The 144,179-nt window shown below is 47.5% G+C and overlaps 3 protein-coding genes across 4 annotated transcripts; 1 reads left to right on the top strand and 2 right to left on the bottom strand.

Moving 5' to 3' along the window:
* Window positions 1-53,626: 53,626 nt before the first annotated feature.
* LOC126540715 (uncharacterized) lies at window positions 53,627-111,206 on the top strand. 2 transcript variants are annotated; one of them, XM_050187558.3, is made up of 5 exons: window positions 53,627-54,163; window positions 98,575-99,505; window positions 100,983-101,204; window positions 105,038-105,760; window positions 107,734-111,206. In XM_050187558.3, exons 1-5 carry the CDS (start codon window positions 54,117-54,119, stop codon window positions 108,187-108,189), a joined length of 2,379 nt encoding a protein of 792 aa, XP_050043515.1. In that variant the 5' UTR covers window positions 53,627-54,116; the 3' UTR covers window positions 108,190-111,206. The 2 variants fall into 2 exon arrangements, with proteins under 2 accessions (XP_050043515.1, XP_050043514.2); XM_050187557.3 differs by lacking the exon at window positions 53,627-54,163 and adding an exon at window positions 86,883-88,837.
* On the bottom strand, window positions 75,613-76,204 carry LOC140215956 (uncharacterized). The gene has a single exon (XM_072286271.1). It carries the CDS (start codon window positions 76,126-76,128, stop codon window positions 75,658-75,660), a length of 471 nt encoding a protein of 156 aa, XP_072142372.1. The 5' UTR covers window positions 76,129-76,204; the 3' UTR covers window positions 75,613-75,657.
* A 2,275-nt stretch (window positions 111,207-113,481) lies between the features above and the next one.
* Fer2 (basic helix-loop-helix domain-containing Fer2) lies at window positions 113,482-123,550 on the bottom strand. The gene is made up of 3 exons (XM_050187560.3): window positions 121,508-123,550; window positions 115,526-115,921; window positions 113,482-114,953 (listed from the first exon to the last, which is right to left on the bottom strand). Exons 1-3 carry the CDS (start codon window positions 121,908-121,910, stop codon window positions 114,829-114,831), a joined length of 924 nt encoding a protein of 307 aa, XP_050043517.2. The 5' UTR covers window positions 121,911-123,550; the 3' UTR covers window positions 113,482-114,828.
* Between the last annotated feature and the right edge of the window lie 20,629 nt (window positions 123,551-144,179).

Genomic DNA, 144,179 nt, shown 5'->3' with positions numbered 1-144,179 from the left:
GACAAGGGTTCTTAAGAACCCTTGTCCAACACTCTGGGCTATGTAAGCAGCTTTCAGTCCGAAGAAAGCCATTCGACGGCTTGTGCGAGCACTGATGCTACAGTTTATCGAGTATGACTATATAGTGTACTAGAATATGGGTACACTTTAGTATGACGAACGCTGCGTTGCTTGCAACGTGACCAAAAGCTCTGGAAATAGTGACATTCAGCACTATAGCGTAGTTGGCTCAAATATGATGGGCACATATTTCTTTTACGTGCAGTTTCCATGCGCTAAAACATTTGTATTTTTGAAAGTCTTCTTTTTTAATGCGTTAAAAGCTCGTCGGCCTTTGCGCTTTTCGCTTACTAAGATGAATCACCAACTAGCACAACCAGCCACGCTTCTTAAGCGTTTCTTATAACACTGACAACCATATAAATGCCACACAGAAACGCATATTTCAGTGCGAAGCGCCTTAGTAAAGCCGAATATTTCCGGGAGTGCCACTCTGCAATTTATTGGATTACGTCAGGCAGGAAGCCAGCGGGTTTAGAAAAAGAAGTAACAGATAAATTTACATTCATAATGTTTCGACGCACAAATTAGTGTAATATAGATGTTCGGTGACCTGGTGTAAACTGGTGACACAGTTTATGCTCCGGGTCTCGGAATGATATATTTAAAGAAACCAAGCTAAAGCAAACAAGTTATGATGCTAATATTCCGGAAGAGGCATAAAGCTAAGAAAGGAGAAAACAAACATGACTCTGATAAAGCCTGTTTGTTTAACGCGTGATTTCAGTTCGCTTTTGCTCCGCTCATTTCAGGTAGCGTTCCCGTTCCAAGTGGTTCCCCAACCTATGAGTCCCACATTAAGCGCGCACAACGGTGTTTTAAAATTATTCAAAGACGTAAAAGGCAATTCTGCCGACAGGCTTCATGGAATGCAAACTTTCGTGTTAGACGCCCGTCACGATACCATTGGGTAGTTATTATTAGTGTTGTTTGTTACATCGGACTTAGATTGGGATGAGAAGAGGGGGGGGGGGGGGAGGGGCAAGGGGTTTTCCGCTGCGTTCATGGAAACCCGCTAATGTAGACGCGATTCCTAAAGGTGGGCCCAGTGGTTACTGCTCGAACTATGCACCTATTTTGCTGATGAGCGTGTGTTGCTAGGTCCCCGAATAGATTATCTATAACGATGCCATCAAGCATACGTGGAACATATATACATCACAAATTGTCAGCATCGCTTTAGATCTGGTTTATGTTACTCCACGCAGCTCATAAAATTCATTCATCCACGATGAATGAATATATGACCCCATATAAAAACCCGTTTTTCCCATACGTCGTATGATGGTATTCGATATATAGAAGTTGTGGGGCATGCGTTTTTTCTTTAATAGGGATGGCATACTCTCCAGTTTTGACCGAGTTAGAAAAGTGGATGGTGGGTTCCTAGGCTTTAAGAAACCTTTGATGTGTTCCCGCATGCATTATTGCTACACAGCCCGGGAAATGTCTCGCGAATGTGTAGCTTGGTGGATAATCCACGAAGGCTGACAGATAGTTGTCGAAAGGAAGACTCCACGCGCTTTGTAGAGCGCAAGTTGTCAGTGCTTTATATGATGCCAATGTATTGTGGCAAATGCTGTACGTCAGCCAAACTCGGCACTGCCTGAACCATTGCTCAAGAGAGCACAGGGCAGCGGGGCAGGCATTGGCAGCGGGCGGCAATTTGGCTGATTACTCGCGATCATATATGCGAATGCACGCTAACTTTTCAATGCCTACGTGTTTGTTTCGAGAGGGCTCTACGGGCAGTTGGACAGGGAAATATTCGAAACTTTTTGTGTCCGAAAAGCAGAGAACAAGTTTGCAAGCGCCTCTTCACTGGCACTCAGCCGTAAACAGATAGAACATTAAAAAAAGATACCTGAAAGTAAATATGGGTCTGTCGATCGACAGCTGTATGTTCAAAGAATTTGTGACATCTGCAGTGTACTAAGTTTTAGTTTGGTGATCAGTAAGCTCCTGTTGAAGACAGCGCTCTAGTCCGATCTGTTTATTCTCGTCCATTGTCCTTTTTGACACTTAATTTGGTCTGAGCTTTCGCAAATGAACCAACTAAGCAAGTACCTTGAATAATCGGTTAGATTAGCATAAACATGTGTCGGTACGCTAACGCTAAAAGGAACAAACTCATGTTTCGCATCGCCTTGAGCCTCTTTGTCTTGTTTTTTGGTGTTCTTGTTCACTTGGCATAATGGTGAGGAAATGCACGTGCGTTGAGAAATAGAAGACGTAAGGAGAAACGTTCAATGTCTCAAAATATCTAGTGAAAACACGGTCAATAGCAGCCCTAGTTATCGACGTGGGCAGTGATATGACTGGTGAGGGTGACGCCTTGCGAGATGCACACCAACGGCGCCTTCCATGAAGGTCGGTAACCACCGGTTTTCGGGTTTTCGTAGGAGAACCGACGGGGTCGTCTTGTCGTGGATGTTGCCGTATCCAGAACTCACTTCTTCGGGTGCTTACTACAAGAAGCACAGCGCAGTATAGAAAAAAAAAAAGTTAGGGATAAGCCGCGCAGACTTGCAAGAGGACGATGAAGCGGATAAATTCTTCAGCGAGCTCAGTATCACCTTCTGTATTTATCTTTTATATAGTTCTATTTTTCCCGCACCCTATACTCTTATATGCGATAGCTTCCAAACTGATAATAATTCGCTTCGCCCTTGTCGCTTTCATGACGTATTCTCACGAGTTCGTGGTTCTTCGGCGCTCGCTACTTTAGAAGAGCAGACATCGTGCAAGCTCTCGGTAGCAGACGACATGGCGAAGCGCTAGCTGGATTGGGGTGCGCGGACGTAAATATATGTCCCGCTTTGGTTACGACAGTTCCTATAGCTGGCATAAGAACGTGAGGTAAGTTCGATGCTGAAGGGCTATGAGTGCAGGTTAGTTAAGTCACATGATGCGTAAAAATTTGCTTTCGGTCACATGTGTTTCTCTCGGAACGCGTTCTCTGACGAAAAAAAAAAAAACAGCATCCACGCCCACCATTCCGTTCTCACGACGCAGCACAATCACGATAGCGATTATTGTGATAACTAAAGGAAAATGCCCTTCCTTTCGGTTAATGTAAGTTTGCCGAAAATGTTACCGACGGTCCCGCACTCAATAAGTTGGTGCGAGGTGCTGCCGGAATCACAGAAGCATGGCCGCGCAGGAGGCAAACTTTGAACACGGCATACTTTAAAGCGAAACATTTCTCGAACAGCGAGAATAAGCAACACAAATAATAAAAAAAGGCGCTCGTAGAACGTTGTGGCGGCAGCAGGCGATGATACACGACACACGTTCCGCAGCACGTTATGGCGTGTGACGCGCCACTAGAGCAGACGATATGCGACACGATGCGACAGAAGCGCGAAATGCGCCGAGCAGACAAGAAGGATTGAACTTATTCTTATTCGTTTTCGATATAAACGTGCCACGCTAGCTAGTGCTGGCACGGAACTTGAAATTTTTGACCAGCCACACTGCCCGTTCAAAAATTTCGAGTACTCTGCTGCACTCACTCGCTACTGCAACGGATCTATGGGCAGAAAGTGCAGCCATATCGAAGAGCCGTCTTGGACATTACATGTAAAAGGTGTGAGATCTTTGATGAATCGTGCCGTAATACTGCACTGGTTAATTAATTTACGTAGGCTGCAAACGCCGCACGTACTCGTCATGCACTGCGGGCTTGAAAAAAAAAGTAAAAAAAAGAGACTGAGAGAGGTAGTGCCTTCGGTCGCTGGAAGATAAAACGAGGCTCACTTTAAAAAAAAAAAGAAGAAAAGAAAGGAAAGAAAAAGAAAGAGAGGAAAGGGGAGGGGGGGATGATGTCTTTGTTCGTATAACACTTTCTTCCCGCCTTCAGATCCGCCAAATTTAACTACGCTATACGCCGTAGAACTATTTTGCCTGCAACGAAAGAAAAATAATTGTGAGCAGTATGCGTGTATATACCCGTCTCGTTGAGACGACCATTAATCTCATTTTTTCCGCACGCACATCCTATATATAGGCCTTAATTTCCCCTGTAAGCCGTGTCCATTGGTGGACACGAGCAGTGCTACCCTCGCGTTTTCCGTTACAGTGGTAAGAGCTTCTCAGAGCTGCGCGCAAGCAACTTCCGTTGCAGCGTTTTCTTTTATACCCACGTATATAGGGCCGCATTGCGTGCGCGCTTGTTACGGGCTTGATAATGCGATTCAGCCGCGCTAGTTACCCGCGGCCAGCAACCAGCGGTGCGAGACCGCCCGACTCGTGCATGCCGGCCCCATAGCTGCCGTCGCTGCTGCTTTTTGCAGGTCTTTCATGCTAAATGCGGGCCCACGTTCGCGGCTCGCGCGAGCCGGTGTACGCCGGCAAGAAGTCTTATATACCTCGGCTCTGAAGATAAGACCAGAAAAGCGAGCCGGCATCCTTGGAAGACGGAACGAGGAATTAGGAGAGAAGAGTTAAAGGAGAAGAAGTGAAGAAAGGGGAAGAAAGTAAAAACGAAGAAAGCGCGATGGGCCCAGCGGAGCGGCCGGCTTGCCTGCCTGCCCTGGCCTCTCCGCGGCGAGGCTATAGGCCTGCTCGTTACGCGGACAGGTTGTCTGCGACTACAAGACCGCCACGGCCACGCGGCGACGTAACGAGGCGACGCGCTTGCCCTAATTGCTAATCGATACGCCTCGTAACCACGCTGGGTTTTGACAGCGAAGGTGATCGGGGAGGGGGGGACGCAAAAACGGGGGTATGCGTGATGCGTAGGTGTCCCCCCTTTCTCGTTTGACGGTGGTTAAATGCCGCCGATTGGCGCGGGTGGACCGCGGGTAAGCCTTGTTCTCTGCGTCCGCTTGCCGATGCATTGTCATGCGTGGCGCGTTCGGCAGAAACGGGAATGGGATTTGGTGGGCGGTGCCCGCAGATAGGGGCGTGCGCAAAAAAAAAAGAAATAAAGAAGGAAGTAGCCGGCTCTTGCGCAGACACGTAACATGCGCGATTATAGAATGCATTTAAAAATCGGGTGCTTAAAAAAAAGGAAAGAAACACCTCGAAGAATTAGACTGTTGGGAAGGTTTGAAACGATAATTCGAGGTCAAGCTGCGTTTGGAAATTCCGCGTTGACAGGAAGTAATTTCCGCTATACGAAGCACAATCGTGAAGCGCAGGCGTCGTGGAAGACTGCTGTACTTATTCTTGACATTACGTGGAATAAGGTCTGAAAACGAACAGGTCAGTTCGAGTATGTGCAGCGCAGTCGGCTGCGCTACTCTGGCGCCTTATATCGCTAACAAATACGAAAGACTGGACTGCAGATTTTCCTATTACTTATAAAGTGCATTTCGAAGCAAATGATGTGATATGAGAGACGCCGCAGGTGGGGGCTCTACGTTAATTTGAACAACGTGGTGTTCCTTGACGCGAACTCCAAGCTCACGGTGCATGCGAGAGCTCTGGCATTGTGTCCCCACTGCGAGGCGGCCACAGCGGCATGGAATCGAGCCCTTGACCTCGTGCTAGCGTCACAACGTCTTATCTACCGAGCCACAGCGGTCGGTTCTTTGTGAAAGTGCTGTCGGCACTATTTAGTTATGCACGCAATAATTAAGGTTCGTTCTTTTACAGATTAATCCGATAATGCCAGAAAAAATATAAAAATTCACCGTTAAAGAAAGAAAATATGGTTAAGATTAATCGGAAACACTCCGAATTTCGTAGCCCTCAGTTCTGATCACACAACCGCGCCCTGCAAGACTACGTTCGTGAAAAAAAAAAAAAAAGCCAGTGGAGCTAGGCCCATTTGTTGTCACAACTAAGTCCCCGCCCAAATTGGACATCAAGCTGAGGTTCCCAATGAAGAAAAATTCAAACGAACTGCTCTGAATAGTTAGGAAAACATAAGGTGACACTACATTTTTCAATGTTGTGTACCGTCTCCTTGCCGTATATGGCAAATCAGTTCTGCTGCAGCCTGCAAGGTGGAGGAAGATTCAAGAAAGGGAAGATTCAAGAAAGGTGGATTGTCATCCACCTGAATTGCGTAGCACGAAGTTACAAAGGAAACCCGTGCGGGTATCACAGAAAGAAAGCTCCGTACTTGAAGTAGAAGTTGCCCTGGCCTGAGGATCGAACCCGGTATACTAGCACCTTTGCGTGGTGATCGCTTTAAAACCTGAGCTAACCATGCAGGAGACTAGTAGATTCCGGATCAACGCCGAATTGATCGACAATCAGGCACGTACGCAGGATTTTCTTTCGGGTAGGCCCAACCCAAGGTAATATTACTATGCAAATCAGGGGGAGGCTACTTTTACTAATACAAATATGAATAATGCCCATCATTCGCCATAAAGACGCGTAAACCCGCAAAAGAGAATTGAAATAACGTGTATCTCACAGGTACAGGTACATCTGTGAGAAACACCTCTTCTTTACTTGGCAAACAAAGAACCACATCAAATGGACTTGGGCATGAAAGATGCGCAGGAAGAACCTTGTCAAGAACAAGTTAACAAGCGAAAGTGCCAAATAAAGATTTCTAGTAGCGCTTTTTCAATTAGCTCTGGAAGAATTATAGAGAAATGTATATTTGCGGAACAATCACAGTTCTTTTGCATCCCTCGTTTACTACTCTACCAAGTGCCAAAACCGATTCGTGTTGTTATTTGGGAAGTTGCGTAATAATTCGTGGTCACCAGTCCCATACAACCGCGTAGAGCGCAGGACGCAGTTCTATGGGGTTCTAGACGTACTGAGGCCACCGCGGAAGGTTAGAAAAACACCCCCATTAGCACAGCAGGGAAGTGGATACGTCAAGCGGCTCGATTCATAACTGTAGAAGCGTCATTCAACACACGGAATTATTCTCAACTTCCGTTGGCGTTTTCTCTACGTCCTGTTTAAATAAAAAGATATTGATCCATAAATACTTTCACGAACAATTTTCGCTTTTCCTCCCTGTTTGGCTGTTGCCGTGGCTTTCTCCCTAGGTAGATCGCTTAATTTCTCATCTCTTTGCGACTCTTGTTTCCAGTTGCCAATTTTGCACGAGAAGTGCTGTACAATTAGGGAAAAACCAGGCGAGGTAACGGGTCACAGTCATATTGCTTATGAGTTTAACGGTTATTGCAGGGTCTGATGATGGACGCTGTTTCGCAATACCTAATTTTCCACCTTATCTAACCCATATCGCGGATATATGGTTCCGAAGATCTGCCAGCGTCGCGGCGAGCCGTCACTCGAGGAAATAATGAAGCAAAAGGAAAAGTTAAACACAACTGACAGTTTCTCCGGCAACAACTCGTTCCACCAGCATACGGACCAACTGACTATGAACCGATTCCATTTCCTGGCCCCTGGATCAGTCTAAATAAGGAAGGTTTAACGAAGCAACAGCGATGCGCGTGATCGTTGAATAGACGGTCAGATAAAAATTTTGTTGGGCATTATAAATAAAATATTATAATTAAAACAATATACTACGCCCTGCCTGCTGCAACATATGGTGACAACTGAATTCACCTTGAGTTAGTTGCGCGGGCCGATGGGAAAACTGGTCTCCACACCCCAGGAGATGCTGATAATTACCGCAATCCAAAAGGAGCGCAACAATTGACAACCATTCCACTCTGTGAAGATGGAATGGCTGCGAAAGCTGACGACAGTCAAAGCTCTCAAATGAAAAGCAAAATGTTTCACCTCCGCTGCGGGTCGGCCTGAAGATAATGCAATATTGGGCCGACCCGCGGCGGAAGTGAAGCGGGCGTTAAGCACCCCGCATACGTGGACCGATCCCGAAGATAGTGCAACACCGGGCCGACCCGCGGTGGAGGTGAAGCAGGCATTAAGAACTCCCCATACGTAGGCCCATTCCAAAGATATTGCAATACCGGGCCCACCCGCGGCGGAGGCAAAGCAGGCGTTAAGAGCTCCCCATAGGTACGCCCGTCCCGAAGACTACGAAGGGCGCGTTGTAGGTTCCCTAGTCCAAATTTCCGTACACGTATCTACACCTTCTCTCTCCCTTCTCTCTCTTCCCCTTCTCCCATCCCCCAGCGTAGGGTAGCCAAACAGACTATTGACTGGTTAACATCCCTGCCTTCCTGTATTCCTCTCTCTCTCTCCCCCCGAGTCCAAAGGGGTATGTGCCATTGATCTTGGACCCTTTCTTCACTATCACCAGGATCGGTCCACATGATGATTTTTTCTGTTAACGGACGCCCAAAAAAACTACAGAAGTTAGTCATGCATTGCTTTCGCTGTAAAAGGCGGCAAAATGTTGACCGCCAAGTAGATTGATTTGTCGGCGCTTTAGGAATGTGTGTGAGGAGTGGTGGCGTGGGTTGATGGGGGGGAGGGGGCCCGGGCCCCCCCGGGCCCCCCCTTGGGTACGTGCCTGTCGACAATACTTCCTTTTCCTTCTCCCACAGTGATTTTCCTTTGTAACTTCGCGCTACGAGTCGGGTGGATGACAATGTTGCCCTTTTATTCATGTATTATCTATGTTATAATCTATTCAATAGACGGAAAAAAATCTGCTTGTCGTGCTTTTTCGGGTGCCGCTAAGTCAGTGGTATGACGTGTCAAGGTCATTTGCGCTGACTTTGACTGCGTGCTTGTAATTGTTGACACCAGCCGTGGTTGCTCAGTGGCTTTGGCGTTGCGCTGCTAAGTACGGGGTCGAGGGATCACATCCCGGCCACGGCGGCCGCATTTCGTTGGAGGCTGTTAGATCTTGCCGTTGAGTGCAGGAGTTGGCCGACGTTGAGGGGTACTTGGAGAAAGGAAGGTTTATTTGCATTATGTACAGGATTAGGAACCCATAAAATAACAGTAAAAGCTCATCGACGGCCGGCAGGAAATCGTACGCTGCGGTCCGTAGCAAAAAGAACGTCTCTACCTTTTTGGTGGCTCTCTGGCTTATACCCCCGTCAGTAACGTCATTTTCAGCCAATTGTCGAGCCCGTGCAGATGTCGTCATATTCATCCAATCATAGGGTCCGTGCAAGTGGCGTCTGTTCGGCCAATGTCCCATTGGTCGAACAAGGATTGCTTGTACGCAAGGTTAAACTTGGGCGGCTACAGCCCAAACGCAGTGAAGAGAAGGAGATACTTCCTTCGCATCCTGGCACAGACGACGGAATTCTACTGACAACGTATACTGACTGTGCTCCGGAGCCTCCGTGCTCCCAAAAGTCTCGTCACAAGGAACAGCGTGCACAACTATCACAACGCGGATCTTTACAGCGCGAAGTTTTACAGCTCGGGCCAAAATTCGCCGTGTAACCTAACAAATACGGCCCTGGCCTCCTGACTCTTGTCAGAGAAGTCGCGAAACGTACACAGGAAAGTGAAAATGACGGCTGTGTTTCGCGTGGCGTTGATGGCACAACGCAGGTCACGAAACTGTTCTGACAAGGCGAACCTGTGCCCACATACACACACAAAAAAGTAACACTCAGCACAATGGTAAAGGCGAGCACATTCGTGGATTGTCGAAACACTGATTTGCGGGTCAGCTAGACGCATCATCTTGACTGATCAAAGGTTCAAGTTTGATGTAGCGATTCGATTCCAATGCTTTTCGCACTTCGTCAGTGGTCCGAGCGGTTCTTCGCCTGTATAAGTTATCACAGGGATCGGTCGGCCGTTCTGAACGGCGGGTGTGAAAAAAGGAATAGAGTCGAGCGAAAGGAATCCGTACATTATACTGGCCTAGATTTGTGTGACTTGTTCTATGTTCGAAAGGGTGAAACATTCCTTTGGACGCGATTAAATATTTGACGCTCAGAAGATCCATTCTAGCGCGAACTTCTAAGTGCGTTGTTCAGCGTATATATGGGCGTATATCACTAAGTTGGGGTCATTGCTTGCATTAACCGTCAGCTGTTATTTCCGTGCACAAAGAGACTAAGTAATGTGGAAAGTTGGGCTAGTTGGTGATTAATCATTATACCTTGCTGGTTAATCAGCGCACTGACACGGACACAGTGAATACACACAAGAAAAGAGACTCCTCCATTTTTTCTTTGTGTGTGTCTGTGTGTCTAGAACTCTATTATAAGCCACAATTTTGTAGTGATACCTTCCTATCGATATGATGCCACTCTTATCTATCATTCACGGCCGGCCCGTCCCATTGATAACGCTGCCGAAGCGTGGCTCTGGCCACCGACGAAACGCGAGAACGAATTACACCGAAAAAGGTGTCGATAGAAACTCGCGGGCGAAATCTGACATGTTTAATACTACGTGCCACAAAGAATTATACCATGAATAATATGCATCTACTGCCTATTACAGCCATAAGAACGCATACATACTGGGGAACAGAAATGACACTAGCGCCGGAGTTAATATTTCGTAGTGGATATCAAGGATCCGCACCTAATTTTCGTATCTAAGTGGAAACGGCAAATTTTGCTCTAACTTACGCGGAATTTTGTAGCTATGGACTTTGAACTACAACACACTTGCCGTGAAAGTACGTTATCGTGTTTCATTTATTTGTGACTTAACTATGATATTTATCGGTGCACCCAAGTTGACTGATAGTCAGGGGATATTTACGGGACACCTGAGGTGCGTGGAGTCGCTTCGAATGCACCAAACATCGAAAGAAGTGCCAGACAATCAAGTAGACGTTACCCGTGCGGGGTAACTGCTGCTGCGCGCTGCGTCATATTGGAGCGGGTGCGGCAGCGTGCATGCTCGCCCGGTGTGAACGATGCGGCTGAACGTGAGCGGAATCTTAAGTCGCGGTAGACTGCGAAGTCGCTGGTACGGTGATGGATGCCTCTTGGTGCACGAAGTCGTAACAGTCTATTGAAGTAGCGAAATGGCAGCAGTCAATTTTGTTACTCCTTGTGTTTACCGCATGAGTGCGTGCGTGCGTGCGTGCGTGCGTGCGTGCGTGCGTGAGTGAGTGAGTGAGTGAGTGAGTGAGTGAGTGAGTGAGTGAGTGAGTGAGTGAGTGAGTGAGTGAGTGAGTGAGTGAGTGAGTGAGTGAGTGAGTGAGTGTGCCATTGCCAGTGACAAACCAAAATTGCCGAAGAAGTTCTTCCCCCGAAAGTCACGCAGACCCATCGTACTGTTGGCTTCTTATAGGAGACGCGTAGTTTTGTGCGAGTTCACAACGTTTCAAGCCGTGCTTAAGCGTTTGCTCTCTGTAGTGTTGCGACCAGACTTGCACGTAACTAATCATATGCAGTTAATTGTTTGTAATGTCAATAAAATTTTCGATAGTTCTGTAGGTGATCGATTACTTCTATATTTTACTCGGTAACGCTCAGTGCAATTCTATATCCTACTACTTTTCTCAGTAAACAATTGCACATAAGCAGTTATTTTATAATGACGAGGCAAACTGCAATAGACGACCGCAGCTTTATGCACTTGAATTTGTCGGGAACTGCGTTAGAAAGCCCCAGGTCGTGCCTCGCAGCAGCCTCGCGGAGGCGAGCATTCAGACAAGCAACACCAAGGTGCTCACCATTTGTGTCACCAATTCATCCGGCTCTTCGAAGAGGTTTGTCACAAAGAGATGATCATGAATTCTCGATAATGGAATGAAGTCACGACATATCTCTTGAATGAGAAGAACTTGCATAGGCGCTTCTTTTACTTCCGCGATGGCAAATGTGCTGAACGTTGAACGACGCAAACCGAGGCATATACAGAGAGTGCAAGCTATTATGGTGGTTAGTTTTCCTTAATTTGACTGGAATAAGTCCTGCATAAGTGGTAATTAATATGCGAGAGCTAGCCATACAAGAGCTATATAGTATTTACCCAATAACGCAGACATGAGGAACAGCCGCCGCCATAGCAGAATTGGCAGTGCAACGCACGCGTAATGTGGATGCTGTGGCTGCGAGTCCGAACGGTGGCAAGTTCTTTTTCGTCTACTTTCATTTACACGTAGCTTGTAACTTTTACACTTCAATTAAAAACTACAAATAACTTCCCCTCTGCTTTATTTCGCTTCGTCATCTGTTGGATTCGTATTATTGTAACGAACAAATATCGGGCCTCCCAGCTCCCCTTCTAGAGCTAGAATGGGAACTGTTATATATCGCGTTTTTACAAGTGATTCCTCGCTGCGGCCTATTTTGTGGCTGCGTTCAAGGAAAATTCAAAGTGTGATTAACTCGCTCTTCATTGTAAGATATATGGGCGCCACACGTGAATGTCTGGTCTAGGGTAATCCCAGGGAATGCGATACGTCTACACAACTGGCATTACAGACGAGTTGGCTGATGAGCCGAGTTAATTTTAACGCTTCCTTGTAAATGGTAGCACTGCGGACTTTTTGGCTGAAACATCATTCCGTCAGAAGGCGCCGTGTTATGTCGTTGCCTTAACGAAGCGTACTCTGTCATCAACAAAGGATTTGTCTGACGTCGAGCAGCAAAAATCGTCTGCATACGTCGGCGTATGGTCTTACGGAAGAAAGGAGGTTTTGGTAACATGTGCAAGATTTCGTTGCAAAAGAGCGCTTAACGCGTTTCCTTAGGGAACCCAGTTTTTACTTGGGGAATCTAGTGCACGCTGCGCTGACGTGAGAAATCTGAAATCCAACGAAGCAGGCGTCCTTTTGGGCATGGCCTCTACAGGCCGTGCATAGCAGGTGCGGGGCTTAATTGACTCAAATCCTCTCGGGTGTCGAGCGAAGCTGAAATTGTGATCCTTCCTGATGTATTTCCATGCTTCATGCTGATATGGCTAGGCCGAAGACAGTCTATGACACTCAATGTGGACGCAAACCAAACGTGTGCTCACGGACCTTGACTAACTTCTAGCCAACCATTGTCGTCGTAACATTTTCTGTATAACCTCGCTCATGCAGGTGAGCGATAAATGTTTAACAAGTTTGTGAATTATAACTGCCTCGGCGGCCTTCCACTAAGCCGGGACTTACGATATACTGACAAGCAGACTTGTTTGTCTTTCTGTGGTGACCGTTTATCGCCGGCTAACAAATGTTACAAAGTTGTCACTCAGCTCAAGACGCGTATTCCTGTGTCACAACTTTCTCGAATGTCGTGGCCGATCCTATCTGTTGTCTATATTGTCGCCCAACCTTATGTAATCAGAGTGCGTGCATGACGCGAATAGTGTTGTACATTCTGGAAAGCAACCTTCGACGAGTCGTGCGTAAATAGCTGACGCGCTTGACCCGCAGGTTTAGAAAATCGCCGACTGTGGTCGCCGCTATCGTTGTGCTTTGAGTGTCGCTTAATTGTTTCTCTGGGCGCACGTTCGCCCAATAAAGAGTTAATTTCGTGACCCACCAGTTTTCGCCACTGTCTGATTTCTTAACCATCATTACAAGGTGACAATATATAAATCGAGAAGTTGTGTCCAATGTTGCAAAGCGGGACACGTTAGTGTTTAGGCTACCGACGCATGCTTTTGTTCGATTTCGCAGCACAGCCGAGACAGGGACGACGGCATCACATGACAGTCATTACATGGACTCTTATATGACATCCGTCCTGAGTGAACGCGCTGCTCAATGTTAATGTGGTTTTGCGGACCAGTGCATGCTTAAGCAGCTTCTTAGGTGTTTATTCGCTTGGCCATAATGAAGAAAAGATCACTCGTTCTGTTCACGTCGTCACAGAGATCTCTCTACTAATTAAAATCACGTGACTCTTTGTGTCAGTCTTCTGCCTACTCCACGAAGAAAACATTGTTCTCAACTGCCTGATTGCTGCGCGATGACCTGCGATCCGTAAATCTCGATCATGCCTCGGAGAGAGCGCAAGCTTTGCTTTCGTTATACTTAACCTCGTTGCTTGGCCGGCTTAATGAAGGCCCGGTGCTAAGAGGCGGAGAGCACGGATAACACACGACGTGAATGTTAAAGCTACGTTATGAGATGAGCACCTGCAGAGGCGTATACTTCCGAACAGGTTCAATTATCCGCGGCTTAAATTAGCTGTTCCTGGAGGCATAAGCAGGGTGAACAGCACAAGCGCGAAAGGTCGCCCTACTTCTCCTTGGCATCACAGGAAAATAAATGCGGAACAAAGTTGCTCCGTTAGGCTTGGGGTACAGCTCGAGCTGGGGATCGTGGCTTGAATATAAAGCGCGAACAGCGAGCAGGAGGGTATATGTAAGAATGACGACCTTTCGCGGACAATAGGGGAGCATATATCACTACCAACGAAGAATGCGTAACGGAGAAAAATAAATAGCCAGCCAGAGCATAACAAATGTCTTTATGCGGCAAACAGAACTGGGCATTTACATCTGCATACTTGACCAAGCTGCGTGTGCTTGCCACTCATGCCATTTTCACTGTTTGCGAAAGATAAAGGGATACGAGGGTTCACTAGTGCCAGAAACTGTGGTATAGGATAGACAGAAGAACCATTTCCGCCAAGAGCCCTCTGTAAAAAAGAGACAGAGAGGGAGATAAAAGGGAAAGGAAAGACATGCAGGTTAAAGGGAGGACATCTCCTGAATTGGCTATTGTGTACAGGGGAAAGGAAAACCAGGTAAAAAAGATGAGAAATATGATAGAACCTGTAAGGAAGCAACTATCTATAACTATCTGGATGGACGCTGCTACACACGGTCAGCCAAAGTGCCACATAGTCATACACAGTCCCAGTGTCGCGTATACAAAGGAGGTACACAAAGGTATAGCGTTACCCAGAGTAGTGTCACACAGTTAGTCTGGCGTATAATCCGGACTCCTTCATATGTAGCGTGGCAGCGACCTTTAAATTCTCCCTTGCTGATGTTCGTCTGTGACTAATCGAGGGTTTGGTTCGAGAAATCACACGAAAGGCTCATGCCTTGCAGATTGTGGCATTTCGTTTGTGAACATTGACGTGTTTCCGACACCTACGTGTAAGGAGGAACTAGCAAAGCTTCGGAGCAGGAGCACCGATGTGTTAGACAGTTAGAAAAAATCGGCGGTTGCCACACCTATGTGGCAATCGGTGTTAGGCGAAGGTTGCCTGTAATGTTAGCGCAAATGTTAAAATAAAATTTACGCAAACGTAACAATAATCCCCAAAATGTTTGCGCAGAATTGCGCAAGTGAAATGCTAATGACACAAGCGCAATGTTATGCTTAACCAAACGTAACGTGGTCATGCAAGTGTAACGTAATGACGCGAATGTTGCCGACTTCTTGATTTTTCGCCTTTGGTAATTATCAGCAGGGAAAGGCCTTGTGTTAACTCAGCAAGCCGCCAGTAGTCGAAGCCTCCGATAAAGCGGGACATAAAAGAAAAAGTGTTGCCAGAAGCCGATGTATTACATTTGTACTCTCTTATCTCGTGTGTCCATGATCTCAGTGTGTTGATGTGTCGTGTGGTCGGAAAATATATACGTCACGGGGAACGCCAGTTAGGGAATTACTTAAATGCTGTGTACTAGCTTTAGTCGAAACAACGCTCTTCTGGGCTCTAGAGATTTCCATTCTAGTGTTGCCTTCGACTTTGTTGCACTAAACTGTCTATCACGCATCAATATACCGAATATACCAAGTACGTATCTCGCTACTATAGACTATACTTGCTCCACTGTTTCCTTGTCAGTCACACTAGCGGGTCCTATACACAGCACGCGCACTCTTTCACAGACCTAGCAGATGATTTGTAGAATATTTCCTAAGATTTCCGAGGAAAGGCCCGTGCACTTCGACGCAAAAATTCCAAACTCTGACATGCTTTACTTACGGTATAACTTATGTGCCGTTGCCATGTTTAAGATGGACAAAAGTAAACGCCTAAATATTTATATTCCCACACTCTTTTGACCTTAGTATTATTTATTGCGTATTAAAATTTACCAGGACATTTTTTTTTTCTAGGGAGCGTCGTACAAACAGTTTCGCTAAGATTAAGATTCATTCTCCATTTTTTTTCACCATGCGTTTATTGCACTATATCCGGCAATGGTCTGCACCATATACAGGGTGTCCCAAATATCATGCACCACGATGTAAAAATATGCAAATGCCACGTAGCTGGACAGAACCAAGATAATGTTGTTTGCCGTCGCTTGGAGATGCTCAAATGATTTTTTCATTAGTCCTAACTACAAAACTAGTCTTAATTAGTCAATCAACTTTCAAGTATCATATTAGATGAAAAGTGTCAATTAGAAAAATTGTAGCGCAACGTGAAAAAACTTCCGATACAGCTGTCTGTTGCTTTATTAATCTCTAGCTTCTATCTTCTATTATAATAGTGAGTTTCTTACCACGAAATTAACTAAGATAAGGTTCCGAAACGATAATTTATCAGTCTAAACTGATATACTGTTTCTCTTTAGGATATCTTTAAACGCGTACCACACAATTTCGAGCCTTGAGATAGCCTACAGCTACTATCCGAAACTAGCGCACTGACTTGGATGGCTGGCTCGGCTAGCTTCAATCTTTACAATGCTTGTATACTGCACAAATTTTACGCCAGTCTTTCAGCATGGAAACATGCATCTATTATTATGTGCTATTGTCGCGTTGTTGTATAACGGTTAATGACCATAGTGGCCCAATGCAAGTCACGAAACTAACAGTTTATTGGGCGAACCTGTTGAACCCAGCAAAGCAAGTAACGCTCTGCACAATGATAGCGGCGAGCACGCTCGTCGATCGTCAAAAATGTGGTCTGTGGGTCAAGCGCGTCCGCTTTTATACATGACTCGTCGAAAGTTCCTGCGTAATCGACGGTGCCTGCGTGCCTTCCAGAAAGTGCTCATGGTACATGGTACATGGTACATGGACACAATTCGCGTCGCGCGTATGCAATCTGAGTACGCAAGGTTCGGTGACAACGGACAGAACTGTACTGAAACCATTCGAGAAACTTCCGATATACAGGAAGGCGCATTTTGCCCTGAGCGATAACACAGAAACAGAGATCGACTCAAAGAGAAATACCTTTCCCTTTGATTGACTCGTGAAAAGGTTCATCGAAAACATAAACAACTGATACGCGATTTCATTGTTATTATTATTATTTTTTTCACAGAAAGTAGCGTGGCATCTTCGCCAACGCCACGTTTCGCGGAGCCGTTTAACAGCTATAGCGCTGCCTTACGGGTACGTTCGAGGGCCTTTCTGTCTGGATATTTCGTAAAGCAAGAACAATGTTTTCTGGCAAGAAGCGCCTTGCGCTCGCAATTTTATGACGCGTTTGTTTTATGTGAAAAGATGTAAGTACCTGTGTAGCGTTACTCACAGGCGCCGAAATCTCCTAAACATAATTTTGTATGTACTAAAAGAAAATGAGTGCGACTATAGGAGAGAACTTGCCGAATACTCATTAGTTGAGACGGATGTTGACGGAGATCTAAGGAGTCTCATGGCCTATAAGCTGACTCAGTGCTTTCGTTTATACCTGTCTTTTGATAAGAGTTACGTCTTCTTCCAACGTAAAAGAAACATTTAGCTTGTCCGCATAGCCCTAATTTACGCAATTCCAGAACACAGGTAACATGGGCCGCTTCAACGGCGCTGGCAGCGAAATCTTGTCAGACTTCATTAATATAATGTGCATGTTTCAAGGCTCTTGTGTTGCGCGACTTTTCTTGTCGGAGATAACTAAAGGGTAAAGGGCAAAGGGATAACACGGTAATGATTGATTTACTGTCGGCGGTTTGCTCCAGCTGCTAAACGACCTGCGCTGGTTGCTCGTTGTATACATAGCTCTGGGTGCCCTGGTTTAACTCGCCGCCATAAGATGGCGCCACCAGCGCGGCAGCTCGGATCTGTCTTCAATAGTCGGGCTTCCTGTAAATGAAAAGTACGTCACGCGGACGGACCAGTCTAAAACTTTCTAATATTAAAGTGCTATTGTATTCTCTCATCCAGAATACCAACAGGGTGCATTGACGCTATTCCCGGACAAATGAGAGTCGTCTTTCTATGCTCGATCTAGATCTAAATATAAACCATAGCTTGAAATCAGGAAATACGTTATCATAAGATTTTGCTGCAAATGTTAGCGGTGACGCAAAGTCGTCAGTTAGATTAGGTAACAAACACAATTTATTTATTCATTTGTTTAATTTCGTTACATTCGTTATCTTAAGGACACCTAATAAGGAGGAGGAGGAAATAATGAGAGAAGGCAGGGACGTTAATCAGGAATGCGTCTGGTTGGCTACCCTACTTTGGGGGACGGGAAAGAGGGAATAGAAAGATAAGATAGAGAGATGGAGGGGACGGGGGAGGAAAGCCGCGTTGAGCTCGCGCACGCACGCGGCGGGCCTGAGCGAGTCAACGGCGGCCACACAGGCCAGTCGCCCTCAAGAGACAAAAGTGCCTTCACAGCTTTGTGGGCCGACGAGCGATGGGGACGGTCTTCAAGCAACACCTGCACAGACAACGGCCGATCGTCCAGTCGTCGCAGAGCGACAGATAATATCCCTAAAAAATAAATAAATAAATAAATAAATAAATAAATAAATAAATAAATAAATAAATATTGGAGAATCGACCGCTAATGAAAGGGCTATTATACGTAAGGGCTAGGTATATACGCTATACCGGTATACTTAATAAAGTATACGCAATCGACATAAGCATAGTGAAGTCCTAATATGAACATAAGTGGTAATTATGTTATAAGTGTATATGTATACAGCAATAAAACAAAAGTTCGAGCACGCAGGTGATTACCATAGCACCAAAATATCTTCCGGTTCACCTCCGTGGCCTTCGCATCTCATTAATCTCTCTCTCTCTCTTGACAGCTGATATTGGCAATGTTCTAGGAAGGCTATTTCAGTCACACGATACTCTTCAAAATGAAAAGAAAAGAAGGAAAAAGAAAACAAGGAGACGCTGAAGATGTCGTCGTATGAACCCGTGGGCAGACGACTTGAAAGGGAGGACTAATTAGGTTAAATATGTGTGATGGGGCTGATAGCTAAGGTGCGCGATTAAAGGATAGTGGAACTTGTGGAACAGTGCCAGGCTAGTAATGTGGCGGTGATGGAAAAAAAGGGGGAAGGTCAGACTCCGCGTTTAGTGACGCGAAACTTATACGAATGCGAGGAGTGGATGAGTCGTGCGGAGTGATTTGGAACTCACTCAAGCGCATTTATTAAGTATGTTTGGTGTGGATCCCAAATGGCAGATGCGTATTATAGCTTTGTTCTTGCGAGCGATGTGTATGCAAGCAGTTTGACGTGTCGTAGTGCACGCTGTAAATAACGTTTAAATACTGTGGACACAGGTGCGGTCCAAACAGGCGAGGATACATACGGTGCAACAACAAAGCATATTCAAATGCAGATACATTAGAACATTTAATATGAAATTCAGGCTGACAATTCCATTGCCCACTTGCGTTGAAAAGAATCTGAAGCAGTTTCGTTACATATTTTTACGATTCGGGCTAGCTAGAACACTTGAAGAGGTTACCTTTCACCACTTAAGAAATGAACATAGAGACGATTTTGTAAAAGATGAATGTTGCGGAGAAAGGAAACCTGGGCAGGCAAGACGGAGAGGAAAGCGGAAAAAAAGGAAAGAGAGGAGAGAGCGTCTTTCCTGTCGAGGTCTCTTTTTTCCGCAACAGTTCTGCGCTCCCCTTTGCCAAGTCATGTCAAACCAAGTAGCCCAACAGCTTACCATTCTGTAACAAAGAGACTACACGGCCCTAGTCTTTTTCCCCCCGCTTTTCACATATCCAGACACGTGGTAAACTCTATCGATTAAAAGTACTCGACACGATGGCTCAGTGACTGTGGAGTACTGCAGAGCACGAGGTCGCGCGTTCGATTCTCATGCATCGGGGGCTGCAGTTCGGTGGTGGCAAATGAAAAATCATCGATCATGTATCGAGCATATGCTGCGCAATAAAGAAGTTGTAGTGGCCTCTACAGCAGCGTCTACCATAGCCCCTGCCACTCACTCACTCACTTACTCACTCACTCCACTCACTCACTCACTCACTCACTCACTCACTCACTCACTCACTCACTCACTCACTCACTCACTCACTCACTCACTCACTCACTCACTCACTCACTCACTCACTCACTCACTCACTCACTCACTCACTCACTCACTCACACGCTCCACTCACTCTACTCACTCACTCCACTTCCTCACACCACTCACTCACTCCACTCTACTCACTCCACTAACTCACTCCACTCATTCTACTCACTCACTCACTCCACTTCCTCACACCACTCACTCACTCCACTCACTCACTCACTCACTCACTCACTCACTCACTCACTCACTCACTCACTCACTCACTCACTCCGCCCACTTACTCCACTCACTCACTCAATCAATCAATCGGTCAGTCGGCGAACGGTGTCCTCCGTGAAATTATCCGGAGATTTTGCATTCAGACATTATACTCACTAAGCATGCCAATTTTAAGTGTTCGGCGTTTTGCTCACTTCAATTGGTCCTCATTTACAGACGAGTCATCGTCAGCCGGGCCAGCCTGGCGTCCTGGTCCGGCGCTCCACAACTTCGGTGGTGGTGAAGCGCAGCAACTGTGCGAGCCATGCGTTTCGGCAAGGGCCGGCTGTTCGGCCGGAGAACCGCCGCTCCCGGTACCCCGGTCGCAGCGAGGAGGCACGCTAGAGCCGCTGCAAAGGCCAACGCGCCGAACACGAGGCAAGTACAGAACGTTTCCTCCCGAAGCCTGTGGGCGCAATCGCTATTTGGGGCTGCGCGTAATACGTCGCACCTTCACGTGTACGAATTAGGTGTACAGTGTTTGGTGCAGCGCTACACGGGTCAGCGCCAGCAACAACTAATATACGGGTCAGCGCTAGTGCATCTTGAAATCTTTGCGGACGCGCTGGGGCTTCCCTGCTACTTCAGTTGCTCCGATGCTTTAGCTGCTGAGCACAAGTTTCATATTCGTGATCCACAACTTTCCCAGACTTCACATTCAGCCGCGTTTATTTATATAACTAAAGAAAACGTACATGAAAAAAAAATACATTGCAATTAAACCCTCAAGGGCTGGAGTATTTTTCGTCAATGTGCGCGCAACTAGTGCTCTTTCTATACCTGCTGGATCAGCAGCATGTTCTCTGAGGCTGCTTGGCTCTCGCTGAGCACCGGACAAGGGCAGTAGCCACCCTCCCCCTTACGCCTAGGCCTTGCGCCTTCCCACTGGTTCATGGCTCCTGATATTCCAGTCGTTACTAGTATTTTTACAAACAAGACCAAAAAATGATTGACAGTATTTGAACTGACCCCCTCCTTTAACCCTCCCCGAGCCCTTATGGATCGGCTTCCCGGGGGCGAAAACAACAACAGCAACAACACTAATCTCTCTCCTGTGTCTTTTTTTATTCCTGTACCCCCAATTCTCACTGCAAGGTAGCGAACTAGACATGCGTCGGGTTAGCCTTCCTGCTTTTCCTCGCTTCTGTTTCTCTCTTTCTCTCTGTGTCAGCGTTAGTTCCACGTTCCGAGACTGCCGAGTGTATGTGGCGTGTCGGGCTGCAGAAATGCGGCGCCGACGGTCATGAAGTGAAGCACACCGGTCAGGGTTGTTAGGTTACACAAAGTGCAGCACAAGGTGCAGTGTCTCGGACAGACCGCGTCCGGGGGCATAGAAGGAAGCGATTGCATATAGACCAAATAAGAAGGCGTGGGAAAAAAATTACATGCGGACAAGAACGGCGAGAACAATCTCCGTCATTAGTTACTTATGTAGGGTTTAATGGCGCGAAAGCAACTAAGGTTATGATGAACCAACCAAAATGCAATGGCATTGTAGGCGACGTTTACGTAGGAGCAACACCTTTCGTCACAAACAGGCAACATGTCGAAAGTTGGAAGTTAATACGTCACGCTCTACAATGAAAATAAGCATTCTAGGCTACTTCCGATCTTACTTTGTTCAGTGTATTTATTCCTGAAGTCTGGTGGTTACGCCCGGTTACCTCATTTGAGAACGCCAATGAGAACGCCAGCGTCATACGAACCAACCCTGCGCTCACAAAGTAACTCCACGATGCTCAACTTGCTAGGATGACAGACTTTGGGAACCCTGCTTGCTACCACTGGATTGCTCCATTCGTGCTGATCTCCGCTCATCAGCCCTTTTCGTAGCCGTCCCTTTTCCCCAGGGTAGAGTGGCAGGCCAGAGCAAGCTATAGGTATCTGCTTTTCTGTAAATACATTTATCTCACTGTCTCTTCTTTCTCTTTCTATTCTTTTTTAGGGTGGAAACCAGAACCAGTCTTGGTTAACCTCCCTGCCTTTCTATGTATCCTTTCTCTTTCTCTTACACACGGCAGGTAGCCATTGCAGCATACGAGACGGTTTCTGCCATTTTATGCACTTCTAAGTGCATAACAATCTTCACGCAAGCATGCAGGGTGCATTAATTCCACACGACGAGATATTTCTATGTAAGCATCTTTCGTTTGGTATACGCAACTGGAGGATCGAAACGACTGGCGTGCGTGAACCTCGGTGGTGTTTTTTTTTTATTGTTAGCAGTTGCCTTGATGCTACTGGTTCGCCGGTGATGGTAGAAGTTATTCGCCTATGACATAATATGGTTCAGCAAGCACACTAACGTATGGACGCGCACTGATCTCACAGGTGGCGCACTTGTTTTTTTTTTTTTTCTCGACGCACGCATACGCGCGCTAACAACGTCGATGCTGTCGAAACTGACGGGGGCATGTGCAAGAATAATGAAATGAAGAAAGTCGGTCAGCTTTCTTGCTATGCGTTATTTAAAATGTTAAGTGCTATCGTAGGTGGACCTATAGATACGAACCGTCCCCATATCTACCTTCGGGTGTGTGTCCTTGCTTCTTTCATCAAAACTTATTTATTCTACGGCGCAGTTGTCTCGAATTTAGCCCGCTTTATTTTGCCATATAGATGAGGAAGAAAATGACAACAAAACTAAATTAGGTAAATTACTTCCTTCCTAAGTGTGAGCCAGAGAATACTTCCGCGTACACGCACGCACGCACTCACTCCCGAACGCAGCAATTACTGTCCGGGCACAAGTTACCTTTCAGATTTTTCCTGCCCGTAGCCTAAATTGCATCTGCTACTGACAAAGCGTGCGGCGCGCTTTCTAATAGGTCATAGTTCATAAGTTTACTGTTAAGGGTACCCTGAAACGATTTTGACGATTTTGTACAAACGTACTGAGTCGATCCTTTTGAGTAGGTCCTTTTGATCATTAATTGACGCATCTAAGTGCTCTGCCTAGAGCGTGTAACTTATTATAAGGTTTTAAAAATGTACATCGCTGCCGATCGCGGCACATCGCTCGGCTGAATTTTAAGCCGCCTCTACCCATTTGACGTCATTTACCCCAATGACGTTTGTATAGGCGAGCTATCCGATTGGCTGCCCAGGGCGCGTCATCGATAATTTTTCCAACTTTATGGTGAAAAACGTTGTTCGTAATAGTTGGAATGGTAGTTAATTTGCACAAGAACAATTTCTCATTACACTTAAGCACTTCTGGCACACATCAAGCGTCGTCTGCTTGTGTTACAACGTACTCCATTTTGACGAGAGCTCCGCGGTCAGAGTCGGTCTCAGTCTTTTCGTGAGCACCATGATTCGACTTTGTTGCGTTGTGGGCTGCAAGCGTAGCGACTGGCAATATGTTAAACTAAACTGCGACAACATGTCCCTCTGCAAGGGAGCAGACGAGCGGACTGGCTGCAGCGCATCGGACTGCCGCTCTCCGATGGGCGCGAGAATTTGCGCGTTTGTGGCTGTCACTTTACACCGGAGGATTACTACCGCAATAACGTTTCGCGAGTCCGGCATTCGGGTAAACGCAAGCGCAAGGGTACAGGGCCTGGCCGTTTGACCGTGTCGTTTCATGGGATGAGCAGAAGTGCAAATGTGAGTGGTCTGCATGGTGCAGCCACCTGGTGGCACAGAACTCAACCACACACAGTAACAGTCACGAAATGTATTCTTCTTCTTTGCTGCTGCTGTAAACTTTTCGCAGGAGTGTAATCATCAACACGTCGTTTTTGTAAATGTTTAAAATGTTTTATACTTGGTTAGAGCAATGTTAGCGCTTTGTTTCGCACGACTACTGCGGTTTGGAGAGGCTTCGCGCGCTCTCTCCCAGAGAACCGGAAGTTGACGACACGACGTGCCATCATGACGCAGAGCCAGTGAATGCGGAGCTTAGCCCCGATCACTCGGCGAACGAGATGAGGAGAAAATGCGTGAATATGGAGGAGGGTAACTTGTAATCGTCCGTAGCTCTCTTAATATGAGATGCTTCACACTAATTAGGGTGCGAATGATTAACTTTAGCTGTACCCTATACGCGTCTGCAAAATTTGCCCGAACCGTTTCAGGGGCCCTTTAAAGTTGCTTAAAGGCCAACTGCAACGAAGTTTCACTTGGGCTAAATTGACTATAAATGCCAAGCGTATACTCTCAAAGTAACCTTGGCCAAACCGCAGGGCTGGAAATCGCCTAATTTTGTTTTTAGCAGCTATTAAATAGCGCCTATGCAACGACGCGTGCACCAGGCGGCAAAGCGGTAGCGATGCGGACATGGCGCATATTGAAGAGCCGTACGCAGCTGGGCTTCTTCGATTTTCCACTTCTGGCTACCCGCGGGCTGCCACAGCCAGCCAGAGCTCTGTCTTCGTTTTTCTCGGGTCGCTCCGCCCACCGCGCCACGCACTTTCGCCAGGCGTTCGTTTCGCTCGGGCTCGACGGTTCTGGCTACCCGCGGGATACCAGAACCTGCCAGGACGATTTTGGTATTGCTGCTCTCTGGAAGTGCTCTGGCTAGCAGACGACTAAAGGAGGCGATGGGCGTTCGCGGCTTTCTTTGCGGGGACTTAACGGATTGCGACGCGGGCGCTTGATGACGATTGCGATATTAAGGCCTACTGTGTTCGGTCGTCAGTCCTCTGGCAAAAGAAAACCGTATATCTTATATCCGTATCTTACACCGTGATTGTTTAATATTTTGTTTTCTTTAAACAGGTTAGCTAATGTTAACTAAGACACACGGTAAAGGCCCTCTTGGAGTACCATAGTTGAGATTCCGGAGGACAGCACTTAGAGAAGCGGACAGAAAAGAGCGACACATACGCCTGCTATATTCATACGCTGACTAGCAGGCGTATGAGTTTGCATCCGAACATCAGAAGTAGTTCGGAGCCTAAATTTGGAGCCGTTATGTAGCTTAGTTGCTGAGAATCGTTTCCACGTGCCAAATAAAAGCACGCACCCCATAGTTCGTACTTCTAATGAGACTCCTCGATTATCAGTCTCTGACAGTCCCGGGCTGCGCGAGGCGCTGCATACGCGACGCTCGGTGGCTGGAAGCACTGCCTCGGGCAGTCCGGGACTGCCAGGAACGGACAATCGAAGAGGCCCGATGTATCCTTTTCCCTATGTACTCGTCCCTTCATCACCGGCCCGTCTATCCTAGGCCGCGCTTTCACGACTCGGCAATACAGTACCACCCACCGTGGTTGCTTAGTGGCTTCGGCCATGGGCCTGCTAAGTATACCTGATAGCGGGACCAAATCGCGGCCGCGACGGTCGCATTTCGACGGGGGCGAAATATTAAAAAAAAAAAGAACATGCGTACCGTGCATTGGATGCACGTTAAAAAACCTCAGGTGGTAGAAGTTAATCCTGAGGCCCCCTCCCCACTATGGTGTGCCTCATATTCAGATCGTGGTTTCGGCACGTAAAACCCCAGAATTAGTTTTTTAATTGCAGTAACAAATGTATTCCGCAGTGTTCCACAGATTAACAATCTTCCACAAGTTAACCGCGCGACAAGGTGGAAGCGGTGAACACATATCTCAAATACATTCCACGTCGTTTACGTTTCAAATTCGCACACGCTTCATGCTAATAATCTCAAGAAAGAAAAAAAAATGTTGTAAGAAAAGAAAACAGGCGACGCCGTGGTACATTCACACACGCGCTCACGCTTAATGAGACTGGCTGTGTCTCCGGCACGCAAGGCGGTCACCTTTCGCCTTGGAAGTGTGGCACATCGCTCAAAACGCGGCGCGTATATCATATAGAGGTCGGCAGTATGACGGCTACACGAAAATCAAACATTGCACGCCTGGTTCGACCTTTCCAGTCCCACTATTTATTTTATTTTCTTTTTTTTCTCTATCTTTGTTGTTTTTGTTTTTCGCAATCGTCGCTGACATTCACCTCGCGGCGGAGATTTTCGGCGGCGTCATACGTGGCGCACACGCGCGAAGTCATTTCCCAACAAACCGACGTGGGCGATGAATTCTGCGCGCGGGCGGCCGAAAGATTCTCGACGAAAAGGGGGGGGTTCCGGTCTATCCGTAAATTGCGAGTCGCTCCGCGCGCGCGCATCTCCCGCTGCGCTATTTCGTTAAGCGCGTTGAAGCGCCGCGCTTGCTTGCATTTCGAGCGGTGCTGTGTCCGGTGCTATATAGATATATCCTCCTCCTCGCGCGCCACTCAAGAGCGAACCGCGCTTTCGTCGACGTCTTTTCAAGCCCGAAAACCCAGAGACCCAGTGACTGAGTCACATGCCGAACAGGGAGGCGGCGAGCGTCAGGCAACCCGTACGGCGCCGCCGCCGCCGCTGGCGACGGATGAGGGCCGCGCGCCGTCTGTCAGAAGCGCGCAGCAGAAGTGCATATGTGCAAGCTCTCTCGCTGCTATAGCTTCGAGAGGCTAGCGGCGTCAGCGGCCGAAACAAGCCCCGTGTGGCAGGAGCCGTCTTGACCGCGAAATAGTGACGCACAGGTAAAACGCGCGCGTATACGCACGTGCTTTCTCTATGGCTTTTCACTCGAACCCCCCCCTCCCAGCGGGGTTGCAGGGGGGGCAGAGGAGAAGAAAGTGAAGGATCGCATGATCTAAACTGGCGCTTCTTATGTCATACACGCGTATTGCACAAGAGGAACAAACACATCTTTGACCCGAAGTCAGTTATATAGGCGTCCTGGGCTTGTTTCTTTCACCAGAATGGGGCGGACGTTATGTTATGCCGCCACGAGGTGACGTAAGGCGGAGAAGCCTCCAAGCAGTGCACAGTTTGAATAAATGTGGCAGTGGAAATGAGATATTGCGCAGTTTTGTTAGATGCAAGCGTAATTATATTCACCGGACGTAAAACAATAAAAAAGTGTTTCGAGTGTATTCTGAACTTACGTATACGTATATACTTGCATCTGAATATAGGCCTTGTAACGCCTCTCGTCGATGACGCGGTTGCTTTCCATTAGTTTGCCAGTGTTAGGGTGCTCGTAGTATAAATTTTATTTCTGTTCGGGTGTTTTGGGCGGTGAGTCGGTCCGTCATCCCAGCGCTCCACTGGTCTCTGCGGTTCGCTGGGCTTGATCGAGGAGAGCTCTCTGGCTAGATCTTCGCTTGCAAGCCAAACCTCCCGCTGCATGTCACTCGGCATTTGTGCCGTAAGGGGGCGAATTGGAATTTGGAGGCCGTAGTTTATGCAAGTCCACATGACGTTGACAAGAGTTGGCCGCTCCCCGCGTTACAGACTGCTAGAAAGAGCATGCAGTAGCAGCTAAAACAAGCTTTAGCGAACAAAACTCCAGCGGTATATTTGAACGATATGACGGACACGTGTGAAGCTCACGGACGCTTCGGAAAGGGCGTCGAACGGCGAGAAACAATATGAGAAATGGTCAATGTTATCGTTTAACAAAAAAAAATCTATAATTAAATTCTGGGGTTTTTAAGTGCCAAAACCACGATCTGTTTATGAGGCACGCCGTATAGGATGGACTGCGGATTAATTTCGACCACCTGCGGTTCCTGAACGTGCATCTAAATCCATGATTACGTGGGCTTTCTTGCACTTCGCCCCGATCGAAATGCGGCCGCCGGGGTCGGGATTGTACCCGCGACCTCCATCAGCGCAGCGCCTTAGCCACTAATTAAGCTACAGCAGCAGTTAATGCTCGCCCTTATACTGTCAAGTGTTGATTAGTTTACTTCTTACTAGGTGATCGCTTGGCGCAAGACAGGCCTACTGTATATATATATATATATATATCATGTGGCCGCTGCTTCTGTAGCGAAATTTCATGTTTAATCACATTTTGCGCGCGATGTCTATAGTATTGTATACATTCTCGAATAGCAGCATCGATTACCCTGAAAGGTGCGGTGATAGACGTATTAATTGTAGACGGACTTGAGCTGTGAGCTCAGGAATTTTTTATTTTAAAATGTACGAATGTCACATAGCTGGGCGGTAACAAGGCAATATTTGCAGTCGCTCGGAGATACTCAGATAATTTTTACATGCCACTTAATTACATAATTATACCGCATTAATTAATCAAATCTTAAATATTACATAGAGATGAAAAGTGTCAATGAGAAAATTGCAACATGAAAAACTACCGACACAACTTTCTGTTGCTCAATACGTGCTACATGAAAGTGTTTTTCGCGAGCGTGCAAAAAGCCTGCGAATAAAGTGCCTCGAGCGGCCACTTGCGCGGCAATTTTGCGTGCATTCGATAGAAAGAGAGAGAAAAAAGAGAAAAACTTTAATCCCGCACAATATTGCACCGGGGCACCTACCGTAGGGACGCCTCAGTCCGAGGCCTACGAATCATTTTATACCGCACAAGCTAAAATGGTAGTCTACTTAATAAGCGCAAGCGATAGCTTTCTTCTTGCTTTGAGCGAATAGCAAATTAGTTGTCAAGTGTGGCACATTACAGAACATGCACAGAGGTTCGGTTGAAGAGGTATAATTCTGTAGGCTTTGCGGTCAAATCTGCGATGTTGGCGAGCCCACACCAGAGCTGATACGGATGAACATTCACAATTGCCCTCACATCGCACTGTCAGCATTGCTAGGAAAGCCAGCTTTACAGGCTGCCTCTATGTAGCACGTAGCGAGGCTCTCGCTGGTACGCGGCCATGACAATCGCTCGGCGCCGCGCAATGACACGAAAGTCCGCAGATGGACAAAAGGAGTCACGGACGAGGCGACAGAAAGTGCCTGGCAGCCGGTTAAAAGTATTAACGGACACGGTCGCGTGCGGCTTCGCTCCTCGGAGACGTCTGACAGTATTTTTGTCTATTTCTTCTCGCTTCGTTTCTCGGATGGGCGCTTAGGAAGCTTCGCCGTTTTCCTTTTTTTTTTGTTCCCCCGCGTTGGCGCATCCACCGCGTGCGTGTATGCGTGTACCGCACGGGTCCAATTCTGGCGTATTGCGTCACACAAAGCGACGCGTAAGCCACGGTTATCAAGCGCGCTATGCGTGCTTGCATGCTGCGGCGTCGAAGCAGGGGCCACGCGGCCTGCCTTCCGAAGCTGGACGACGACCCCTCGAGCGCGATGACCTTCCGCCTTCTCGCTGAGGCTTCGCGAGTTTCTTGGACGCTGGCTCGCTTGCTTGCTTGCGCGCGTCCTCTTCGCGTCGTTGACGCCTCTGCGGACGAGAATAGTGATGACTTACGCGCGGTCGCTGGGCCGGCACTGTAGGCGCGCTCGCGGCTGTAGGTGGGCGCGTTTAGAGCTTTCTCGAAGAGATACAATCTCCGAAGCGGCGTTGAGAGAATGGCCCGAGGAACGGCGTGGCCTACCCGGCGACGGCTGTGGCGCGCATATGCTCGGCCGCATTTTTCAGAGTGGGAGGCCATGCCGGACGCCTCGGCCGCTCAGAGAGAGAGAGAGAAAGCCCGTAGTCCACGTGGGACGTGTATTTAGGAGCGGAGAACCATCGGGCCCGATGTTCGAAGGGGTCGTGACACGGCCGATGTGTTGTTGGAGGAGGAGCGAAACAAACCGAACGAAATGAAAACGGTGACGAGTGAGCCTGTGCACGCGTCGCTTACGCAATCTTCTCTTTTCGTTCTTTCATTTCTTGCCCGTCTTTTCGTTCGCTTTGAAGACGCTTTCGAGGATGAGAAGGACGCTGTTTTGAAGGAAAACGATAGGGTTTGTCATAACGAAGGTAAAAGCGTCGCGAGAATTTCGGAACTGTCGTGAATCAGGAAATGTACCTGGGGGGAGATTGCACGGCGTGTGCATTTGTGTGCACGCGCTTCTTTGCGCGCGCGCGCGCGTGTGTGTGTGTGTGTGTGTGCGGGTGCGTGTTTGTGTTTGTGTGTGGTGTGTGTGTGTTTGTGTGTGTGTGTGTGTGTGTGTGTGTGTGTGTGTGCGTGCGTGCGTGTGTGTGGTGTGTGTGTGTATGTGTGTGTCACCGATACCACGCAATTTCAAGTATCGTCAACTGCCGCGCCTTGTTTGTATCGCGCCAACGATGTGAGGACATTCGGCTCTAAATATGTTTTCGTGAGCTTCGTAGTATCAGATCGGACTGCATGCCGGAAAGATTTTCACCGCAGGCTCACAAATTAGCACAAACGCCAGGTTGTCGTTCGAAAGAAGAAAACGTGAACATTATTCTTTCTTTTATTCTTGGAATTGTCGCAGAACGTTCTAAACTTTCAGCGCACTCGAGCGCGCTGAATAGGCTTTAAGTATGTCGTAACTCCTTCGCAATGCAGTTACTTTGGCAGTATAACTGTCCTACTTCATAAAAGTGTTCGCGCTTTTCGAATTCTTAAGAGAGACGTATTTTATTATGGCAAATATTTATTTTGAGCGAACGTGGCGGGACTAGGGGGGGGGGGGGGGCTATATTTCTTGAACTATGGGACTAAAAACTTAATTAAATTTAGTTCGCAAGCGGTTAGCAATCGTGGAAAATATCACGGCCATTGAGGCAGCACTTTAACCAACTAAACCCACGTTCATCGTAAGTGGGTGGTAGGAAGGGATACAGAAAGAGAATTAAAGGCATGAGGGTGACTAGGTTTCACTTTGTTTGCTACTCTGCAATGGGTGAGGGGGAAGCGGGAAGTAGAGGAAAGGAAAAGGAAGAAGAAAAACTTGTAGAAGTGATGCCATAATACAGCGTTCACTGCGCGATTAAAAGTGGTTGCAGAGTCCTTTCGTCTTTGAATATTGCAGCAGTGCTCTGATCGCTTTCCGTGTGGATGTCGGTCAGTTCCATGGTTCCAGTATGTTTTCCCTTGCGAACGCTCTCTCGCCCAGTCGGCCTAAAGCAGGACTTAAGTTGAGCCCTTTGTCACCAACATAAGGGAAGTACATGAGGATATGTTCTATGGTATCGTCGCAATCGCAAAGATTGCACGAGGCACTGACCATCATGTCGATACGGAAACAGTGGACGTATGCAAAAGAGACGCCCAGTCACAAGGGACACAACGAAGTTGTGTCGCACCGAGAGGGACTAAATGACACTCGAAGGAGCAATGAAAGCTCAAGAGAATACAGTCGCAAGTCGGCACATTCCACAGAATACAAAAAAAAAAACGAAGATTTTTTTTTGCAGGGCGTATTTGGCCGATGCCACGAAAACACGAGGACGCAGTCGTATATAATGTGGTGCAGAACTCGCTGACGACCGAACAAGTATGCGAGGAGACCTCCTCAAATCCCGTTCTTTGATGAACCTGCCGGTGTGATGGTTCCGCTTTCGCGTATATATATATATACGGGCGACACAGCCGGGCGCGGTGACTGAAGCACAATGCTGGAAGATTCAGCCCGCGTGACCGTCCTCCGCACGGGATTCAAAAGTCTGCACAGCGTATTACGTACAAACGCGGACTGTGTACTGCCCTTCGTGCTGTGCAGCGTATTTCCCGCCTCTCCGGACGCATTCGCAAGGAACAATGGCCGCTCTTTCTCGCGCATCTTTGTGTGCATGCATTCCCACACGGGTCGCGGTTTGCGTTCGCCGCCGCGGTCACGAATCGATGCCACGGCCAAAAATGAGAAAAGAAGACCGAGAAGGAGGAAGAACAGAAGGCGCGGCGGGCGGGAGCCTTGCGTTGTGCTCAGTCGGCGTCGGGCGGCGCGCAGGTTGATTGACCTGTTGAACTTGACTCCCACGCTTCGGGAGTGGTTGTGAGCGTCGGAAAAGGAGCGCCGCATTCATACATCTCGGGAGTGCGATGACCTCGTTTGATTATTCGCGCTCAATAGTGCATTGTCTTCGCGACAAATTACTGGCTGTGCATAATTTCTGTACCGCGCATATATATTGTCTCCTCTGTTCCTTGGGACAATGAAACAGCTTATGCGTGTGATGACTCTCGCATGATGGTGGGGGAACGATGCCACAGCGGCGTCGCGCTGTCTCGCGCACCGTCTGGCGCAGACAAGCCGTGAATTTCTTTGAGAAGGAAACAGCCAGAAAACAAAAGGCCACGACTGTAGTCTCGGTGCGACGGCGGGTCACCTTTACTGTAAAGCAGGGTACACGAGGTTGTTTTTACAATAACTGATAGTGAGCAACATGAAGAGAATGAAGCGGGAGGGGAACATTTGACACATCACAGACCAATAATATTGATACGGAACAGCAACGGATGGGGGCCGCCTCAGCGTGGCAGCAGCGAACAGGAGGAGGAAGACAAGTTCGTGCCGCTTGCTCGTCGATCGCCATCTTGTTTGCGCTTGCACAAGCATTGGAAATATACCCTGAAGCTAAGCAGCTTCCCGAGTTGCACGTAACACTCGTGCGTGTAACTTGTGGAGGCTGCCTCAATATGAATGATTTACCAAAGTCGTATCTCGCCCTCTCTCTTATTCGGTATATTTGCAAACATGAATCAAACATGAATGAAAGGGGGCATAAGGCAGCCTGCCCTTTGTGATGCGGGTGCTGCAGCAGTGAGTTAGCGCAATTGTTGTCCGTCATCCAAAATCTTGATTAATAAGCCTTACCACAATTGACCTGAAAAGTTCAAATTAAGGAAACCTAAATGAAAAAAAGAAAAGAAGACACGTCATTTATCACATATGAAGTTACGAAATACACTTATCTGAATGGACGTGCAGCTAAGTGAGAACAAGGCTTAGTTCGCGACCTTCTACGCTAGCCAGGATTTCAGGCAAATGCTTCTGTAGTTGTGCATGCCACTACGCCTTGTCAGCACTTCGCCTCAAAAATTAGGTAATGTGTGACCCCGGTATACCTGCAGTAGGATGCCATCGTAGCGACGTCACCAAGGGCAACGCTACGCCGTAATTACCAGCCTAAGGCCGCATTTTCTCCTCGTTCTCCTAACGGTATTGCACGCGAAAGGCACGGATGGCGGCTGCGCGACGCTTGATTCATCGTTCATACCGCTGTGGTTCACATCGCCTCGTGTTGCGGCGTCAGTGCGCAGCGACGCGTGGGGCATTGGCAACGAAATAAGCCGGCGGCACCCATATGTTGTTGTAATTGGCACCTTCTAATTATAATGATAAACACCCGCGCGCACAAAGGTACCCAGACAAATTTATCTACATATAAAGCGACGTGCTGACAGGCATTCGGGCATGCCTTTTTGTAGTGTTTGCGTGCCAACAATTCTGAAACCCTTGAACCTGCAAGCGCTACGGGGCAGTATGACAAGCGCCTGCGTTTGTAGACATATGTCAGACCAGAACGGCTTAAGTCATCGCCTTTCTTGTTACTTCGGTCTTGATACAAAATCTTCTTCTTCTTTTTCTGTTCGTTTAGATTTGTCTTTCTCTGCACTGCCATGAACCTCAGCTCCATAATGTGGAATAATCTCACAGACTATGAGATTATTCTGTGAGACTGAGTAAGCAAACTGAAGTCAAAACACATAGTCAGACATGGGAAAAAAATGAGGAAGTATGTGAATCGTAGGCTCACAAAATATAAGATAAAGAGAGAGAGAGAGAGAGAGAAACGTGCGCGGCAAGTGTGTGAAGAACTGTTTTTTTGCACGCGTATGCAAAAGGATATTGCATGTGAGTCCTTGATAATGAGTATATTCTTTATTTAGTTTCTTGCTGTAAGGATTGCGTGTCTTATACAAAAATGTTTTTCACAGAAAAAGAGAAATAAATAAATAAAGAAAGAAAAAAGCCACCCGCCATCTTTAGACGAAGCAGTTGTACATACAGGGTATGATTTCCCAGCTGCACCAAATTTAAAAAAAAAATTGCTTGTGCTAGATAGCACTATTATAACCTTTGACCTAAATTACTCGATCAGGCGGCCATTACTTCTACGAGAAATGCTTAATTCAGTAATTAACATAATTATACTAATTGGCTTTTAATGAATAATTGTAAGGCACATATTTTAATCTGCGAATTGCAGCTAGTGAGTTCGCAAGGCCTATTCATTTGGAAAGAATTCTCAGGACTGCACCAGTTTTGATATGTTCATTTTCAAAGTGTTCGACGAATTACATTGGCGTTCCAGTTTCTTTTGTGCTTCAACGCATAAAACATCATTTTATAATAAAGTAACTGGAACGCCAGTGCATTTGGTTGGACACTAAAAATTAATATCTCGAAACTAGTTCAATCCAGATAATTCGTTCCAAGTGGATACGCCTTGCGAAATCAGCGTAGATTGAAATAGATACCGTAAGTCAATTAATTTAAAGAGAAATGCCTAATTCAGTAGATTTAATGATTTCTAATTATTCCAGACACTTCAACAACTCAACTTGTAACTAAACTTATGCTCTGATGTCATATCCATAACAAAACTCATGAGCTTTGTACCGTACTATTTCTCATTCTGTTATTTCTTTTGTGATTTATTTTCGGGAAAAGAGAAACAAGCACACACGTGTCAATACGCGCTGATATTCAAAAATAAAGCTATACACTAAATATCATCGATAAATCATTTTAGACAGATGACGTATTCTTTCTGAGCAATATGCTTGCATTTTTTTAACCAACCGTGTTTCGATTACCAGCGAGCGAAAATTATGCTGGAACTTCCTTTTTACAAAATTTCACATCCACACCGCTAGCCCTGCATGGTTAGCGAGGTCACATGCTTTAGAATAGGTTGGCGCATTTGGGCCGCTTCTGCGTACACAAAGAAAGTGGACGGCAGCGGCAACCTTGGACAGAAGTGGTCACCGCGCCTCGCTAACACCCTCACGGCATTTGTCGAGAAGCGTGACGTCTTTTTCGCCAGGAGGTGGCGCAGTGATAAGTGGTTGGAGTGGACGAATAATTTCGTCGAGTCAGCTGGGATCATTTGAGAATGCGGGGGCGAGTCTGTGATTCCGTTAGAAGGTATTCTTACATTATCGAAGGTCGCGGAACTACAGTCCCGAGCAAAGGACGTCAAAGTCTGTGACGTAACGGGCAACCGGTGCTCTTAGAGGTATTGATACGGCAGATTTGGGTTTAGTTGCGAGGGTGAAGGACGTGAAATAGTCTTCAACCGAATGGGCGTGCACAGGAGAGCGTAGAAGGATTTGAAGGGGAACAGAAAAGTAAACTAAAAGACAATCAAGTCGCGTGTACGCGCTGCTGGCGGCAGCTCCAGATGGGTGCGCAGTTGTCCTCGTCAGGCTGCGAGCTCGGCACGTTACTTCGTTCGCGTTTCAACGCTTTCTGCCGAACCTTTAAGAACACAGGGAGATACTGGCCTCCCTATAACGAAAAATTCGTGGCTCAGAATGCAAGTCAGAGCCAAATCAAGCAGACCATAATGATCCGACAATAACGATACCAGAGTGAACATCTTCTTGAAAGATACGTGCAGGAAACTGCAGGAATAAATGACTGTTGATTGAAATATTAAGACAGCTTTTAATTACGGCATATGAGAAGCCCGTACATCGGCGCAGCCCTGCCCGCGCGACTGCAATGGGGACGCTTCTGTAGAGGCTCTCACGAATCCATAGTCCACGCCAAAACTTCCGAAGTAACGGTAAATGCGCGCGCACGCGTCGAAGCGAGCGATTGCACTTGTATATATCCCTCCTGACGGACGCTTCTAAATACGGCGTCGCGCGCACGCAATCGCGCCGCCACGGCACGCCGGGCCTTCGCTGCTGGCAGATTAACCGCGAGCGCTTCGCGCAGACAGCCCGCATGCAGCAGGAAGCCGCACCAGCGCGAACCTCCCTGCATCGCCGGCCTTAATTACCGCAAGGTCGGTGCGGCCGCGGGCTCTTCGCGGCGGCTATCGTAGTGGAGGCAGCGGCGGCGTGCGTTCTCACAAGGACGCTGCGCGGGCGCGTCTTCGCAGAAGCCCCGAGGATCGGAGCCCCGCCGTCGTTGCCTCGTGCGGGAATCATCGTGTGTATACCTCAGGCAGCACGCGCGGACGCCTCTTTCTCCGCCTATTTCCTATTCCGCGCGCATCTCTTACCCCGAAGCAGACGCAGTGAGCTCGTCAGTATGTGAAAATAATACTTTCCCGCTTGGCTCATCATCGCGCATCCGTCGTCGTCGTTCCGTCTCTGCGTTCCTTTTGTGTTCGCCGGACAGCCTCCAAGAGCCACGCCAGAAGCAGCGGATTCAGCTAAAGGTCAGCCCACCTTCCGCCCATCCTTCATCTCAGCTTTCTCCCTTTGGGAATATTCTGAGCTCTTGACGTGCCGCAAGAGTGTGTGCGAGTCTGTGACGTCACCGACTTTCGAGTCGTGTGACGTCGACCCCTAACAGCCCCCCCCCCCCCCACACACACACGCACAAGCACGCACGCACGCACGCACACACGCACGCACGCACGCACGCACGCACGCACGCACGCACGCACGCATTGAGTGTACACAGGCACATGCACACAGAGACCCTAGTTCCACGATTACTATTTGCTTTGCTTAGTTTTTCTCGATGTAAGAGTGACAGCGAAAGCACAAATAAGCGGTTTGAGAAGCCGGCGTATGCGCGTCAGAGTCTTGGGCTTACACCGAAGGATTACGTTACGCAAAGGTTGTGTGGTCATAGTTCTTGGGTTATTACTAGAAAGCCAACGTTACCTCAGATGCTTTTTTATGTAACTTGTATAATACGGAAGATTGACGGTGACCCTGCTTTTTCGTCCCCACGTCTTTCAAGTCGTTGTTCGCAGATTCTTTTGCGTAAGTTGCTATAAAGAAAGCCGTGTCCTTCAGCCGCGCACAGCATGTTGGGGATCTTAGGCTTATCACTGGAAGTTTTCCTGCTAGCACGAAAGGCCATGGGAGCTCGACTGGGAGATGATCAATCTACTAAGCCGCTCATCACGACAGCGAGGCATCTCAGGGAGCACCATCTCAAACAAACTAAATAAGAAGTGCCCAGTACCTTTGTGCCTGTAAATCCATGATCGTGATGGCTTGGGAACTTTGTATGATGGTAAATTATTCAAATTAGTTCTTGACCTTTGTAGCATTCGTTCGCAGTCAGGTGGACGACAACGTTTTCCTACGGTAAACAACGGTATTCATACAATGGTACACTTCAGGAAGCAGAGCAGCCAACGCTATTGAAACTTTTGCACACAACTTTGCCTTTTTATGACCATATATTATGCAAGTTCGACGACGTGTGACCACTTATACCCCGCCACTTACCACGCTCACACTCGGACGAACGTATCGCCCAAAAGAGGTAAAATAAACCAATCTCTGGTCGTACTTGAATTACGCATCGGGTGTGTTAATTTAGCACGTCACCTGCACCGACGCGCTAAATTAACTAAATTAATTAATGCATGACGTTAACCGAGCTCCTTGTGACAGGTGTGTGCACACTGCAGTGGCTGTGGGTACAGCGCAAACTAGACAGGACGGACAGAAGTAGACGCACATGGCGCTGTCTACTTCTGTCCGTCCTGTCTAGTTTGCGCTGTACCCAGTCATGAATAAGCAGCAAGCCCAACTTTCTTCACTACAGTGATACGTTGGAGCACTTCATTTTTATTTATTTATTTATTTATTTGTTTATTTAGTGGTTGATTGATTGATTCATTCAGTTACGGTGTTTAATGTCCCAAAACAACAATGGGGCTATGAGTGACGCCGTAGCGGAGGTCTGAGGGTCAAAATCTTTAACCAGCTGTGGTTCTCTGATGTGCACTGAAATATATGGGCACAAGCGTCCCTGCATCTCGTCCCATCGAAATGGAGCTGTCGAGGCTGGAATTCGAACCGGCGACCTCGTACTGAGCAGAAGAGCGCCGTATTGGCAACTCCAGAATTCGTTGCTTGTGCTGGCAACACTGTCCACATAAACAAAGACGGCTGCGACATCCACGTTCACGGCGGTTCTCTCGATTGGCGCTGTTTCGTCGAAGCCTACAGGGTCCTTGCTGCCGATTACCTTATTTTAGTCGGTCTCAAGGATTTCTGCGACGAAACCGCGGAAATCGTTGCGCTGTGCGTGCCCAGCGAGCCGCGTCATATTTTTGTTTTGTTTTAACGACATAGAGCCTTCCAAGCGAGGCGGAAGTTAAAAAAGAAAGGGAGCTGTTTGTGCATAGCGGGCCTCCGAAAGGTGCAAGCACTTATTCGCGGCGTTGCTCCACTACTACATGAGCGATGCTGGACTGTTTTCGACCTGCATATGGCAACCACGCACTGCTATTCGAGTTGTAGTATATTACATGTAGCATCTCACAATATACAGGCAGTAACGTCTGTCTTGCTTTCGCAAGCTAACTATGGATATTCTGCACCGAGGCTGAAAACTATAAAGCTACCTGGCCACTGTGTCATGCGATAAACAAATAATAGTTTCGTTTGTGAGTCTGGGTCGCACTTTTATTTGTATAGTTAGCTGACATAGGTGTGATAAGGTCGTCTGCATCCGACGACTGGTACTTGTTCATGGTTGCAGTACGAAGTGTTCGAGGTATGTCTCGGGCATATGTACGCAGCAGACACCCACCGCCCGTAGAAATTCCCAAACCCCAGTGAAACGGGAGTAGTGCATAACAACCAATCGGAGCAAGTTGAGCTTCTTGCTACAGGTTTCCAAACTTTAGCGGAGTTTTGCTTTTGGGTAAAGTCACTTGTATTAGTGTAAATGCATAACTTGGAAACCAACTGAACCAGCTGCAATAGAATTTAGGCGTGCGCACACTCTCGCAAAGCAAACTATAGCGACGCCTGTGCGCAGGTCTAATGCTCCAAAACTGGAACGAGCAATGTTTGCTGTTGCTTCTAAATTTCTTGTGAGCAAATAAACTGGCAACTCAACGCGTTCAATGAGAAAACACCATCTTCTGCTTGCACCGCTAAACTAAAGCATGCTATTAAAACGATATGTCGCCTTGCGGCATAACATGATCAACTTCAGACCTTCCGAGGCAGTTTTCGTTCCTGCTAGCGTGCCTGCAGACAAAAGTACATTAGCGAGAATATTCCTGCTGCTTAAATCATAGAGAGCTATAAACAAACAAAACCAAATGTAGTTTGAACGTGCATCACTATAATTTGTCGAAGCGCCTGCCGAAACAAAGCACACTCCGCGATTTGAAACGCCAGCCAGATATTGAAAGCAATGTTCTGCTCACCGGGAAGAAAGAAGTCATGAGTGAAGTGCTGACCCGCCGTGGTTGTTTAGTGGCTGTGGTGTTGGGCTGCTAAACACGAGGTCGCGTGATCGAATCCTTGCCACGGCGGCCGCATTTAGCTGGGGGGGGGGGGGGGGGGGGCGAAATGCGAAAACACCCATGTACCTTGATTTAGGTGCACGTTAAAGAACCCGAAGTGGTCCAAATTTCCGGAGTCCCCCACTACGGCGCCCCTCATAACTATAAAGTTGTTTGTCACGTAAACCAAATAATGGTACTGCATAGGACAGATAAAGGATTAAACCTTGAGCGCAAATCATATACTTACAACGGATTCTGCTACAGAAGTTCTCGACAAAGGGAGAGAGAGCCTCTTTACTGAAAACTAGAGAGGTTTGCCTACCGGCATGTCTGTAGCATTGCTACTCCGGCTGAATTATTATTATTATTATTATTATTATTATTACTATTGTTATTATTATTTGTTTTGAACACATTAAATTAACAGGAAAGGGAAAGCGAGGAGCAGGCTGGCAACTGCCACCGGAAGGGGCACAGCGCCTGCCTACTCTTCAGAAGGGAGGTGACAGGAACACAGAAATGGCAGGTAGGAAGGAGGGGAGGAAAGAAAAAGGACCGGCTGAATGCGATGGTAAATGCAATGACGCATGCAGGAAACACGTCACTTTAACACACACACACAAACATAAGGCACATGTTATGCAACATAGATAATTAAAGTATCTTGTTGAGACCACGTGTCTCGCAGAAAAGTTGAAAGCTCTCGCGTAGCCTGCGATGCACAGGCGGCCCCACTCCACGGTCCAAGTACGTACACGCTGCAGCGCAAGGGGTCAGAACCCCGAGGTACATATAGTGCGGCCATTAGAACGCGCCTTTGGAGTGCAAGAAAGGGCTGCAATTGGAGATTAATAAGTCTTCTATGTCATCTGGCACATTGCACGCAGGCGCAGCGGCGATCGTATCCGCTTACTTTACACAGAAGTATTTCGTGTAGGCAACGTTCAGGCGAATATGGTGTGGATGTGCACGGTCACGTCTGTGACGTCGCCGTGCACGGCAACGTCACAGACGCCGGAAAAATGCTGCGTTAGCTTTTGCGAAGAGAGACGTCCTGCGCAATGACTGGAAATAGGACGGCACCCAGGAGTAGTCTAAGAAAAGACGTTGGGTTGCCTTGTTTTTGAATCGCCTCCATGCATGCCTCATTCATTCATTCATTCATTCATTCATTCATTCACAGTTATAGGTCATTTTTGTAGTTTTTATTATTTAGCAATGAAAGAGTCATCCTTTTACTAGATTATCAGGGAAACTACAATGACCCTGGGTGGGTGGCGGTATGCGAAAAGTACGTTTGTTTATGGAAGAGGTCGCCACGGGATGACTGCTGTGACAATTCACGTGGTGTTCTTGCTGCGTGGCAAAATTTAACGGCGTTACTGAAAGAAAAAAAGAAGTGAAACAGTCGAAAGTATTTTGTGAGAAACGCTTACTTGGTGACAGCAGTGTAAATTATTTTACGCCCAGTTGATTAGGTTAAAAGAACTTGTTACGCCGGTGTACATTATATCTTACAGCACCAAGTCTGCGAATGCTAGTCGAAAAAGTGATCAGTGTGAGTCACGGTTACGGACATTCTACTAACAACGTCACTTGACCGCCAAACGCTGCCATGAGTACCGGACCGGAGAACGGCTATCAAGTTCTGCACTGGCAGCATGCTAAAAGAAAGAAAGAAAAAAGAAAAGCGAAACGATTGCAGTTATCGACCGTTGATGCGACCTTGCCAGCCGCGTGGGGATTAGAGAGGTAAACAGGGTAATTCTGTGCCGTCTGCTGCATGGTGATCGGGGAAAACGGCCCCGTTGCAACAACAGGCCGGAACACTCGTGCCTGTAGCGCGAAACGCATGGTCGGCCGCTGTTGCCCTCTGAGCACCGGTTGACGCCAGAGTGCGATAAGCTTCCCGCCGGATCGCCTTCTCCGCTACCTCCATTTCAACACGGAAATGGGTGTTAACCCTTACGCTTCGGCTATTTTATCTCTCACGAACACGTTCGCTTACGTAAATATAACCCCGCGTGTTCTTCGGGAGCCTAAAACGTAGAGGTAACGTTATTTCAATCATTTTCGTAGTACCCCGAGAACTTATTTTCTTGGAACGTTCAGATATAGTGTTCCTCAGCTGTCGTTTAGTGCAGAAATCAGCCTACAGGCTTTCCACCGAGTTCGTTCAGTCCTGGTGAAAATAAGGTAAAGCACCGTGTACACAAAATGCGTTAAACGAATAAGCATTAAACGGGGAGAAAAGAAAACGCTCATTCTTAACTAAATGTGCCTTCCATTTCTTTTTCTCCCCACTGCGTGCGTTTAAAGTATTCGCACCCATGTAAAAGTTCTTAGCAGAAACGAAGAGAGGGAAGCGAGGATGTTCCGCAGAGTTAACCGCGAAGGATAATGAATATGTTCCTCCAGAAACAATGCGCTGGTGCCTAATCGAACGAGAACGATCACCTACTCATGAATGACGTCATGACGTTGAGCGCAAAATTATGGATTCAGTTTCTGGTATCAAAATGATGGCAGAATGCGAGAACGCTTGTGTGTACCAAGCTTTCGGCCGACATTAAAGAACCGCAGATGGTGAAAAACATTTTCCCGAGTCATCCACTACCTGCATTTGTGTTGGTATGGGACACGCACAGACAAAACGACAAAGTTGGTCGCACTAGAGTATTCGTTTAACGAATTGTGGACTCTTGGCAATAGTGGGAAGGAACGTGAGAATAAAGTTAAAAAAAGAAAGAAAGAAAGGCAAATAATTCATAAATATTTGCTGAACGAAGCCATTGCCACGGTTTTTGTTTCTCACCATGAATATGATTGGCTTCACATTAAGAGAAAGACGGACAGCAGCATGGCATTGGGACGAAACACGGGTTCTTGGAATACCATTTGAGATTAAATTGAAGAAGTGCAGTTGGGAAGGTCGTGTAATGTCTACACTGCGAAACGTCAGTAGTCTGTTAGAGTAACTTTCAGAATGGGTGGCTAAGGGAAGAAATGCCCAGCCTAGCGTTGCAGTGAATTAGGCAGAGCGGTGAGGTTCGGGAAACTTGCAGGCGGGGGATGAACTTGCTTGACACAGGACAGGGGCCATGACATCTCTTAGTTTGCTGCGTGCTACGCGAAGTACTCTTGTGTTATGGCATAAGCAAGGGTACGTATAGTTGATTCTCTACTTATTCGAGGAATCTACCGACACTTCCCCAGACTGTCAGCTCGACACAAGAATCATCCTCTTCGAAACAAGCTGCTTCTCCGATCCGGATGGCTCTGCTGCGCAGTGCGAGCACATCAGGCTGTTATGGCTTAGCTTCATCATACTGTACGTCTTGAACTCCAACATCCTCCTTGGGGTCTTCCAGAACCTGCTGTAACAGAACCTGCTGAACCTGCTGAGCCTGCTGTAACCTGCTGACCATTCCAGACATTGAGAAGAAATCATCTACTCCTCCCTTGGAAGCGGAATAGTAACACTTCTTCAAATCAGCCGTCAGTGTGGTTTAGCAGCCGATGAAGATCCGATGGCGGTATTTTACGTTCTTACACTTTATGGGAGCAAACGTTACCGATTTTCTCACCAGACGTCACCCACGAGGGCGGAACCCTTCGGTTTACTGCAAGCAGCGAGATTCATACCAGAAAGTGCTTGCATGGGTAGACGGATGATGTACTCTGACTCGAAGATGGCCGTACAAATGGTAAATACGTCGCACTGTTACGATGAAAGTAGTTTATCGCCTTAAGAAATCTCAAAAGTACCACAGATTACATCTTTGTCTGGCCATGAAGTCTGTTTTCAGTGGATTCGGGGCCATGCTGGCATTTCAGGAAATGTGGGGGGCAGGCAGATAGGCGACCGGCAGAGAGAGAGAGAAACAACTTCATTGAGCCGAGCTCGACATCTTCTTAGACGCCGTCGATGGAAGTGGTTCCCTCTTCACGGGACCCATATGCTTCCCTAGCCGCCTGGCCCCTGGAGATCAGGACGAGCTGGTCTTCCAGGGCGGTGCTGGTTAGCAAGGTCTCCCATCGCTCGGTAAGGGTGGATGAGGGGTGGGGTAAGGTAGCGGGGCAGTTAAGAGGTGGGGGGATCGCCTTGATGAAATCGCATACTCCAATGACGTGTTGGAGCGTGCCTAACTGAGTTTTGCAGAAGTTACAATCCTTGTCGTACCTTTCCGGGTACATCTTGTTTTGAAGGTAAGGGTGCGGGAATGATCCTGCCTGTATTTGCCTGTAGATCGCTTGCTGTTCTCTGCTAAGCGATTTGTGAGGATCGGGGTAACGGCGCCTCTCCGTCTTATAACCGGCAGCGCATGATTTTACCACATTGACCTTAATTGAATAGTCAATATCAAATGCCGAACGTTTTCTATCTAGCACGCGACAAAAACTTAGTGAAACCACGTGGTTTGACGGCCAGACAAAATCATTTCTCCTATTCAGGATTGACCCTTTTTTTTTTGCACTTCACAACACGCCAACGCATTGATTGCACCCTTGGTACTCTATTACACTGACCACACCTGGAGGTGGTTTACACAACTTAGTTCGTGCATTGGCTCAAGAACAGGTCGTCGGCTGCTTGCACGCACTGTAAGATGCCGGATGCATTTGTGGAACATGTACTCATCAAGTGTCCACAATACGAGCGCCAGCGAGCTCTGTCAGCGAGCTTTATCAGCGAGTTTTATATTATGAGCTACCTTTAGCTGTGGAGAAGGCTCTTGGTTCTTTGGCTGTGCCCGGACAAACAAAGACAGGCTGTAACGAGCTCTTCATAGCTAGCTTATACATAGTGACTTTATGCAGTCTCTTTGAAAGACGATCCATTGGGAATGTGCTCCGTTTCCGACTTTGTGCACGTTTATGTAAACTTGCACTGTTTTTTGTTTACTTTATTCGTAACTGTGCTTTGTTAATGCTAATCTTTCCTTACCTAGTTTAGGCGCTTTGAGTCTATCTATTTAGCATGTTACGCCATCGTCATGCGGTCGTGGTCGTTTCTTTAACATGATATGCAGGGTGCCCCAGCTAACTTTATTTAGCCAGAGCTTCGAAATATGCAAATTCCATGTAGCTGGACAGAACAAATGTAATGTTGTTTGCCGTCGCTTGGAGATACTCAAACTAGTTTTTTTCATTTCGCCGAATTAGATAATTAGTCTTAATTCATTAATCAACTTCTCAAATATTAAAATTAGATTAAAAGTCTCAATGAGAAAGTTGTAGAGCGACACAAAAAACTCCCGATACAGCTTTCTGTTGCTCAATACGTGCTACATAAAATTGTTTTTCTGAGCGTGAGAGAAGCCCACAAGTGCGCTCAAAATTGCTCCGCGACTGGCCGCTCGAGGCACTTTGCGTGTATTCGCGGACTTCTTTCACGCTCGGAAAAACGCTTTTATCTAGTACGTATTGAGCAATAGAAAGCTGTATCGGAAGCTTTTGATGTCGCGCTAATATTTCTCACTGACACTTTTAATCTAATTATATTATTTGAGAAGCTTATTAAATGATTAAGTCTAATTATCTAATTAGGCGGAATGAAAAAAATATAGTTTGAGAATCTAGAAGCGACGGCAAACAACACTGTCTTTGTTCTGTCCAGCTACGTGGCATTTGCATATTCTTAAGCTGGCTAAAGTTAGGCGGGACATTCACAGGATGTGTATGACACGACATGCACCCACGACATGAATGGCGTGCCATGATATGAATGACATGCCAAGCGTTACACAAATTAAATGACATGCATCTCATGATCTAGCTTCTTGTGACGGTGAGACACTCTAGATGAGGAACGTTCCGCGAATTTTATGTATGTTCTGTAAGAAGCAATGTTCGGTGAAATGATTAAGATGTGCAAAAGCTTTAGGGATTCTAAGTAGCGGGGGGTGATGAGACTAGTTAGATTTTACGCAGAAAGTTTAGAAGACGGGGAAAAGTTGCTATTATAACGATGGTAGACGAACGTGATAACTTTTTTTCTGAATCATTTCCAACTTCTCAATATCAGATTCTTTCTATGGATTTCATACCACACAGGCATAATCCAGAAGTAGCCGGATAACTGAATTAAACGTGACTAATCTTGTATATAGGAGAGCTGTGCGCAAAGTATGCCGTAAGTAACCCAACTTTTTTGAGTGCTTTGTTGCAAATATAATTTATATGATGGGACCATGACATGTTGCTATTAAAATAAAGACCCAGGTATTTATATTCGGACATAGTGCGCAATCGTTAAATGCATAAGAAAACGTGGATAGAAACAAGCGTCTGTAAAATGACATGTATACTGTTTTCCTAAAATTTATGGCCATTTGACAGGTTTTGCACCGTTGACAAAATTTATCAGAAGCATCATTAATCAGAATTTGATTATATGATTATTCGACGAGTTCATAGTTTGATAAAGTACGCAATCCTCCGCACATACATGCATATAGGCATGTATGTTAGAAGGCAAATCATTAATGTGCAGCAAGAGCAGTAATGAACTCAGTACGAATTCCTGCGGCACGCCGGAAGATGCGTCAATAACCGGAGAGTTAGTGTTAAAAAAAAAAAAAAAAAACTCACAGTGTGCAGCTGGTAAGAAAACGTAGCAGTATAATTAACAAGAGAAGGATTATTAAATGTTGAGTCAAGCTTGCGTAATAATTTGGAGAGAGCGACTGCGTCGAACGAATTGGACAAGTTGATAAAGATGGCATTAATTTGGTGACCTAAATCAAGTGCGTAAATGATTTCCTAATTAAATTCTATCCGTTGAGTAGCAGGGCTCTGTAACCTCGACGAAAACCATGTTGAGAAGATAAAATATTATTATCAAGATACTGTGCACTATGACCGTGTATTTTGTACTCCAGCATTTTCTTCGAGTTAGATGTTAGAGAGATTTGCTTATAATTTAATAGCGATTGCTTGTCACCTGACTTATATAAAATAATCACTGTGGTTTTTTTCCATCGTGAAGTAGCTACGCTAGTCGATAGTGTTTTCTTGAGCGTAAGCGCCAAGTGGCGACTGCACCAAATGGAGTAGGGGGAGGGAGGGAAAAAGAAAAGCAGAAGGCAGGGAGGTTAACCAGAATAACGTCCGGTTGGCTAGCCTACACCGGGGGAATGGGAAAAATGGAGTAACGATGCAGAAAAGCATAGGGAATCTCATTGGGACCGCTGAGAGACAAATACATCTTCGATTGGGGAATGCACATTACCGCATTAAAAAAAAAAATTAAATTATGGGGCTTTATGTGCCAAAACCACTTTCTGATTATGAGGCACGCCGTAGTGGAGGACTCGGAAATTTTGACCACCTGGGGTTCTTTAACGTGCACCTAAATCTAAGTACACGGGTGTTTTCGCATTTCGCCCCCATCGAAATGCGGCCGCCGTGGCCGGGATTCAATCCCGCGTACTGCATTAAGAAGGAACTTCGTAGTTATCTAATGGGAAAGTAGATCGAGAATAAGCATTAAATGTTGTTGGTGTGTAGCGTGGGATCATTAATGGGTGCATTGTTAACGATAAAATTATCGCTAAAATTTAAGTTGGGAGAAATTGTGCTTCACCATCTTTCAGGGTTACTGCGCAGTAAGTTATGTAAAGCAACATTGTAATAACAGTATCTGGCTTTCTTTGTCTCGTAAGGGGAAGTTCCTCCTTGACAATATGAAACTGCGTTGTAACATGGACGCCATCAACCCAATCTAGAAATATAGAATCTCAATCTAGCATCTCAATCTAAAATGCGACGAGACAAGTGAATTAATTATCTTGTCACTCAAGGATCCTTTGAGCTTATTTTTAGTTTTCAGAGGGACAAAAACATCGAATTCACTGTAGGACAACATACCGAAAATAATAACGAAAAAGAAAGAAACGAGGCTAATATGTTAACATGCATGACAAGTTAAGCTGTTCAAACGGTTCGAGAGAATTGCATAAGACATCAGTAATTGAGTGGTCATTGACCCAATTGAAATCGTTAATAGTAGAATGAGTAATTCTAGACGCAGAAACGTAAAGGAAATCGGTACTGCATGTAGTACAGCATTGTGACCCGGCAGTCCTTCTACCGCGTCACGTTCATTCTCCTCATCAGAAATGCACGCACAGTCGAACACGGGGTCTCAAACAGCCGCCCCTCTGGTGCTGCACTCAACGATCTGCTTCGTGCCAAGTGAAAGGGAAAAGTCGATTAACTCTTTTCATGATAGGACGTCGTGGCCACATACAGATAAACTTGATCAAGTGTATACCAGGGGCATTAAAATCCACCCATTGATAAACCACTCGCAGAAGAAGCGTTGTGTTGGTTTATGAAGTTGCCTAACGTCAGGGGACCAGCAATGGGTGATCGGGGAGGGTGACACGCAGCCCAAATGAAAGAGTTTTCGTCTGAAGGTTAACTCAAACAATCCCAACGTCATCTGGCCCATCGAGCACCGAAAAGTTCAGGTCCGATCGCAGGAATAGTGCGACGTCTTTCGTCCCTTTGCGAGCACTCCTAACTATTCGGTAAAACCGGGTGTCGTTCTTTCAGAGTCCCAGATTTCGACATAATGACGATAATGACGACGACACTAATGATCAAAATGTTGCAGTCAGGTATCTCAACAAAGCGCACCAAAAATGACGACGAAGGGACCGCGAGGTGACGCCGTGAGAGGCCACGCATACGACGCACATACGCGCCAAGAACTAACAAAATACGCGCATGTAACCGCAAAGGCCACTGGTCTTCTTTTGTTTTGTTTTTCGTCAACACCCATCGAGTCGAATGAATTCCTCCCGCGCTTTGGACACGCGCATTCTCTCTCTCTCTCTCTCTCTCTCTATTTCATGCGCCTGACCCGGCGCCGTTCACCGTTATCGGGCGACGAAAGGACATTCGAGATTACACTCGCGGGCTATATGCACGAACATCCGCCCACCCTGCTAAGCCTTGTGTCATCATCGCCTCGACTGCGCACGAGGGTTGGCGTCTGCATGCATATACGTCTGCATCGAGGTTAGCAGCCAGGCGCGGCGCGTATAAAACGCCGATTCATGGTCACCGCGAACCGTCGTAGCCGCATAGCGTCGCGTCGAGGATGCGCGCGAGAAGCACGCGCGATATGGCCGCTCGCGCGGCATCACACGCTACATAGCTCCCGTGTAATGCGGGGACGCGCAATAGGTTTAGCGCGTATAAAGGACGACGGGCGGGCGTCGAGGCGTCGCCGCCGTCGCCATTTGTAAGCGACGCGGCGACGGACGCGCGGTGTGAGTGATAGTGTGACCTCGTTAGCGGAACGTTTCTGGTTTTTTTTTTCTTGTTGTTGTTACCGCTTCCTGGCGCTGACTATATACCGGCGCGAGAGGCTAAAGGCCTCGCGCAATAACGACGTTGAAAAGGGCCTTTGCTTTAACAACAAAACTCTGCGCGAATGGATTTAGTGAACAGCGCGTAAGTGCGGTGCAAAAAAAAAAGGACGCAGCCCTCCAGGGTCTTCGCGGTTCTTTTTCTTTTTTCTTTTTCGTTTCTGTTATTGCTCTTTCATCGCACTGGCCTATAAAGCGAGAGGCACGGATTTTTTTTTCTTTTTGATTTTTTGTAAATGCTTGTCGGGTTGCAAAGGCAGAAGGACGAGCGTAACTTAGAGGCAAGAAAATCACAGGCGCTACGGAATCCGCTAATGTCCTTCTCAGGGATGACACGGTCGCTTTTGACTCACCCGTGTAGTGCGTGCACTAAAGAGCGCGGAGAACGGGAGAGCGGGGCGCACTTTGATGTTCCACGTATGCACCGCTGCAGAGTGGATTACGGGTGGTCTATAGGAGCAAAATTTTGTCGTAAGTTTTCGCGTTGTGCACTTACAATTACCTACACATGTAACTACATATTCGAGTTAAGAAATAGGAACTTCTTTTTTCGCGCATGCACTATATACAGAGAATCCGTGACGGTAACTGCTGATTTAGCGTAGGTGTAGCGTCAACTTAACACAAAGCTGAAACAATCGCCAGTAGTTCTGCCTGAAAATTGGCATGTATTAATAAGGAAGGCGAAGAGATGATGACCAATTAAGGAAGGAGGAGAATGTTCGCGTTAAGCGAAAAGCCTGCGTAATAATTGTTACAGAAGAAGGGAAGACACGCCAAGACATCCCAGAGAGAGAGAGAGAGAGAGAGAGCAAATGATAAATGAAAGGCAGGGAGGTTAACCAGGACTGAGCCCGGTTGGCTATCCTATACTGGGGAAAGGAAAATGGGGAGCGATAGATTAAAAGAAGAAGAGAAAGTCCACCGGGGATATGGATCGATCACTCAGTCCGGATCACAGACGGTCATGGTCACAAGATCTTGTTCGAGGTGAACGGTTTAGAGCTGTGCAGAGGTCACGTCTTTCATTTTCAAAAGATGGGCAGTAGCACAGTAGATGTTCGATAGCCTCCTCGACACCGCAGGCATTGCACTCGGCGCTATCAGCCATTCCAATCAAACACGTATATGCAATGGTGAATGCCACGCCCAAGCGTAAGCGGCACAGCACTGTTTCCTCATTTGGCGGAAGCCCAGGTAACAGCCGCAGTTGCATAGATGGGTCGAGGTAATGCAATCAATGTTGGGTGAATTCAGGTGTGTGCCACTCCTCCAACGTCATACGATGCGCTAGCTTCCTTAAGTGTTGGGCTGCGTCAGTCCGCGATAAGGGTACAGAAACAAGGGTTGCTCCTTCGTGCGCTTTGCTAGCAGCTTCATCAGCGAGGTCGTTGCCGGAGGTACCGCAATGACCCTGCAACCACTGACACACGACGTCGCGTCTTTTCGCGATCAGATGATGGTGCATTTCTCGTGTCTCCGACACGAGTTGTTCACAGGACCGGCGACGAAGAGCTGACAGAAGACATTGTAAGGCCGCCTTCGAGTCGCACCTAAGCTTCTATCGTGCTTACGACAAGGTGTAACATCCTCGGGCCCTGACGCTATGCAAATAAATAAATAAATAAATAAATAAATAAATAAATAAATAAATAAATAAATAAATAAATACGGCAAGAGAGTTTCACTTAAAGAAATGAAAGCTTGCTACTTCCTTATCTTGTTTCAGATTTACGGCCCCATCATCTGGCCTGCCAAACGCCACTTCTGCTCTCGCTTTCTAGCCCATGCTGCTGTCTTGATAGCTCTTAATGTTATACGCATATGCCACTAACCTTTGGGCCAGAACTTGATGAAGAATGATGAAACTTTAGGGAATACTATAGGGGAACCAAACAAAAACGGAATGCAATATGATAGCAGCATTACGGCCAAGTTGGTAATCCATTACTGAAGTATTATTTCGCATAAAAAGAAAAAAAGACATGTACGTGTGTTCTTCTTCTCTTACGTCCGTGTCAGTTTTGTTGCGCAATAACACTTGAGTAATGGAATGCAATATAACAGCGTCACAACCACGCTGAGCATGGCTGCAAATTATTTGCTTGTCTGAAACCGTCTTTTTACAAGTTGCAATCGACGCCCGCAAAGCACACATTAATCCTCGCTTAACGAGACACGGTTAAGAGACGGCAGCCGTATGGACACCGGTCAGCGCCGTTACAGCCGTCGAGGACGCTGTTTCGTCTAAACGTCCACTCCTCGTCGGCGGCTACTGCATTTTACAGCACACGCGCGCATTTTTTTCGCCGCCCCCTCTTGCAGGACGTCCTCCCACTTTCACAAACGGTTTCCTCGCCACGGCTGTTGTCACGGCCTTTGGCGCCTAACGAGCGGTCATCAGCGTCGATGAGGAAAGCCCGGCCCTAAAGAAAGAAAGAAAGAAAGCTCGCCCTTTCTCCGAGTGTGCATTTTTCAAGCGAACTCCAGTACGAATCTTGCAGGGTAGATAGAGTCTCGGAACATATCACCGCGCACGAATCAACGTTTGCATATTTAGTTGTTGTTTGTTTCGTTCCCATAATTCTTGGCCTCCACATGGCAAGTCTCACAAGGCAAGTCTCACTGCGCGCGCGCAGGCAGGCACACCACCAAAACCCGCAACAGACTGGCGCTTTGCCCGAGGCAGGAAATTGGAAGCGGCAGTCGTCAAGGGTGAAAAACACAGCACTGACTCACCGGCGGCTACTCACTGCATATTGCGAGTTTGTAATAATCTCGCCGCCGCGTTTCCCCAATATTTCGAAACAATTCACTGAGGTGGGAAAGGGAATCGCGCGAGGAAAGAAAGAAATGGAGGGAAAGAAACAAAAGGCGAGAACATTAAAGGAAACGGCGCCTATTGAAGGTCTCGGACAAATCGAGTGCCGGCCTCGAAAGGACTTGAATTGTGTATACACTGACCTCTGGAGCGGGCCTTTATGCGGCGCGAGGAGCGCGCGCGGATATTGCACTCTGCGTCCTTCTGCGAAGCGATAATGACTGCCAATTTATCGCTACGACGCGCGAGACTTTGGACGCACTCGCCGAGTTCAGCCGAATGCTTAGCTAGCTTCGTCTTCACTCGCAGCTTACGTGGGTGTCGCGGCCAGCCTCCTGTTTGATGGGAGGACTGAAATGACCTCTGTCGCGTAGAGGCTGTTGTCTCGAAGGTGTCGGTGTGAAATGGACTCCGGTACGTCGTCTTAGCGATCGACAGCATATTTGCGACATCAGTGTTGACGGAAAACGGTGTATAGACATACTACATTGCAAGGTTCGCTGAGGTGGATAGAAACCTCACACTTCATTAATCCGTAGCGGTCTTCACCTAATTGATTTCACGGATTTGTAATTCCTATTCGTTTTTGTGTACTCAGGTAAGGTCTTGTCGAAGCACGTGATACGATAGAACACTTTTGTTGTTTGGCGAGTCGAGCGCACCGGAGTGGTTCGCAGAAACAAAGGCTCGGTAAAGCGAGCTCGACACGCCCATCATCGCGTCACCCCGAGCGGCTCTCGCCTTCGCGCCGCCTTTATTTGGGTCGCGCGGAGCCCCTCGCTGGAACGGCACTGGACCATGTCGGAAGCCGGAACAGTCGCCGCCGCCTGCAGTCGCGTGTGGGCTGCGCCGTCAAACACGGCGGCGGCTGCGGAGCCAAGCGCGACCGATCACGCACACAACCAGCCAGGCACGCACCACGGCCGGGCGTCTACGCCCGAGCCTATATGCTATGCGTACGCAGCCAGCGAAGAGAGCCTTGACCGAAAGGCGCAGCAGACGACGACACTCTCCTGACGCGGATGACGAAAAGTCCCAAACGCAAACCGCACTCGCTTGTCGTCCCGTCTGCACGCGAGTATCTCTCTATGGCTTTGCGCACGTGATGGGGCACGTTTGGCTCTCCAGTCACTTCAGCGGAAACGCGTCGCGCACGAGAAAAAAAAAAAAAAAAAAAAACCCGGGAACGGTGGTGCTCTCGTCGGCTGAGCCAGTCACAGGCGTAAATACCGCGTTTCTCGAAAGATGCAAATACATACATACATTTGCAGAGAAAACAGCGCGCGCGCGAAACGCGTCGAGAGGTCAGACGAAGTCGAAAGTGAAGTTTCGGGGAAGGGAAAAGATAACAAAGCCCGAAAGTGGCTCCTCTCCTATCGCTTCGCCGCACTAGCAGACGGTCGGCGTGACGCAACGGCGAGCGATAGCATCAGCGGATCAGCCTCCTGGGCGGAGGGGGCTGACGTCTGGAAGGGGCAAGCGCGTCTCCTTCTTCTTCTCCTTCACTTTCGCCGCGGGATATCCATTGCGCCTCGCCTCAGAAGCAGCACCCCGTTCGTTTCAAGGTCTCGCCGAAGCCGCGCCTTCACCTGTGGCGGTTCCCCCTCCATTGCTGATCCCCTCGCCTTCTCCGCCACGAGGGATGAGCGTCTTTCTATTTACGTGCGCGAATGTATGTCTCTACACGCTGGTTTCTTTCTTTCTTTCCTTTTTTTTTTCTCTTGGTTCCACCTCGTTTTCTGGACGCGCCAGACAGACAAAGAAGTTTATGCTGAGAGAAAGAGAGAGAGAGAGAGAGAGCAGGGGGAGAGATCGAAGGGGGTGGTGGTGGTTGACGGAAGAGAAAGAAGAACCGCAAACTGCCGAGACGAAAGAAGCCAAAACAAAACGGCGAGAGATCAACAACGCGCGGAAAGAAGGAGAATGACGCCTGCGCGAGCGACGTTTGAGGGAAAGGCTTCGTTCGAAATACAACGGGGAGGCCACGCTGCGACGGCGGAAAGAAGAAGAAAAGAAACATGCGCGCCATAACCCGAGCCGTCCGTCTCTTCGGGAGCTCACTCATCTCCACGCGCGGCTCGCGCTGTGCAAGCTCTCCCTTCTCTACCGATAGGTGCCGGCGCGCATCGGGTCATCGCATCAGCGCTTGCAGATCGGTTCGCACCTTTTCCACACGCCCTGCAGAAGCGTTGCGGTGCAGCTGGCGACAGGACAGAAGGATTTCAGGACTGGGGTAGCTGGGAACTATAGAAGCACATAACGAAAGGACGGGCAATGCCGGTAGTTCGCATCACCGGCAGGCCGCGAACTCCACTGTGGCGGTGTACGTGAATGGACGTAGTGACCGCGCCGCCGACGCCGCGCCGGTGTCGTGTTCTTGTGGGATACTAGGGAATTGTGGCCACCTGTGCTGCTTGTGGTTCTACGGGCGCACTTTGGAAAGCAAGGCACCGCCATCGTGTTCCCGCTCGAGGCAGCTGAGCAGCGTGCCCCGGCGTGGCGGCGACATGATGAACGGACACAGCTTGCTTCTGGAGACCCGCCAGGTGTTTCGGTGAGTGGGGCAAGAAACAACTTTCACTTAGCTTGCTTCCTCGTCCGTGGCAGTTGCTCGATCTTCGAGCGTTTTAAGTATGCCAGTCGTGCATCGAATTCGCGCGCAAGGACGGCGTGTTTTTTGTCTCGTCGATGTCTCTGGATAGCTATGTGCAAAACACTATGGTTCGTGCTTGCGTTTTTCGTCTATTCGATTGAAACCTCGGGTCTAATAATCCAAACCACATTTGCTGGAACATTAAAAAAGAAAAACAAGAATATTAATATTTATCTAGCGCCGAGAAGGGCTTTGTCCTGACAGTGTTCGCGCAACACATTGTGCACCAGCGAACACAAAGCTCAGAGTCTGACTAAGGGAAGCCCTGCTACGCTAGCTGTTCACGTGAACCCCCGTGAGAATGGATGTTTCAGTATCAGTAGATACGGACTTCACGCCCTTCCAATCCCCACCTCGTAGCACATTACCAAACGCTATTTTCGATGGATGATTGGTCACATCAAATGGTATATCTGAACATCGTATGTGTCTTTAACACGCGTGCCTGCAGTGTTTCGCTATAGCCCCGCACATAGGACAAGCGAACGAGCACGGTTTTCTCCAATTAGACCTAAGACAAGCTTTCCATTTCAATTATGCCAATGATCTTTTTCTTTCTCCATACGTCGTGGTTCTATAGACTTTGGTGCGTGGAAAAATGTTCGTAGTGGACGGTTTGGCGTGACAAGCTATGAGCTGTCAGTAATCTCGATTTCGTGTCTTTGGCTGGTACACATAATTTGTAGCGGAGACGTTTACTCTACACGCTGTCCCGCAGCATCTTCTTTTTCCCTCGATAACACAGACACAATAGAACGAAGTGCTGCTTCAGGTTACCCACTTCGTCACGTGTAATATGAACAGAACATGTAATACTCGTGGAACATAGCGCGATATTATGCAAAGTCACGCTGGCGTGTGAGTTGATACACGTGTAGCTCCATATAGAAAAGCGCCTTTTCGTGTCTTTTCACTAAACAGAGCTCGCTTGCGGTCATCCAAAGCGGCCTTAATAGAAATGAGTTCTGGGGATTACGTGCCGTAACTACGGTCTGATTATAAGGCACGCCGTTGTTGGGGTAGCCCGGATTAATTTTGACCAGCTGGGGGTTCTTTAAGTGCACCCAAAGCGTGGTACGCCAGCGTTTTTGCATCCCGCTCCTATGGGAATGCGGCCGGTATCGAAACCGCTATCTCCTGCTCAACAGAGCATCACCATATATATGCACTGAGCCACCGCGGCTGGTGGGGCCTAAAACGGAGCGAATTGATCGTCACTGCGCTCTGCTGGTTCTTTGGGACGCTTAATTTTCTCGGAGACGGAGTATACAGGGTTATAAGGCGCCTGATTTTCTCATTGCCCTATAGTATAATGCTATAGCTAGCGTACGATACGATATATTATAGGCTTGTATGTATTGTATGGGTAAGCGAGATGGTGTAGCAATCATTGCTGATGATGCCAGACTCTCCTTCACACAAGTTTAATTAAATGACAATTTAAGTGCGGTTTCGTTTTCAGATGTTTTTTCTTGAAAATTGTAAGGAACGCGCACAACATTTGTTGATTGGCAGGCCGATATGGTGCCCCTAGAGGGCGGACCTCAAGTCCACGCGCTACGCGACGACATGTCCTATAGACGACGAGCTTTCAATTTTCGTGTAAATGAGCAGTTGTTACTCCTTGCACAATCGATAGCTAAGCAAAATGGTCCGGTTCATGTAAATAGGACACTTAAAAACAAGACCTTTCCTTAATTTGTAAGCGCGCTTCATTACATCGTCCTCTTAATCGTGGAAAAACTCACTGCTCAAACGAAATGCGAACTTTGCGCTCCATTGCGCGCTTATACATGATTTCTTGGCGAAGGATACGTCGATATCTTTCACCTGGTATAGCTGCACCTGTGCACAAATCTACTCATTTAAATTTTGCCTGTGTCACGTTCAGGTAGGTGAATCGCCTCGAGGTAATGCAAGACTAATTAACAAGTTGGAAAAGTGTCTATTGCAGTGAGCTTAACTAAGCTAAATGCGTTAACAAACTGAAAGCATTAGTTTGCTGCAAAGATGCAGCGCTGAGGCTGAGGTAATACTATATCGTGCTACGTTAATATTTACGTTACAGGTGCGCAATGGGTCGACAACTGGTGCAGAACGAGAACATAGTGATGTAAAATTTCACTGGTCGTTGTTATTTGTGTGTATGTGCGTGCGTGTGTGTGTTATGGAGACACGTGGACATCATGAATTTTAGCAATGAAGAAGGTCCGTTGGGAGTACCACAGGACTAGCACATTTTGTCCTGATAGTAAACGATTCCAGTGAACGATTTTTCACTGGTATGCCTACACAAATACATACAAATATATATAGAAATATATACTGGGCCCGAATACTAAGTTTTCATTTGTAAGTGCATTATTGTCTAGATGAGCAAAGTTTATGAACGAAGGAAATAGTGAGCTGGTTGTACGGTAAACACCATTTTTCTCAGCGCCTAATTGGTCTTTCATAGCGGGAAACTGATTAGCGTTAAATGAACGAAGGCATATTCGCGGGGCGAACTTACACGGCGCATAATATATTGAGTGTATGTTTGTGTGTTTAAAGAGTCTCTTAGAGAATTTGAGTGTTAAGATGTATACGCGCTAGTAATTTACGCTTCTGCACCAGCAAAGCGGCCACTGTTATTATGATAGGAGGATTAATAAGCCAGAAAAAACGCAATAGAGACGCCAAATTGAAGCTACATAATGTTCCCACACCAACTTTCTATGACATATTTTTTGGCAGTGTACTCAGGCTTAGTTGATCACTTATCCGCGAAGACATTGCATTCTAAAGAAAAAAAATGAATCAAACCAGCAACTTGTGTCGCTGTGCCGAAACTGCCCATAAAAGAATGTATGTTGAAATGCGTGATGACACTGGCGTATCGGGGGTGAGGTTGTAATGCAGAATTAAAAAACAAAAGAAGGAAGAAAGGGGGCTGGGGTGAACGCTTGGTCTTCATTTTACCCACTAGTAATCAACTTCTTTTTTTTTTTCAAATGAATAACAAGAGTTTTGATTGGAGCCTAGAATGATTAAATGTTGGTCCCTAATTTACCTTTCATACATAGCTCCGTGCGCATGCTTCGTCCTACTGTGTAAGCGTCTTCGTCCTTTGTTTGCCAAACCGTATCGCAAAGCGCTAGCGACTGAGAAATATATATATATATATATATATATATATATATATATATATATATATTACGAATTATTAATTATCACTACTGTAGTTACTACTGTAATGTAATCATTACTATTTACTATATATTACTGATTACTTACTAATTGAATTAAAGAAATGATTACTTATTGACGATGAAAGCGGACGAAAGAACAACTTGCCGCAGGTGAGGAACGATCCCACGTGTTCGCATTACGCGTGCAATGCGAAAACGCGGGATCGTTCCTCACCTACTTTGGCGGAAGGGGAAAGGAGGGAAAAAATATCAAGAATACCCCCCTGCAGGAGACTTGAACTGTGTGCTTCCCTGCACTGTTTCACAAAAACAAACGTTCAGTCAGTCCGGTTGAAGCGGCTGAGAAAACCGTGGTCGATGACATCACATTTGTTGCTTTGTGAAACCACCCACGTTGACCAAGTGCGTAAACCGAAAGAAACACAGTATGAAGGGGGGGGGGGGGGGGCAATCTTGCCCTTCGGCGCTCAGCTTGGTGCGCCAGCAAGTTCGAAAGCCGACGAATGCCGAAGAGAGATGGAGATAAACACCTATTTGTGTTAGGGTGCGGAACCTCCTTCCTAGGGTGGAGCCCTTAGTTCAGGTCGCCATTAGGTCGCGCCACTCCGCGTTCCCGCTGCATCGGCAGTCGCCATGGAAGTGGCAGAGGGACAACTTCAAGCTGAAACAAAGAATTGCATGGATCACGGCAATGGCGAAGAACTTGGGACAAGGCTTGCGAAGGGGAAAGCGAGAGAGCTTGAAAGAATGACTCGATGGCGTGGCTTCTCAAAAGTGAGGTAGAAAAGAAAAGAAAAGAAAGAAAGGAAGAAAGAAAGGAAGAAAGAGAAAGCACAATCGAGTGTGAGAAAAGAGAAAGTGTGCCAACTGTCAAGGCTGGAAGTAGCGACGCCGTGACAGGCGGCGTTCGATCCTTGACACCACGTTGACGAAGGAACAAAAGCTCCATCCGCATGCGTAATGTGACTGTAATCCGAGCCTCACCACCCCACAGAATTTCGCTGGAAGGTGTCAAAATCGCAGGTCACTTTGATGCAGATTGGATTTCTGGACAATGTAAGATAATGAGAAGGACATCCCCATGCACGGGCGAGAAACCACGATTAATCGGGCGGCTCTGCGTGAATCGATCGAAGCGCAAGGACATCTGCGGAGCGCCGTTAGCTGGCTCGTATGCAGCCTGTCAGACAATTATGCGCTTTCTCGCCTGCACGCCTTGAAACTTGTTTCGTTGCATGCGAACGGTTCTGTTTTCAGGAAGCCGAAGCGAACGCGCTCGTTTAAGATTGACTGCGTCATGTCAAACGTGCAATCAGAATTCTTGATGACGTGTCCAAAACAGATTGCGTGTGGTTACCTGCAATCTATACCTTGACGCGTTGCTGCATTGTATCCATCTGCTAGGAAATGGGCGCGCGTACACCACTTACAGTTTCACTGGTTTTCAGAGAAAGAGAGAGAGGGAGAAGCCAGGAAGGTTAACCAGGGGTAGTTCTGGTTTACTGCCCTGCGCGGGGGTAAGGGGCAAGGAATAGAAAGAGAAAGGAACACGAACGACGTAAGGCCCGGTCTGCGTAATCGAGTGGCAGCATTCAGTGCTCTGCAAATCCGCCATGGATGTTTTGAGAGAAGGAAAAAAAAAAGTGACACCTCTTTTGTTACAGTGGCGACGGTACCGCCATCTATAGCTCGATCTCGTGGCGGCGCATAGGATTCCGCGCTTTCGGAGCTTCTTTTACGCAAGATCAAAGTAGGTTTTATTTAGAGTTTATATATTCTACTAAAATAGGTGTTTATCGGAACTTTCTTTTACAGCGCAACAAAATTAGAACATTTTTGGCCTCTTTTAGCATCATTCGCCATTTAGTTCGTTCATGCCCCAAAAACAGTCTCGATTTCAAAATAAATCAGAAAAAAGAAAGGAAAATTCAAGGCCATTCCACCCTGCGAAGGTGGATGACCAGCGAAGCTGTAAGCATCGTGGTACGAAACCTTAGGTAAATACTTTGTTGCATCACTCATTGTCACTTAGTATCGACGGTCATAACGACTGTGTGGTTGCTATGATATATACTGATGGCATACCCGCAACTCTTACTTTGATAATGTCAAATCGATGTACGTACGCCGCTGGGCGGTCGGGTGGGCCGGAATGGTGTGGCATCGCAAGTGATATGTCTCCAACACGAAACGCGTAAGCCACTCCCTTCTCGGTCCCGACACATCCACATTAAAATCACCGACAACCATCGTAGGGGTAGTGTCATCGGAACTAATCCACGCAAAGTGAGTAGCCATGAGAGAGAGAGAGAGAGAGAGAGAGAGAGAGAGAGAGAGAGAGAGAGACCTTTTATTGTCAAGTTTGAGTGGAGTTTTCATTCCCAGCGGTGTGGGCTAGTACCATGAGCGTTACGGGACTATGAGCCATTTCATTTTTTGCTTTCATACTGGGGTACGAGCCGTTGCTTACGGGGGTATGAGCCGTTGAGGATGACAATTTTCGACATGCTGTTCTGTATGTTGTATGCGTGATTAGAAAGAATGTAAGCACTGTTCGCTTCACTTTAATGAGTGATTGTAGCCTCTGCCTTACGGGTCCGCCATGAGCCATTTCATTTTGTGCCTGCTTAGGGGGTATGAGCCATTGATGATGATAGTTTTCGTGGTAACCTAGCTAAATATAGCTAGGTTACCACGAAACATTTGTGATAACCTAGCTATATATAGCTCCGCTATAATATAGCCACAGGAACATCTTTATTTTTTGCATTATTACTTACAGTTAGCACTTACAGTAGAAGAAGGGTTTATCGCTGTTACAATTTGCTGTGGTGCACCTCTACACTTCTTAGAATCGCTCATTACGGTGCATTCTCTCGGATTTTCAGAACGAAGCATCGAGAATGCTCTTTCAATGTTCTCATTAGATGCAGGGAAAGCCAGTTGATTCAATAGGAAGGTTTATAGGATAAGGGTCTAGAGCTTAGGGTGCGCCAACAAGCAGGCGACCGCTTTGAGTTCGCGGTGTGCCCCGCCGGAAAGGGGCATTATAGAATAGGGTTCTCGGCTTACGTTAGCGTCACGCGATTGCAACGCCCTTCCTGCACGCGGAAGGCGAAAAAGAAACATATGCCAGAATAAAAAAAAGAAATAATCTAATCCGTAATATTTTGCAGGACTAAAGGTATACGTGAGACTTTAATACATTCGAGGAGGGAGCGTTGACGCATTTTTTTTTAGATGTTCGCTGATAATTTAACGTTAGGGGGCGTGCGAAAACCGAAACCGCAAGGCGCCGTCTGGGTTTGGAGCATGCGCTGTGGCGAGACGCTAATCGCTATTCTAAAGCATCCTAACGCCGCAGTATACTTGAAAGGACGGGCCATCGTCGGGCGTCCATCCTCCAGAAAACTATGGGGGGCTCACTCAGCGATTTCTTCAACAATATTCACGCCTGAGATTCTAATATTGCCATCACAGGGGTGTCGTGTCCTAGTGCCAAAACGGCAAAAAAAGCAGCTGCTGATGCGCGTTGAACGCTGCTGGCAGTTCCGCCTTCGTATGGGACTTCGCGATCTGAGGCCGGTGCCGGAATGACCTGCTGGTGTATGCCAATATAGTGCAAGTCGTGAGGAATGTTTCACTGTACGGCTTGGCTCCGCTTATCTTCAGTAACAGCATAGTACGCTCCCAGAAGCTTTTAATCGCCTCACAGCGCCTTTCCTTGTCTTATAATGCATCAAGTATGGGCAGTCAATATCCGCGCAAGTGTCGCTGATGCGTCATTTCGTCGACTTCGCGGCACCTACAGACGCACAGCAAGCAGATGAATGGAAGAGAAATATTTCAGCCACGTGACTTGCAACGTGAAGCTTCAAAGGAAAGTTATTGCTGGAAAAAGGAAACGTTGTTGAACCATTAGGCCTTTCTCTGTCTGCCGTCTAGCCTCCTGGTGAACCAGCTACAATAGTAAAGGGACCGCCTCTGGAAAAGTATTGGTCCCGGATTCGATTCCCGTACTAGCAAGAATTGTTTTTTCAACTACGAAGTTTTTTGCTTCTGAAACCCGTACGGGTTTTCTTTGTAGCTTCGGGCTTTAACAGGGTGGATAATCGTTTTCTTCTATGTCATGGATCTTTCTTGAGGAGAACTGATTTGCCACACACGGCAAGGAGACGATGCACATCATTGAAAAGGGTAGAGTCAGCTTATAGTCCCAAATTAGCGAGAGCAGCTCGTTTGAATTTTTTCTTTTTCTTTAGGGACCTCAGCTTGATGTGAAGGTTGGGAAAACGGCGCCGCAGTAGCTCAACTGATAAGAGCATCGCACGCGTAATGCGAAAACGTGGGTTCGTATCCCACCTACGGCCAGTTGTGTTTTTCGTCCCCTGCCGTTTTCATTTATTTATATTTTCTATATTTCATTTAAAACAAACAAATTCCCCTATGCTTTGGCTGTCCTTGTCTGTTGACTTTGTGTGATTGTGACTTATGCAAAACGGTTCCTTCGGCTCTCTTTCTTCTCGTTCATTATAGGAAAGTTGTTGCGTCATGAAAAAATAGCATTCTTTGTAGTTTTGGTTGAATAGTACTCGTTCTTTCTTTCTTTCTTTCTTTCTTTCTTTTTCGCGATGTTGTAGAAATAACGACAAGTTCGCGCTTAGCTATGCTTCCAGTTCCTAAATATGAACTTGAATTTTTGTTTTCTGGCCGGAGATTGCCGAGGAGATTGCCGTAGCGCTGGCGGCAGCGGAAGGTTATAGAACAGGCCGATCTCTCAACATACTGACGGACTCAAAAGAGGTGTGCAGGAACTATACGAGAGGCAGAATCAGCAAAACTGCCCTCAGAATACTCAGCGGAGCCACCTCCGCCGAGAAGGAAAAGCCCAGGCACAAACTAATCTGGATCCCGGATCACGTAGGCATAGGGGGGAACGAAAGGGCAGACAGCCTAGCTCGAGGCGAAGCGTTCCGAGCTGGGCGGTCGGATGCCCCGAAGACCCACCTACAGGCTTGCGAGGGGGGATACGCAGAGACCCTGAACTTACATAGAGGAACTAGAATTAGATATCCGCCACCACACAAAGACCTCACAAAGGAGGAAGCGACCAGCTGGCGCAGACTACAAACAAACTCCTTCCCCAACTTACACGTGCTCAATAAGATGTTTCCGACACAATACAGGGCCACCTGCCCTTGGTGCGGTGCCAAACCTACACTCTACCACATCACCTGGGAGTGCGAACGCAACAAAGCATTCCACAAACACGAACACCCGAGTGCGGAGCAATGGGAGAGTCGGCTCACCAGCATCGAGCTCACGGCCCAAAGGGCCCTAGTGCAGCACGCGAGCGATGCAGCACGACTCAGTGGAGCCTTGGAATAGGGGCCCACCCTTGCTGAAGAGGAGTCTCAAGTCGCCAGCGCCAAGAAGATGAAGACGACGGAGACCTCGTAACCGCGAAACTCTTGAAAGACTCAAAAGTTTTCACTCACTCACTTTCTGGCTCCTAAGAAAGCGTGGGATATTCTTTTAACTGTATTATCTGCTTCCCCATCTCTTCTCATTTTTTTTCGTAACTTTGCTTTATCGCTCCGCCATTCTTCCTGTCCATCTCCCCTCACCCTTCCCCCATTGCAGGGTAGCAAACCGGAATCTCTTCCGGTTAACTTCCTTGCCTTTCCCACCCCGTTTCTCATCTCTCTCTATCTCTCTCTTATATGCTGTGTTATTGCAGTTCACCGCAATGCGTTTTGATAATTTTCGTGTAGCCACTGTTCCATATATATATATATATATATATATATATATATATATATATTATACGCGCTCTGTGCCACCGACATAAAATAGTTATTGCAAGGTAAAATTTTCATCCACCCGAGTTTTCCCTTTCATGAATCTTTCACCACTTTCCGGGATTCCTCAGAATGATTTACCATAAAATGAAATAAATTTAATACAATTTCAATTTTATAATTTTAAACATTACTTTAAGCGTAACATGAGCCGCGAGAAAAAAAAAGACAAGAAAAAAGAAAAACCGAATCATCCGATATGTAGCGCTGCACATCTCTGCGCAGGCGACTTCGCAAACGATGTAGCCGATATGCAATGTCTGCTGCCTTGAAGAGATGCGGGTTTAGCTAAGCACAAACGCAGCCTAACGTCAGCCGAGCTTTGATTGGCTGATTGGTGGATTGTAGCGTTCCCAAGTAATTATGTGGCTATTAGAAGACGCCGTAGTATATGAAATGCTCCGGAGAAATTTTTATCACGAAGGGTCTCGCACTCTAAATGAGAAGGAACCGGAAGGAAAATGTATAATACATCATCGGGGCACAGACTGCATACCAACAAACTGCCGCAAATGTCGCAACATGAGGCAAAGGCTACAACTGCTCTTTCGCGAGCGCGCATGCTTTAAAAAAACTCCGCTGGGAGCCCTATACACTGCAGGTGAGGCGGAGCTGCGGATGTCGTAAGCCTGGCTCCGGCAGTTGAGGGACAAATGGTTTTCGAAAGGCTACCTCCCGAATTCATCCTACGCCCGTTCTCGCCTCGCCGGGCAGCAAGCCGTGACCACCCATTTCGCGGTAGCCTTACGCGTGTCACTCACACGGTCAGTTACGGTGGCGACGGCGTTGCGTCAGCGGCTTCCCTTTAGCAGAAGGCAAATGAAGTCGACCTCCCGTGTGGTGGGTCTGCCTTCTTCCACGCCGGAGGCGAAAGTGACGATCAAGGGACGCTCACTCCATGAAGGCAAGGGTCTAATGACTGACCAGTTAAGGGCGAAACGTGACACTAGTCATAACTCAGAATCGAAGAGGGCGGATAAAGAAAGGACAAACGGAGCAAATAAAGAAAACCACGGGGGGGGGGGGGGGGGGGAGGTTACCGGACAACATCCGCCGGCCATTTCCTTCCGCTTGACAGCTGCCAATGATTCTCTCTCTCTGCTCCCGACGTCGGTGGCGACAGAAGGTCAAGCAGCGGGCTCGCGGAAGCGCCGCCGGAGGGCAAGTCATCTCGCTTATTGTCACGCTTACACGGGGTAAAGGGGAGGAGGGGGAGGCGCAGGCACACAAATGACGAGGGAGCCTGCCACAAGGTTACCCTCGCGGGGCTGCAGCCGAGGGCGCCGCGGCACCGAGTGGGTACGCACGATCTTCGGCGTTGCCACTTTGCACGCGGTGAGTGGTGGCGCGTGATCCGAGGGCACACCGAGGAGAGAGAGTACGTACGTCTGTCCGGGCTCCTGCTGCTCTACGCTGGTTAACACCGGTTCTTTTTTAATCGTTTTGTTTTGTTTTTGCGGTTCACCGGAAAAGGCGGCGTAGGGTAATGATGATAACGGTTAATTAAGTGTAGCGTTTGCTGCTTCCTGCGACGCTGCTCGTGACCGGACGCTGGACGTTCGGTCTGCCGCTGTGGCTTGGTGGCAATGACAGCCTTCTGACGCTGAGCACGAGGTCGCGGGTTCGTATCCTGGTCGCGGTGGCCGCATTTATATAGCGGAATAATAATAATAATAATGAAAAAAATAAAATTCGATCGTTTGTCTGGATTAGGTTTACACCAAGAACTTCAAGCTATTGAAATTGACCCGGAGCCCCCTATACGGCGTCCGTTATAAGGTCGCTGCATATATGGTTTCGGTATGTTAAACCCTGCGAACGAAGTGAATGAATCTTGACGTTTGCGGCGACATCACCGCGCACCACAATTGGCAAGATCCACACATTAAATAGCTGTGCGAGCGATCGAAGCACTTAAAATTTAAGGCAGTACATTTCCAGGTTGTGACAATTAAGTGCTGTGGCAGGGTTCCTACAGCTAAATTTGTTTAGAACTGGTCTGCTTAACGGAAACATTCTGAATAGTGATCTGTAGGCGTATCGATGAAGGTTTCGACTGAGTGCGCATTTTCCTTGCGGATAAACACCTTGTGTGTTAATGTGACGGCGAGTGAGTGAGTGAAAACTTTATTGAGCTCTAGTAATTGTGTTCTTCTGCGGCTGAGGTGGACCCAGCCGCAGAATGCGCACCCTGCCCCTTTGCACCATTCGTGCAAAGGGGCAGGGTGCGCATTTTATACTCCATTTCATCTCTCTTTTAGTGGTTAAAGACAGCGGGAAAAGCTTACCATACAAGCATACGCTAGTCGTCGATATGTAGCGGTTTTCCTTCGTTGTAGAACATCTTGCTTTGCTATACTGCCTAACGCTCATCTGTGACTCTGTGTACCTACCGCTGTAGGTCTGTATGCCGATCTGTATGCCTGTAGTCTGTAGGTATACATACCCTACCTGATCAGAAGACTTGGCTGCTCTTCGAAAGAACTTCGTTTTCTTTTTAAAATGTGATTAGCATTATTTCATAGGATGCTTCACGTACTTTCCGGTATCTGTGCATGTATACCCGGATTTAACCAACTTTATGTTACCCCGAGTTGGGTCATTGGGTATGTGCCACTGGGCGTGCGCCCCCTCTTCAATGAACCTCTTAGACGGCAAGATGGGTCACTGGGTGTCTGCCACTGGGTACGTGCTGCTCTTCAATGAAGGGAAGCGCGAGAGCGGAACCCGGCTGCAGTATACACACGCGCATCATACGTGACGCGTTTCGGCAGTGACAACAGGCTATGTTGCTGCATAGCATCAATGCTAATCGCATTAACGTCGACAGTCATCTTGAGATGGTTTCTGCCAGATTTTTTTCTCTTGTTTTGCCATTCTCAATGCTGCGACTCCCGGGAGCCCGAGAGGCGTTAAAATGCATCAGCTCTGCGTTTTAAAAAGAAGTGTCGCAAGCAGTGACGAGTGCCAGCTGTCTCCGCGTCGCGAGAACCTTGCGCGCGCCCATCGTGGCCTCGCGTCGCACGCTCGAAACCATGCACGCGGAGCGCTTCCCGCTTCGCCACTCTGCGTCCGCGTCGCACAATTGTTGCTCGATCGCGCACACGTTCATAGCCGCTTGCATGCTTCGGGTACCCTATGCACGCGCGCGAGTGGCGAAAAAAAAAAAAAAGAAAAAGACCTTGAAACGCGCCGAGCGAAGACGACTCTTAGCGTCACGCCGCTTGTCCCCGACTAGCAGGCGTGCACACTCCTCCATCTCGGTGGTGCGACAACGAAATGACACGCACCGGCGGCAACAACGCCTTTTTCCCCGCCTTTCTCGTATTTTATTCATACCCGCTTCAGGCAGACAGGACGCGCGCACGCATTCATTTGTACGTGAGCCTGCGCTCTGGGCGGGCGTTGCGACAAGCCTTCCGAGCGCTGAATAATCCTTCCGCGCCTCTCGTGGAGAGGCGTCGCGCCTATCCGAAAAGGCCCGTGATTAGAAACCAGACGCTTGCTCGCGTACCCGGTGCCTCGTCCGTATGCGCGTGCGGCGCTGTGTACGCGTACACTGCGGCTTGCGCGCAGGCTGTGCCCGGCAAGGGGGGGCCTGGCCGTGCTTGCCTCTCCGTCGCGGTATAGCGGTCAGGGCTATGTCAACGCCGAGTTGCGCGCCGCACGCCGAAGGAGCCCTATTGCGAAAAAAAAAAAAAAAAGAGGGGCCCTTTCGAGTAGCTAGCACGCGCTCGCTCGTCTTCTTCGCTCCTTCTTTTATTTCCCTTTTTCTTTTCTCTCGAGTCTTCACCCCTCGAGGCCTGCCTCGCCTGCAGCAGCACCTTTGGTTGGGCTCTGCTGATGAGCACCGCCGGAGGAACATTGGCACGGAGCGAGAGAATGACAGAGTGACTCTAGCGGAGCCAAATGATGCACGGCCCGCGCAGTCAGGAGTGCGCGAGTACGCGCATCCCAGAGGCCAATGAGTCAGCCTCTTCTCGCTGCTAGCGCTTCGCGCTTTCTTTTTTGTCTCCGAAGCCTTGATTGACGCCACTGTTTGGTTCCTCGTCTTCTCTGCCTTGGCCGAATGGCGCTTCGCCGCTTGCCTCTCGAGTGCGTCGGCGTATGCTATATGAGTGTGGGCGGCCAGGTTCTGAGGGCCGCAGATATTTATTGGATGGCGGGTATTTATCGGATAAGGGCTCGTGTCTGGAGCCATCTAACCGCTTGCATAACGCTTGCTGTCCCGGATAGCCTTTAAGATTTGTCATCTATACGTTTGCGGCGGTCCCGTGATGAGCTCGAAGTCCGCTGTGAAAGGGTCACTCGTATATTGTATGCCGCGCTGTTCCTTGTTCCTGATGTTCTTGTGCGTCGGTGGCTTACCGCCATAGAGAGAGAGACAGAGAGAGAGAAAGGAAAGTCCAGCATTGGTTTCAGAGTACTAGGTCGTTCCATGGGACATAAGTGAACTCCCGGTGCTCGTGAGTTGCCGAAGGCGATGACGAGATTTTGTTTTCGAGGCTTTGCAAAGCGGAGTGCGTGGCATAGATGCCACTTGAGGCCCAGAGGCAGCCTGATAATGACGAAACTGGTCTCAGAATATTTACAGGAGAGTTTACATTTAATCTATAAATAAATAAATAAATAAATAAATAAATAAATAAATAAATAAATAAATGCGTGCGGTGTAAATGGGAGAATACTGCAATAAGCGTTTTGATCCTTGGCCTTTCTTGCTGCTTCAAATTGTTATTTAAAAACTTTGTTAGTATGTGATGGTGATTTAGGCGCTCTTAAAGGACGGCGCGATGTACTTGTGCGGTCGAAGCCTGTGGGATAGCCGATCTTTTATGGTACGCTGCCTCCAAATAGCACGAGTGGATATGCGTACATTTTCATTAAGCGTGCACGTATAATATGCGCGACTCCATCCTTGACGTATATAAGGGCAATCGTAACGAGCTCAGGAATATGTTTATCTGCGTTGTTCGGAAGTTTAGCATTCAAGGGGTCTTGTTTATAACTTGCCAATGTCATAATCTGGTGGCTGTGCTTTAGTACACCGTGGATGGATATACACATCGTGAGCGCGCTTTGAGCAAAGGTGAAATTGCCAGTTTTATTCTTTTATACAGGCCATATCGCGTTTCTTTCTTTCGTCGTGAAAAATTAGAGGATACGTACTCAGGTCAGTAATGGATAGCGTTTTTTTTTTCAAATAGACCCACAAGCACGTTTGGAACATTTATCTCTCTTTGGGACAATAGTTTCAGCATCTACTGTCGCGAGCAGATGAAATACAGGTGCACAAGTCGAAATTTGACAACACAATCAATATTTTTGGTTCAGGAAGTAAAAAAAAAGAATAGTTGAAAGAATAACGATGGCTCGTTGATATCAACTTCGCCGTGCCACGCAACGTTCTCCGTGAGTGAAAACAAATTAATCGTAACTTCATTAGACAAAAACCCATGCCAAGCGCTCTCCCTCTCTTTCCTCCACGTGTTGCATTGGTCCGCAGTGCCTCACCCGCATACAAAACACAAGTGCGTAGCCCCCTGCGGGTATGCGCATCCGCATACAAAAATAAACGCTTCGAAAGACAAGGTCCGTGATTCTCTCGGGCAGCGTTGCAGATATTCCGCCATACTTGCGCAGTTGAGCGAAACTCGCGGTCGCGTTCATTTTTGGACCGCTGCCGCGCTTCTGCTTCCTTTTTTTTTCTCTCTGTCCCGATGGCGCACGCACGTCAGAAGGGCGAGCGTACATCGGCGCGCGGCTTCCTCGTGAGAGCGACGTCGTCGCGCGCGTGCGTGACTCCCCCGCACGCGGTCACGCGAATTCCCGACTTTTTTTCACGCGCTCGCGTGCGCGCGGCAAAGGCCTGACCCTCGGCGGCGGCCACGCGCTCCAGTCGTTGTCACGGAAGCCCGAACGCCCCCCCCCCCCCCCCCCCCCCCGCCCATATTTCGCCCGTTTTCATCGCGTTTGCTCTCGATTTCACCTTGGCTTGACCGCGTGCTTCTTTTTCCGTTTCGAGGCTGGCTCGCCCCGCCCACACGCAAAGAGAAACCTTTATTGCATGCGCACGAGGTCCGAATGAGAGCTATACGCGTGTAAGCTTCTTCGTCGGTGTTTCGCCGATCGCGTTTCTTTTTTCTTTTTCGAACTTGGCCCGCAATTCTTCCTGTTTGAAGATTCCTGAAATGGTCCTATTCTCGGCACCTTATAGACGGACGTGCACCGTTTCGTCTCGGCGAGCAAGCAGAGCGGCTCTCGGCCTGCGCGGTTTCTGAAACTGTACGGAGCAGAACGCGCGCTCTCTCCGGGTACCACACATACACGCGGCGTCACCCAACGTCTGCGATAATTGGTGAGCATTGACGTGGTATACTGGTGTGCTTTTTTCTTCCCCAGCGCTGTGCGTTTTAAGAAACTGTTTGCCGATCCCTCGCATGTGGTGCACAATTACGCTGTTGTATGTAAAGCCAGCTATAGCTCTGACGGAACTTTGTTGCGTGTGATAATCAAGGCAGCTGCTGTGACAGCACGTTTCCGGACATTATTGTGATGTTTCTATTATAAGGTGTGTCGTCTTACGACAGAATTTAAACGGAACGTGCAGCCGCAACGCGTTTACAAATTAGGCGCATATTGTACGTGACGCCTTGTAAAAAGCTAGGCACACATGTTTGACTGCAACATATACCTACACGCCGTCTTCAATCTACATATACGGCGATCTCACATGCCCGCATGAACGTCTCCTCCAAGTTCTGTGGCGTCTTACTGTGGTTTCAGTTTCCGCACAAATGCTGTCCTGCTCTAATTGGGCATTTGTGAATTTGGTACATTATAGGCCTATCAGCGCGAGCGATGGGCGAACCCTTAGCACGATTTCTCTGGCAACTGCAGTGACAGTCTGTCGTCCAGCTTATGACAATCATTGCTGTGTCATGATGCGCCGATTGCGGCAGTCTGCTTTATCGTCGCTTTCTTTGATCGTGCGTATAATTTGCTGTGCTTGATTTATAAGTGCTTCAGTTGATCATGCGTGTGGGCCTTCTGGAGGCAGTCTGTGTGCACGTGCATGCGTATGTTTGCACGCGTGCTGTATATGCAATTGTTAGGAAAACTTTAACCACTTTCTTTTTTTCCCTGCCCCGTCTCCGCTTGTTTCTTTTGGAGATCGTTCTTTATAAATGAAGCCACTGAACCGCAATATGCTTCGCTTATTGTCCCCCTTCATTCCCCCTCCCTTAATTTTGGGGAAAGGATATGACAAATGACAGAAAAACAAAGAGCGTTTGCTGACAGTTGCACAGATACGAAACGCAAATTGCTTGTTTTTCGGCATTAATTTCATTGACGTTACTGCTTCTTCCGTAGTTACAATGCGCTGAACGATTTAAATGTGTTCACTTTGCACTGAAGTTACTACGAGATGTTTGTCCATGCAGTTAAGTGCGTGAAGCGGGCTGCTTTTCTCACGCCATTGAATGATTAGGTCTATGAAATTCCTTGCTTCACTAGGATTGGGGTGAATGAAGCTAATGATTGTAGAAATCACACTTCACTTGCAGAATAGCGAGAAAGGACGGATTCATAGTTACAGATGCAATAGATGAAAGACAGACTATACTGAAATGCGTGAGAGAAAAAGAAAACGGATAAATAAGCACTTTTCAGAGCCCAGTGGCCGGAAGCAATAATAGTCTTGGACGGCTGTGCGAACACACGGGCGACTGTGCCCGAGACATCCTCCAGAAGCCGCCTGCTCCCCAACCCCAAAGCACAGTTTCAGTGGATGGTAAGAATCGAAGCTCCATGAGTAAGGGCACAGGGAATAATAACAGTGAGGTCAATTTTGCGAAATGAAATTTCAAAGCTCCTTTTTCTCAATATATAGGCAAAGTCAGCATTGTGGCTCTTGCAGCGATTTCTCTCTCGTTGTAATTTTTGCTTGTCAGTTAGCCCACGTGGTTGAACAATTTTCCTTCATTCTGGTTCATTTGACGTTTGTGTTTAATGCTGTCTTGTGTTTTACGTACGTGTCAGAAACGCGATTGGATTCTGAGGCACGCTGTATTGGGCCACACCGTATTACTTTAGACTACGTGGGGTTGACCATTCAAAGAACGGTCCAAGAGCGTTTTTTTGTATTCCGTTCCCACCACAATGGGACCGGTGTCGGACCTGCGACCTCGTGTTCACCAGCACGACCCCGCAGCCACTAAGGTACAGCGGTGGGTCAACACATGCCAGATGTCTCAAGCAATGAGCCAAAAGGACAAAGAAGGAGAAAAAAACATACACACACACAAAAAAAAAAAAAGAACGGCGCCGCACGTCTAGTGGTGCGGCCCTTGAGGAGATATGTGGACTTGGTGCAGCCGGATGACGCAGATGAGTTTGAGTCCACTCACATTTATGACTATAAGGCCTCGAATCAAATGCAAATATTCGAAAAAATAAATGACCTTCGGACAGCGTATGCAATACCGAATATTCTCATATTTCTAAACAAAGTAAAATGGAAGAAACTTTAGAAATAGAAAAAAATGAGGGACGGAGGTGGCTCCTGAAGAGTGCAATGGCACAAGAAATAAAGCTCGCAGAGCGCAAAGCATTTAGGTCACGTTATGAACGAATATGCTTAATCCCTTCCCTCGGTTTTGGGTAACAAACCGCACGCGCGTCTTGTTGACGCCCCCTTCCTCTTAAACTTTGCTTTCTTCCTCTTTGTTCTCTTTCTCACTCTTCGACGATCGAGGTTAGAGAGCGCTGACTGACACTTCTTAGTGTCTGTTGATTATAACAGCGAGTGGATTACGAGGTTAGTCTGGCTGCTTGTTCAGTCGACTCACAAGAAAAACAACTGCGCTTCTAGGCGATCTGAACTAGAACCATAGATTCCTCCTCCTGTTTCTGGAGTTGCGGTTACAGAAGCAGCTGCAAACGAGACTTGTCTGAAATGTATCCATGCTCCAGGAAAAAAAAAAGAAAGCTGAAGCTTATCATGGTGTTTTTGTCGTCCTATTCCTTAAAGGTAATTCCACCTTGCTTTCACATGCTCACCGAGTCCCACTGGTCACGGAATTCTCGAAAGAGTCCTGGAAACCCCCTCGGTTTCTTTTCACTAGGTGTCATCTAGGCTTTGAAGTGCGTTACTTTCAGTGGCCTTGCGATTTCCGGGAGCACCCAGGAATAGCACGTACCCATATTTGTCCAGAGAGTATAAAGAGCTGGACAAACCGCCGAATTACTGTGCCGTGCCGAGATCACGTGAGCTGCACGAAAACGGACGCTATCATTGCGCAGTTTTCAGGTCATCGGATTCCTCTATCAATATCCTTGGAAAAATTTTTCTGGCATTCACTGCGTACTCAAATCGTCTTTAAAATGGCATTCACGCCATCCTTGTTGCTATCAACAGGTCAGCAATTTCTTTGACAGTTAGCCGATGATCTCCGATTATCATGGTTCGCACTACCAAAGAAATCGCATCATTCTGGCTTGCTGAAGACCTCTCAAGCGCGGCTCATTCTCCGCAGATGGTCGGCCTTCCTTGAAGTGGTTGTACAGTATTTTTGACGTGAAACGTTCTTAAAACCGTTCCGAGGGGGTCGCTCGCTAAAGTGCACGTAGTGGAAACGTGTTATATAACACTATCGCTTGTATCTTTGCAACCGCACTACACACTCGTCTTACTTTGACATCGTTGTGTAGAGTAAAGAATCGCTTTGTTGATCAACCATGTGTAGCATGCGCAGATGAAGATCTTGTCACGCCACTCATGACGAAATCGGAGCTAAATTTAGCATCTCATTTGGGGTTCAGAGAGGCATATAGCTCGGCAGTACGTTTGTTGATCCGAGCGTGAGTGTGCCTTTGAGAGAGAGATAATCCACCAAACCAGTAGTCGATATAACCCTCCAAACTCGAACCAGCGCTCATCAGGGCCGATAAGGACTATAATTGTGCTATTTGTTGCAGAAATTTCACGCTTGCTCGGCTATGGCCCCCTGCGTTCGATGCGAAGGTCCTCAAATGGTGTCAAGAGACACGAACAGCGAGACAAAGGGATATACAACCCCTTTGACCACTATGGAACGTGTCCGTCTCCATATAGCGAGCGCAAGCGAAGGAGATTGAGGAAGCGCAGGTATCCCAACCATCTATGTATACGAGTGCGGCGAGGTAGCATATACAGTAACTTTAGCGCAGGGGCAGTCTCGGGCGCCTTTCATAAGGGATGGGGTCATTTCTTTAATCTAATGGCCAAACATCTTCTGCAAAAGAAACGGACCCACTACGAATAGGGAGCGATCACAGGGATAAAATTAAACCGTAAGACCTCCACTAGCTGCAACATAAAATAGGCATGCGAGCTTCCTTAAGCGTGAATAACGGTAACTTTTGCATTAGATTACGTCGTTTCTGTACCTTACATTGCCCATACTCCGTCTGCAATACTTACAAGTAGTTTCACGTAGCTCACTGCGGCTGCGTCCCCGGTACAGCGTAGCTTTTTTTTTTATCTGCTGCGTGACCATCATTTCCAAATGCTCTTCGGACCTTCCGCATTGCTTCTGCTCTCAAAGCTTTGCACAGAACGTTACGCAGTACCTTTGTTAAGCTAGCTCCGTCATTCTCACTCGTTTAAAATCGCACCCAAGGCGAGACGACAGCAGAGAGCACAATATGCTCCTGCGCAACAGCAGACACAGGCGAAGGTCACGCCACTGGCGGAGTGCACTATAACGCCAGAGATCCTCCTCCTCCGTCGCACGGTGTGGCCAGCCTGTGCCCTGTAGTTTTTTCTAAAATAAATGAGGTCGGACGCTATTCAGATGGGCCTGGTATTTTAAATGTCCGCGATTCGACGACACCCAGTCGCGATAGTATGAGCGAAATGCTGACCCAACATGCCTGTCAGTCACGGAAAACGTCCACGCGCATGCGAGCAACATCGTGACTGACCCCTTGTACTCCTTCGGCGAGTTGCAGCGGAGCACCCGCTGTATATCTTATATGCAGCTCGATTCGGCGTGTTGTATTCTGCAGGCGGCGTTCAGTGCAATATAAACTGGCGCTTCAACTCAAGCGGTTAGCCTTGCTTTCTTTTTTCGACAGCCAGCGACCTACATGGGGAGCAGCTTCGCACTATAGTGAGCGGCGCCTTCCGAGCCAGGCCTAGCTATGTAGTGAATCCGACAAGGGTCGTGATCCACAGAAGCCTTAACCTTGCAGCAACCGGTAAGGCAGGAGAAAGGACGACACTTCGCAACAGCCGGAAGCAGCGAGCTTCGCGCGTTGCGCTATGTAAGAAGTCGAACTTTGTAAGCCCTTCCCGTGACCGTCTTTCTTTTTCTTTTACGGACATGTAGGTCTGCTTTTCCGTAATATATCTTCGCTTATACACTGAGAGCTCGGATATTGATCTAGACTTAACACTACGACTGTTTATTTCAATGCACGGTCCAGCTTGAGGAAAAATAGATGGTCAACATAATATGTCCGGAAAGTGCTTCCATAAATTCTGCCTTATGTCCATATTTATGATAAGATCTATTTTAGGAGGCGCGGATTGGAAGGTTAAGGAAAATTAAATGAAAGGAAACATGCTGTTAAAAGGCATATTTCAACACCGGCATAAGCAGGTTTTGTATAGCGGAGCTCTTAGGCGCTAGTTCCTACGGCGAGAGTTGGCGTAGCCGAGCGAACGAGCAAAGCGAAAGATGAAAGCGAACGCGGAGCGCAGCGGCGTATGAAAGACGCGAGGAGGAAAGCGGAGAGGCAGTGCAGCGGAACCATGAGGCGGAAAGCAGAGGAGGGTATGGCGACAGCGTGAGAAGAAAAGCGTAGTACGGCGACGATGGCTACGAGATGGCGCCAGAGTAGCTGGCGTCGTCTGGGAAGTCTGTGAGCGGCTGCTGCTGCACTCTAAGAAAAAAAAAAGGACTAAAAGGGGTAGGGAGGTTAGTCTTTTTGGGGACTAACTGATTTGCCACAACCATTAGTCCTTTTGGGGACGAACTGATATGGGATGAACTGTTACTCCTCATGCGCTTACTCCTTCGGGGACTAACAGTTGCCCCTGCCCGATGGTCCTCAAGGGAGTAACGGTAATTCGTTCCAATGCCTCGCAAAGGTGGAATTAATTCAATTAGTCATTTATACCCTAATAAAAAAATTATGAGCTGAAAAAAAAAACGTGACCCAGAGCAGGAGTCGAACTCACGTCCTCTCGGTCACAAGCCAGGTACTCTAACCACTTCACCACGCCGCTTTTTTTTTCTTTATCACATGGAAAAGAAAACTGAAGGTGTATAACAAAGCGGACACAACTACACACTTAAAACTCAGGCAAACACACACATGCATCCAACAAGTGCATCCAGTCTGGCGGAGGTTCCTGCACAGCGTACACACTTCTTACATACGCAGCACTTTCGCGAAAGAAGGATTTTGTAGTTCGCGGGCTTTCGGCATGGCGATCACAGAGTCTACTTCTCCACAGGCTGTATAAACCAAGTACAATGAACATGTCATAGGGAGGACCACCTGTAACCTTAAACGGTAGAAACCTAATTGAGTATGGAGTCATGTCAATGTCCTTTTTAAGTGACCGTTGGAGAATGTTCCAAAAAAAAACAGCGTCCCTACAGTTTATGAAACAGTGATCTATGGTTTCAGCACGTGGACAGAGCCGACAGTTTGTTGACCACGGCACAAAGCAACCCCTCGAATTCAACCAAGTTTTAACAGGGAGTGTTTCCGAATGTAATTTAAAGAAAAATGTTTTTACTCCAGGAGGCACACACATTTTTCGGACGCGTTTAAGTACATCCTGATAAGGTCGGTTTAAATAAGGTGCACGATACAAAGGATCTGGGAAAATAGAGTCAGCCAGTGCCGCAGAAATTGCTTTTCGACTCGCTGTGAACACGTACTCAAGGCTGAGTCTAACTTTCAAGAAAAGAAATGTGTCAACAACCTCCTTGAGAAAGCCCCAAGGAGCCTGTGGGACATCTTTGACATTTGATGACACTACTATGTTAGGAACATAATGAACTAAACGCAGTTGCAACATTTCACGCAAGAACGCCGCTTGGTTGACAAGACGGGATATTTAGGCAATGTTAAGCATGGAACGAAAGTGCGGCAATATAAAAGTGACTCCGTATTTTGTGCAAGCTATGCAGTGAGTCTAACGTTGAGTGTACTTGCAACCATAAGCGACTACGAAAAGAAATCAGCCCGAGTATTCTTAGGGTGATTTATACTGAGGCACTACGCCATGTATACGTGTAGCGAGCTCAACCGGGGCATCGAAGACGACAGAGAAGGTCAATTTCTCTGTCGTTTAGCGTGTGCCGTTTGAGCTACACATCGCTTCAGTTCGCAACCTCCTTGGAACGGAAGGAACTTAGGTACTATTGACCAAGAAAATCTAGCCGTCTATCAATGACTTGCGCGTTTAATGTGTATCGCTCATTTATGGGGTGCGCACGAAGGTCATGCTTCTTCACATTCCAGTATTAAGTTTCACGTAATTTTCTCACGAAGAGGCAAGGTGCTGCTCCGCATGTAGTTCAATAGACAATGCACGAACTTCGAACCATTCACAATTTATGGACAATACCGTTTTCGCCGCATCGCTCCATGACACGGACGAAAACAGCGAAGTGCCTGGGGAGTAACTGTTGCCGTTCGTCCTCCCACTCCTCTCTTTCCGAGCAGGGACTAAACGATTACTCTCGGAAATTTGCACACGGCACGCACATTCATGCAGTTAGTCCTTTGAGGGACGAAAGCGCCCTTTTTAGGACTAACGGCGCAGTTACTCCCGTTTTCCCCGGGATTTTTCTTAGAGTCTGTTGTGAATCGCACCCACGTGTCACCACGCGCTATCTGTCGCGATCTTCAGACTAGCGAGGCAGTCGTGCTACACTTCGCTCTGTTTGCAACCTGCCACACGAGACAGATTATCCGCGCCAACCGATAATATCGAAATGAAACCCCGTATAGAGGTACGCTCAAATTTCGCATTAAGTTGACGAATGAATGTTGACGAATATATGACCACTTCGGTTCTACAAGTAATCGAGGACTAATAAAGTTAAATAATGAAATTAACTTGCGCTTCGCAATTGCTTTGACCAGGTCGTTGCGGAGCTGTGCGTTAGGTTATGGGCAAAAAGAAAGGTAATCCGTGCCGTCGCACATATTCTGAGGGAGCCGTTTTATTCTTGCACCTTCCGCGGAGAGAACGGCAACGCACCCAATGGTGATGTACAACTGAAGGTGAGAACAGCTATGAACAGTGCTCACAATGCAAATGTACAGTGTACATAAATACAGTGAAATTCACAAGAGCTAGCTTTCTTTGTGAACGTTCTTGTAGGGAAAAGAAACTGCCATTATTGCAGGGTGCTTGCATGGTGTCCTGTAAACCAGTTTTAGCTTGTCGGCGACTTCTCCCGTCGAATAAACTCGCCTAGGTGATTTTATTCAAATATTTCGGCTATTCTAGCAACATGTTCCTTCACGAGTCCGCTGGAGTCGTCGGTTGACGTGATCGAGGTTCGAATTCACAGAACTTTTAATTTTCCCTGTTAAGAGCTGTTTCACATAGGCCTGCGATAATAATACAAACGTGGCCGCCATACGGATATTAGCAGGTGCTTCTTTTTTACGAAAAAAAAAGAAATTTAAATCCCGGGATTTTGCGTGCCAGAACCACGATGCAATTATCAGGCATGCCATAGTCGGGGATTTCGGATTAATTTTGACCAGCTGGGGTTCATTACCGGCCCCTAAATTTAAGTACAAAAGCGTTTTTTTTGCATTTCGCTCCCATCGAAGTTTTTTACGAAGCAGTTTAACGTGCGGACTGATTGGCGAATGATCATCATCTTAATTTATGTTCACTGCAGTACGAACGCCTTTATTCATTATTAATTATTAGCTAAAATATTTATGCTTGTTATATTTCTATCTTACAATTAGGCATCGACTATTTTTGCACTGTTATTATTTATTTCTTTATTTCTTTTGCTCTATAACATATAGAGAAACGGGGCAGCCGAGGTGCTCTCCATTTCAGTCTCATCAGCCGCCCATTTAATAACAGAACAGAACAAAGACCCCCTTCCAGCGATCTCCAGTTACTTCTGTCTTGCCTCAGCTGACTCGAATTTCCTAATTTCGCTGCACCGCCTAATCCTCTGCCGTCACGTACCGCGCTGCCCTTCCCTTGGAACCCGTTTTATAAACTCCCACTGGTTACCTGCTCTACGCATTACATAAGGCGGCACCCCCAGCTCAGTTTCCGTTTCTCAGTCTCAACTACGGGATGTCGGCTACCTATACGTTTGCTGTTTAATCTACAGAGCTGTCTTTCTGCTCTCAACGTTGGTGAGCACCGCAGAATGAAGGAAAGGCAATTTAACGAGACTTCTGCCTGGCTTAAGGCCTTGTCTAAATGCGCGTAGTTGATGTGTTTCCGTTCACTTCCCCATTCTCCTCCCTACGCGTATGACAACAAACTGTGACTACTATATATATATAGCATATATATATTTTTTTCAGAGGGATACGGCTTCTGAATATGCCAAGACATCGCGACGTTCTATTCTGTATTTCAGCAGGTACGGACGGCGCTTGTGTAACGTGTCCTTGCCGCCGGCGTCTGGGGCAAGATCGGTGTCGATGGCAGCTCGTTCATGTCCTGAAGGCAGTACAGGTATTTTGTCGCCATTTAATCGCAACAGGTGACCACTGGAGTTCTTAATGATGTAAGCGTAACGAACTGCACATTGTATTCATCTGTATACGCCGGTCTTTGTCGGTGAGATATGGCGACAGCCAGCCCCACCTGTATTTCACGCCCATGACAGAAGCCGTTTCGTTTCCTGGTGCTCTTGTTTCAAGAGTCCAGTTATGCTTGTTTTTTTTTTTAAATGCTTGTAAGCAGATGTAGGAGCTTCGTCGAGGCGTCGACTTCTCTTTTGACACGCGATAAAAAGAGAAATATTCTTGCAAAAACGAAGCCACGGAGAAGCAAAAAGTCCTCAAGGAGGAACTCCCTCGAATAGGCTCACAAGTCGTGGCACTACAGGCCACAGCTTCAGAACCCACAATACAAGGCCAGTTTAACCTGTGTGAAAAATTAAAACGTGAAAAAAAAAAGAAATAAGAAACCCGTGTAGGGACCACCGCAATACTAGATTGTACCACAATATAAGAAAGAAAGTGCAGTGAACGATGAACGCACATGAACACATATGGAGAAGTTTGATTTGCGCTGGCAGTATACATTTTCTACCAGGTGTAAAAGTAGTTTTTGACTTCCTTCGTATCGCAATTCACAACATGACTATGGCATGCAACTTACGTATGATGAGAACAAGAAGCGGTGCAGTCTACACGGACAGCGATGTCCAACCTCCTTATACTTCAGTGTCATGTAAGAGGATGCCAAAATTATTAATAGGGTGCACGGATGTTACCTTGACCATTCATGGTATTCATTTCAGTTACCTTCAGTTCGTGAGGTGCAAGTTCGATTTTGTGAATGCTTTTCTTTTTGTGAATATGGCTCCCCCTCGCGTCTGATCGTCGAAACCAGAAACACCTGTTTACGTGGACTCTCTCAGAGTGCTCCAATTACTTATCTCTTTCGCTGAAAAGCAGTTATAATTAGAAGACGTTTCTGCGCGAATGTTAGAGTAGTCTCGATGACGTTGCATATTTCAGGGCGGCCCTCTGTTCCCTGTTCAAGGCGTACGTCCGTGCCGCGAGAATTAGTTGAATGCGGGACCCTTTGCGTTGGGGGCACCGTCATCTTGAAGAGCGTTGTAACTGTCGAAAAATAAGCTGAGTAGTTTCAACGTCGTCCGAATCATCGGCAAAATCAGCTGTAGTCACGGGGCGGTAACAAATGACAGAGTGTTAAGAGGCATGAAACTGCCTCTTAGAACACTTGAGCGTTATCCATGGTGGCCGTTTGCCAGCTTTGCAAACTTCCTTTATCTCTGGCCATCGAAGCCATCGCCAACCCATCGGTACACACAAAAGACAAATCGTGTGTTTTGCTGATTATAATGAAAATTTTAAGCGAGCCGAAACAGAAATGGCACTCCTTCGCGGTGACAACCGAGGAATATTTACCCCTTTTGTTTGCTGACCGGAGGCGCGTTGTTAACATTCCGACGGCGTATGACAAAGGTGTTCCGCCTTTCTCCGCGTCACGTTTTTGGCGCTCTTCCCGCACCCCGACGACGACTGACGGCATCTGCTTGGGCGCAAGCGAATACGCCAACTTTATCGCGTATGCAGAAGCGCACCGAAAAGTTTTGCGGGAAGGTCCTGTCAGCACTCCAACGGGACTGTGGCACAGGCTTCTGTAGATGGTAAACTGTGAAGCGTGGCCTGCCTCGCCTCTCGGCCTGTTTCTCTATTTGCCTTCTGCTCCTCGCTCGCAACTCAACTCGCCGCCAACGCCCCGTCAAACAAGCGCGAGCAGTTCGTTCGTCTTGACAAAGGGTGTTGCGCGTGCGCGCTGAGGCACCTGTCCACGTGCGCAGGGCGCGGCTGGCAGAGTTACGACACCGCGGCAAGATCCTGGCCATGCTGGCTAAAAAGGCATCCACATTTAACGCCACAGCGGATAGCTTTGAGGAAGACGCGGCGGCGATTCGGGTGTACCCGTGTACGGAGCGCAACTCGTCTGGTACAGGCAGCGTCTATTGTGTGTACTTGTCTGTACTGCTTTCGCGTTTTCTGTCTGTGTGCTTGCACGCGTGAGTGTGTCACGGAGAAAGGCAGGCATAGAAGGGGAAGGACAGCAGTGTATAGAAAGCGGCGTGGAAGAGATGCTTATAGGCGTGTGCGCTTGAGGTGCGGATGGGTAGAAGTTCCGGCCATGTGGTTCCGGCACGCCTGCGCACATCTCGGCTCGCCCCGGAGTACTTTTGTGCGGGCCGCCTTTTGCGCGCGGAAACAAGGACACGCATGCGGTGTCGGCCTGCTGATAAGCTCCGCCCTGTCCACTAAAAGGGAACGCTACGTCTTCTGGAAAGAGGAATGGTTTGACAAACGAGACTCTACAGAACGAGCCTGCAAGGACCTGCTGCGATTGAGTTGCTTGCTGTCGAGTCCACTGCTTCTACAGAAGTGTTCGCGAAAAAATGAAGAAAGTAAACGTAACGTTATCATTTCTGCTGCTACACAAGCGACTCAAATGCACCGCCACGACTAACCAAGATACGTTCGACGATACGAAGAAAACAAATAAATATTGCCTTTTCCAAAATTGTGCGGATCCCACACATTGTAGGAATCGGAAGACGCACATATATTTTGACGTAGGTGCTTGCTTTTATACAGAATATGCTGATTTATTTATTTATTTATTTATTTATTTATTTATTTATTTATTTATTTATTTATTTATTTATTTACACATACTGCAGTCTCGGTGAGGCTATTGCAGGAGTGGGCAGTGAGAGAGGGAAGAGAAAAAAAGAAAGGGAATGAATGAATGAAACCACGTTTATTCCACATTAAAATGCGTCGAAGACGCTGCGGTGGAAAGAGGAGGGGTGTTATTGGAAAAGGGGAAGGGTAAGGCTGCCTCCGTTTTATTAATGAACGGCCTGGAGGCAGCTAAGTGGGGGCGGCATGACGCTTGTGGCTGTCGCGGAGCCGATCGCCGACGGGTGGTGCTGCAGGGTCCTGAAGGAACAGCAGCAGTGCTCGCCAGAGCTCGATGGCATGGTCCGGAGACGTGGTATCCGGGCAAGCCCAAGTCCGGAGAGAAGAAGGCCAGGGTCCCCGCTGTATGGTGGCCAGGGCACGAAGCCTTGGTGGGATGTAGAGGGGGCACTCCCAACAAAGGGGGTTTAGATCAGCACGACATGTGCACATGGAACAGAACCCACTTACGGGTGGTGGTGTGCCACCCTTGTGGAAACGGTTCAACGAGTGAGGAGTAAGGAGGGTGCTTGTCTGGATTCTCCGAAGCAAGACTGACTCTCGCCGTGTGAATACCTTCGGTGGAAGTGACGGTATAGAGAGTGGATTGCCCACTGCTGCGAGGTAGGCGGCACGTCGTTGTTTGGTCGCATGCTTGTCTGCCATTGGGTCTGCTACCTCAGGTGTGGTAGCTAAGAGAGAATAAGGATTATCGGAGGCTCTGGCTAGCGCGGTAGAGAGATGAGCGCGCGCCAGTCTATGAGCCTTCTCGTTTCCGGGGATACCGCAGTGCGCAGGGACCCAGTGAATGGTAACATCGTGACCGCATTCGCGGAGCAGGCGTGCCTGTTGCCGGATATTCTGCAGGATTTTTCTCGGAGAGAAAAAGAAAGGGAGAAAACAAAATGCAGGCACAAGAGAATATCAAGTAAATGCAATGGTTTTCAAAAATTCTTGCCTAGGTAAAGAACGGATGCTTCCAGGTAGTGAATTCCAGAGTTCAATGGCCAGCGGAAAGAAGCTGTGCTTGAACATCTCCGTTCGGCAAAAGAAAGGGATGAGGTTAAGATTATGAGAACTCCTAGTGGTAGGAGGTGTATGAAAGTTCAAATAATTATTTAGTGTAACAAGGCGCTCAGAATGAACCAGCGTGTGTAAAAATTTTATGCATTCTAAGCGGCGGCGAGATGAAAGAACTGCAAGACCTGTAACTGTATGATGGGAAGAAGGGGAAAAATCTCGGCTATAGTTGCGAAAAATGAAGCGCACTGATTACACACGCGAGACAGATATCCCTCTGGGTCAGGACTACGAGCCTCTGACGCCATGAAACTCGGCGTGGCGGAACATGTGAGGATTGTTGCGAGAAGAGGAACGGTGAGATAACTCCCCCATACGCACTTGTGTAGCCCATAACTGCTCTTTCGGGTAGTAAAATGGAATCTGTGCTCCCAACTTTGCTTCGCTTTACGTCTTCACTGCAGAGCGTTGAAAGATGTTCGTTTCGTCAGAAAGAATTACGAGCGAGAGAGCGATCAACCAATCATAATACGCGCTTGCCAGCGGCCAGAAGCTGATTATTGTAAATTGACGAATGAACAGACACTTTCCGGTCACAGTATAGCCTGATAACTCTTGTTTACAGTAAAGCAAAGGAGTCATTAAGTAAATCATGATCCATTGCTGTGTTAATGTTATGATAGAGGACGCAATCATCAGCGTAAAGACGAATATTAACGGACACAAATGCGGCAAGTCATTCATATATAACCAGAAAAGAAGCCGATCTACAACGGAACCTTTGCGGGACGCCGGATGAAACACTGACAGGAGAGGAAATAGAGCCGTTAAAGTGCACAGATTGAGAACGCTGGGTTAGGAAGCTATATATCCAACCAACCAGAGCAGGGTTATTCAGGATGGAGTTAAGCTTGTAGAGGAGTTTTGGGTGTGGGACGACGTCGAAAGCTTTGGATAAGTCAACAAAAATACCGTCAATCTGTCCGCCTAAATCCAATGACTGACAAATATCGTGCGTGAATTCGATTAGCTGGGTAGTAGTGCTGTATCCGCGACGGAAACCGTGCTGGTAATTGGATAGAATATTGTGGCTTTCATGAAATCCCGTGATGTGTTTGAATATTATATGTTCGAGTAAGTTGCATGAATGGATAGAACTTGCAAATGGGTCTGTACGTAGTTCTGCAGAAATTGAGCGTTAGCTGATTTGTATATCGGAATTACCTTAGCAAGCTTCCAGGATTGCGGAACAGTGGCGGTGGATAATGATTTACGGCAGATAACGGAGAGGTATCTGCTTGTCCAAAGGGAGTAGCGAACGAGGAAGGAATTGGGTATGTCATCTGGGCCGCGGCTTTTTTTATCATCTAAATGGAGGATCATGTTCAGAACACCTGAACTAGAGACGACGATGTCTTCAATAGGAGGGTATGAGTCACAGCTAAAAGGTGGAAGTGAAGAGTTATCCTGTGTCAACACGGAATGAAAATAGGTGTTAAAAGCGGAAGCAATCGTGAGTGAATCTGAAACTGCAACGTCATTAACAATTAAACTGTTAGAAGTACTATTACTTGGCACTATCGATTTCCAGAACATACGAGGGTTTGTTTTCATTAATTTGGCAAAGTAACAGCATGGTAGAAATCCTTGGCAAATGTCAGTTTCTGGCGAAGTTCCTCCTTGGCAGCATTGAACTCTGCAATTTTGACTGGATTACCATTTCTTTTAGACTTGCGCAATCTCGAAACACGACGCGACAAATGCAGTAGTTCTCTTGTCATGCTCGGTGAATTGATATTTTTCTTTTTTGTTTTCAGGGGAACAAGCTGGTTAACACACGTTTCAACACTATGATCGAAAATCCTCACGGCAACATCAACATCACTGGTCAAAGATAATTCATGAAACTTTTCAAACGATTCGCTAAGTGCGTCGGTAATTGCATGATTGGCGCGGCTAAAATCACGAAAAGTACAGTACTCAGTCCGCGGTTTGGGAACAATACAGCAAACTGAGAACAGTACGGCTTTGTGGTCAGAAATCCCGTCAGTAACGCAGCACTGGAAGCCACTTTCGAAAAGACTTGAGCTAAGAAAAACTAAATCTAGGACAGCAGTTTCCCTGGTGTTCTCGTGGACAACCTGTTTAAGACCGAGTGATAGGGAAAGGCGCAATAATTTTCTTGAGAAAGACACGTCGTAGCTGGTAATGGTGAGAGAGGGCCAGTGAATGCCTGGTGCATTAAAATCTCACATAAGTATTAAATTTGATGATTTCAAATCATGCAAGATGTTGCTAAGAAAACCGAACTGATCATCTCAAGAGCCGGGAGGCCGGTAAAACAATCCCATTAGTGCGGATGACCTTTCCAAATGAACGTTGCCCGAAAGCAATTCAATTTCACTTGGGGTTTCGAGAACTGAAAACTTCAGGTGGGATTGCATATAGAGGGCGACACCGCCATTTGGTCTGTCAACTTTTACCAACGTGTATCCATTTAACGCAACTTCGGAGTCTTATGTGCCGTCATGTAGCCATGTTTCCGTAATGCCCACAATATGGGGGAAATGAGAAGTTATATATATATATATATATATATATATATATATATATATATATATATATATATATATATATATATATATATATATATATACTAGAGAGATGAAGTCGGAAAATTTATTGAGAAGGCTTCTTGCGTTAATATTTAATACAGGGAGGTCATTGGTGTTGCGACGAAGTAGTCAAGGCGGAGAGGCAGGTGTGACACTGTTTAGTGGTGTGTTACGCGAGGTACTTTCTCTAATGTATTAGAAGCGCTATTCCAGTTGTATCGAACTTTATCGATAAATATATGGTCAAACCGTATGCGGACCGTGCACCCGCTGTGACTGAAACTCTCAGACGCTTCCCAAAGTTTTTTGCGAATATTCCGGACACGTAGTGAAAAATCTTCTAATATACGATAATCGGTTTCCTTAAGCTTGTGACCACATTTTAACGCCGAAACGTTCTCCCGGTAGTCCAGAAGTTTCATTATCACGGGTCACGGATGGTCACGTCAAGGTCATCCAAGGCGATGGCGTCTTTCTATTTGAGCACAGCTCATTTTAAGTTTATCTTCAAACCATCTTGCGATGTCTGAGAACGGGCGTTCATTATCTTCATCGAAGGATTCTGGCAGAACTTGTAAGATTAAATTGTTCCTGCGAGCACGGTTTTCCAATTCATCATTTTTAGTTGAAAGGCTGTGAATTTCGTTTGTTAGACGTGCGAGTTCACTGTTAAGACTGCCGCTTTCGACGGCAGGCTTTTGTGACGAGGACTCCAGAGCGGCCAGACGCGACTCGATAGTCTCAAAACGTGTATTAAAAGATTGTTGAAACTTTTTAATTTCGGCGATATCCTGAACAATTTTTTTTTCTGTGTGTTCAAGAGGTCAGCGAGCATTTCAGACACCGACGGTTGATCGGCAGAACCTTGCGAAAGGCTCAGATTATTTTGGGAGCAAGTAGCCTTGGTTGGCTGTGCAGGACCAGGACTGCTTGCAACATCATCACTCTGCAACAATCTACTAACACAAACAGCGAGCTGCGAGTACAAACTAATGTAATCCGCCGTGGTTGCTCAGTGGCTATGGTGTTGGGCTTCTGAGCACGAGGTTGCGGGATCGAATCCCGGCCGCGGCGGCCGCATTTCGATGGGGGCGAAAACACCCGTGTACTTAGATTTAGGTGCACGTTAAAGAACCCCAGGTGGTCGAAATTTCCGGAGTCCTCCACTACGGCGTGCCTCATAATCATAAAGTGGTTTTGGCACGTTAAACCCCATAATTTTTTTGACAAACTCACTTTTTACAAATATACGCAAAGCATCTGCGAGAATGGCGTGGGCAAAGAACCAGCAGTAAGAATCGATCATCAGAGCGAATGCAGGGGGCATTCTGAAAGTAACGTACCTGAGTAAGAAATAGGCAGTAGGTAAGCATGGTGCTCGAACTGCTGCCACCTCGCCCACTGAAGAAGGAAAGGATCCGGCTGGGAATTTACAGGCATGATCGTTGACGTCATGGGACTGGGCTTGATTGTGAATGGACGGTTCAGTGTGCCAGCTATGCCCGGGTTGCGGGCACGTGTGGCGGCGGGCAGATCAAGACAGTCATCGGTAAGGGAGATAGGACAGTTGATACAGCAGCCAGCGGAATCACCCAGGAACGTTGACGATGGCGGAGGGTGCAAGAGAGCTGTGACGTCAGGAGAGAGGACTGCAACACATTCGAAGTGGCAACAAGCGAGGAAGGTGATCTGCGTAAGAAATAGGCAGCGGGTAAGCATGGTGCTCGTACTGCTGCCACCTCGCCCACTGGCTATGTTATGTTATGTTATGCTATGCTATGCTATGTTATGGGCTGTCATGTATATGTCATGTTAGGCTGTGTATGTACCATATTTACGTTAAATAGGCGCTGTTTTAATGTCCCGGATGTCATGACATTCGTTGCTTTTGTTGAAGCGATACAGGAAAATGAATAAGTTACTTATTTCTTCTATGAACGAAATGAATGATCGACACCCCTTCGCGTTTGGGCACATTCACACCGCGACTGCTTCCATCACAATTTTGTTTCGTGGAATTGCGAGTAGTGGTTCATGCAATGAAAAAAAGAAAAAAAAAAAAACACGAAACGTAACGCTCGAAGTTTAGCGCGTCTAGCGTGTAGATAATCTTGAAGATACACTGATCGGGACCACTTTCCGCCCGTTCGTATCCATGGAAACATTCGCTCCATCACTGCCTGAAACGGGCTCTTTGGCGATCGCTGGCCTTTGTTTATTCCCGACTACTGTCAAGGATCAACGGGTCATGCGGCATACCTCTCACCGCCGACGCTGCCGCTTTTACACATGGCAATAAGTCAGCGCGCGGCTCGGCTGCTCGCCGAGTCATAGGCGGCGCGGCGAATGGCTCGAGAGGAAAACCAACAGGTGTGGGTGTCGGCCCGCGTAAGAAGAAAACCGGATTCTCCGCGTGCTCTCGCTCTCGCGAAGGGTGTTTTCGGCGGCGGCGTGATGTACGCGCGTCGCGCCGAGGGCTGCTGCTGCGGCGGCGGCGGCGGCGGCCACGAGGTGTGGGAGACGAACCGCCGCAGCTATTGTTTCTTCTGCCGCCGGCCCGACAACGCATCCTGCAGTGCACGGAAGCGGCGTGTGTGATCGTGCCACCAGCGTCGCTTTCGCTCGGAAGTTTCCAAGGCGAGGACAACGAGCGCTCCCGCTTTCCAGCGTCAGTGAAAGTGCCGGGGAGGTGTTCGCGGGCGTCCCCGTCCGACCTGCCCCTCACGGCTCATCGGAAGTGTCACGACGTAGCCGCGACCTCGCTCTGACACAGAGCGCGACGCGTCGTCGTCGACATGACCGCGGCTGCGTCCGAGGCGCGGCCTTGTCGCCCGCCTCGCGTGCGCTAGCTCCGCGAGCGTGTTGTTGTCGTGCGTGCGCGTGTGTCGGGGTGTCCGCTGCGCGGAGATGGATCTCGCGCGGACTGTTGCGAGTGGCGCGGCGGGCTACCTACCGGAAGGGAATTTGCATAACTGACACGTCTGACTGTTACCACATAAGGCGATCGCTGTCCCGACCGAAGAAGACGACGAAGAGTTGCGACGACCGCGACCATGCGCCGCTGCGCTGGTTTCGCAGTGCTTGACAAGGACGTGGTCAGAGAGAGGCTGGCCGCCGCGCCGAGGTAAAGGACGCTGTCGATGAGCTTGCGCGGCCGCTCTTGAAAGCGGCGGCTGCGACGAGTGCGGTCGGCATGGCCGCGATGCTGGAGCACAAGGACGCCGCTGGCGCTGCTGCTCGGCCCGTTGACTCGAAGCCCCAGCTGTCGTCGTCCTGGTCCAGACGGAATGGTGTCAGGAAGGCCGCGGCAGTGATCTTCAGGTCTCTCAGCTTCTCGATCCGGCAGCGCGATAACGGCGGTAATGCGCCGGACCGCGGCGACACCACGAGGGTCCTTGCCTGTGATCGCGGCAAGTCAAGGTAAAATGTCCTTTTGTTTGTGTACTTCGATGGCTATCCATTTTGATGAATGCAGGAAGGGGTTGGGAGGTGGGCGGTTTGACCGAAGGCGCGATATTGCCCGTGTAAGTGTGACGTTGCTTCCATCCGTTACTGTACGCTCACCTTGAGCTGCCCTGTGTCTTCGTCCCTGTAGGCGTAGAGAACGTCCCATTCGGTCAGGAGACGCGGCGGCGGAGTCCGATAGGTGTTTTATCTGTGCACACTTTCAGTGCAAACTCTTCAGGTCCCTTATTCTGGTTCTTGCGTTTGGTTTTCAGCTAGCGTTAGTAATCGTAATGCTTACTACTGTCTGTTCTTACCTTTCTGATTGAAATCTTCTTTTCATCAGCTAAGTAAGACCAGCAGATGAGCAGACGCGTCAGGAGATACGGCACTGCAAGCTGAACATCATAAACATTCGGATACGCACTTTAATTTTTATAGTTTATACTCCACGCCACGTTACCATTGCTGTGGATGAGGAACTGGTTGTTGCGTTAAGTCTAGCTGTAAGGCTTCGTCAATAGGGAACGAAAGTCTGTTTACCTCCCTCACAGAGGAAACGCTGAATTCCGCCGTGGCCTGTGCACGCATCATTCAACTGAGACGGTGAACAAAATTTACTCGCTCGAGAGTCGTGGCGCATCACTCAGTTCCAGCTTGTGGGCTCTGAATTCGACGAAATTCCGCGTTTCTTCTGTGTGCGCGGCCCACTAGTCAGAGAGATACAAGCTTTAATGATATGCCTGAGATGTAGGCGTGGCTGTTGTCCACGACTTGTACACGACTGTATGTTTCTGAACCTCAAGGGTGATTGACCATTTCGCTAAACGAAAATTGACGGAATATTCACACGGCCCATTCTCCAGGGTAGGTGTGTGTGCACATTTCTGAAAGGGTATCAACTTAAAAACGAAAACGTGTTGGAGCTGCATACCGACGGGAGGAAACTGGGTCTTTGGTAGTCCACAGCGCACGTTCGCTGTGTCCCACACGGATGCTTCGACAGCGTGAATTCACACGAGGCCACAAAGAAACGAACAATCCGGAGCGCCCAAGCGATCGCTATACGCGTACTGCCACCCTCGAAGACGTGAAACAAAGAAATATGAAATGAGAGATAAATTGCCGCTTGAAGCGCTGACAAAACAAAGCAGGCCGCGCGGGAGCGCAGACTCTCGCTTCCTGTAGACCCCCCCCCACGGACGACCGGAATTCTCGAGCTCATCGCGTCGCGCGCGCTGTAGCGCCTGGGCGGTATATACTCAGTGTACTCGTCGCATTCCTGTTCGTACGCGAGAGCCAGCAGGGGCGTACGGAACGCCTGCGCGCATGAAGTCCCACACGCGGCGATGTTTCAGCTGCCAGCCTCGTGGGCGACGCATAACCGCGCGCAGTGGATCAAGTGCGCATTCTCAGCTTCACCCCCGTCGTTGTAGGCTCAGCGCCACTCTTCACGTTTAGCGGCCGCAATATATCGCCGCGAGGACCAAGAGCTTTGCTGAACTGTGCGCTGAATGGTGCAGTGCATTCCTCGTGCAATATAGGTCATGTGATTGTGCAGCCCCGTACTTAGAATACTGTTCTTACACTGGAACAGTTTGTTTGTAAGAGTGGATACCTGCCAATAGCGAAGATGGCTGACTAATGGCGAACAACAATTACGAATTAAAATGTTTCTGGGATCGGCCGCAGAACCACTGGCTTACCGCACCTTTAATAAGCGGCATTGACTATAGTACATATAGTTCCGCGTCCTTCTAAAGACTCATCATGCTCGGTCCATCAGCCAGTGTTAGCAAACAACGTAACTGAAACCGCGACAATGTTATAGGATCGATGACGAAAATAGGTATTTCAACAACTATTGTTCCGGTTTATCAGGGCCGCCGACAGCATAATGTCTCCGGCTTGATTCGCCACATTGTTTCCGACTGTTAGAGCACCGACTGTTCGAAGTCAGACTCGGTTCCTCTTCTCCTAAACTACCTACAACTGCTTCCAGAGAGCATTACTCTCTGTAGGCAGTTTGGGGATCTTAAGAGAAGCGGAACATTTCATTGTTTTTGCGTGCATACAGCGATAAGGGGCTTTTTCTTGGTATGTAATCTCCTATTTGACGCCCAAAAAAGTAGCAGAAGTGTGGCTGCTTTGCGCTTCATCTCACTCCAGCTAACCATTCTGTTCAGCACTATAGAACGTACATCCGGCTACCCGGCCGGTGGCGACCGCTATTGTATCGCGGGGCAACAGTCCAACAGCTCTGGCTTATCTATTCTCTCGCAAGGAAGAGTTGGCCTTGCCTTTGGACGGTCTAACTGAATGTTTGTTAATGCTAGTAAATGCTGTAGACAATATATGTGCTTCTGTACGCGTTCATTGGCACTGTACCCGTGCCAAGCGTCGTACCGAACCGGATTACCAGCTGCTGTGACGCTTTAATACCGTGCGTGTTGGACATGGCATCTGACACCCTGCGGTGACGTCACAGCTGGCGGAAATTTCTGGCTCCGGACATCGACGTTGCTTCGTACAACATAGCGCCCTCAAAATAAAAACGACGTTCACTTCCCCGAAACGCTTGATTTGGCGTCTTTCATTCGAAGACCAGCAGGAAATTCTGTAAGAGGAAGAATAAACGCCAGTGAAAGGTAGGATATATAGAAAGAGCAGGCACAACTCGGTGGCGGATATGAAGAATGGGCGGATCGGCTTTGTACATATATGGGCAGTGCGAGAAAAAGAGTATACGCATTGCCGAGATTACTGTACTCCACATCATAGGGACAAAACAGGGTTTTTCCATGTTGCGATTCTATACGCGAACAGACCTATAGTGAAAAGAACTCAACGCTCGTAGGCTTCGAGGAACTCTGTTTTGAAAGTGCATGGTAAGAAAGTGCAGTGGGAGAAAAATACAAGGACGACTAAAGAGCGGGCACTAATAGAGGCGCTTCCATCGCTTGTCTGCTCTTTTGCCGTTCTCGTATTTTTCGGGCTGCACACTCGTGCCAACTCGCCCAACTTTCCATCTTAAGTCCTACTTGGCCTGCCGCACTGGCATAATGTTGGGCTGCTGAGCACGAGGTCGCGGGATCGAATCCCGGCCACGGCGGCCGCATTTCGATAGGGGGCGAAATGCGCAAACACCCGTGTACTTAGATTTAGGTGCACGTTAAAGAATCCCAGGTGGTTAAAACTTCCGGAGTCCCCCACTACGGCGTGCCTAATAATCACATCTTGGTTTTCGCACGTAAAACCTCATAATATACGCGTAGATTTAATTTTTGCGCACTGGCAAAACATGTGAAACGAAAGCGCCAATATAGGGGAATTTCGGCTTACCTTTGTGTGTTGCACGTCAGCGAACCACTGTTACGGACAGAAAAATTTCGCGACTATTAACAGGAGCTGTTGTACAGTCAGTAAATTGCCGCGCGCATTACTGTGGCATCGAATTCGAAATTAGACGTAAACTTGCCGAAAGAAACGAAGTAAACAATTCTGGCTTCCATTAGTTTTCTGAGCTCCCTTACACACGCACGCGCACGGACGCACGCACGCGCACGCGCACGCGCACACACACACACACAGGCACGCACACGCACACGCACACGCGCACGCGCACGCACACGCGCACGCGCACGCACACGCACACGCACACGCACACGCACACGCACACGCACACGCACACGCACACAGAGACAGACAGACAGACAGAATACGAATGGAATACGAATCGAACATCGAATACTTTTCGAATAATGAACAAGCCGTTATGACAATGTTCACACCCTAGTATTCTTAAAGTTACCAAGTTTCTGTCATCACATAGTACGTTATGAAACGTTGTTTATTAAAAGCACACATGGAGTAACAAGAAAGTACTTTCTTCGCATGCACAGGATTCTTCGGAGAATGCGAATGCTTACCGTATGGCCTACAAAGTATGGCTGCCTGTGCGATCCAGCCTGCCCCACTACGCAAGTTCTCATGTTTTATTTCTATACCATGTGCACGCCCGCGGAGGTAAAATATACCGTGCTTTTTCTCTAATTTTAGGCTTAATTGAGCGCAGTTGACGTTCTAAAATATTTGGAAAGTGTGCGCAAAATATTCGCATTTGCGAATAGTGACTATTATATTCGAAGACCGAATCTAATAGGCCACTCTTCGGTTCGTTATTCGAAAGTTCCGAATAATTCGCACACCCCTACAAGTTTCCTACCCCGTGCACGGCCAACCGGCTCCTGACGCTGGCAAAGAATCTCTTGGAACACTTCTGCTTCGTCGAGAAGTGCGTCAACTCGGACATTGCCTTCCTATAAAAGGTTTACTTGAGCAACTCGAGGATGGCGTACTACTGGGGTACTACTGGGCGTAGACGAAGGGGCATGTGTTCGCCCTGACCGAGCAGCTAGGCATTAGTACAACATCGGTGCGCTTACTTGAAAAAGAATTTGCATTTCTAGGTCGGTCACGATAGAAGCGATATCTTGTCTTTTCATGCTCTGTGATTAGCGATGATGCGGTTGCGCATGCTCTGCTGGCCTTGCTGGGACTACACCGATTCTAATTAAGCTCAGTTGATAGTCCAGTCGTTGTGGTGTGAACCTCTCCTCTTGTCCTTTGTGTTTTTTGACTGGTTTTCTCCTTCAAGTATGTACCAACTGGCCCGGATTTCAACCCTTCTGCAGCTATAGGCAAGCCCACGTTCTTTCTGACCCTCGGCATGTCTGAGCTACACAATGAGCGCCTGATTGGAGTCATAGAGAGAGTCAAAGAGCCGGTCGAGGCGCACCGCCGCAGGGTCGATGCCATAGCCAGCTACCTGCAAGATGCTTCGCATAACTTCGATTCCCACAGTACACGTGGGATCTGCACACTTCTTTATGGGCTATTTTGGGCGTGTTATCGCCGCTTCTATTTCTTGTGGTGCTGTATGAGCGTGACCAAAATGCATTCCGCATGGACGGCGCTGTGAGTAGGAAACACACCACGAGCCCAGGTATTTTGTCTGTTTGCAGTGTTCATCGCGCTGCGTGAAGCAGACACGACGAAGCGACGCTGAAAGTACGCTATAGCACTGTACTGTTCGTGGTATTTTCACGCTGTTGTAGACCGGGTCTGACCTCACGAGGCAATTATATAGAATGTCGTCTAGCGCTCTGCGCTGAATAGCGTTTTCTCAGAGCATTGAATGCTACGTGTTGTTCACTCGGAGACTGGAAGGACTTCGTCGGAAGGTCTCTCTCTCTCTCTCTCTCTCTCTCTCTCTCTCTCGTTTTGCGTGACCTCTAACTTAGAGGAAGCGAGCGTTTGGCGCGGGTGTTGTGAACTGCAAGCAAATCACCGGAAACCCAACCGCTAATAGTTAAGGTCAGCGACATCCACAAAAGAGACATCTCTCTAACCTGCCTCACGTGCTGCGGCATGAGAGACTATTTGCATGTCGTCCCGACAGAACGGCGTGCGTAGGAATTACACGCTTCGTCTCGAAACATAGCCTTATCACGGCGCAAGTCGCCTCTGAATTGGTGCTTGGGGCACATTTTTGGCGCGTTGTTACTTGCGTCTCCTTTTATGCGATGCCCATTTATTTCGCTCGTTGAATCGGCATGACACCTGCGCAAAGCCGACGGAGCGCCGAGAAGCCGTAGCCGAAGATCCGCCTGCAGCTACACGCAGACGCTCATAGGGCGTAAAAACAAAAGGCAAACCCAAATGATCGATCCGTTGAGGAAAGGCGACGTGTCTATTACGCATCATGCCGGCTTGCATATGCTGCCGCAAACTGCGATCGGCTGCTGTCCGAACGTGTTATTTTCGGTAATCGTACGGCAAAGGGACAGACAGCGACGACGATGATGATGATGGCGGAATCGTGAGGTTTCCGTATCGGCGCGTCACGACGAAATGGATGGAGAAGACGCGTTATCTAAGCGTATATTTACGTACATGTGCGTGCGTACTATGACTCTGGGAGCGCGACGGTGAAAGTGGTAGAGGTGAACGTTGCCGAGGCTGCCAATTACGAGCTTGCGCAAAGAAACGAGATGAAAAAAAGAAAAGAAGAAAGGAGCGCAAGGCGTGCACTTGAGTATGTCCGGGTGCGACTTTGACTCGTGGTTGGCGGTGCCAACTTCGTGGAAGGCGTGCCATGCGGCTTCGTGGTACCCCGTGGCACTTCTGTTTGGCAACGGCGCCAAGAAGCTTTTCGCTTCCGTGGTTATGGTGGTTGTTACGGCTCGTTCCATCGTTTTGTATGGGTAAGAATTCTTACGAGATAACGTAGCTAAAATGTTCTTACGCCAGAATTCTTCGTAAGATAAAATTTTAGCCTATTCTCACGCTGGACATATGATCAGCGAAGGTGGACGGCCAATGGCAAAGCGCACTTACGAAAGGAAAGCTTTATGAATTCGGCCCGTATTTCCAGATGCAATTGTCGAAACTGTGAAAGTAATGATCCATACATTTACATATTGCTAAACGTTTGCGCTGGGTACCGAGATAATATTTCTTTACCCGTTCAGTCCGGCTGCTCGTAAATATATTTTGCCGCTCTTCTTGACGATCAAGCGGTGAATCCGACAAAAATGCTTGAATATGCGGTATTAACGAGAGGGAACGTTTATGTATAGGAAGAGTCGGGTGGGTCTCTCTGAGTATGATTCATCTAGCCACTTACTCTTTGCTAGGGAAGGAAAAGAGGGAGGAAGACGCAGCGACATGTCGCGAATCGATACCGTTCTTGATTTTTCATTCTAGCCAAGTGCCTGCGTAGCAGTCCAGGGCGTATCCCCAGGCTGACCCTTCTGATTCTATGAAGGCTGTCCGGAGAATACATCGGGGATACGTCTGAAGCCCTGATGTTAGCAAAAGCGGTATCGGGATTGGTTCGTTGCTGGTCCTCTTTTTTACTGGTCATTCTCCTTCCTGGTTCGCATTTTGCTCCTTTCACGTCCTTGTTGGGCCATGGCGCGTCGTGGTGATGGCCACAGTCTGTACGAGACTTCCTCACCTTCCAAAGAAGGCGAGATGAAGCTCTCGTGATGCAAGGGCTTTCGCGAGAGAGAGAGAGAGAGAGAGAGAGAGATTACTCATGCCGAAAAATGTCAGCCCCGTGCTACATGCAGGGCTTGCAACCTCAGATGGAGGTTACTGAAATGACAACAAGCACACGAAAGAACTGTATACAAGAAATGGTAGTATCAATAACATAAAAAAAAAAGAAAACAACTGAAGACCTAATACTCCAAGCGTCAAGGAGTGTCTATTTGGGTTCCGAGGCCCGTACAGAAAGTGCACAGGATGGGTGCCGAATGAGACATCAAGAGCAGTCCGAAAAAAAAAATAAGATAATAAAAAGGGCTGAGACGTACTGCCTTCCTTTGTGACAGAGGTCGCCGAAATTGAAGGCGATATAACAATTTATTAAATTCTGGGGTTTTACGTGCCAAAACTACGATTTGATTATGAGGCACGCCGCATTTGCGGACTCCGGATTAACTTTGACTACTTGGGTTTCCTTAACGTGCACCCAGTGCTCTGTACACGGGTGTTCTTGAATTTCGTCCCCTTCGAAATGTGTGGCCGGCGTGTCCTCGCGCTTAGCAGCGATCGCCTTAGCTACGAGGTCACCACGGCACGCAGACCCTACAAAGCACTGCACAGGCCGGCTTTATGACGTCTGAGCCCGGGCGCGCCCCCAGCCCGTGTTACTAAGCCCGGGCCCAGCCCGGGCCCGGATGTTCATTACTAAGCTTAGAGCTTAGCCAGGGTCCACGTGTGCATGACCAGACCTGGCTTGCAAGTAAAAAAAAAAGACGTTTTTTTTTTGGTTACAGATTGTACCGTATGCGTCAGCTTCACCTTCTCTGGGTCTAATCAGCTGCACTGTATAAGCAGCAATTGGCCGAAATCTTTGTTTCTCCAATGGGAACATCAGTGATCTGGCCCGTTGCCTATGCTGTTATCTTTTCCGCTGGTGCGCACGCGTTTACCTTGATCATACGGTTTCGCCCTATGACCCTATGAGGCCACTCAGCATGCGAATATATATATATATATATATATATATATATATATATATATATATATATATATATATATATATATATATATATATATATATACATCTTGGAACAGAATGCCTTGGTTTTATGAGCGGGCCTGAGTCTGGCCCGGGCCCGTGGCTTCATGCCCGAGCCCGGCACAGCCCCGTCGAAAAGCGCTTCGGACGGCCCAGGCCCATGCAGTGCCCTAAGCACTAATACGAGCACAAAAGTGCAGCCGCCTATAAATGCTGGACCTTACAGTGTTCAGTGAGGGAGATGAATCTGAACCCTCAGCTTACGGGATGCCTGGCTATCTATATTCGTCAAGCAAGTAACGCCTCTCGCTAGACAAGTCTACAATATCTAGTCGAGGACAGATCAGGGCTCCTCTACTGCGCATATATTTTTACTCCCTCTATATGGTACCTGCGACTCGCCTCCGACGTTCTTCGTGTATGTGCATTTTCTCCAGCTGTGCGCGTTCGTCAAAGGCGGCTTCTCCACCATAAGCTTCCATGTGGGGAGAAGCCAACTTCGAGAAGTATATTCGTTTTGCACGGCGCATTATTTACAGTCATACGATTCGAAATATTTGTGTATGCAAGCAAAACAACTTTACCGTGGCCGCTGTACGCGTCGTAAAAGAAGAAAAGCATCTTAACAAAAGGATGTGTGGTTTTGATAAGAACAATATTTAGTTGTTTAGGTTTAACATCTCGAAGCAACGCAGAGACTTTGAGAAAAGCCTTAGTAACGGACTGTGGATAAATGTAGACTATATATGCGGGGTTTCTTTAACGTGTACTTAAAACTCACTAGACAAAAATTTTTGCTCAGCACCCCTACAAGATTGCTGCCGCGGCGGCAAGTACTCGAGCCCCAGACCTTGTGCTCATGCACAGCAGACCATAACAATTGAGCTTCCGCAGCAGTACGTTCATCAATAGCTAGACAATATCCACCCACTGCCCGCAATAAAGTATTTGCGTGCAGGTACATAATACTTTCAGTGCGTCGCCCAGTATCACGGGTGCTTCGGTGCTGTACCTGATGTGAAAGGTCTGGAGAAAAGTTTTCGAGAGCTTGAAAAGCATAGGAACTGAGGAACAGGATTGGCACTGGGCCCGTAAGGATAAACGTTCTCGCTTCGATAAATATTGCTCTATTTTATTTTGTAATTGAAACTGTCAGCATGAATGTGTTATCGGAACACTGAAAGCCATACAGAGCAGCGCCGGGAATATACGAATGGATGCTGTTAGCGGGCATGTGCTGCGCGCTTGAACCCTTGATCTTACGCGAAGTAATGCAAACGTAAAATAAGAAATTAGGTTACAGTTCACAGCTTGACGTCAGCGACGTGAAGTGTTCGCAGCATCCCGAACTAAATTCGAGATTTGGAGGAGTAGTGGTTAAATTGTGCTACGTTTTCACTTTTCACTAGTCGCCATTGCTTCCTCTGTGTTTACTAGAAATTATGACGAAGAGAATAAAATGAATAACAAATAAGTGAAACCTACTCGCTTTGTGCAAGGAAGACTATCTGTTTTTGGGTTTCGTGTAACATATTATTATTATGTAATATGTAAGACGTGTCGGATGAGCCGATTGATAGCACCGTATTGACAAGTCCTTCTTCCCTGCCTTTTATCGCAGGATTCCGCAACCGAAGCTGGTTCACTTCCCCAGCAAGATGGAGGTGAGAACGGCTCCCGCGACTCCCACCTGCAGCCCCGCAATGCCTCCCGTTTCCGACTACCGGAGTCACTTCAACAGTCCCTCAACGTCGGGTGGCGGACCTGCCAGTTCCGCTTCTCCCTCACTGCCGCCGGCCGCGGGCAGTTATCAAGGCTCTCATCACTCCTCGTCGAACGGGACTTCCTCGTCGGCTTCCACCGAATCCATAGCTACAAACTCCCACGCCGCAGCGGCGCCAGCGAACGTGCTTTCACACTCGCCGCAGAACGGCTTTCATTCTTCGACTGCGACGCTAAACGGTAGCGTCAATGGGCACAGCGTCGGCAGTTACTCCCCGGCCGACGCGTCGAACGGATCTTCTGCGCACGTCAACGGGAATAGCGGCGGCGGAGGTGACGCGGCACAGCGACAGGCTTCCATCACCATCTTGAGTTCGAAGGGCACCGAGAGTCTCAAGGAGATGGTGCAGTGTCCCATCTGCCTGGACCGCCTGCACCGACCCAAGATGCTCCCGTGCCAGCACACCTTCTGCTTCCTGTGCCTGCAGAACAGCGTGATGTCGGCCGACGCGAGTCGGCTGCGATGCGCCAAGTGCCGCTCCGAGGTTCCCCTCCCCAAGGAAGGGATCTCGGGTTTCCCGTCCAGCATTCACCTGCAGAACATCCTGGACCTGCTGGAGTCGGACTACGCCTCGATGGACGAGCTGCTGCAGTGCTGCGGCTGCCAGACGGTCAGCGGCAGCAGCGTGTTCTGCGAGCACTGCAAGCTCTCCTACTGCTCGCTTTGCATGGCCAGGCACGTGGAGGAGTTGGCCAAGCAGCTGGGACACATTGCCGACCAGCTCGACGCTACCGTCGACAAGATTGCGCTGCGATACAAGAAGTTCGAGGTTTGGATTCTTTTCTGCAGGCTCGCCGAGGTCGTGCGTGCGCTGGGCGCGTGCCGCTGGAGAAGGCCGCCTGTCGCGGGGGCGAACCCGTGCCAAAGATTAATAACGGCTCGTTTTGCCGGGTGGTGCGCCAAATGCGAGTGTGATCCAAGCGATGCACCGCGAATACACTTCTAGACAGAATAATGTTAGCCGTATTGCTGCGAGGCTCATTAGCTTTATAAATTTGCGGTTGCGAGGCCATGTTATGCCAAGCGTGAAGCCAAACTCGGGAATAGACACTGCGATTTGGCTCTCTTGTCTTCGCTGCGTTCTTCTTTTTTTTAATTGTCTACAGTGTTTTCACTGGAAGATAGCAGCGCCTTTTATGGTGATTGCGTAGGATCCTTATATAATCGTCTAGAATACCTTGCAATGAAAGTGTTTCCTGTGCGCCGGTGCGATCTTATGCCAAACATTTACTTTTTTTATAATTTGCTAGGTTGTGTACATAGCAGAATGCAACCAGGAGGAGTGATTAATAGAATCTTATTCAGAAGCTATTACTTTCCGTCGACGTGCGAAAAGTAAAAAATGCTTTCTGTAACTTAACCACCTTGTTTAGTCTCATGCACGACGTTGCGGCCATAATGGAATATCTAATGTATCTATTCATAAAGGAACAAATAAATAATGTGTAACTTGTCGTACAAAGGTAAAGACTCAACTATTTCTAGATGAACAAGGAAATAAAAATTCCATTTGTGCACCAAGTTACCAATCCGCGAGAAAGACGTGCTTGCGTTGTGTCAGAAGCAGGTGAAAAGAATTCAAACAGTGCTTCATGTAGTGTGCCGACATATACAAGGGCTGATGAAAACGGATGGGTAAGAATGAATGCTCCGATAGCCCGAACCAACGGTAGCGAAGGGTGCCATGTTTGAGCGGCATTCATTCCAGTAGGGACTCGAGAAAGTGGCTTCAAAGGATGTAGAGAGACACCAGAACTCTGCTCTGTCGTCATGACCACCTCTCCAAAGTGGACACTTGTTCTATTTCGTGGCATCGGAGTGTATATATATATATATATATATATATATATATATATATATCTGCAGTGCTACTATGCTGGCTGCACTTGTGGGCTTTATGGCGATTCGTGAACGCTGGTGAAACTCGGGGCAGAGATGAACCAGTTCTTGAGATATGTAGAGAGAGCTATAGATCGACTTACGTTATCGCGTGCAAGTTTCACTTACGTTTTGCTCACGCAGTGTTCACAGTTAATCGCTCTGTAATCACATACACCAAATAGCGACGTACAGAGTTTGGTGCAAGATATATTAGTACAAAAACTATCGCCTTGGCGCAGGACAATAAAAAAAATAGAAAATTAACGTGGAGTGCGTTCGGCAACGTCGAAGAGTTGTACACTTGGGGAGAGCTACAGACAGCCCACGCGTTCTTTGTTTCCCCAAGCATCTCGCTCCGCACGCAGTCTAGCCAGAGCGACATCCAGTCCAAGGTTCGCCTGGAGGCCGAGAAGCGTGTCCGGAAGATCCGGGACTCGGAGGCGCACCTGCTGCTTCGCGTGGAGACCGCCAGGGCTGCCGAGGAGACGGGCCTCCAGGACGTGGTGCAGAAGGTGCGGGCTGCAGCCACCGGCGCGCGCCTCTTCTCGTCCAAGGGCTTCGACGCAGCGCAAGACCCAAACGAAAAGGTTACTCTTGGAGCGACCTTGTTCCGTGGCTTTTACAGGCGACGATTTCATTATACGTGCAGGAGTATTTCGGCCCTATTAGTGAGTAGGGCGGCTAGTTATTTAGAACATGGGTTGTTCGCGCTTATCCCGACATGTTCATGCGTTGGCCGTCTCTCTCTCTCTCTCTGTTTTAAGCCTTGGTTTCTCCCTCTCCCTTTCCCATCTTTCATCCCCCCATCTCGCTCCCACGTGTAGGGTAGCAAACCGGTTAAGATAAACTGGTTAACCTCCCTGCCTTTCCTTCTCCACTTTTTCTTTCCTTCCTTCCTTCCTTGTGCACTTTGGTATGGCGCAGTGCTTTCATGTCAATGCTTCACTACAACAGTGAGTGTCCACATGAGGTTCTGCGCGCAAGTTCCTGTAGTTCTACGCTTGTTGATATAGAAGAAGGAGAAGAAGAAGAAACTTCATTAAGAAGAATGGTCCGGCAATTTTTGTTGATATAACTTGATTTTTTAAAATGTTTGTTGAACAATTGGGGAGTACTTAAAGATCACGTCTCTAGCCGCGCGCTGACATTTCCTTCCGTAAGCAGGTTGTCCGGAGCCTGGGTCCAGGGATGTACCCAGGGGTGGGCACACCAGACACGTGCCTCACACCCCTCCCCCCCTCCTGACTTACTGGCTGGGCCTGAATAATGTAGCGATTCTATTCAAATACTGTGAATTTTCGCAGTTCGTCAGTGATCTGAGAGGCTCTGCGCCCCACGTTATCACCACGATCAGGTGGTCATGAAAGGTAGATGCAGGATAAGGAAGAACAAAAGGAATAAGTTATACTGGCATGTACGTACCCAGCGCCTGCGCATTTGTTTTATTTTGCAGATGGTTTTGTCTTGTGCTTTCATCTGTTTTCTTTATCTGTTATTATGAAGCCAAACATTCGCGCTAATGCTTAATTTTTTTTAACCATGAAGAAGAACACACATGATTATGAAAAAGAAGAACTATTGCGACCGAGAGACATGCAGATGTTTATGTGAACACGCAACAAAGTACACTCATCCCCCCTCCCCCTTCCTATCAAGGGCCTAGATATCAGGCACCGTAATTTTACAATTTTCTAAAGAGTCAGTCTGCAGTTATATTGATTTAGGACAAAAGCGTGGCAATGTGGGCGAGTTGGCGTGTCATGACTTTTTTAGGCTTGTAGCGCAGCTCAGAAAGAGCAAAAAGGAAGGTGAAAGGGCTAATGAAAGGGAACGGAGAACAGAGAGTGCGCTCACTCTGTTCTCCGTTCCCTTTCATTACCCCTTCCACCTTCCTTTTTGCTCTTTCTGAGCTGCGCTACAGGCCTACTACTACTACTACTACTACTACTACTACTACTACTACTACTACTGTATAAAAGCGAGACCGGATGTCGCCGTTGGGTTGGTGGTACAATAATGCAAATAAGTGAGTAACAGAACTCGCAGCGGAAATAACACTGTGATTCACACGGTTGCGCTAGTTGTGAAAGTGCGTGCCATCGTCAAGGGTTGTTTTCCAGGTCGTCGCACACTCTGCGGTACAGTGTCGCCACTTCAAATGTTTCTTTCTTTTTGTTTTTGCTATGTAGATTTTTTTTACTTCTGTTTAGTTTCCGAGCGCCACTAAACGAGTCGGGCGATGCGAGCGACCTCATTTCTTGCTCGTTTTTAAATCTGTCCGGGCGAAAATGAAAGAAGACAAGGACGCCGAAGGATTGGCTAACAAAAATAGAGGGCGAAGCGTTCTCAGAAGCGCGGAACGCACCCTGTCTGTGACCTCCGAAAATGGCCAGACTGCAGTGTCGTTTCGCTTCTTTTTTTGCGGCGGAGCTATATAACGCTAGCATACCATAGAGATTTCTTGTCCGCACACAAAAGCTATCGTCATCATGGTGCAAACCCCCGTAAGCAGTCATATCCCCGTAAGCAAACAGAAAGTGCGATGGCTCACAGCCCCGTAAGGCAGAGGCCACAAGCACTCGGCAAAGTGTAGCGAACAGTGCTTACATTCTTTCTAATCAGGTATGCAACATATAGAACAGCATGTCGAAAAATGTCACCACCAATGGCTCATACCCCAATAAAAAATAAAGCAATAAAAAGCAATAAAAAATGCAATGGCTCATAGCCATTGCCGTAAGATTCATGGCTACTCACTTTGCGTGGGCTAGTTGCGATGACACTACCCTGTGGTCGTTGTTGGTGATTTCAATGTGGGTGTGCCGGGACCGGAAAGAGAGTGGTTTACGCGTTTCGTGTTGCGGGCATATCGCTTACGATGCCACACCGATCCGGCCCAGCGGCGCACGTGCATCGATTTGACATTATTAAAGAATGTGTTTGTGGTTGCGAGTATATGCCGATTAGTGTATATCGTAGCGGCCACAAAGCCATTGTGACCGTCGTTACTAAGCGACAATGAGTGATGCCAATAAAATCTTTACTTCATGTTTTCTGGCTACGATGTTTACAGCTCCGCATGCCATCCACCTTCGCAGGGCGGAATGACCGTGATTTTTTTATTCGAATAACGGGGAACGAGAAATTCGAACGCAGGCTTCTTTAGTACCTGTTATCCCAAAGTACCAAACACTACTGAAAGAATAAAAAAAGGAGGACTCAACGAGATGAAAGTAACACCGCCCACACTATGATACAAGTATAGAAGCACACACGTAGTATGAACTCCTTCGGGCTCCCCCCTTTCCCCCTGCAGTGGAATGGGTGACTGTCCTAGATACTTCCGGTGTTTTGCCCGTATGACAACATTGTTTATGACTTCGTGACAAGCGTTCCTGTGCGTGGCGTCTAAATATTTTTTCCTTTCTTTCTTACTGTACATTGCTGCACCGCACCTCGGCGGTTATATAGGTGTGGCAGTGGTTCCCAAACACATATCCATCCGGTGCCCTTGACACGTTAAATAGGTATCTAGAAACCCTCTCGATTACTTCGGTTTACCTACTAACGAAAACGTGTGTACACCAAAAATAAAAATTACGCTATGAAGCAGGAAACTGACGTCCACCAGAAAGCAGCGCGAGTCTTGTTCTACTAGGCAGTGTGGTCCTGTGCGCACACGTGTTGTTTATGCTGCAGTGGAGATGCGTGCGTATCGCCCTAGGGTACTGCTGCCCGCAGACTTGACTCATTGGGGGTGCGTAATCTGAGGTCAGTGTGATAGATCATTGCGTCATAAAAGATACTTGCGGCACTACTAGGGCGTGAACATAAAAGTTACATCTGTTGATGAACTGTTGACTGACCGCTAGAAGTTGCAGCATTAAACAGATTGTGGGACTGCAGTGATGGCGAATTTATTCTCTATTTTCTTTCTTTCATTCTCTGTGCCCTTCTTTTTTCGCTCCTCTGTTATTGCTGGTCGTATCAGTTGTTATAAAAGGTGAACCGCACTTTGAGCGGCTAGTAACACTGATAGACCCGTAGTGCAAGTGTACTAAAAACAAGGGCCAGATGATGGTAAGAGAAGATGCCATCCGGTCACGATGTTTGGCGTATTGTTAGCAAAGGCGACCGGTCAATGGCAAAGTGCACTTACAAACGAAAACTTTCATGAACTGGGGTCCAGAAGGATAAGAAATGGTTGGCTTCGCGGGCCGAATGCACGAAGTTTTCGTTCGTAAGTGCTCTTTGCCGTTGGCCGGCCTAATTCAGTAATGATATGTGCAACATCGTGATTGGCTTGCACTCGCACTTACGAACTACTCTAGCGTAAGAGGTTTTCTGTGGATACGGGCTCAGTTGGTTTAAGTTGCTGGTAGAGTTACACCATAAATGCTTCTGCCCACGATGCTGTCAGATTTTGGCCTTCATGAAGCTACACCGCGACGCCGGCGACGCACTGTCCGAAGTCACTGCAGTGGGCAACACGCAAGTGAGCTTCGACCCGGAGGCATTCAGCGTCACGATCGAGTGTCGGACGGATGCCGTCGCCGAGGACGACGCCGAGTCTCCGGGATCTCCGAGTAGCAGCCCGGAGACGACGCCCTACTCGGCTTCTTCGCCGGCGAACGCCCTCACCTCACCCGGTCCGCCGGCGGCCGACGCGCCGAACCAAAGCAAGGCGGAGCTGCAAAGGGTGGCCGCGGATGCCCAGTCTCGCCTGTACCGGTCCAAGTCGTTCCTGGCCCGCATGAGGCTGGGCAACGGCCTGGTGCAGCGGCCGTCGGGCGCGGCCGTGTCCCCGTGGTCGTCGGAGATCTTCGTCGTGTCCATGGACAACCACAAGGTGCTCACTTTCGACTCGACGACGGGCCGGTTCCTGCGCTCTTTCGGCAGCCGGGGCCAGCAGGAGGGCGAGTTCCTGTGCCCGTTCGGCATCGCGCTGTCGCCGGTCGACCAGGAGATCCTCATCACGGACAAGTGGAAGCACTGCATCCACGTGTTCGACAGGGACGGCAACTTCCTGCGCCAGATCGGCATGAAGGGCCGCTCGGCGGGCCACTTCCGCAGCCCCGAGTCCATATGCGTGGACAACGCCGGGCGGATCTACGTGTGCGACACGTGCAACCACAGGATTCAGGTGCGTGCGTCCTGTCCGACCTATTGGCAAAGTGAGCTGCACGTCGCAAGTGCATTCGCCGCTTGATTTTTTTTTTCGCTTCGTTCACGCAGGCCCTCATTTGTGCTGCAAACAAAAGTGAATCGCAAGCGATTCTATGCGTACAAAGGGCGCTAGCGTGAGGCGCATACATGAAAGAAGAAGTAGCTGTGCACACTCCTAATGAGTGTTCTTACACTTAAAAAAACGACGGTGCATATTGTAATGCGTTGGCATTATAGGAGGGTCATAATGAAAAAAAAGTGTATGAGTGTATATATATATATATATATATATATATATATATATATATATGCTGTTTAAATCGTAGATCCGGGACCTCAAAGAGGCGTGGCGTAATGCTAGCGAATTTCTTTTACATAGACCGCTGAATCCCCACTGCCTGTTCTTGCCCGTCTTTATTTTTGAAGGCTTACTTCATCTTTCACTCCCATAATCTGTAATATCATGCCAGGCATTTTTCTAGGTCCACGTCGCCAGCTTTCCTTAATGTATTTTTCTTTCTCTTCGATAAGGTCCGGTACATCGCTTGACAAGTCATTTTGATTGCAAAGCAATGTTTTGCCTAATTTTGGCATGGCCTGACTGTCCCAACGTGGGAGCGGCCCGCAGCGCTCTGAGTTGCGTACCTCAGGACCTTCATTAAAGTTTTGCATGCATCCATCCATCCATCCTAATTTTGGCGAGCGTAGTTCTCATATTTCCTACACGGGCGAGCGGGACTAACCTGGCGGCAAAACGTTCACCTCTTGATCAAACACGAAAGAAAGTTATGAAGAAAAAGAAACCGTTGGCAAGTCGTTAAACAGACTTTTCCTGCGTAGGGTTTACTTGCAGGACTTGTGTTCTTATTCTGCTTATCTTAGGGAAGAACTTTACAAGAACTGCATGAGTACGTATACACCAAAGAGGCATTTATGAGAGCACTCTTAACTTCTATTTTACGTCACCAGTGTTTGCCAACAGCGTCAAAGGCTGTTGTCTGGTTCACGATGAGCACATTCGAAGTAATTGATTGGTCTCACTCTCTCTTGTCACACCTGGTTATGTTGTCACAGCTATATCTGTCCTGTAGAACAACTTCGGCGCTTTCATACTGCATTTCTGTGGTTCATAGTTATTCGGAAACAGCCGCTTGACTAAAGCAAAGGTTGCATTCGCACGCATTCATTAGTCCTCAGGTACATGGGTGAGTGGCCGTCGCGGTATGCCGCAGTGGTAAACAGAACATCGCTCGCTTAAGGCGGAGGATGGGGATTTGGCTTTTACCTGCGTCAAACTGTCTTTTAGTCGACTTTCGTTTTTTTCCCCTTTAACATATGTTTCTATATTTGTTCACTGAAATGTATAGAACGTTGAATTCCTCCTCTGCTTTCCGTGGCTTTATTGTCTGCTGGCTACACACGGTTCTCACTGACAATAAAACGACCACCTTGGTCCTCCTCCTCCATTCCGCCCGTAGCCCATTATTGTTCTGGCACATTTTGACCGTATCCTGATAATCTTGTTTGTGGAGCAACAAAGGGCCTGAAATATCGTGCTGGAGCGTTGGCGCGTGCTATAGACGGCTAGTACGTAAGTAACAAAGTCCAGACAGCGCGAAGGTCGACGGCTCAAGCACGACCGCAAACGACGAAACGCTGACTTTCAACTAAAGTTTCTTGCGTGTTGGGCGCGGAATTATAACACGCGGGAAGGAGAGAACTCAAGAGGAAGGAAATCTCGAGTACGTTAATATATACATGCGATATCATATCACGGTAACAAACGTTAGTCCAAGGTAAGCTGCTTCTTCATCGTTTGTGTTCTTGCTTGTCCCGTCCCTCCCGCTGTTTGGACTTGGATCTGAACTCGTCGTTTTATTTTCTCTTCCCATCCTTCGGTCACCGGTAACTTAGTGCTTAAAAATAATTAAAAAAAAAACACGCTCGCAGGTGCTGGACCACGACGGCATCTTCCTGCGCGAGATCGGCACGCATGCGCAGCCCGAGAACGCGTTCAACCGGTCGCGCAGCATGTTCCAGGAGCCGACGGGCGTCGCGGTCAGCGCCGACGGCCAGCGGGTCGTGGTGTGCGACTTCGGCAGCCACCGGGTGCACGTCTTCTCGAGCGGCGGCGAGCACCTGCACACGTTCGGCCAGAAGGGCGCGCTCAAGGGCCACTTCATGCACCCGGAGTGCGTGGCCGTGGACGGCCGGGGCTTCATCCTAGTCGGCGACAGCGGCAACGGCCGCGTGCAGATCTGCCGCCCGGACGGCCGCCACGTGCGCACCTTCGGCAACAAGGGCTCCAGCAGCGGACAGTTCAGCTGGATATCCGGCATCGCCGTCACGGCGCAGAACGAGGTGGTCGTGTGCGACTTCAAGAACCACTCGGTGCAGGTCTTCTGAGGGGGCCGGGCACGACCTCGGTCCCACCTCCTCCTCCTCGTGTCGCGCACTTCTGCTTCTGTTCCTGTCGTCGCCTCGCGCGTCCATTGCGCGCGCGACGTTCTTTGCATCGTGCTGGTCAAGCCAGGCACGCGCGACACAAGCGGCATTATAAGCGCACGCGCCATGCATGCGCGTGACATATGTCGCGCTCGGCATGCGCGAATACACTGGTATGCGTCTGCGCACCTGCAGATCAGCGCCGTGTGGGCTGTTCGACACCACGGCCCATATTCACAAAGAGTTTTTTTTTTCACGCTTGATGAGGTCGTCGCGAAAAAAAAAGAAGGGGGGGGGGGGGGGCAATAGCAGCAGTGGACATATCCTTAAGCTGAGGCTTTGTGAACAAATAGTTTTGTGAATTCGGCCCCAGAAATGCGTATGTGCCATTGTTCGAGAGGCCGAGCTATCGTGAATGCGACACGTGTACCGTTAGGACTGGCTACCGAAATGTTCGTGAAGGTTTTCCTCTTCTTTGCGGACGCTTATAGCGTGTGGATCCTGACCCCAAATGATCGCACGTGTTATCCTACTGGCCATCCTTCTGTTCACGTGACACCTGTGGCATTAAACGAGCGCACTAAAACGTGCGCGGAACCGCGCTTACCACACGCCGATCGCGTGGGTCAGCGCCATCTATCTGCACGCTGTGTTACAACATGCTCACCAAGGTGCTGAATCATGACTTAAGAACGCGCGCTCACTCGCATATATGCCAAGAGAAATAGTGCGCCAAAGTATCCGACGTTTCAAGTATTGCTTAGGAGGTTACCTCCGTATTCAGAAATGCATCTTTACTTGAAGCCCATGCTTGGCAATGACGCCTGGGGCGAACGCGCCCAAAACGCCCACTGCGTTTCGTCGGTTGCGTTCACGACAGGCGTCATTTCAATCAAGTCAAGCGTGGGCTTCAAGTTAAGATGCATTTCTGAATACGGGGGTTAGTCTCGCGTGTGAAGTTCGCAGATTCGCCGTATAACTTCTCATTGCCTAATAGCGCCACCAAGTGTCGGGCTCGATGCAATACGATATAAGCTTGGATGGGCGCACGCATGTTCCGACCTCCAGTGACAACTGGCTTTGAACATTCTGGGCTTTCTTTTTTTTTTTAATTCGACTGGGCTCTTCTCCGCCTTAGGGTATTCTTACGGCTTTTCTTTCTCCCTGGTGCCATTTTCGATTGCTAAGCCCTTGTTTTAGTTTTTGTGACTCTTTTCTCCATAGTTTTGGCAACGTGTCGCCGTTAGAAGTGCTTCGGAAATGGCGAAAACTATCTGATGGTGGGAAATAGTCTGCAGATAGTCGCAACGCAGGGGAGATGATGGGAAGCAAAATTTAGAGCACTACATTTACATGCGTCTATTTTATAACTCTGTTGCGGCTGTCGGATTTGTTAAGAATTTCCGTCTAAGACAAAAGCATATATGACGAAAAAAAAAAGAAAGAAGACAGGCACAACAATATTAAATGTCTTGTAAGGCTGTACTCATATAGCTCATTTTCTCATATTCGGAAAACACACTTGGCATTTCCTTACTTGTCAAAAATTAGCATAATGGCAGAAATTCTCAGTTCGAATTTTTTGAGCAGCGATATGAAAACGAGTCACCTATACATATGAGACGAAAGTTGCCACAGTGCCGAGAGTTAGCTGAAAGCTGTGTGGGTGAGAGGTCAGATAACCAAAGTAAGTAGGCCTCCAACTATTTATTAAACTGCTGAAGGTTAAATAACTAGTTGATACAAAAAAATATATTGGCCCATGGTAGTGACCTTGCTGCCGCCTGTGTAGATAGACCGTTAATGAAGCCTGAGAACGTAGTTTGATTTTATGACGGCGATCCTGGGAGTGTAGCGCAGGCAGGTCAGTCTGGTTTTGCAAAAGAAATGGTAACAACTTAGCTGAAAAATGGAATGCCTTGTACGCATTTAGCCATATACGTGAGCTATTATTTCCACGTTTATAAACGTGGTACGCCACCTAGGCCTCCATAGGTATACATTTTTCTTGCTATGTGTAAACACTCTTTGAAAAATCCTATAAAGATACGACAGCAAAAAAGAAAAAAAATGCAGCATCAAAGCTTCTTTGTACCGTCTCGAGCACATTTTAAGTTAAAGATTGCACTCTAGTGGCTTTAATGAGCGCGTTTATTTCGAAGCGATGGCTTGTCTATAGAAGACGGCACTCTGACTTAAGTCGTCTCGCGCACGTTGCAAGAAATAAAAGTGTCAGGCGTGCCCTTTCAGCCACCTTCGAGAACAACATCCACCAATCTCAAGGACCAATGAAGGTCCATAAGCATGCCGTAAGCCATAGTCCACGAGCATGTTCAACGACACTGACATGAGAGTAAAAGAATATAAGTGTAGGTCTGAGAAAAGAAATGCTGTCGAATTGCACTGTTCACAGCAATCTTGTCGCGTGATGTCGTTTTCTTTTGTTTAATATCTCCATGGACACCTGGAAAACGCTAAGAGTGATCAGCGTAATGCGCTTTAAGGCGCACTTTTTCTCGTTTTTCAGAGGCCGAATTCGTATTTCACGAAGGAAAGTTGGGCGAAGTCGTGCACGCGTGCAACCACCAGGATGCGCTGCCACTATAGCAGGACGACAATATTTGTGATCATGAAAACTTGTCTGTTGCAGTGGTTCACGTTGAGCGAGTCGACACAGCTCGCGGATTTCGACGCCCGCTGGCATCAATAGTCGTTGAAAGAACACGTGTGACACGCGTATATACAGCAATAGCTTGCCGACGATTTTTCGATCAGTGGATCTCGTTGCGTTGTATATAATATAGTGGCTGTGCGTGGAAGTGCCTCCTCTGGCCGCAAGAGATGGTCGGTATCCCACGAAGCTTCGAGCTTAGATGTTTTGTGCGCATTAAGTGTTGATGTGGTGAGTGAGCTCTACTTCTCGTTGAAAACCTTTGCTGTGTGTTCTTGTATGAAAATAAAGCTGAGTTGTCGTTTTTCCCTTTGTTCGTTGAAAGTCGGCACAACGGGACGCTGTTCCGTTTGCTGCTAAGCGCAACTGGCCGAACATCGAAAGCGCGGTGCTCACCAACCATGCATATTTAACGGTAAGTGTGCATTGTTTTCGTTTTTTGTCGAATAGAGTTTTTGTTGAATGCTGACGTCAAGGAAAAAGAAAGAGGCATCGGGACGCACTCATGCCTGTGAATGCTTTCGCTTGCATTGATCATATGGCTCACACTTCATATACACACGAGCTACCAAAGAATAGGCGCCTCCTGTGAATTCTATCAAAAGCAGGAGTTGATTCTTGCTGGTGCGCGATATGTCACCACATACCTCGAATATTCTCTTGCTGGCACTTCTTGAAGTGAGTGACCAGCTATAACTTCGTCCTCCCTGGGAGTTAACTACATATTATACTGCGGTTGTGCGAGGGGTAAACAACGAGAAAGCTAGAGTCAGCATTAATGCTCTTTGACCCACAACACATGTCGCGCTGTTGCGATCGAACAACGCCCCCACGATACAGGTGTTACACAAACGGCTCGTGTAACACCTCCATCTACTCTAGCTGTGTCAGTTTCATCCACTGGTGCTGCTGTTTCTGAGAAGCTTTGCGTCAAAGCCTCTAACACTACCTCAGAGCTGGCCTTGCACGCAGCTGCAAACGTCAAAACGCCAGTCGAGCTTCCAGGCCTACTTTACAGGCTCACGTGAAACCCTTTTATCAGTTAGCTCGTCACGCGCTAATGATTTGCTTCTCGAAGACCAACTGTATATTTGCGTCCACGAAGCCTGTGGAATCCTGTACGCCGTTTTACTGTAGTGGTGTCATCTCGCTGTGACATAGTTCGCAATGCAAACGTCGTGTGCGATGTTGGTTCGGTGTACATCGACTCTTTAGAGGAACCCCTGACGCCTTTCTTTAAGAGTGGCGGATCGGCTTTCATGTCCTTTGGACCTTACACATAGCACGCTCGCAGCGTGCTATGTGTAAGGTCCCTAAATAAACTTGTTTTATCTATAGGTACACCTTGGCTATGTGGACAGACTCGGGCCATCACTCAGACCTATTCTCACTTATGGCCCAACGTGCGTGTTACGCGAGCCTCGTCGTTTTGACTGGCGCGATTGTGCGTATACGTACAGCGTACTCGTCTTAACGTTGTAACCACTACGCGCTTGTTTAAGTCTAATCGGATTGCCACCGTGCCCTTCGCGCAACGTACGGGAAGACAAAGCTTACTTAATCTGCTCTCAGAGCCTTCTTTCACTGGAGCTTATTCAGCACTAATTGAAATGGTTGGCAGTGCTGCATGTGATGTCTGCAGTTTGCGAGAAGAACAAAGACCACGTAATGTGCCCCTCTTCTCGAACTCACATACAAAGAAAATCAATGTCCAGTGCATTGGGACGACTAGATCATCGTCGACTGAGCGTGCAGACACTACTGGAGTAACGTCCCCCACGTGGTTCTGTGCGCGCAAGTGCCACACATTCACCGCTTCCCTAGCTTTCTTTCTCTTTTCCCTTCCCCCAGCATAGGGTAGCCATCCCGACGTCTTTCTGGTTAACGTTCCTTCCTTCTCCCTTGCTTTTTTGCTATCACTTTTCACGTTCAGAAAGACCACTATAATGTACTCATTGAACATAAGTCAGAATGGACGCCTTGAGCTGCGAGACCTTTTTATCATGGGCTTGCGATGCCTGTGCGTCCTGCTGTGCGAAGGCGCATTTTAACCAGCCTGCGAGACACCGGTCTCAGCTAGTTAGATTAATTAGCCTTGAATAAACATTAGCATATAGAGTGCGTCCTTTGAGTATAGCTTTACTTGTTCATGTTTTCGAAGGGCATAGCATGCAAGGTGCACCGGCAGGCAAACTTTTCCAATTTTCATTAGACTCTGCCGCTTTATTTCTTGCGTCTATAGACACTGCGCCGAAAGTACGTTGTAATAATGGTAAACCTATAGGTATAGCTTGAAAACGTCAAATTTTTGGGAATACCGGAAGACGAGGTGCATTGTGCGCCAAGGTGGCTATTTTCTCGAACTCTCCGCTTTAAAAAAAACCATTAACAATGAAACTGGGCACAGCCCTTTCAATATATACAACTTAAATAAAGGGGCATGGGTTGTGAGACATTGTGACGTACGCCAGTTTCACAGACGCATGATAATATGCGTCATAAAACGTTTTATGTGTGGTAGATCACAGATTCATGTTTGCTGTAGGTGGAAACGTAATAATGGAAGCGTTTGTCAACCAGAATGGGGCAGATGTCGTTTATTCTCTCACAGTTTCAATAATATTGCACTGTCTCAAGAGATTCTATAAACTGCCCGTTATGACAACTTAGTCGAACACTTTAGGACCTATCTCCGCGGAGAAGCACATGATCTCTGTAAAATTAACATAAAATACGATGACCAACATTATTTACAGTGTTTCATCTTCTTTTCGAAAACGCAGTCGGAAAAGCGTGCACTGTTAACATAAGGAAGGATTTTGTCTCTTGACTCAAACTCTGCAGAGCGCATGCGTTTATTTTTTTTTTTTTAATTTTGGATGCAGGAAGAAAAGGGTCACTTAAATTTGCAACAGAATAGAGCCGGCTTGACGGTATTTTAACGTTATCGGACAAAAGATAGGAAAGGGTGAATGACTAGAACTGCTCATTCCTGCTGCAGACTAAATCGAGAACATATGCCTGACTAGAATAAGAAGTGGAGGAAGCACGCACATTTAATTAACATCGCGTGAAGAACAAAACAACAACATTTAAGCGCCTCGCAAGAACCTCGCATGTCAGTGACTCAATTTGAACCGACCGCGTTTTGAAAGATATCGATAACGTATCCAACATCGCAATTCAGCATTCTTTCCTGTTAACGCCAAAAAAGTAAAAAAAATAAGAACAAACATATAAGCTGTGTAATTGGAAAGGAATGATACTAGTTATCCATCGGAACTCATTTCAACATCCTTTCTGACAAAAGTTCTGCATCGACTGTTGGGTAGGCTAATCATTCTAACCGAACCTGTCCTCCGCATCTCGTCACTTAAGGTTGGAATGACTCGTCGTTTCTGGTTACTGGCATAATCTCTTTTTACGACTGGCAGCAAACGGGTGATTCTGACCTATGCAGTCCTGCGACAAAGCTCTGGCTTGGCCTAAACCGAGCCCGAACTCCGCACCTACACCTTTCGCTCCTCTTGAACAGCTTCTGTTAGGTAGTGTGCACTACAAACATCTCACAGCTTTATCCCGCCGGCCACCGCTACAGACCCTCGAAAGCGACAGACGTCGACGCTTCGAGGGAAGGATGCTTACCTCGCTATCGAGCACGAAAGAAACACCCACATTCAGTGTGCACACTCAATGGTCACCCACAGCAGGACACAGTCCCGAGCTGGTGGCTGCCACTATTCGTGTCCTCGGATCGCCGAGAGTACACAGAGTGCGGGTCCACTGTCGCGGAAAACACGAGACGGGCGCTGAGGGCTGTCGGTATACGGCGGTCCAAGAGAGGCGTTGTCGTCCCAGGCTGCGGCGGGAAGGGCAGCAGTCAGCGAGGCGCGGACACACGGCGGCTAAACCGCAAGATGGCACGATCATCACTGGGTTCCGTTGTGGCAGCCGATGGTGTCTGCGGTCAGGGTGAGCGTGGTGAGAACGCTCCTCCGGTTCGGGTTGACGCCCAGGTTCTCCCAGTTGATCCAGGACAGGCGCGCTGTCAGATCTGCGCACGCGAGCGGACGCCGATTAGGTGCCGGTGGCCGACAGTTGTTCCCTTCTGCTTAGTGCACACAACAGTCGCAAATCTGACTTACATGCAGAGTTCTCGTACAGAATCGTGAATGAAAGGAGGAGACGTCGTAGGCGGAAAAGTGTTCAAAAGAATCGAGTTGAGAATACTTCTACGGGAAAAAAAATTACGATGAGCTTGTGAGAATTCGAATACCGGGCCGACGTCCGCTCAGTCGTAGCAAGAACAGTGATTTCAACTGAACTGTCCCTCTCACTCTACGCGCGAGGTTAAACTGAAATTTTGGCCGCATGAAACGACCTTGCGTTCGAGTTCCGCTGCAATTATGCGAGGCCACATTTCGTATTGTAAACCCTAGTTTACGGGTAGGGGCGTATCCTTCTCAAGATGAACTCTAATTGCTGGCAGGTGTCCTACCTCGCAAACGTGCAAATGGCTGCATTCCAAACTACGCAAACATATCTCATCTATCGAGGAAACAAGCCGGAGAGAGAGAGAGAGAGAGAGAGAGAGAGAGAGAAAGAAAAGCTCTCCTCGTCGGGCACCTGAGGTGTTCCACTCGGCGGCGTGCTCGCCCTTGAGCTCTCCCCGGAGGCACTTCTCGATGTGCGTCAACGGGTCGTACTGGGAGACGAGCACCTCGCGCAGGAGCGCGATGTACGCGATGGCCAGCCGCAGCGTGTCGATCTTGGACAGGCGCTTCTCGAACGGGAACGTGGGCACGTGGCAGCGCAGCTCCTCGAACGCCGTGTTGATGCTCATCATGCGCTTCCGCTCCCGGATGTTGGCCGCCCGGCGCTGCACTTTGTACGGACCCGTGAAGCCCGGCACGCCGCCCGCCGAGCACGGCAGCGGGCCTCCGCCGCCGATGGGACCGCCGCCACCGCTAGCGCCGTACTCGTAGCAGAAGCTGTCGGCCGAGGCAGGTCCGGCGCCGCCACCTGCGCGGGTTCGGGCACGCCGTGAGGACTGCGGCCGCACATGCGCGTGAGCGCGTCGCCCTTCTTCGCTGCCCGAGGCTTGCAATGCGTGTGCAATCCGAACGTCGTTGCTTAGGGGTTTCAAACAAAATTTGGATTTCAACGAAAGTGAATTAGCGAGTGTTTCACGTCCCGCAGAAGCTTACTTTGTGTGTTGAGTAAACGGGCTGTAATGCATGCACTCACAGCGAACGCTGCACTATCTCGGTTAGTTTGCAAGGAAAGAAAGACGAAAAGAAGTCGGAACAAACTGCGATTATTGCCAGGGGTTGGATAGAGCTTATCCGTCATGTGCTGTTTTGTTGCCGATAAGGTTAGCCTGAGTGTAAGACCCGTTCTTGTCACAGGCACAGCCTGCGATTGGCTGAAGTGCAGTTGATCTTTCACCGCGCCGTCATCCTTTAAAACCCCAACAAATATTTAGCGCACACTCAGCAGACGTAAGAATAAACGAAATTTGTAAAACGTGGTTTCACTACTAATTACGAGCAGTAAAACAGCGCTAAATAGCAGGACAAGGAGAGGGACCCGGACAACAGCGCTGTTGTCTGTGTCCCTCTCCTTGTCCTGTTATTTAGCGCTGTTTTACTGCTCGTAATCATGAACCAACCAGCCCAAATGCGAACTCTTCTTCACTACCAAGACTCGGTAGCAGCGATATCGCCACTGATATAGGCAAAGGACGGTCAGGATATACGGCTTCACCGAATGATGGATAAATACGGAATGATGGATCCCCGACTTCGTTTGTACAGTGCTCAGCGTTTGAAGCGCGATACTCAGAGCGCGTGAATGCTGGTATACCTTTAGCGCCACCGGCGGGCGCTCGGGACACCGAGCTGATTAATTTTTGCATCACATAAAAGCGAGGTCCTTTGGGATGCATTGTGACTATAATACATTTGACCCCTCAGCGTTCATCGAGCACTCACCAGTGAACCGAAATCGCCGGCCACCACGCGGTCCAAGTATTACGTTTCAATCTCTGTGTACTGTCAATAATGGAACGTTCTTTTCCTTGTGTTTTACTCATCCGACTTAGCATATGGCGCTGACTGGAAACCACATGTAGGCACCAACGCAGCGATCATTATCATATTTTCGTTCAGCTGCCGTCAATTGCATACATAATACACGCCACTGTTATGCACAAAACAATTATAAGTCGTGCCCGCCTTCGTTATCTAAGCAAGGAACGTTATCCCAGGTAAACGTCTTGTTCCTCTTCGCCGTGCCCTATCTTCGTTCGCCGTATGTATAGGGTGACCCACGTAACTTTAGCCAAGGCGTCAAGCGGGACAAACGTACTTACAAAACATCGTGCAACATATGATTTTAAATCCCGCGGTGTTCGATTGTCAGAACTCGCACAACTAAACACCATGGGTCTATAATTGTATCTGCAACGTGTTTTTCATGTATCTACTTTTTCATTGACCAGCTTGGCTAACGTTAGGACACACGGTATACGACCCACGCAAATGGCTCGGCTGCTACCAGCCTGTATATACAGCATAGTCTGCATCTCAGCGAGACCTCTGGTTTGCAATAAACGTTGTTTGAGAAAGCTTGTCGTCGTACTGGCTGCTTACTCTTGCACCGCCGAAGCCCGCGGCGATGCAAGGTGAGCCCTTAGGAGTTGGCCGTCAAGCCGAAGGCTTTACGTGGACAGGCGGCTAAGTGAGAACCCAGTGCGCAGACTCTATGAGCCAAGATGCACCAAGAAGATGAGCCACACGCGCTCTACATTAGACAGGTTTGTCCCAGCATGTATGCAGATTAAACCAAAGTGAAAGGCATATATGTACTCTTTAAACCATCTGTATACCTATATATACGCCTCCAATGGTGATGATGAGGCACGCCGTAGTCTGGGACGCCCGGAGTAAGTTTTATCATCTAGAGTTCTTTAACGCTCACCTAAATCTAGGTACACCAGTGGTTTTCCGTTTCGCCCCCATTGAAATGCGGCCACCGCGGCCGATCGAACCCGCGACCTCGAGCGCAGCAGCGCTGTTAGCCGCTTGGCTGCCGCGGCGGGTCTTCCTTTTTTTTCCTTACGTACCACCTGTTACTACAGAAACCCTTCCGCACGCTCACTACACTGCCAGCGAGCCATCCATCCTCTGGCTCGCAAGGTACGCACAGCGGCCCCATCTGTGCTCGAGTAATCGCCAAAGCAAGAGCGCAAGGTCGTTCGCATGACGGAGTCACTGGAGGATACTCTTCGCCTCCACGGTCTTTATTAAGCTGCTGACACCGTCAGCACGAAGCGCCTGTTTAGTTCTCTAGGGCGGCCTGAATATAGGGTTTAAAGGCATTCAATGGGCACTGTGCATCGTCGAATATCGTAATTTCCGACAGAAGTCAAAAGTAATTTGATATTCCAGTAGAACGCTATAGAGTTCTGGTGTCGTACCTCATCATTGCCTCAGTACGCTTTCAGAAACCCATTTCCAACTTAACCTATGGAATTCAAATATATTATTCGACTACGAATCCATCAACTCTTCAACGTGCGGCGACTCCAGGAACGTAGCCATTTATACCTGCTCGCACATCACGTATATGTTCGCCACGTGTTGCATGCAGCCTTGTGATGAGAAGCAATACGGGAAGCTCAGAATGCGACGCATCCACTGGTGCAATTACTGAAGTTGACATACCTCAGTGACCAACTATTCAGTCTCGATTCGCACCCCTGGATGCATTCGCAGCCCCTCTCTCCTGTATTTCTTTTCATCTTTTAAACCCTTTCGCCCAGTGTGGGTAGCACGCCAGACTCGCCTATTGTAAGCTTCTCTGCCCTTCCTTTCTCTCTGTCCTCTCTCTCTATCTCTCGCTAAGCTTTCCTTCATTTTAAGTGTGTCCTTTGTTTACAGATATACAGCATGCCTATGACACGAACGTACTGCATGTCTTCTTTTTGATGACCAGCACCTGTCCTCTTCTGTTCAGTGAAACTATTATGACGCTATATTATGCGAAGTGTGATAAGAATATGAGCTTGCTGTGCGCATAAAAGATACTGCACCTGTGACCACGCGAATGGAGTGAACAAAGGACGTCTTAGTGCTCTCCGACTACTTTTCGGCCGGCGCAGACGGACGTTAGAGAAGTATGTCTTCTCTGCACACCAGCTCTCACCCTTAAGTCTTCACCCTTCTTGCTTTCTTGGCATGTTTATTAAATTAAAGAACCGAATGGCTCAGTGGGAGAAGTTCACTTTAGACGTCAACGTAGACCTCGTTCGCGCTACGAAATTGCGGAGAACAGCTGCTACACGAGTCATAAAGACATATGTGCGCTATTGCCTACTGAAGCTACAAGAACAGAAATCCTGACTAGCTTGCACGAATTCGTGGTTGGCTGAACAGCGCAAAACATACAAAAACATGAGACAAGAGGTACACACCGGACGATTGCTTACCGAATTTTTTTTTATTTACAGTAAATAAGAAAAAAAAAACGTGCTTCAAAATTTAGATTGGCCCCATGAATATTACGAATAAGAAAGTGCAGACGTAGCTGACATGCATCGAACCATGCAGCAGTTACTCCCTATGCCTACTGAGTGAGCCAGAAAAATGCGGACAGCAGTATGCATGCACAGCGGAGAATTGATGGGAGCGAGTACGCTGTAGACGGAGCTGATGTCAGCATCTAGCGGCATCACCTCATAGCAGGCGCAGATGTAGATGAAAGCAGAATGGAAGAATGTTCTCTCTACATAGCAATCGCTCTTATAGGATTTGTAAAGTTGCAGTGGCGGTAAGCTGCGTTTGGGCGAAGTGTGGTGCTAAGAAAGAAGGAATTAAGGCTGTAGTTGAGCTATATATTCAGGAGAGCGAAAGCAAGAGCAGGTCCTTGGCCCTCAGTGATAATCTTACCACAGAAAATTTTTCTGTGCGACAAAGGACTTGTTGGTGACGCCAAAATGGCGAGTTTACGAAACTGTGGTGCGACCAGCAGTGTGGCAGGAAGCATGCAAAACGCTTTCTCAGAGCAAGTGAAACATTTCGAAGCCTGTAACTCGATTTAAGTAGCTCTTTTCTCATAGCTACGCAGAATGAACATGAAAGCACGGTATGCTGTCTTTCCTATGTCTGGCGCTTTTATTTTAGCGCTGCTTGGTATACGCCAATATGACAGACCAATTAAACCGAATTACTCCCTCAGTGATAAGTAAACACAGAAATAAACCCATTAAAGGTGATGGCAATGTATACGTAGATTAGTTCCACAGTTTAAGAAGGATCTCCCAAGCTATATGGCCAACTAATAAAAAAAAGAGAAATAACTTTTTCGGAAGAAAGACAACAAAGGTGAAAGTCGGTGGTAAGTGCAAGTAATACTGGACTGAGAAATGGTGGCTGGACACTGTTTATTATGACTACAAAGCCAAGTAACCCACGAAAGCAAAACACAAGTGATTATTGAACATAGCCCTTACACACTATTACAATCACGCACAAAATAAACAGAACTCAAATTGTTTCCATCGCGGACATATTCCGTCGTGGTTTTTCGTATAACTGCGTTAGTAAACATATTAAGCTTTGCAACGTCGCTAATATAATTCTGCTGCTTAATCTAACAACAGAAGAATCACAACAGACGGAGCTTAAGGGATGAAATAAAGTTACGTTAAGTTCCCCATAATATTACAGCCGAGCTCGATTACTGGAGCGTATGCTTATGGAAGGCAACCAACGCAACTATGTACATTCAGCTCAGAAGTGTTGATTGCTGCCCACAAGAAGCCTTGCTTACACAGAGATGTCACAAAATACTGGGTCACAAGAAGCACTATGTACTGGAAGTTACATCTCAGACAAAAAAAAAAAAAAAACTGACTGGCCCGTCGTCTCCAACGGTCTAGCAGGAGGGTGTAAAAGAAGAACGACAATAAGTCGTGCAAATACTGCAGCAACGAAAACTTAGAGCTGGTGATCAGTTGTGTTAAACATCACATCCTATTCCTACTGTTGGGCGACAACGGATGAAGAGCAGAAACAATGCTATATTGGAGCCGCCGGGAATGAGCCATAGATATGCACGGAATCGCGCAGAAGTGTGAACAGGAAACTTCATAATATATGCAGTTTAGTTTCCATGCCAATCCATACTAATATAACCTAACCACTCACGCTTCTGTTCCATTGGCTAGACCAGCCTCATCGTTCTAATTACTCTCACAGACAACACAAAAAGTGAGTCTGATGCGGCGGCGTACACGCTAGCTTAGTATGACAGAACACCTTGCGCATGCAGCTGACGTCACCGATATCAGTAAGTCTAGTAAAGGCAAAGTTGAAGGCATATAGCTGCAAGTGAGTGCCTGTGAAGAATCTGCACTCGCGCATCTACGCATAAACAAAACGTTAATATATATATATAATACGAGCTCACAACAACAGGTTATGAAAGGAAAGGAAGAACGAATTTGTTTTTCTGCAAGCGGTACGTGCTGCGAGAGCCCATCGTGCTGCGTGCTAGCCTACAGGCTGCGAGGCAGATCACGTCGTCGTATCTCGGGACACTTACCAGCGAGGCAGGTCGGGTAGGGTAGCGCCTGCGGTGGTAGCGGTCCCGCTCCGGCTCTGGCGGCGAACTCGCACGCGGGCCTCTGGAGCTCGGCCGAGGACGGCGATCCGGGCGAGTCCCTGCCTCCCGCCGCGTCTTCGAGGCGCATCGGGTGCGGCGTCGAGCCTCCGCCCGCGCCGGCCGGCGCCGAAGACGTGGACGCTCCTCCGCCGCCCGACGAGGCGACGCACGGGAATCCGGCCAGCTCCTCGTAGGCCGGGAACTCCGCCGCCGCGGCACCGAAGTCTTCGGGGAAGTGCTGATGGCCGGCGGCCCGGTGGTGGGGGTGCCGGTAGTGCGGGGGCGCCGGCGCGAGCTGTAGCTGCTGCTGGGACGGCGGCGCCTGGGACGTCGATGCCGACATGGCCGCGCGGTGTCCGCGATCCCTTTTTATACGGCCAACGTCAGAGGCAGCAGCGGCCGCGGCGTCAGCCGGCGCTGAAGAGACCGCACCGCGGCGAGGGAAGAAGCCGGGCGCATAGAAAGAAGCAGCATCCGCTGCTGCTGCAAGCGACAAGTCCAATTTCTGGACGCGCGCGCGCGCGCCCCGGCGGCGCGCTGCTGGGCAAGCGGAGGCTGCTGGCAAGGCTTTTGGCTCCCGAAAAAAGGGCCGCCGCTCCCTGCGTGCGTGCGTGAGCGCGCGTGCGGCGGGCGCCTGAGGATGTTCCCCTTTCCCTCGCGCCTGCCTTCTCCCTCGCCCGTGACACGTCCCGAACAGGGACGACGACTTTCTTCCTACTCAGCGCACGGCGACTCTTCCGCTAGCGCACACTTCTGCCTGGAGGAAATAATAAGGGGGGTGCAGTCGACGCTAAGGGGGAGCCCAAGTGACGTCGCGTTAAAGCAGAAACGGCCAAACTGCAGAACCGCCAGAGGCAGTGCCGAGCGCGCGCGAGCGCGTCGCCGCTCAAGCCGAAGCGCGGTCGAGCCGCGGCTCTGGTCCCAGCACGCGTGGTTATTGAAAAGTCTGCTCCTGGCAGATCCTCCCACCCGCTTTGAATTTCTCGACTCCTGCTTCTTTGATCTTCGTCCTCCTATCCTTTTTCTTTCTCCTCTCCAGACTCTCTCCTTCTGGATGCGCTCTCCTGAGGAGTCCTTCGCACTCTCTCCGTTAGGTCTGTACTATGCTTGCTTTTCTTTTTTCCTTCTTGCCTTTCGGTCCAGGAGTTTCCTTTGTGGCTCTGTGGACTGGTGATGGCGAGTACGACAACCGAAGCACAGACGCCGACAGGGCAGGAAGTACAAACTTTAGAACGTTAAATATACGCCGAAGAGAACTAAAGGAAATGATTATGGCATCCCAATACGCAAGAAAAAAATATGAATATGAAAACGAGCGTCTGAGCTGGCCTTGCAGATAGAAGAAACAACCTATGCAAATGATTGACGGTTGGGGCCGCGAAGGAAGAAAAAAAGAAACTAAACACGACCGGCCGAGAGGCAACGAGACATTAAAACAAATACAAGCGCAGCAAGGGAAAGAAATTGAATCACCTAAATAGCAACAAAAATGTTAAAGGAAGTCTTAGACCACAGAAAGTAAACCAAAGAAAAAAAAGATGCCGATGAATGGAGCGAAGGGAGAGAGGACGGTTCTCCAGCGATGATGGAAAGAATAGGAAAGAAGGTTCTGCCCCTGCGGCAGTGAAGAATGCGAGGCGTCTGGACCAGCGATCCTGCTCAATCGCAAGCTCCGGCAGCTGTCGGGACCTGCGGCGGCTAGCGACGCACTTGTGCGGACGACGGAGCGCGGCGAAGACCACCAGTCGGTTTCGCGAACTGCGCGCGGATCGCGAAGATGGCGCTATACGCGACACTGACAATCGTCGTCGCGTGCGGAGGTGCTCGGCGCGAAGAGATGTTTTTCGTTCGGCGCAATACCCCCAACTCCCCGCCGCGTAGGCCCGCGGGCTCTCCTTCTGGCGATCGCGACAACGAAACGACAGTGGCACGGGGTGCGACGAAAAGGCCCTGCGCTGGTAACGCCCTGTTGCGGCGTACAGGCACCTTGCGCCCGGCCGCTACATGCCTAGGCGACGGATACAGGCCCTCCGGCACTCCTTTTCCTCTCCCTACTCGTCGAGGGAGGAAAGGAGAGTGAAGTGGAGAGAAGAGTGAGATGGGCAGAAGGGAGAGGAGAGGACCGTCCCACTATTCCTGTCGACGCACGGCTCCTGGCGCTGACAGCAGCGCACGTTGCACTCGGTTCTACTCCAGACTCGCTTCTCATGCGCAAACAAACAGAAAGGAAATACCCGGCGATCCGTTCTGACACTCAATTTTCTCTCCTCACCACCTCTCCTTTCGTGCTGTTCTTTTTTGTTCTCGCTCCCTTGTAACGCGGCACCGGGTCTGGAAGAAGAGAGAGAAGCCGAGTCCCGCAAGCATTCGGCTTGGCTGTCCGGACCAATCACAGCACAGCGCGTTCTCTGCGGCAAAGAGGGAAGAGTAGGTTCCGGCGGTAGCATCGCACTTGCCTACGCGTTCACTGCTCCGAGCTCTATTTCCTGCTTTGGTCGGACGGTGGTGTTTCTCGAGAACAGTGTGTCCCTCTTTTCCCGGCGCCGTTTATTATTTTACGCTTTCACTCTTTGGAAGTCGCTAATGGTCCTGCAGGTTTCGATCCTTTTTTTTTCTCTCTCTCTCTCGCCCGCTCTCGCATTTCTCTTCGGGTGTGGAATAGCGGAGGGTGCGCGAAAACGGGAGATCAGCTGGGCCGGGCATGCGTAAACGGGAGGCTGAGGCGTGAGGCTCCGCCCACGCCTGATGTCGGGAGGGCCAATAGGAGCGTCGGGATGGAATCGCCATGGGAGAGACGTGGGGGAAGTCGGGTTGCCGAGAGAGCCTGCAAGAAGGCTCCTCGCGTGAGAACTGCAGACTCAATCACAAAATGCCATGCTTGTTTCATTTTACCGCTTGTTGACAATGAGGACAGGTATGTTTCTTTCCACAAGAATGGTTCCACAATAATAGGAGCGTCAAAGGAACGCACCAATCTGTTCATTGAGCTTTGAAAGCAGGAAAACTGGAGAGTTGACTTAAAGCGCTCGCTTGAAAGGAGGGCAATTATTTAATCACTCCTGAAACAACACATCTAACACGCACCGCAAAATATACTTAAAAACGGTAACAGTAATCTCCCAGTGATAACGATATTACTATTTATTATCACTATATTACTTTAGTTCTTCAGCTTTAGTCGAAGTCAAGCATGAGTTAAAGGTGGGGCAGGATAAGATAACCGTATCTAATCAACGCAGACTTGCATGTTCCGCAATATTGAGAGATGTACATGCGTTATTCAAAAAATAATGCGAGCCGTCATTTTAGTTTTCATTAATCATTTTAGAGATTTCGAAACTCGCTCGCCGCGGAAATTTTTTGCGTGCACTTTTATTATATGTCGGTAAAGCAGCATGACTGTATTAGATCGACAAAGTAACACTGATCAGCGACGGCCATTAGAAGCGGTGGGATAACAGTCAATTTGGAGAAAATCCAAATTAGGAGAATCGGAGTAAATCTTTGATTACCTCAACGGAATTAATGTGAAAAAGGGTTATGTGAACCCGACTATTCGATACGTTTACAAACTGCGACACGATCCCGAGAAGAACTCTCCGGTACTGCCCCTAAGCAGCTAAGTTGCCTAGTACTGCGCGAGGTGGCCTTTAATGAGTTCGCCTTTGCTCATCCAACTTTCATTTTTTTTGCTCGTTTGTTTTACGAATCTGCGAATCTTGCAAACATCACGCGGAGATAAGTGCCGGTGTAGTGAATGAAAAGCGCCCCAGGGCGCAAACGCCCCAAGGTTACAGACGCTGCACCTGGATAAACGCTGTGATGTGGTGCACGAGATCAGTTGCACGAAATCCGATGAAAAACTACCGGCGTGTTGGTCCAAAGTACACCTTCTAGGAGATTAGATAGATAGATAGATAGATAGATAGATAGATAGATAGATAGATAGATAGATAGATAGATAGATAGATAGATAGATAGATAGATAGATAGATAGATAGATAGATAGATAGATAGATAGATAGATAGATGTGTGCGTGTGTGTGTGTGTGTGTGTGTGTCCGAGAAGGTTTACTTCCCTACAAGTTCTGGTGCTTGTATGGAAAGGTTATTTGATATGTAATCTTGAACCCTGTATGTTGCAAGCTAGACCCATTCAAGAGCTCAGTAGCCGGCACCTTAAATTGTGCGTCAACATCTCCTCATATCGTATCAATTAAAAAAGCATATATGTTTTTTTTTCTGAGCTCTTGAATGGGTCTAGCCTGAAACATACAGGGTTCAACATTGCGCATCAAATAACCTTTCCATACAAGCACCAGAACTTGTCAAGCAACGTTTCGCAGTAACACTATGACGTAAGAAATACATGGCTGCGCGCGCGCTTACAGACTGCGCGGCTTCACTCGACCACTCGGAGAGCAAGGACGCTCACACTACATACAATGAAATCACTAAACACTACTACCTACAACGTAGAGAGCATAGCACGCCACACCGCACGCCCACTCGAGCTCAAGCGGCTACACTCAGAGTGCTACAAAAAGTCGCATACCCCACGCAAAACAGACTACACCACTACATGCCTGAGCTCTACGACAAGTCTTATTGCACCAATTGCAATACATCCCTTAACGTCTATCATTTACTCTGGCCATGCTCGCAAGCTCACATAAGCTCCGAATCGGACAAGAGCAAGTTTGAAGAAGCAATCCGGAGCGAAGAACTCGCTCCCCAACTCTGGGCCGTTCATCGAGGTGCACGACGCCGCCAGGAAACTCAACCTCCCGGTTCCGTCGTGGGAGAGGCCCGCTCCATGAGAGCCACAAAGCTCTCGCGGCCAGCAGGACCTTGAATAAGGTTTATATCCTTCCTTTTTTCCGTACAATATACAAGTTAAATGACTACACAGTTCTGTAGAAGAAAGCCTCAAAAATACAATTGATACTGTCGACAAATAATGGTCTCTAGTCAGCGGATGGTACATTAATCGTGTAAGTGCATTATCACATGTAGACAGAACAGAACACTCGACACAACATAATCCACAAACACATACATATATGTATACAGTGACATTGAAATGAAAGGAACATTAAAAGCGTTAATAACGGCCTACAATGCCACTGTCTTCGAGAAAAGTTTTTGATGCTTTGAAAGCGCTCTTCTGCAAGACAGTTGTTGGCCAAAGACCCAAACATTTCTTTAAACTGAAAGGTCTGCGGTATATTGTAATTAGGGTTGATTTAAGTCGGCGTCTTGGTGCGTCGTGATGTGTGCAATCTAGGAGGAGGTGATGTATATCTTCATCTACAAATCCACAATCACATTCGGACGTTTCCGCATGGCCAATTTTATGTAAGAAATGCTTTGTGTAGGGAGTGCCTAGCCTTAATCAATGGATAGGGGTTTCAATATTTCTGTCTAATGAGAATGAAAATTTGGATTCAATGAACGCATCAATATGATACAAATCCGAGATCTTAGAATTCTGGCCAAACCACGTATCTCTATAAATTTTGAAAGAAGTTGTCCTTATAATGCAACGTAATTCATTCTTTGAGATTGGGAGCGGAACCACATCATCTTTGAGATGTGCTTGTCGTGCTGCTTCATCGGCTGCTGTGTTGCCAAGAGTGTTACAATGCCCTGGTATCCACTGGAATATTTCATGCTTCGCTTGGTTTGCCCTTGTGAGGTCTTTAAATGTTTCGTATGTTATACTATCACTGATTGTTTTTCCTTTTGCGCTGCAGATTGATGTTAGAGACGCCTGTGAATCGCTGAAAATTACCCATTTTTGCGCATCTACGACTGACGTTATAAATTTTATCGCACATAGGATTGCGAATAGTTCAGTGGTTGCGGACGAAGTCACACGAGATTATTTAAATGATTCTTGTTTATTGAGGCGCGGTATAATGAATGCTGAAGTTGGACGAGGTTGCTGTACTGGAGCCATCTATCTCTATAGAAGTGTCTGTGTCCTGAATACCGCATATATATCCGCTAAAGTGTTAGTTGTTGAGCAGCTTGAATGAAAACGTATCTTTTTCTTAATATCCCGTCTACTCACAATTCGATTTTTGTAAGTATAAGTAGCCATGGAGGATATTCCACATCTGAGTTCCAAAATTAATTTCTTGGTAATATATGGAGATTTTCTCCAATTTCTTTATGTACATAACTTCTGGGTCATTTCACTATGTCTAGATCCGATGGGTGGCGTTTATGCTGTGTTTGAAGACGGAAATAATGTCGGGTTGTTTCTGTACTTCTCATAACTGGAAACGGTGACTGACGAGCCTCAGCTATATTACAAGATAGAAGTTGCTCGTGGAACGACATATGCGTAGTCCTCTAGCTAAAAGTCTTTGAAGTCGCTCTTCCGACGTGTCGGATAATGTCCGTGTAAGATGGGCACAGAATACGCAATATTTTGTCGTATTAATGCATTGTAAACTGTCAGCATGGAGATACTGATCCGTCCCATGGTGTGTCTGCAAGTCTGCGAAGCACATTCACTATCGCATTGACCTCGTTTTCGAGTTTTTTTATGTGGATTGCCCACAATAGGTGCCTATCAAGTATTATGCCAAGGAATTGATGCTGTGCGACAATCATTAAAGGGTGTCCTTCCCAGATTAATAATGAAATTTTTTAACTACCTCCGAGTGAAGGGCAATACAGCTGTCTTTGTGTGTGATAGAACCATTTCTCTTTCTCCCAAAAATTGGTTAATGACATTTAACCCGTCTTTCAATGCCATCTGAAGTAATTGAGCATTAGACCTAGATGTCCAAATACACACATCATCTGCATACAGTGAAAATCTTAACTGTGATGGCAGTCTTTTTGTTAAATCAGCCATGACGCAGTTAAAAGAAAAAGGGCTGAGTACGCTTCCCTGTGTTACTCCCTGTTTGACAACATGTTCAGCACTCCTTATTTCACCCGTCTGAACAAATATTTTGCGACCTGATAAAAATTCGGAAATCCATCGCAAGGACCTGCCAGACATTCCGAGTTCTAACATACTTAGCAGAACATGAACGTGGCTAACAGTGTCAAATGCCCTCTTGATGTATAGGAATACTGCTATCGTAAAGTTTCCAAGTGCACGTTCGTGTTCCACACATGTTGCTATATCCGATATTGCATCCATTGTGCATCTCTGTTTTCTTAACCTGCTAAGTAGTTGGACAACAGATCCATTTTCTTACACCACGATTTAACTCGCGTGTCACTCATTTGCTCGATTATTTTGCATAAACAATTTGTCAAACTAACTGGGCGGAAGGATTCAAGGCGCAAGGGCGTCTTACCTGATTTTAAAATTGAGATGATTCGAGCGACTTTCCAAGAGTCAGGTGCAGTTTCTTGTATCCATAGATTATTATTGATGTCTGAGAGAGCATTTGTACCTGTCGGCCCGAGGTTTCTTAGCATATTGTACGTAATGCCGTCCGGCCCAGCAGCAGGCTTTTGGCGACAAGACGTAATTGCACATTGAAGCTCACTTAATGTGAAATCATGATCTAACTGAGTATGTTGTGCAAGCAGTAATTTTCTACTTAGCTAACACTATTGAATTATCCAATTCTGCACATTGTGAAGCAGGTCTGGGAATAAGCTCGCAAAATTCATCTTCAACTATTATCTCACACGTGTCCTGAGCTACAACGAGAGCACGAAATGGGCAGCTCTGGGTTACAGGTCCGCTTAAAGGACCAATTACTAGAAAAATTTGTGCGACAGACGCGTATAAGGAGACAGCGTGCCGCAGAAATTGCGCCAGCGCCGTTTGCCTAAATTTTCTATGCGTCCGCGCATTACATTGTGAATTTTCTGAGCGTTTTTGTATGCTTCTAAACTTCCGTTCCGTCGGTACGCTCTTTCGGATCGGCGTCTGATGGCTCTTAGGTGTTCATACTCTCCGTCAACTGCAGCATAATCTTTTGGAATTGAGACCTTCTTTGTGCATATGTTCACATTACCCCGCAAAAATTCACTAAACCTACGAACCATGGTATGTGGATTAATATGATCCGTTAGGCGGTAAGAAAAGCTTTCCAGTTGGTTAGTCTGCTGTAACGCCTGATATCATTGTGCATGCTAGGGTGATTTACAAGAACGGGAAAATGATCCCTTCCGCGCGTTCCCCTATCCGCTGTCTATGCCACACCATTCACTATAGATCTTGTGAACACAGGGTAACATCTATGCAGCTTCAATAATCATATCCACGAAGTAATGTTGGCGATGCATCGTTTAAAACAGTCTAGTTGTATTTATACATGGCACACTCAAACGCATTACCACGTGCATCACAATGATCACTGCCCCAGATAACGTTGTGTGCATTGAATACTCCACATACAAATACATTGGAATGAGCTATTTTGAAGATATCCACTGGCACGCTTCTGCTGAAATACGGTTTGAAGGTTGTAGATATAGATTGATCGCTGTTATGCATAGCTTACCAAAGGACACCTTACATGCGATGAATTCGGGAAAGTCTGAATTACTGGACTGAATTTGATAAGATGGTAAGTCCTTTCTGACGCACAGGATCACTCTGCTAAGAGCACCTTGAGGAGACGTCTTGTATATCACATAAATCGAGCGGCGAAAATTGTCACTGATTCCCGCCTCTTGAATGCAAAGCACTGGAAAGTTGTATTGTACAAACAGTTTACGAAAGTGAACACACTTCCTTCGAAGACTGTTGGCATTCCACAGAAATATGGAGACATTTTTGTAGCGATTATTCATGTACTGCTTGCCGCAGTTTTCACCCGGATTGGTGACACAATACTGTTGCTTCCGGCAGACCAGATAGGACACACACACACACACACACACACACACACACACACACACACACACACACACACACACACACACACACACACACACACACACACACACACACACACACGCACACGCACACGCACACGCACACGCGCGCACACACACACACACACACACACACACACACACACACACACACACACACACACACACACACACACACACACACACACACACACACACACACACACACGCGCGCGCGCATTAGTGTTCCAGTGGATTTGTTAACAAAACGTGGTTTTATGTGTTGAAGCACACAACTGCAACGCCAGTGCATTTCTCCGCAAAGTTAGGGAATTCATATCTCGAAACTGGTGTTGACCTGAGTCAGTGGAGTCCTGCGGCTAGAATTTGTAATTTGCAACAGGGGTCATAAGGTAACTAGTTAAAAACTCAATTAGTGAATTTTCGTTATTTGCCGATATTGCGTTTTAACTTTTTGTGCAAGTAGTGTCCGCTGCTTCGAGTAGACCACCTCATCAACTAGAATGGAGCTGTCTGTCACAGGCAATCTTTAAAAAATTGTGAACGTGTTCCCCGAAACACCCTGTATATGCCATGCCAGGAACCAATGCGCCATAAAGGAACCAGCGGTGCGATAAGTCCATTTTCTAACACATAAGAGCTGTTCCCCGTAAAAACGTTACGTGCATTTGGGTGCCTTGTGCAAGGATTGAAAGAAACGTTCTCATTGAGCACAACGACGTGTCTTTCTGCTCTAATGATGGTAAAGTTTTTCAGCTGTAGCCCATGCTATGCTGGAATGCCTAGGTTGCAATGATACATGGGCTGCGGATACATTCATCCAATGGAATATTTTTGTCGGCCTTCCGTCGTATTCTAACGCTCTTAGAGGGAAAGATAATTGTCAAAATAAATAAATAAATAAATAAATAAATAAATAAATAAATAAATAAATAAATAAATAAGTAAACAAACAAATAAATAAATAAATAAATAAATAAATAAATAAATTTAGACAAGAGTATACGTGCGAGAAGGTGTATGTTATATTCCCTATTTACGAGCATGTGCGACCACTTTTCTGATTACTTACAGCAATTTATGGAATTTGGGTGCTACAAGACGCTTAATACCCGGTTATGTCACGATCTTACGAACGTTTACACGCAACAGTTCTATTTTGCAAGCGTTTCATTACGGCGAGAGTACCGATATACTGTATTCCATTGATAAAGTGCATTTCAGGGATATATTGCGTGGTGGAAAGGACTTCAAAGAAGTCAGCAGTGTAGTTCGTAGCATAGAGACGATTGCTTTGTGAATTGGGTTCCGGATGGCGGATGGCCTGTACACGCGTGCAATACCTGATTTAATTCGATACCTGATTTAGTGCCATTTTAGTTAGGTCGCTTGGGTACGTAGACAATTCCGCACAGAAGCTATATCAAAATGGTCACTGTGCATGGTAGATAGCCATATCGCATTCTTTTTTTTTTTTTTTTTTGAGCGATAACGATGCATGCTAGTTTTCGTGCTATATTTGAATTTCTGTGCTTTCTCAATGAACTTTGCCAAATTGGCGCTTCCCTTTCTTTAAATTTATTTTGCTCTTAGGAAATCTACGTGACTATGTTAATGGATCTTATTATCTTCAGTCTACTATATATTTAACGCTACTAACACCTCTTATTTTTGCACATTGCTGGTTAAAGCGCACTGAGAGGTCTCTTTCTGTCTCTCTGTATTGGCTTTCGCGATTGAGGTGGTGTATTTTCTATTCCTGCGTTGGCAGACCACGGTGCTGGCGACCTCGATGTTATTTCATTTAGAAAAATGTTTTTACCTTATGTGCCTTAGGTCTATTTATACTAAAGCTACAATTCTTGCTTGCTGAAATTTGTCTTCCTTTCTTTTCGTCGCTATAGCTTCATTTATTCTTTACCTTCAGTGTTATCGAAACGGCGGTCTCATGTACGATAGGATATGATACACTTTATTGCTCTAATTTACAGAGTCATTCAGGGGTCAGACCAAGTGCTTCCATCATCTTGTCGATGGTGACTCCCGTCTTGCAGAGTTGGCGCCCCTATTCCAGGGCACCACTGAGCGTGGCTACTCGTCGGGCATGGTGTACGAGCCCCCGTTGGAGGCATGGGTTGCCGCTGGAGAGCACACTTCTCCCACTGCTCCACGCTTGGATTTTCTATATTGTGGAATGTTTTGTTTTTGCTGCATTCCCACGTGATATGATAAAGGGTGGGTTTTGCGCCACACTATGGGCATATGTCCGTGTATTGGTTTGGGAACATTTTGCTTAGTATGTGTAGATTTGGGGGGAAGGTTCCTGTTTGCAGCTTCCGCCAGCAAACTGCCTCTTGTTGATTAAGTATGGTATGGGGCGGGGATTATTTGACTCTCGTTCCTCTATGATGATTTAGTATTTCGGAGTCCGTCGGGATCACCGTCATGAAGTCCTCGGGGTCTCCATTTAGGTCCGCTCGGTTAGTATGCTCGCGAGCGTTCCTATCGGCCCTCTGGTTGTCCTCTATTTCAGTGTGTCCCGGCATCCAGAAAAAGTTGTGTCTAACTCGTCTTTCGTGTGGCCAGCGCGGAGGAAGATTTGGAGTGCCTTTTGGCCAATTCTGTCATTGATATAGTTACGACATGCTTCCTTAGAATCCGTTAATATTGTAAGGAATTTGTTTGCGCGGTAACCCTCCGCGGCCGCTAGAGCAACAGCCATTTCTGCTCCCTCGGTTACCGTACAGTCTCGTGCAACGTTTAGACCATCATCTTCATCGCTGAAAGTTGCCGCTGTACCTGTACCTTAAGTTCGGTTTGTGTATCCTATGATGCTGTTCAATTCTACATCAGCTGGTATGGAGCGATGCAAAATAGAGAGTACCTTGGCAACTCCATTTATCTACGTTATAGAGCAAAAATAAAGAAATAACTGATCAATACGAAAATAACAAATCTAAACATCAGACTAATAAATCATTATAAATGATTACTAGTTAAATAGGCTTTGCAGATAATCGTAATGGATATCACGCCGTAAAGGATAGTTAATTCGATGCCTGACTTCTGTCCGCGCGGTAATCCACATCAACCATGTAGTTTTTACCAGTTGGTACTAGAGTCATTCACGTACTAATATGCATGGCGCCATTAGGTTCGATCCAACGTACACAGAACAAGTGCGTTGCTGCTAATTTTCTTCCACGTCAAACCTTTGTAGATTCTTTTTCGTTCATGTTCTTCTGCCTGCGCTGTGTTCTGGGCACTCAAGAAGTGCGTGGTAGATATTCCCAGATTTTATGGCTATACAGCAGCATTCCGCAAGAGTGAAGAGGCGTATCCCGTGAAAAAGAGAGAAAAAAAATATTCGTATATATACATGCCACCTACAGTGAAAATCTCTGAATTATTGTTTCTATATATGTGCTACGGAGAGTCTGTTGCTATTTTGATTGTGGCATGTGGAATCAATTGCTGAAACAAAGCAAATTACGTCGTTTTGCCGTCGAACCACTTGTTCACAGAACAACAGAAAAGCAATCGTCTTATAATGTTGCGAATATCGAACTTAAGCAGCGCGATTGCATAATGAGTTCTATTGTTGAGGGGCAGTTTGACAAGTTTACCATCCCCCGTCGTTAATATTTAATGTAATATGCCTGAGCGCTCAGTGAAATTCTAAATTGAAGCCCTGCGCTGATACATCTTCCACGGCTTCGGCAATGCCGTGAACTAGTTATCCGTTTTTATATGCTGTCCATGCATCCATAATATCTGAAGCGCTGATAGTCTGTCAGTACATATGACCAATTGTGTTGCTTCTATTTTATCGCAAACAATATTTACTGCTTCTAACAATAGCCTGGAGTTCCGACATCGTTGAAGAAGATCGATGAGACAGTTCTTGCATTCACTTTTCGCTAATTTATGGGACAAAAAAGAAGAAAACACACACACAGAAATTAAAGACCCTTCAGCACAGATGCCGTCTATGTACGTTTGTATTTTCCCGCCAAGCATTTTGAACCAATGCCAAACCACGAGTTGTAAAGCGACACGAGGCGCTTTCTTGTGCATGTCGTCTATGCTATAAATAACGCGCAAGAATAAGTGACGGGAGTGCTCAAAGTGATTTCGATCGGTGACCATCGTTTGTACACGGGCAGTATTGCTGCAGTATATTGCCAGAAAACGGGTGGTTTTGTGCTGTGTGAGTATTCTGAAGATATGTATATAGAAGGTTTACCTTGCTTTAGTACTGCATTCCAAACGTGCTTGTCGAGCTTGTGCGCGCATCCGTTCGCTTGAAGTAGATCGCGGTACCCCTATGCATATCCGTATGTTCATTGCCACGACCAAGTGGAGGCTGGAGAATGGAAAGCCATAAACGACAACTTATGAAGCTTTGTTGTATCGCTTCCAGCTTCTGGGTAATGCTCCGGACTTTTCTCTCATGGAGAAATGAGAGGAAGACACAGTGGCACTGTCTTTCGGATATCTTCTGCCAAGGAGTAAACAGATAAAGACCTGACTGGAGCAATCAGAGATAAAGAGAGACGAAGGGAGGGATGGAGGGAGGGAGGGAGGAAGGAAGGAAAGAAAGAAAGGCACAGTGAGAGTAATGAGACATTTCATGTGTAATTGGGAGTCATGCAACTACACGGGTATCTTACAAGCTTTTTCTAAAAATGAACGAACCAAGTAAGCAAAATATCGCAGCGCCTAACAGCGACATCCGAAAGGCTTAAGAGGAAGCTTTAGCTCGGGTGCTCCTATCTAAATACATGTAAAAGGTGAATTCAATTTCTCGCCAATCACTGCACCAACTGTGACAAGGTTTGTTCCATTTAAAAGAAAAATTTAAAATCTAGTGTCTGTTGGTTTCGGATTTTTGATTTATGCCGTTAACTCTTTATTAAAAATTGGCAAAAATTGAAAATTTTCAAAAAACGATTCTTTCAAGTTTACAACTCTGTAACACAGCAACGAAAATTGGTAATACAATTCCGTGGATTGAATCTAATAGTAGATCTAAAGCGGACAAAATTGACATGTTACAGATGAATCTAAAAAAATTTAGTAATATGGAAATACACCTCTTGCAGAACAAGCGTTGGGGTAGCGCGTGGGGTACAGCATATGATGGAACGAAGACCTACTAATTTCACCATGCTTCCGATAACGCGATCCGCATAGCACTGTGGTGTTCAAAGAAGGACAATTATTGAGCATTGCTTACATAGGAGGAGGAGGAAATAAAGATAGAAGGCAGGGATGTTAACAAGAAATGCGTCTGGTTGGCTATCCTACTCTGGGGGACGGGAAAGAGAGAGCCTGCATTTTTCTAGATTTCACAAAGACATTTGACTCAGTATCGCATGACTAACTTATTTTCAAGACTAGTAAACCTAAAATTGACGCTAACATATTTAACTGATTATGAGACTTTCTTTCTAACCGAATTCAATAGGTAATTGTTAACGATTATCCTCCTGTGTCCTATTTTGTTGCATAAGGCGTACCACAAGGGACCGTAATGCGCCCTTTCTTGTTTCTTGCTTATACTAATTATCTTCCTGACAGTGTTGCCTTCTGATCCGTTAAAGTTATTGCTGATGATTCCGCAATTTACCACAAAAGAACAAACCACACGGATTCACTAAACGTTCAGAAGGAATTTGACCGCTTATCCTTATGGTGTGACAAATGGCTTATGCGATTAAACGTTATCAAATCTAAGAGCATTGGAATAACCGGCGCCTTCACAACACACCCTACACGTACTGTCTTAGTGGAACTCCACTAAACTTTGTTAACCCTTACAAATAAATGGCCATTTATATTACTAAGGACCTGTCGTGGAGCATGCATGTCGACTACGTAACTCCCAACGATAACCGCACTCTTGGCTACTTGGGTCATAAGTTTTCCAAAGCGCCTTCGACCTTAAAAATAACTTTGTACAAGACTCTAGTCCCTTTTAAATTGGAATATGCATCCACGGTCTGGGAATCGGAGTAGCCACGAAACTTTCATTGGAAGTAGTGATGAACAGGGTACAGAGGCTCTTTCTATTACTAGCGATGAAGTTAGAAGGGCCTTGCAAGCCATGTTTCGGGAAGAACAGTAGGGGAACATGGAATAACAGTCAATTTAATCAAAGATGGAGGAGATGTTACGCTTGAAAAGCTTGCGGCCCTTTATACGCAATGCCAGAGAGCTGGAAGACTACCTACATTATACTAGTTCACAAGAAGGGAGATATTAAAGAACTGAAGAATTATAGGCCCATTAGTTTGTTTTCAGTATTGTGCAAAATATTCCCCAAGGTTAATTACCAATAGTCTCAGGGCAAAACTTGGCTTCCATCAACTGAATGACCAGGCTCGCTTGAAGAAGGGATACTCTGCAATGGATCACGTCCATGTCATCATTCAGGTAACTGAGAAATCTGCGGAGTACAATAAACCTCTCTACATGGTTTTGATAGATTATAAAAATGAATTTCATTCAGTAGAGATACAGAAGTCATGACGACATTGTGCAACCAAGGAGTATACAGAAGACAAACGTGATTATCTTGGGAGATATCTACAAAGTCTACACAGCTACCATAATACTCAATAAGAAGAGTAGAAAAATAGCTATGAAGAAAGAAATCACGTCCATGTCGAGCAAGTAGACACAATCTCTCCATTGCTATTCTTTGCATGCTTAGAAGTATTCAAGCTACTAGACTGGGAAGGATTAGGAGTCAGTACCAACGTCGAATATATCAACAACCTTCGGTTTGCAGGTGACACTGTGCTGTTCACGAACACTGGCGATCAATTGCAAGAAATTATTGAGGACCTTAAGTGAGAAAGTGTAAGAGTACAGTTGAAGATTAATACGCAGAATATAATGATAATGTCCGATAGCCCGGCAAGGGGACCCTGATCACGAGAAGGAAATTTACAGAAGAATAAAATGGGTTGGAGTGCATACGGCAAGCAGTACCAGATCCTGACTGGAGGCTTACCACTGTCGTTGAAAAAAAAAGTGTGCAATCACTGTATTCTATCGTTCCGGGGCATGAACTTGGAGGTTAGCGAAGGAGCTCGAGAACATGTTAAGGACCAGGCAAAGAACGATGGAACAAAAAAATGTTAAACGTAACGTTCAGGGGCAGGAAGAGATCGAGCGCTGTGGATCAGAGAGCAAACGGGGATAGCCGATATTAAGGCGGAAGCCTTTAATGGCTCATTGTCAAGCTCATCTGCCGTTAGCAGAAACTGTCACAGCTTTCCGGCCTCATTGGCTTCCTCTGCGTCATGACGTCACTGTCGTGAGGTGTTTGAGGTGGCCTCCCTATTAGTCGCTGTGCGGCCTGACGTCACTGTCACGAGGCACCCGTGGCGACCGTCTGCTTGGGTGTGGTGTGGCGGCGGCGGTGGCGGCAGTTCACTTTGCCGTATCGTGTGGGAAGGATGCCTCGTCTCGCCAAAGCAGTGTCTCCCAACAGGCGACGAGAGGCAGCCGCTGAAGGCAAGCGGCGCTCAAGAGAGGCTGAGCGTATACGTCGCATGCATCAGGGCGGCGAGGCGCGCCCGACACCACAGAGTACAGGGGCGTGACGGGCCAACGCAAGAGAGGCAATGCGTTTGAAGCGACTCGCTGCATTTCCGGGTAGCAAGGCAAATGAAGCTCGGAAGCGGCGTGACCGCCATTTTGCCGCGGCAAGCCGAGCAAGTACAAGTCAATCGAGTGAAATGGATGATGAGGATGGCCAACTACACCCCGACACCGCCACGGAAGACGCGTCTCCTCCTGACCCACAAACGGCGCTGAAACAGTTCCAGGTGGCCACAAACTACTTTAACAGACACTTCGCCCAGAACGAGTTCGGCACCACGTGCTCTGTGTGTGATCGGCCATAAAGCAGCCATCGTGGATGTGGACCCACTAAAGCACAAGGAGTACACCGGCCATGAGTTGCAAGCCGACATCCTCCCAGATGACAGCTTTGAAATGATGGACTCAGAAGACATCGAAACGATAGACATAGGCGTAAATGGCGTTGCAGGCGTTTAATAAACAAACAGACATTCACGTAACAGTGTACAAGTTGTGTGCCTCCGTGGTGTTTCCGACGCAACAAATCGCCATTGGCAATGGTGTTAGCCTTCCGCCGCTTCACACTTTAGTCTCGACAAAGTGTCTTCCGTAATTTTTATAGTCGACACTAAAAGAAAAAAGTGGAGCTGGCAGGTCATGTAATGCGTAGGGCAGATAACCAATGAACCATTAGAGTTATAGAATGGGTGCGAAGTGAAGGGAAACCTAGTCGAGGACGGCAGAGAATTGGGAGTGCTGATGAATTTGGAAAATTTGCAGGTGCAAGTTGGAGTTAGCTGGCACAAGACTAGGGCTGTGGAAATCGCTGGAAGAGGCCTTCGTCCTGCAGTGGACATAGAATAATAATAATAATGATGATGATGATGATAATGATTTAGGCCCTAGTCAGTCTCTAGACTCCTAACTGCCCTCGAATCGGTTCAGAAAGCGCTACCCGCCTTATACTATCAAATTATTTCCGCCATGCCTCTATCTTCTCAATGAAAAACACGCTTAACCTTCCCGATCTATCTTCGCACCGTAAGAGTTTTTCGCCTCTGCTTCTTCCACAAAATTTATCATCAAGATGAAGCGTTGAAAAGCGATTTGCTTTTTCGACCCATCTAGATATCGTCACGTGTCGATCACCAACTTAAGGTTTGTGTCCCATCTTGTCGAACTAACCTGTAACGGGTGCGCCATAGACACCGGCAGTCTCATTATATCGGTCTAGGCGTATAGCTTTGTTAAATTGACACTTCTATCAAGCATGTAGCGCACTTCTCCCCCATCAATGGCAGCGTACATTCTGACGCAGGAAAGGAGACGTCGTGCAGTCCTCGTCCCCCTGGCGGCCAACCACAGGGACTTGAACATTTTGATATTTCTGAATGTGGCAAAATCCTTCGTCTGCAAGGTTCGGAGAGAACTCATGTGGTGTGGCGGTGACGTGGCATCTGCAGTGAAGAGGAAGGAGGACAGCCACCCGTCAGATGCCGTCAGAATGCCTGATTTTGACCAGCCGCTGCAAGTAATCGTCAATGATGGCCCAGCAATGAGTTCTATTGCTAAAGAGCTTCAGATCGCAGAGTCAACTGTGAGGATCACTGTGCACGAGGACCTGAGGCGACGTTCCCATGCCATGACAAGAGGATAATTCGTGACCGATAAATTTAGCAGCATGATCTCCGGTCCAAGAGGCTGCTAAGCAAGCTGGAGCAGCCGGGGGAGCGTGAAATGCTGTGGCTTATTTCAGATAGAAGGAGCTGAGACCAAGACAAAAAGGCTAAGTGGCGTAACGATAGCTGGCTCTGCACAAGCCCTGAAGGCGCCTACGGTGATTCACACGAAATTTCCGTCAACTTTTTTCGTGGTGGCATCGTAACAACGCGGGCGACGTCATGCCTACGCACTGTTTTCAAGAATGCGGCTGCGTACGTTGACACCATTGCAAAACTCTGGACAAAGGGCGCGTCAAAAGGAAGGCCTTATGCATTTCAACAGGATTCGACTTCCGCCCACACCGCCTGCCTTACTCAAGAGCGGCTGGCCGAGAACTTCCACGACCGTGTCACCCCCAACTTGCAGCCTCCTAGCTCTCCAGATTTAAATTCCTTGGACTACTCTGCCTATGGCGTTATCATGAGGGAGACCAACAAACAGCCACACAACACGAAAGAATCACTCAAGGTCACCATTGCTGAATTAATGGCGAACATCTCCAAGAACAACCTGATTCGAGCATGCAGCCATTTTCGAAGCCGAATTGAGTCAGTTATTGCTGCTCATTGAATAACTTTCGAAATAAACAGCACCACAAGCAGTTCTCAATATTTGTTGGATATATCTCTATTTATCCTATTTGTTATCCTATTCTCTATTTGTTGGATATAGTCCCCTTTCAGCCACATGCTGTGGGACCTCCTTCTGTATACTTATGTAAACATGTATGTCTCCTCCTTATTAAAGAAATAAACTGAAACTGAAACGTATGTCGGGCATATGGTATACCTGTACCTGAAGTTAGCATTGTATTCTTAAATACCTCGCGTACCCGGTATATGACTCTTTCATCAACAAAACCAGCACTGCATAGAACTACCTCCCCGTCTCTGTCGCTGAAATTACCGGCACCAACGTCAAAAGTGCCATTCAAGATGCTTTTCTTCGCTAACCTAGTAGTTTACAGCGACGCTGTTTATGCGCACCCTGTGGTGTCGCTGTCGGACTTCGCTAAATATGGGGTACGTGATGTAGCGGGAGTGGAAAAGAAAAGCTAAGGGGATTGGAGTGACCCCTTTCCTCCTGTGAGAATGCTATGTTATAAGCAAATCTTATACGGTTGCCACACGGTGCATTTTCGGCGATCGAGCCAGATCGGCACCGAATTTATCGACGATTGATTCCACCCTGCCGCGAAAGAAACAAATGTTATGCTGACGGTTTGCGGCCAGCGAACAGGGCCCAGCAAGTGAAACACGATACTGGGAGCGCATGGCTGCCAGCACTTCTTGCTGGCGCAAGAAATGCCGGCAGTCACCTCAATTGTCAAACCAATAAAACCAATCGTCAGAATGATTTTAGCGCCCGCATCTCCAGTGGTGGGCCTTGCGCCCAATATGCGGAGCTTTGGATTAGTGGTTCCGCACGTTCGATCCCAGCTACAACTATGGGAAGACCACGAGTAGTGCGTACTCCTGAGGAAGGAGCTGCCTACCGCGAGCGTCAGCGAATGTTGGCTCGTGAACGGGCTCGTCGTCGTAGTGCCGACCTCGAGCTGAGCGCCAGAGATGCCGAGCTTAAAGGGCAGTGCCGGGAGGCCGATCCCGAAGTGCACGCCCGAGACACGGAAGCACATCGGTCTGAGCCCGTGAAACAAAAAATTTTCGAGATAGAGTGCTCGCGAAGTTTGACTTGCATGGTGTAACACTTGGTGGGTGTAACTGACACAGCTTGGCTGTTCGACCGTCTTCACGGATTGGAAGGGGCGGTGATCTTTTTGTTTGGGTAAACTTGCATTTTCTTGCATTTTCTGCTTTGGCGGGCTGACAAAATATTTGACTGTATGTTTTATGTTCAAATAAAGAAAGAACTGTGTGGGATAGCCCCTCCCTTCTGTAATGTACTCGGGCATTGAAAGTATTTCTTATAAATAAATAAATAAATAAATAAATAAATAATACATACTTACGTATGTATTATGTTTTTTATACTAGCATATACTAACACATAAGCATGCATATTTAGCAAAAAATACGTATGAATACATATAAAGTGGTAACAGCTTCACAGATCTTTAGAAGAAAGAATTGGCTGTAACGTGTCCTTTGTATAATATAAGAAACGGGAATAAACAGCGGTCGACATCAAAGAAAAACAACGTCTTCTTGGGCGCATTAGTGTACCATGTGAGTTGTTGTTCAGACTGCGCTATCTCCGGGATCGGGCGGTATTTTTTTATTCAGTAACACCCTTGCCTTCGGTTCCAGTTTTAGATGCGCAGTTTGAACGAGCATTCCTGGTTTTTATTTCGGGATTTTAGCGCTCATTATGCATTCGACAATGGTGGGCGGTAGTATCGAATAATAGCAGTTGTGCGCGCGCTTCCTCATCCAGGCGACTTTCTTCTTTTTTTTTCTGTTTCTTCATCGCGACTTCACCGGCTTTATTCCGGTCTTGGCGATCCCTTTAGCGTGGGGGCGGAATACCGAAAACGCTCCCGTTTCCTGAATTGCATGCACGTTACGGAACCCCAGGTCGTCAAAATTATACCGGAGTCGCTCACTTCGGAGTGCCTCACACCGGGGCTTTGGCTCGTAGAACCCCAGAACTTAGATGTATTAATTCAAATGAAACTAAAAGAATACAATCACCTCATAAGGGTGACGGCTACTTCTTTATACATAATGCTAACAAGAAAATAACTATTGTAAAAAGAAATGGTGCATATTTGGAAAATGTAAAGTTGATGCAAAAGTACATCTATTTCTGCATAAAAAATGGTGGAAACAGACACGGTTTCTAATAAAAATGAAGCAAGAGATGCCCTCTTGCTTCATTTTTATCACGTTTAGGCCGGCTACAGAGCACCAAAGTGAAGGAAGGTGTAAGTATGAAAGAGTGATCGGGGTAGGGGGGTGACGACGAAATGAGCACCTTTCCGGTTGAAGCTCTGCATACACAGGAGAAAAAGGAAGTGCAAAATATAGGAACGACACTCGACACCGCAGTACAACACGTACAAGGTTTTGCAATTACGTTATTGACGACCATTGACTCACAACATCTCTGTGAGCCTGGCGAGCCCTGGCGACTTAAAATCTGCCGGAACACGCGTGGTCTATTATGGTAATGTGTACGGGCTCATCGTAGGCTTTCATTTGTAGGCTATGCAGAATGTTGTATCCTTAACATACATTCTCTCTGTTTTGACCCGTCTACTATACATAAACTAGGCCGCGCAGTATTTTCTTAATTTTCATTAGTATATTGCGAGTGCCTCCCGACAAGTTTGGACCTATATAGGCTACGTGGAACACGGCAGCCTTTTTCGCTAAAACAATGTAGGCTAGTCGCTTCGCTCGGCCCGCGTGTGAATGAGAAGCGATTCTGTCTGCCTCGAAAAAATGGGGACGTTGCCGCAAGAACCCTACCTGGCTGAATTTTATTTTTCATTTAACTTAAAAAACGAGAAAGAAAGAAAGAAAGAAAGAAAGAAAGAAAGAAAGAAAGAAAGAAAGAAAGAAAGAAAGAACGTTGTAAGTAGCAGCACAAAACTGTGACAGGAGATTATCCCACAGCACGCAAGCTTTTGTCATGTGAACAGATATACTAAACCTTTAATTACATGGGCAGCTTCGGTTATTATGTCGTGTATGAGATTCCGAGTAAAGGCGTGCGAAAGGTGTCTTTATTTAACAGTACTACGTGCAGTGGCCCCTCGCAGAATAATTTAGGGCGCGAAGTCCTCCTCAATTACAGTGTTTTTCCTTTGTGTCACCGGATACAGGGATGCTAACGATTCCTGCTCACCCGACCAAAAAAATTTGCATGCATAATAAGTTCCAGGGCACATGAACGTTCAATTTTTTTACATCTATCACGCTCCAGTGTCTCTGTCGAAGACCTCCACTCTCTGCATCTCTCTTCTTTTCTGTTTCTAACGTTTTTCTTTCCAAAACGTGGCAGGAGCCGCTTGCACGTAACCGCTTCTTGCTATGGCGCGCGTTTCAGGATCCCCAGTCCCTGAGGCACTCTGCCGAATCTCATGATTGTAACGTAAAAATAAACGCGAAAGAAACAACAGCAGGCAAAACTTGCGCGCAGTGGGCGAAGGCCAGCAGCGTCGAGGCATGGTTTGCGCACGCGGCGCCAGGGTGAGCCACTGCGAGCCACCGTAGGCAGCAGCAGCAGCAGCACGTGCAAAAACCAGGTTGAAAAGATGGCGACACGTGCCGTTGGTCGCGTGCCCAACACCGGCCACGTGACGAGGTGGGCAAGAGAAAGCAAAAATCGAAGCGCTCGACGACAGCACCAGCCGAAGCGACGACAGCGCCTCCTGGCAGCCGCTCGGAGACCTAGCGGCGTGCGCGAACGAGGTCTGCCCTAGGCAGCGCTCGCCGGGAGCGGGACCAGAGCCCCAGATTTGTCAAAT

The sequence above is a fragment of the Dermacentor andersoni genome, chromosome 2 (assembly GCF_023375885.2).
Source record: "Dermacentor andersoni chromosome 2, qqDerAnde1_hic_scaffold, whole genome shotgun sequence".
Taxonomy (NCBI): domain Eukaryota; kingdom Metazoa; phylum Arthropoda; class Arachnida; order Ixodida; family Ixodidae; genus Dermacentor; species Dermacentor andersoni.
This window is presented reverse-complemented; position numbering and strand designations above follow the sequence as displayed.

Bases quoted from the DNA above. Each gene is read 5' to 3' on its own strand.
- Fer2 (XM_050187560.3), bottom strand. From the start codon at position 121,910: ATGTCGGCATCGACGTCCCAGGCGCCGCCGTCCCAGCAGCAGCTACAG. The intron at 115,922-121,507 runs GTAAGTGTCCCG...GAACCCGCGCAG, and splicing joins CTACCCGACCTGCCTCGCTG to GTGGCGGCGCCGGACCTGCC. The intron at 114,954-115,525 runs GTGCCCGACGAG...TCGCGTGCGCAG, and splicing joins CGCCGAGTGGAACACCTCAG to ATCTGACAGCGCGCCTGTCC.
- LOC140215956 (XM_072286271.1), bottom strand. From the start codon at position 76,128: ATGTGTGTGCCTCCTGGAGTAAAAACATTTTTCTTTAAATTACATTCG.
- LOC126540715 (XM_050187557.3), top strand. From the start codon at position 88,611: ATGGCCGCGATGCTGGAGCACAAGGACGCCGCTGGCGCTGCTGCTCGG. The intron at 88,838-98,574 runs GTAAAATGTCCT...CTTTTATCGCAG, and splicing joins TGTGATCGCGGCAAGTCAAG to GATTCCGCAACCGAAGCTGG. The intron at 105,761-107,733 runs GTGCGTGCGTCC...ACACGCTCGCAG, and splicing joins CGTGCAACCACAGGATTCAG to GTGCTGGACCACGACGGCAT.